This window comes from Achroia grisella, unplaced genomic scaffold (genome assembly GCF_030625045.1).
Source record: "Achroia grisella isolate CSIRO2021 unplaced genomic scaffold, CSIRO_AGI_Agris_v1 utg903, whole genome shotgun sequence".
NCBI classification, from domain to species: domain Eukaryota; kingdom Metazoa; phylum Arthropoda; class Insecta; order Lepidoptera; family Pyralidae; genus Achroia; species Achroia grisella.
The window spans coordinates 2,906,781-3,027,092 of record NW_026713061.1 but is presented as its reverse complement, the minus strand read 5'-3'; the positions used below and the strand labels follow the sequence as shown (position 1 = coordinate 3,027,092).

Below are 120,312 nucleotides of genomic sequence, written 5' to 3'. Positions count from 1 at the left end.
GTCGCGAGAACACAACATATTTTATTCCACGAAACTGCCAAAAGACAATGAGGATGAAGGATTACTATCATCAAAGGTTCGTTTTATTGTTAATGTTTGAGGTCGGTTCACAGGACGAAAAAATGAAGACGGTGAAAAAACAAGAGACGCTCGGATGAAATAAGGCATGACAGAGGGAAAGAGTGTGTTATTAGTGGTAGGGTGCGGGCAGGGCGAGGCGCCCCGCGGTCTGTGTGTGTTTAGGGGGCCACGCAGCAAGACGCCCCGCGGAGCTCCCACCCGGACCTGACGTACACGACGTGCCCACTTATTGAAAGCAGCCAATTTAACATGTTGTTGTTTAAACAAATACCCGCGTGTCGTGAGCGGTTTAGGGGTTTATTGAAAATCTAGTGGAGTATCACTGCTAAATAATACAGTTTATAATATAATTATTCATGATGTAAATATTTGATTCGTATGATTTAAGGTTCCGTAGAATGTATTAATTATAATGTCAATATCTCTATTACTGAGTTGCTAATCATTAAAGAACAATTAGAGTTAGAGAGAATTGATACATGCAAATCTTTAGGCTCCTGTAAGTAACCAAACTACACACTTAAAGTAGATGGCTGTTTGTCTTGTGCCAATAGTATAGGTTTTTATTAATGACCATATTTTTGCTTCCACGTATGCGCTTTTGGTCTACGCTTGTTTCACCTGAGATATTTTTATGTTCTTTGAAGTGTTTTGGTTTATTTTGAATCAGAATATAATAGTTTAATACTTAAACTATTCGTTGTACAATAGTGTACTGATAATAGTCATGTAAATTACCAAATTACAGAAAAATACATCTGCGTATAAAAATAACATAGCGAAAATATAGGTAATGATAGATAAGATATAATTTAGTGTACACTAGTATGACATGACCTTCATAATAGTATGAACTCGGATACAATGTTACGATTATAGTATTTTGAAAATAATACCTAATTATTGGTTTGATACTGTAATTGTCTTCGAATAATAAGTTTACAAAGTTGCATTTAATAGAGCAGTAATTTTGCTCCTCCAATTAACAATTTGTCTGCAGGTGCTGAGTTTTCGCTCGGATGCTCCGTATCGTAACTTGCAAAGCTGTTGTCACGCAAGTGTCGGTCCACGTCAAAATAGCAGTCATCACTTCGAATTCTCATATTACCTACAAGTAAAAACATATAGGTACCTATGTATATTTTTTGGTCAGTAGGGTGTTAAATATGTATAATAAGGTCTAGGTAGTTATTTGTTAGATTCCGTTACATAGAAAATGTTTCGTACTATATTCTTGGATTCCGTAGAATTCTCTAATTAGATAAATGTTAGCCCATGTTTATCCTCGTAATAAAGCCTCGTAAAAGTAAAATAAATTTATAATTAAAGATAATTATTTTTATCATCATGTAAAATTTCATTATGATTCGTTTAACTGTTCAATTATGAAATGGTAATATTTGAATACGCTCTTGACTTGGTTGGCGATATTTTGTGCAACATGCAGTTGGCGCAAAATATATTGTATGCTACCTGCTAGGCGTACTATGCAAATGTATTTGATATGACATTAAAATTAAGGTTTACGGACGCATAATTTCTTAATCTTAGGAATAGCAACGAATTAGGATTAATAACGAAGGACATTACGTGACGACGTGATGTCCTTGGAATTGTTGTACATGTGCCTATAAACGACTAAGTGCAATATTACATATAGGCTACGCTTGTCGTTTACCATGACGTGAAGCGTGAATTTGTTAGCTATTCAAGATGATTATATTTTGCTTCCTGTTACAATTCTGAAATATTCCTGCTGTCGCTAATAATGTAAAACGATTGTATAAGTAAGTATTAGAAGCTTGATCCAGTTTCAGAGCTCTTGTACTGAATCAGCGCGTCCACAACGGTGTCGGGCAGCAGAGCGTACGCGGCAATCTCGCAGCGGCATCTTAACTCGTATATCGCGCGCAATCAACGATTCGTTCCGGTGGTGCGGCGCGGGTTGGAGAGCGGGGAAGTGGGGGGATGGCATCGGCCCATTCTCACGTAAATAATTACCGGCGACTCTCAAATTACAAGGCGCCGCTACGGCCTGCCGATACATATTCATCACATGTTCGCGCCGCGCGTGACAGCTTCCTCAGGGCAGTGCAATGGGCCCCGCTCGGCCGCACCGGAGCGTTCGACCATCTCGTCCATCCGAGCTACGTGTTTTCTTCGATAAGTGAAATATCTTGGTTTCACTTTAAATGTTAATAGGCTAGTAAAGGTTCGAATTTACATGTGCACATTTATTTAGTTGTAACTGGGTGTAGTTATTCGTACTTCTGTAGTATCAAATTTTAATTTTATTAATATTAGTATTATAGTAATTAGTATTGCTACAACTCTACTCATATGATTATGCAAATCTTAAACATACAAAAAGTAACATAAATTTACTCAGGGAACTACACTAAACTATAAAGGGAGTCTACACAAACGTAACCGCACATTTTTTGTGAAGTGTTCCACACTATTTTCATATTTTCAATAGGTACACTAAGTGACTATTTTACAGAGAAGTTGTAAATTATATTTGTGCCACAAATTATAAATTGTACGAACTAACTTTGTAGTTGTACTATTCGCACTAACTTAACCATTTCTACATATACTTATTTAAAACTTCACTAAACATTCTATTATTAGTGTCATTGGAAACAGCTAAATTACGATACAACACAACAATACTACCTGTAAGAAAGTGACGAATTTAATAATGTGGAACTTATACTGGCCAGTACGGTTACTATTTAACAAGGGACTTTAAGGTAAAGTTGTAGTATGAAGTGTACGAAGGAGTATTGGCTAATGCTAGGTACTAGATACTTTATTCCATGTTATGTACTGATATACTACGATTGGATTCTGTATAGTTTATATCACTATACTTGCATATTCTGATCGTTAATAACTATAAATTTTCTCCATTATTTAAATATCTATAAATCTTGACACCATCAAGTGAGATGAATGTTTGTGGGCAACTTTACAAGGAGGATCATCAACGTCAATGAATTTCTAATTGGACATATCGCAATTCGCGCCGGATGTGGCTTAAGCGATAAATTATGCACTCTGAGAGAAGTACTAATTTTGATGCCGACAAATTTTCCACAACCGCGATTTTAATGCGTTTCAAATAATGTCTGTAGGCAACGTTAAATGATAAATCGTCGGAGAAACGCCCCGATTTGTGTTTAGTATAAATGATCGGAGGTCCTGCTCCTCTGGGATGGGAAGGAATAAGACGACGTCCTAAAAAAGGAATAGGTTAGGTGTGAGCGCGATGGTGTTGAGATAATAACAGTGCAGAGCGCGGTAATCTGCGTTTGCCTTTGAGCCGCCGCTTGCTGCTGAATAGCAACATTAGCCGAAATTTAAATATCCCGAACCGAAACGATTTCCAATTTAGCGATTCATTTCTCGTATGGGATACTAACTTATAAATACCTCGTGTAGTGAACGATGGTTGACTGCTCTAAATTGGTAATTAAAATATAAATAAACAAAAATACGTGTGGTATAATATGATTCATCAATAATAGCAAATATTTAGGAAGTATGAAAATATCACAGCGCCTTCCTAAAGTAACCAGAAATTGGTTTAGGCTCTAGAAATCCAAAAACACTTTTTTTTTATAAATACGTATAATATTTACTTATAATTAAATATATACATGTATATACGGTAGATTTGACATATCATAAGAGTCTGTAATAGAGTAAAGATATTTTGAATTTGAATTTGAATATGGTATATATTTAAATTACTATTCAAATGAATACTTATAAAAACATTTGGAGAAAAAAGTAACATTTAGAATTTTTGTTCCCTTTTAATCAGATAATTTAATTGGTAAGTTACAGTATGTAATTATATCTTATCTCTGCTTATAGTAAGACGTTTAGTTGTGGCTATGTTGTAAATGTCGTTTTGTTGACCCCGCTAAACTGATGAGACTATCCGTTAGGTACTATGTTGAATCCAAGAGTTTGGCAATATCTACATATGATACAGCGCTTTTGTACTTATAAGCTCACTTAGTGGATGGTCGCGTTGTGACAGTCAGGAATGTGTCGTGCGCCGGAAGACAGGGTTGGCGGGGCGTGACGGGCCGAGTAAAACAAACAAGTTAATTGTATTTATTCAAATGCGGGACGGGGGCCCGAGTGCAGCCGTCGCTCCTCATGAATAGGCATGCCGAGTTCGCCCGGCCTTCCTTGCTATGTGCACCGTCACCGTTCTACGCCCTTCTACATCCCAGTTTTGTATGATATATGCAAATTCTTTATGCAACCCTCTTATAAGTAAGGTACTGTAACGTATTGACGATTTAATATAGAACCGAAATTATTAATTTATATTATACCCTTCACATATAGGTACTAAACCGCAGGTTATAATCTAAAAATCGGCCTAATACGAACTCCATGCGAGTATCGATATTTATGTACTTTTTTTTGTAAAGTGTTTTTTTTAATGGATGATAATCGTGTGATGAACCATACGTTCCCCATACGACCAATTCCTTACATTACCTTTTAACTAGTAGTGTCCGGCCACGCTTTCTTTTCTCCTGTAAGTATTTTCATTAATTAACATTTGAGTGACAATTTTTTCCATAAATATCAGAGTCACGTCACGTCACCCGAGTCCAATAGTGAGGACGAGACATCTAAGCAACTGTAAATTTAACTAAAAAACTGTCAACGTTGGTGGGGCACCAGTCTAGTATAATAGAATGGATACGTAGTCAGGTCAGTAAGGTTAGCCCATTCAGCTGAATTTACAGAAAAGAACGGCGATGGCATCCAGGGAAGTATGCGTAGAGGTCAATCTGGCTTATTGCTAATAATTATGCTACTAGTTTCCATTGCTAACAGTCCCTTTCCCCTTTGACAGTTGATTAGTTGGAGGGTTTTATTTCGACTATTTCGAGGTTACTTATTTTGTTCCACTGTATTTGTTTTGTACCCTGAGGACAGGAGTTGTATTATTACTGTATTATAATATGGAGACACACAATTATTAATTACCTGCCATAATGTGATAATAATATGATATATATGTAAAAACATTCCTTTCAGATTAAATGAAAAATGCTTAAAGTAGGTTATAACTTGTTGACCTCCTTTGTACTGTGAGCATATTGCTTTACATTCTAAATATGAAATCATAATACCCTTGCATACTATAAAAAAATCACTTAGTTTAATAAAAGTCCAGTAAGTATTTGACTAGTTATTTATTATTTCATACCTGGTAACATAATTAAGAAGTTCGACATAGATTTAAGAACGAGATTTGTAGCACTTATATGTATTAAAATCTTGTACTTCTATATATTCAAGACTATAAACCGGCCCCGGCTTAATGCGGGGGTTTACATTTTTGAGCTTTTAAAAATCGTTCACTATTTGAAAATAGCATTTTTTGAGAGTGGCGTAGTATATTTATGTATAATATTATTTTTTACTAAAATAATACACCATCCACATACAGAAAGAATTGTTATAATCGATCAATCGATTTTTTTTGTTTTTGATTTCAAACATACAAACAATAATATTTTTTTGCTTCCATATAGATAGACAGAAACATGTTATAAACATACACATTCGTTTGGCGACTACGGTCCATGTTTCATCCATCGAAGCATTTCCATCCATCGAAGTGAATATGATTATTTATGAATTGTCGTGTATGAACTAACAATGTTCCCATCCCATTTACATATTGGCTTGAGATATGCTCGTGGCTGGAACTGGGCGTGGACCTGTCGATCCTCATGACCGAACAATGATATTGCTTAGCATTGTTTAGTATAACGTGTTAGCGAACAATCCCACTCAGTGTTTGTTTTCGGTAGTGGTTATTACATAGTAACAGCTACCTTGCTTTAACTGGAGTTGGAGGAACTGCTACATTAGTCTTCATTTTACTGATGATGGAGACATTCTTCCATATTTTGGATAACTATGGCTACGATTCTTCTTTTATATCATTTACAACCCAAACATTAGAGTACCTATCTATAGCCAAGAGTTTTAAATATTTTAATATAATGTTTCGTGTAAGACAATAGAAAGAAATGTCAGTTTTATTATTAATGATACCAGGAAGAGGATATGATATGAGACGTATCTCGAGTCTACCATACAAAGATTAAATCTATTTAAAGTTCCCAATATAGTTATGTTTTACGTAGGCAGGTTACACGTACATGATACTTATTTTAATCGAAATAAAAAAGTTATATTTAAACAGACATGATTCTATGCAAAAATAGGCACTACAGTGTCCCTAACTAAGGTATTTTGCTTTATTTAATTGGTAACCAGAACTGTGGAAAAAATACGTCATAAATAATGAAGCTACGATAAAATAAAATAAGCCATTCCGTTCCAAGCAACAAATCACGGTTGCGAACTAATTACGCACATGATAGCGTTACCTTCCGCTGCGTAATCCGATTCGCAACAGCTACGCTTCATGCTTCATCCCCAGACAATGGAACAAGGCAACAAGCCAAATGTTTATTTGCACAAGATATTTAGCCACTTCCCCGGCGGATTAGTGGCGCACAAAGACGAGGGGTGCACTCAGATATAAACTAAGGCTAATAGGAGGGGCGGGACACCCCTGTCGGACGTGCAATAATTGTGTGACTTAGTAGAGATTACAAGAGGCTCTAGGGCCGAACTTTGAAACTGGAGTTGTTATTGATCTTCTGGAAGTGCTTTTCGAGTAACTAATGTGGCAGTATAGTTTAAAGATTAACTAAATTTACTATCTTTAAACTCAAGTTTTATGACTCATACTAAATATAATTGTTCATGCAATATCATTGAAATACATTTAAAGATGTGATATGGCATCATGTCTACATCACTTCTATAAACTTAATTCCATTACTAAAAATAAAAATAATTACTAAACATATACATATATATTGCTAATGGGTAGTATCTAAGCTGCCTATTGTCTATGGTACAGTCCAGAATGTAACTATAATTGTCAGGTATTTAATCGTCATTTCGTTTCATTATGACAAACAGATATTTGACCAATCAGAATTGTATCAGTAATAACTCATTCTTTAATATGATTTTTTATTTGGTTTCTTCATTTACTATTTATTTAATTTTTTGCGTACTCTAATTATGAACAATATAAATGTTCTTATAATTTTTAGTGTTCCTTATGCACTTCAGTATAATATTCAACCAATTATTCTTATTCTTATGTGAAAGCACGTGTCTATCTGTCCGTACCTACCTGGCTAAGTATAGTTAAGCAGACATTTATTGTCACCATAAATTTCACGAGGACGTCGTCAGTGACATTGTTTCTTTAATATAGGTATATACGAGCTATACGTATGATAAATCTCTTAGTGTCATAAGTAGGTATTTAGTATATCTACTGGAAACAGTAATTTTTCGTAGTAGTCTCTGCAAGCGGACGCCACATAAGGAATAAAATATCTAGCTGTGTAATACAAATTTTTAGGATGCGATAGAATAGAATAGAATAGAAAATCCATCTTCATTTGTGTTTTATAATTAGTCACTAAATTTAAATATTACGTTCGTTCAGTTTTTGGATTAAATAGCTGATCAGACATACAATATTTTACGAAGTTTTTTATAGAAATAAGATAATATATTATCTTCATTTATTTATAACATCGCTATTTTTATTCATTAAATTGATTAATATATAGATATTACAGTGCTGTACGTATATGTTTATTTAGTTTGACAGTTAATATAACACAAATGTTCTTAATTCCGCGACCTGATAACGTCGTAGGTATACACCTAATGTTATTTATTTGTGTAGACTACACATAAAAGTATTTTGCATATTAGGTATACTTATACAGAACCACAAACCGATGCTCTTTGCTTTACTCGTATTTAAGTCCGGAAATGAAACAGCTTAAAAAGAATTTAGGACGAGTCCATTGTAGGCGCTAAATAGGACTATAAATAAAATGAATTGTTCACCTATTGAATATTCCCTAAACAACATCAGAGTAGAATGGTCAAATTGTCACTTTGTCACCATGGAGGTAACCTGCTGGTGTTGGGTGGACGGTGTAAGACCAAGGACGGCGGGGGGCTGTATCAGGCCCCAGGGGTCATGTACACTCATTTGCCCACTTTACCTAAACCTTATGTTTTAGTTCAATTGATTTTTTGCTTGTTTTGTTTGATTCATATTAAAATACGCTAACAGATATCATAGAACTATTATTATTTTAATAACTATGTAGATACTCGTATAGTTAGTATATTATTAAATTGGGAGTTTGTAATTAGATACAATTTAGACATTTAAAACGCCGATAGAAAAATCTCATACAACTGTGTGTTTTTGGTGTATATTTATTTTATTTCATAAAATTTCTTTATTTTTATTTAATTCCATATGCATGCTTGTTCCTTTAGTTTTTATAATGCTTTTCTTTCTATTTCCTTTTTCAAATAGCGATAATAATAATATTTATGGTAAAGTACCAGTTTATAAATAATCGAAAATATATCTTTAAAGATACTCTTAGAGATGCTTTTTTAATACATGTAGATAAGTATTTATAGTTATGATATAGAAATCTGGTTGACATCTGTTAATAAACTTGTTTATTAACAGATCTCAACCAGATTGATATAATTCTATTACCGGCATATTTTCGTGCTCAGAAAAAAGTTAAAATCATCGCATTTTAATTAAACAAGAACGACATACGGTAGTGGCAGCTGGGGTCGTGTACAAAAATTCACTTATTCTATTATTTAATTTGTCGTTACATTGTGCCCGTCGTTCGGTGGCGCGCGTATAATGTTTCCGTATTTACGATTTACATGCGGAATCCGGACAGAAGTCAAGTTTTGACAGTGTCAACATGTCACAGTGACAATGGCCGTCACATGTCACGCGCTGTCAATCGAGGAGCATGAGAAGCGGGCGCTGACGCCCCTGGGACAACGCTCGTGGGACTTATACTGACACACTAAACAAACGTTCGAACTCACAAACAAATACCATTCGTTGTTACCAATGAATGATCGCTCCCTCGGCACACCATATTTTAAACTTACCAGAAATATGTTTTAAAGACTTTTTGATTAATTGTAGCTGCTGCTACCGGTTAAATTATTTCAAAGCTGTCTACAAAAAAATTGGTCGACGACTTTATGCGCATCTACCGTGATTATGCGTTGTGTTTTATTTTATAGTTACAAAACTTATTTAATTTCCTTAATTTATGACTTGTGTACACAGTTACGAGGTATAGACAGTTATTCTCGCCCTATTCGTAACATTATTGTGTGTGATCACACCCAGTCGGTTAAGGACAATGGTGGAACTGTAAACGAGCGACGTCACTGGAAATCGGGACGAGTTGGCAAACAAAACGGAACGTTTCACCGGTGCGTCACACAATGGGAGATTAATGGCTCTCTTTTTGTTATCGTTAGATGGTCTTTACCAGTTTTGTGGCCTCGTTTCACGGTTTATTTAGCTGTTTAAATATCAATGAGCGTTAAATTATGGTGTTACGTACAATATAGACAAAACAAAAACATTATAAAAAATCTTAATTGGTATTACGGATAAGGAAAAACTGTTAATGTTCTGTGCAAGTTATAGGTTGGTACATAAAAATCTAAGTTCTTACAAACATAGTTATTAGCTGGATACTAAAAATTATTAACGATGTCCCATAATATTAGATCTTATAGAGACTCGTAAAAGTGAAGTGTATTGCGGTGTCGGAATCCACATAAAAGTGTATGTTTGGTGAGCGATAGCTGGTCGAAGGGACAATTCCGCCGCTGTGTGAGAGTCGCTTTTTTGGCCATTAAACGCGAGTTTTTTGTGTCGCACGTTAACTGTCGCCTTATCATCGTGTTGACTTGTCGACGCCTCCACCCGGCCGCAATCAAAACACCATTCGGAATAGTCATTAAAAATGATATAAAGTTTAATTTACGACTCTGCTCCGTCTTCGGATTAACGGTTATCGAAATGTTATGTTCACATTTGGACCCAGTGTGAAAATTGTTCTCTTTGTTGAATTCTAATTAACTTTTTTATTGTTTGATGTTCTAATGCCATATATATCAGTAGACACTTTTGCAGAGAAATTACGTGTGGATATTTTACTTATTGAAACACTGTAAGTTATGCACGTAATACCAAATGCTTCCGTATGCCAGTTAAATTTCACTTAGGTACATAGTTAGATATTGAAATTGATTTATACCTTTACAAGTGAGTAATTATATTATATTACTATTATGTGTCTACGGATGACATGTTTTACATAATCAGTAGAGTCGAAAAGAAATTTGATGTCATTAGAATTTAAACTTAACATTATTATATTCAAATTGCCTTTTAAAAATATTTTTCTTTTTTTTTAACATTTTATGACAATTTGTAATTATATATTGAATATTTCAAGACTCTACATTACAGTTTTAATATCGACGTATCAATTGGATATAAGTATAAGGAAGTCAACTACCTACAGTTATTCAACTTTCTTTTTTGTTTCGGTAGTAACTTTACTTGATTCGTACTAATATGATAATCGCATAGATGTGTGTATGTCTATTAGACTAAACGTTTAATGGTTTTTAAAGAAATTTGATCAATTATGTTATATTGTCCTGTTTACTGTATAGTATTTGCGTAGAAAAAAATATATAATACGAAACCGCGAGTAGCAATATTATTTATTAATTATCAATGCGAATTATATAACTTTACCTCGGCCCTATACACTTTGGTATCCTAGTGCTAGTAGGTACCTAGTCTTAAGGTATCCGTAGACGGCGACGAGACGTTGCAATGTGGCCGCCCGCGTTCGCCCTGCGGGACGTGTATTGTTTACGAGTACGCCACTTCCACTACAATGATTTACGAACCGCCTGCACCCATAAAAGCGGGGACACAACGCACTAAAAGATACAAAAGGTGCTAAAGAAAAAGTAATATATTTTAAGTTGGAGCGAACGGATATAAAAGTTTCGTGAAATATATCAGTTTTAGTGTTGTGCGCGAGTGTTTGTTTATAGAGACGATTACGCACGCCTCTTCACGGACCCTTGGCGGGCACAGTGGTGGATTCGTCACGACAGTTCTCACGTCTCCGGCCACGGTCTATCGTGACTGTAGTTCGTCTCGGAATATTAACGCTGATATTTTAGAAGTAGTTTTGCTACTAACATAAAGTCGCTATATGGGTACGAAATACCTATGGAATTAATTATATTAATCTAAATCATAAATCTAAATCAAATTATAAATAAATAAATAGCATAAAGATAAACATTTCATGAACACAAAATAATTATCAAATTTTAAAAATGGTATGAAACCATTTGAAATTAGTGATTACTTTGGGCTACAGTTGCTAAGTAAATTGGTTTCTGGTATGTAACTATAGAAAGAAATGCTCCTTGTTGGACTAATTACTAAAAATAAGTTAGAGTATGGCTAAGATTTTATACCCCTTTTTACGAAATGACACCTTGGTGTATGAAGCGAGTATGAAATTTCGAATATATTATTTTATATAGGTACATATGTATATATGTCTTTGGCTACAGAAACATAATAACACTCGAAGTTAAATTTAAAATGAATTATGGTCAAATTTCCACCACTACTTATTAATCTATGACAAAGATTAGATTAACTCATCGTGTGTAATATTTTATTCCTATTTAATTCGCTTTTAAGTTTAATCTTAAATTTTTTAATCTTAAATATCGTTTGCCTACATCCAGTTATCAAGATAGACAGACAGAATTATCATGCATTTTTAATTTTCTTATGGATTGTCTAAGGTCAGGGGTAAATTATCGAGCAATCCCTGCCGCAATCTGACACCTCGCCGTCCGTAATCGGCCGCGACTGCGTCAGTTTGTTTTTTCAGGAGACCTTTCACCGGCTGCGGGCCCTCGGCTGTCGACGGCCGCCTACCGCCTTACACAAAAAATCCGTTCAACGCATTCGTATGCAATAATCTGTAAGGGGTTATTTCGACCGCGTCGCCCACCCACGTGGTGCCCGTAATTCTTCCTGAACGAGCGAACTTCATTATTGTGGCGTGAGATACAATAGTTAAGAGCACGATTTATAAGTCCAACACGTTGACTTCTGTTTATAGCTAGCGGCGGGGCGCGGGAGCAGTGGGGGCGGGGATTACGTGCGCCTGCGCACCGATTTATGGCTGCACCTCGATAAAAGCTTAAATACTCTCAAGTGGGAATTATTCAATAGGCATAGGCTATGCCTTCATAGGACTTATTGTATAGCTGCAATAGAAACGTGGTAGTCGCTCAGTGCATTCATAAACGCGCCATATATATTTTCGTTTTAACATCACAATGGTGGCAAACAACTATCCCATTCAGATCTGAAGAATACTGGCAAAAGTCACAACTTTAAAACATTCGAAAATAGTATGCAATCCGTTTTTATTGACATAACATGATAGTGAGTTCCTAAAACATCCAAAACGTTGTTTCAACGATTACTTAATTGGTAATGTATGTCGTTGAGATGGCTTCAGTAAAAATGAAAATATAATTAATTTAAAAGAACAAAAAGAGATCTGCACATTTGATAATATGCGTAGGTAGACTATGTACTATATATCTACATTTGTTCTATTCCTAGATAACCTTATTACTTACGCCTCTTAACAAATCATCTAAATTTCTGAACAATTAGTGTTCGAATAAACTTCACAACTTTTTACTTAGTAGGACTTAGTAGTTTGAATGGATATTTATTATTGAATGGATATTTTTTTATGATATAACAAAAAACGTATAAAGTTGTAAGTTTTGTAAGCTTCAACTTACCATACCACAACTATAGCATGCGTGCGAAGCCGCGGGCAAACGTTAGTTAACTAATACATTACCAGAAAGTGCAAACATTCACCATTGTATTATAATATTCCAATAGAAAGCCAGTAACGATTAGCCCGATAAGAAATGTGCTCAACATAACTTTTTCAGTTGTGGTTTTGTTCTGATAAATACATATAATATATGCATGTTTAGCGAGGGTTTAGAATAAAATAAACAATGTTTAACTGTCAATTCTAAACTTAATTAGGAATAGTAAACTGATATTTTTTTTGTAAGTAGGTACTCCGATAGCAGTATTGATGGCAGTGAGGCAGGCGTCAAGGGCATAGGGCGAGCTATTTTGGTGCAGCGTGGTAGCGGCAGTCAGATGTAAAGAGTAGGGAGGGAGCAGGCAAGGGAAGTAAGCTGAAACTAATCCGGCGCGCGGGTGGGCGCAACCCGACACCGCGTGCGCGCAGCTTACATTTGTCATTTATAATGCGCGCGATTTGTTGCTCCTCACCTCGCCTCACGCTTCGCGCCACCACAACCTTTTTATGTTCACTTATTCTTTATTCAAATATTCAAACACTGTGATGTTCGCTATATTTTTTAAGGCATTTTATGGCCTCAGTTTTGTCGTATATGAACAGTGATATTTTTTGTAAAATGCTTTTGTGAATATTTTATCGGTGCTTACAAAAGTTTTAGGTAGGTAACACTCTAGATAACGGCAATTTACTACTATATTACCCACCTACTTGAAAATTGATATGAATTTACCTTTAGTTACATATTATATATTCTATATTAATTTGAAAGCATAGCTTTATTACTCCTAATATTTTGATGACATAGACCGTGGGAACCAAGCCAAAGGTAATATTGACTATTAAGGTAATTACGTGTTTAATAACATAATTATTATTGCTTACACTGTAAGTGACATAGTGTGAAGATATATATTAGATCTTTGTTACATTTTCATAAGATAAAGTGGATTATTATTACTTTTACGTTTACAGTATAAAATGTCTAAGACATACGAGTACAAGAAATAAACATGGGTAGGTATAGACGTAAATATATAAAATTTACGTAAAATGATGAGTTAATATTAGATCCTATAGGTTATATGAATTCAATAAAGAAAAAGTCTCTAAATTGGTTTAAACCAAAATAACATTATTAATTTTCCAATTATTTATGTGCTACGCTTAGCTTCAGCATCTGCAAAATTGATTTTTACAGCAACATCGTTCATTTAAACCTCATTTCACGGTACGTGTGACTGATATGTTGCCGATTTGATTGCGTTAATTTTTTTAGGTGAGAAGTTAATAATTTTCCTTCTAATGTTGCACAATCTGGCCAATAACGTCCTGTGTGGCCTTGTCGCCATGTGTGTTCCAAACAAATATTTGCTTGGTGTTTCAAAGACTCATTGATGTTTTGACGTTCGAATTTTGAATTAAAAAAAATGGCGCCCACAGCGGCCGCATGTTGCGTTGACACTAGCATTTTTGCACAATGGCTGCTTTGAATGCTTTTATGTTGCGTTCCGAATTGCATTCTTTTGCCGTTTCCTATATTTTAAATGCTCGTCAATGGTGTTGACTTTGAGAATGAATTATGAGTTCCGTCGTTTTTAATGTTTTGACTGCTTTTATAAATTTAAATACTATGATCTTTTGTGCAGTCATGTTAGTCGTGTTTATTATAGTTTGGATAGTAGATATCACAGTTACTGTGGACTTCTATATTATGATTAAGAAAATAAACCATTTTCATAATCATTTCTTAAATAGATATAGGTTTTTTGATTTTATAGAGAGGAAGTAGGTTGGTTTATTTTATGTAGCTGTAAACGTGAACAGCACCTTATTTTTTCCCACCCTCATGTAATTACATGTCGGATAAAATTTTCCTTGGCGGACAAACGTAGAACAATCGTCTACCGAAGCCGTAAGAGTCGCACAGATAGAGCCCCGTATTGGTAAATACGATAAAGGGACTCCGCGCCTGCCACGAGATATATTTAAGGTACCTATTGCCGTAAAGAGAGAGCGCCGCAGACGCCATTCCACCAAATTGAAAAACATCGGAGTGCCCCATAATGCCTCTTAATGCCTCACCCAGAGAGTTATAGCCCCTTAAGTGCGCAGTATTTTTCATATTTTCGCAAATAATGCGAGTATTCGACGAGAGCGGTGTGCGACTGAGTTTTTTATAGTTATGTGGTGCCGGTATTATGCTATCTCCAGTCACTCTTTCGCTTTGTTTCCTCCTTTCCTTAGTTCGATCGTACTCGGCGCCCTAAGTACCTACCGTCACCCGGCCGGGGTTTCTGTAAGTGTTTTTTTTTTATTCCTTAGGAAAAAGAATTTCTTTAATAATAGAAATAGGAAATGTTTATAGATATAAAAAAGTGACAAGATTTAATAGGTTATATTTAGGTAAACAGAGAATTATAACTATCTAAATAGATATTAAGTAGGTAACAAAGACAGGTAGTAAGTAGGTAGTACTACTATTTTGTGCTTAAAATATAGTCAGTATACCTATAATATTTTATATGAGGTATTTTATTTAAGTAACTATCTATAGAGTTTTTAGTTGAGTCATAAACGTCTTGATGACGGCTACCGCTACAAACTAAACAAAAATCAGATTATTAAACATTATTTCTAAGTCACCATTAATCTTAGAAATATCATTGATTAAGTACTTAAGTGGTGGTGGGTTAAAAATTGTTACCTGAGAATAATATAAAAAATAGTTCAGAATTGACAATGATATCATGTAGGCACGTAGATATATGACATAGAGACGAATCAAAATACAAAGAAATGGAGTAATTCTTTTTCAAAGTCAGTTGGATGTTAGAAATTGGCGCCACGGTGCAATGTGTGCCGTTGAGGAAGGCAATATTTCACGGTTTATACCTAATACATGAAGACTCGCGACGTCTGAATAGGCGCTTCGTGTTGTTCTCTCATTTCGTTTAAAAGGGGATGAATTATTAAAAACCTTTTATAGATGTCGGTCCAATGGATCTTAAAGTATGAAACATTACAAACAAATAGATGTGGGGTGCTACACCAGAAGAGGACAACTATAAACAGCCGCCAGGTTGCTAAGATGCGTTATAGTTTGAAGGGTGTAAGATATCACAGTAAAATTAGTACTACAGTGTAACATAGTAGTTTTGAGGAAATACAATTGGAAATAGGGTATAAGTGTACAATATATCAAGGTATTTTAATAGGTCAAGGTAGGTTTAATAGGTTATTTTAATAGGTAAGGTATTTTTTGTCCTGTCTGTTGTGTTATTCAGGTTAATTTATCTGTGTATAGATAAATTAACCGACAGTTATAATAATTCCATAATGTGTGCCGAATTATTTAATTAATTGCCATTTCAATCAAATAAAAGAAATGTTGCTTATAGATATTAAAAAATACTTCATGTTCAATTGGTAAATACTGTCTATTAGATAATTTGTAAAAAAAATGCAGGTACTTCCAAGAAATCAATGTATTTATGCCATATCACGAAATTCACACCTGACTCTACTTCTGGACAACTGCAGGTAACTTATGGATGATAAAAGGCGAACAATTTTTAAATTTCATAATATTCACAACCATCTCATTTACAAACCTTGATTGTTGAAAAATAAGGAACAAACATTCGAGTATATTTTTGGCTGTTATAATAAATTGTAGAAGTGCAATATGTAGGTAGTATTATGTAATATTATAGTATCTGTGGTAGTACCCAAAGACGTGAGCTAACACGTTCCAGAATATTTTTACAACTTGCACAATACCTGAAATTTGGAATGTCACTATGACAAAGATTGTATATTCATACCTAAATTGTTACATACTAAAATATAGCTAAATATTATAATGTTCTTCCAAAAGTAGGTGTAACCTGGGCATAGACAGCCTCGTTGGTCTAGCAGGTAGGACACAGCTGTAGGTACTTCTTGCTGTTTCGGGACCGCGGTCGATAGGTACAAACATTTATATTCATAATATGAATGTTTGTATTGGTCTCGATGTTTTCAGTGTACATTTTTTTGTAGATACATAGATATGTAGGTATGTGTGTGTAAAAATGTATTTAAGTGTTTAGATATATCAGTTGTGTAGTAGGTACATTAGATATATCTACAAGCTCTGCTTAGCTTGGGACTAGATGACGTTGTGTGAATTGTCTAGGGATATTATACAGTTATTATTATTATTTATTATTAACTATACCTACCATGGCGGGGCATCACGTGTAGTCTAGGTATATACCTAATGAGAATAATGTAAAGACAATTAGCCCATCATCGTCAGGTCATCTGGGGTACGCCGTTGAGATCCTAATTGTTAGTAATAGGACAAGGCCCCATTACAAGCAACCCCCCCTCTAACCGCCTCTATGGGTTTGAAGTCTAAAATTTAAATAAGGTGCTTATTTTAATAGCAAGGCGTGTACTATATTTTATTTTCATATTGCATTTCATTTAAATAACTACCTATAGGTATGCCTTAATATAGAGTTTCGTAATGGAAATTATAAATGTTGACAAACATGTTTCTTGCATGCAATGTTTTTCTATCACAGCCATACCTATCTCTTTCACGCGCGTACTTAAATGGAACATTCTTCATGTCCTCCCTCTCGCTCTAATCCGCTGAACTGTTTTATGGGCGGGCGCATTCTCTACGTCTCGTTGCGCGTGCGTTTTCATTTGACACCATTTTGAATTAAACTTATTATTGTCTTTTGTAATTTATTAATACTTAATATTAAGTATATTACAACCAAATTTTGTCTGAAGTCATCTGGTGGGATCAATATTTTAGTCCTAGTTAGTTATATAATATCTAAATAGTTATAATTGTGGACATTACATACCTATACCTACATTAATGACTCCGATATGTTAATAGTGAGTAGTCGAATAATAGGTAATGATATTTTTATTGATATGAAAAGCTTAGCAAATGAGGGGTGGCAGCTAGGGGGGATGTCGGTGACAGCGGGTAGCGCGGCCAGTGGTTGTGCCGGGGGGCGGTGCCGCCTGCCGCCGCCCCGCCCCGCGCGTGCTTCTCCCGCGCGCTCAGTCCGCGCTCGGCCGCCGTACTATTCCATCTTGTGTGTATTGTCCGAACTTACAAGCACTGACACGCGCGCAACGATCACAAGTGCATGCAAATGTTTTTTGTCAGTGAACTCAAATAGAAATAGTTATGATTTTAACACAGTTTTTATCATAAAAAATACGGTCTTTTTATTCGGTGACTAGAATGTTTTTAGCGAAATGTTACGGACGGTACCGGTGAGATGGTCGATCGTATGAAAGTTGGACTGATGTACTGATAGTTGTTTGATGGATGTGGAAAACGCGGAGTGTTGGAGGTCGGACGGCGACAGGATGGTGGCGGAGGAAGGGAAGACGAGGGCTACGGACTTCTCGATCGCGGCCATCATGGCCCGGAGCGCCGCGGAGCCGCGCAGCCCCGTCGCGCGCTCTCCGCCCCACACTGGTAAGTTAGGCCTAATTCTTTAATACCTATTGCAAATAAACTACGTAAATTAATATGACAATGTTATTATCAGCAAAGAAAGTGATGACTATAGTTGAAAAATCTGAATGGATTCATGGTACTTGCAATACCTTGATATGCAATAGTAAATACTGTCTATATATAGATATCTACTTAAATGTTAAATTTATATACAAATTGCTACCAAATTAGCTGTATTACCTACAATAGTATTCGATATCGAAATGTTAGTTTTATTCTAATATATAGAAAATTACAATAAAACTAATATTTCGTGACGCTAATGTCATTAATTTTTAGCAATAAAATATCCTTAATAAGTGCAACTATTTCGTTTTGTGTAAATTGGCCAAATTTCATAAAATAACTGCTATTAGTACCTATGTTGGTCACAGTATGCTTAGCTACCACAAGGGATCAGTGAACTTTAGTATCGAAAAAGTAAAAAAAAATAGTATTAACTATTATTTTAGTAATAGGGAGTTAGTATGCAATATTATGTTCTCTGTGGTAATAGCTAGTTTAATGCAACCAAAACATGACATGCATGTATATGGTATGGTGGGTCATATACATATATAAGTGTAAATGGACAGGATTCCATAAATGAATAGGTATATTTTAAATAATAAATGAACGGTCTAGAAAGGGAATACCGGTGTCATATATCGTTTCAAAAAGGTTATAAAATATGCACTTACGTAAGGTTATAAAGATCCTCAAATTGCTATATTTAGTTATTGCTCTCAATGCAGATATATCTTACTGCAGTATTAGTTATCTTCTTTTTCCGGCCATATTCCATTTTCATTTGGGGTCGGCTCTCCTAATCTGCCTTCTCCAGTGGTGTCTATTCTGGAGATATTCTGTAGGTATATTCTTAAGAACAACGGCAACATAGAGTCGGCGACAGGGCTCTATGTTGCCGTTGTCCTTAAGGTTCTTACTAACTACTGACACCCATGTTAATCAAGGTCGTCCAGTATTAGTTATCTATGTTACAATATTTTTTTACTGAGGTACACTTTTTAATAAGTCTCGCCTATGTCAGCTATCTAGCAGCTTGCTTTGTAAGCTGTTTTTGGTGTAGCATATGCAGTATCCTATAATTGCACTGCCTTATGTCACCCTTCATCAGAAGACATCTTAATAATTAGGAATAGTACTCATAATATCATGGATATCACAGGAATCCGTGATAGATATTTGTAGTGCTTTTGATGTATATTAATAAGCGACAGTTACCATTTCACAACATCAGATGGGTCGAAATTGTTTGCCGTTCAAATTGTGTAAAAAAGGCATACCTATATTAATCTGTTTTCTATTGTAATGTAAGTATTAAAAACTTTCTAGAATTGAATACTTTCGTAGTATCTATCAATATAGGTATTGTAACTATCTGTAATTATAATTACTGAGAAAACTAAGTAGATATAGATACCGTATTGTTCTTACCGCTGTAGGTAGTACTTATACTGTGGGAATGCAATTTACATACCATAGAATAAGAAAAAAGTCCATAGAAAATATTACGCAGTACTTAGTACAACAAAATGTGAAACCTGTGAAGAGTTTCTCTAAACAGTTACAATTAATAGACTTGGTAATATTGCAAAATAAAAAAAAAAATTGTATTAAGAACACGGAGTTAATGAATTATTTTGGTTCACCAAGAGTCAATTTTGCAATTTGTTTAGTCCTATTTACGACGCTTACTTTTCTAAAAGTATCTACTGTGTTATTTTAAGAACAACATGCAATATTGCCGCTTAAACGATACATTTATAGGTAGGTAGGATATAGGTATTATATTAAAAGTTAAGCATGTTTAATAACAATATTAGGCAGGTATATTTATATCTATATTTATATTTACATTGGCACAATATTTTAGATTGGAGATGTAGAGAAAAGTAAATTAGTTATCTAAATAACAAAAAATAAAATGCAATATGCTGTATAAGTAACTGCCTAACAATATTATTTATGTCAGTTACATGAAACAAAAATTGACGATCCACCTATTGACAGCAATATTTTACTCACCAACCGTTGTATGTTGCTTGACTTGCTTGGTCTAGTAATTATTTAATTTTAATATAAACATGTGAAATCAAAAACTAATTGTTAATATGTAAGAGATATTACTGAATTAGTTTTTTTTAATATTTATAATTAATTATAGGAAAAGGCTTTAGACAGCCGTAACTTGAAAATGTAGACATCATATGAAATTCGTACCTATAACCACAATTTCCGGCATAATATCTATATCTATATAGGAATATATAGTTATTCATGTGTTGCATACACATTAATTTATTCCTATATATTAGGATGCAAAAACAAATCGAAAAAGGAATATAAATATATTATAATAATAAATTTTAGCATTATTTGGAATGAACCTAAAGTTAGACAAAGCTATAGAGAAAATATAAGTCTTTTGTTATTTTTGATCAGGTGGAATGGTTTTATAAGGTATGTATTTCACCTACATTATATTTACAAAGAAATCTAGGCTATTAAATGTACATTTTCATGTTTTCAAATATAAGAATAATAAAAGTCCAGGCGAAACTAAAGGGTTCGATACTAATTGGTGTGGTATGCGCGGGCGCAGGCGTCGTGTTGCGGGTCAGTTCGTTATTTTGGATTAATTGCGTGGAACCGAGTTCATTCGATACCGGGTCTCCGGTTTGGTTGTAAGAAATTACCTGTTATTACATTAAATTATGTACTTTATGTCACAATAAGCAACTTTCTGTCCCCGTTGTGATGTCTTTTGTGGATTGTAGTTCATAATCAAATAAATAGGGCATAGATGAAAGGTACCAACATGTTTGCGCTTTATTAGAATGCAAATTGTATTACACTTATTTGAACCCATTTACATATAGTTGCTTGTCATTATAATAATTTCTTTATTTACAAATTGTTTCATATGTTTACATTGACAATGATTCCTAATGAAATGACCTAAATGATCTTCTTAACACAACAACCGATAACAACAATATGTATATAGACGACTATTACGACTTACCATTGTGTTGTTGTTAATTATGAATTCTAGACACCGCTTTGTCAGTGCAGTGGTGTTGTAAATCAATTGCCTTAACTTCTCGCGGTCATGAGTTCAGTCCGTGCAGTAAACAAAAAAATACTTTCTTGAGCACGTTTATTTGTATTGATCTTAATATTTTCAATGTATGTTTTATTGTTTTTTAGTAGCTGTAGTACGCATACCTACTGACACGGTATAATGTGGAATAAAATATGGTTTTGTCCTATTTTAATCTCAGTAAATATACCTACTTAATACTATTAAGTTCAAAAGTAATATAATTGATAGTGAATTACGTCATCTCTTCATGACAACTTAAGAATAAGTAACTGTAATATGCCAAATTTTTACAATTTGACTTATCGATTTTACTGATTCATTCGTTTTATTTATAACTTATTGTAGAAGCATTGTATGGATATATAATCATTAGGTATTTAAATTTAGGTGCTGCAACGTTATCTAATAATATTATAATATGTTAGTAGTTAGGTATTGATGGAGATATTCAGTGGATTATATAGAGTAGCAAATATAATTTATTCTTGACTGATTCAGTTGCACGTTACATATCAACTATTACTTAGCAACATGATTACCTACTTATTTTAAATGTGATGGATTATAATTTTTCTTCTTAAATCAATGTGCCTAATAGATATAATTAATAATGAAAATAATAATTGCAATACTACAATGTGGAGAAAAGAATTAAATATTTACCAACATACAGGTGTACTTTTATGATAATCACGCAATGACAATGCGCAATATATACTAATAATTTGTATACAAACGGCCAAAATATAGTAAACGAAGAAAACATGTTATAAATTTCATTCGCTATAATTTATTGTAATTTTGTTTTGACAGTCTTGTTCACCAACAATAGGGCTGAGTAATTACATATGATAACCAATTCGTCAGAAATATTCTTCAATACCCATCAAACGATGATTTGATAAGAAATATATCCGATATGAAGGTGAAACTAGTAATGGAGGGCAGTCAGTTAAGTGACTTAGCTATTTGGGCGAATCACATAAAACTCTATTAACGGTGATATAGTTATGTGTTTATTAATGTTTCTTGAGAGCTACCTACTTCGTACCAAGTAGAGGTACCGTAGGTACGGTAGGTAGGTAATGGTATGTAAAATTTAAATTAGGTATTATTAGCGATTATATGTATTATTGCATACATTTTTATTCCTTATTTCAACGCCATCTAGATTATTATTTTTTGGGATAAATGATAATTATCACTAATCTATCTGTTCTCGTAATACTACTCTAAACTAATATAGTCTATTTTTATGTTAAATATGGGTAGGCATTATTAAGAGCAGTTTAGTTGAGAAAATGTAACAAAGAGATAGACGGACAGACATACTTTTGAATTTATAATATTACTACGGAAATATGTATTACCCAAAGTTATTCTATACATATTTTGTCAGTTATTGCAGTTTTGGATATTAAGCGCGTGATTTATATTATTTGAGCCGTGAAGAACTGACTAGCAAGATTTGACGGCCTTGGTGGTTTTTTATCTGTTGTTTAGTACACATAACACAAGTTCTGCTTAGGTGGAACTAGATGGCGCTGTGTGAATTGTCCAGGATTATAAAAAAGAGGTTTCAGTTTTGAAAATTAAAGAAATACAAAGTTACATTACTAAATGAAATTAATTTGTGTCCTATTGCATCAGGTTCGGTATCGAGACAGAGTTCGCCGGCGTCCCTCAGCTCGCCGGCGTCCAGCTGTCGGTCGCCAGTGCCTGATGAAGACGTGGAGGTGGACGTGGAACAGTGCTCGGACGGTGAACGAGATGCGTCCGACCACGCCATACCATCACCCGCCCCGTCTTCTGGTTTGTATCACCTAATTGATGGATATTCATCCAAAGCGGACGATGATGAGATAATGACGACTAAAGTTACAATAAATTACCGATGCATATTAGTCGCTGATCGCCGAGAGTTGCATGTAGACAAGGGAAGCTATTAGACCCCTTTTCTTTTTTTTCTAGGCTTTTTTTGTGTTACTGAAAAAGCATACCTAGAGGCTAACGACCCATTTGTATCTATTTTTTTAAAATAAAGATTACATAATTTCGTCCTCGTCATACAACCTGTGTTCAGGTCAAATTTAATTAGTATCTGTACAGGTATTTAATCGTGAAAAGGTAACATGTGGATAGATTTTTGAGTATGTTGATAATAATAATAATCTTTATTTATCTCAAACAGAAACTTTTTACACAATACAACTATTGCCCATAGAATAATATAATTTAAAAACTAATTAATGAGACAAAACGGTCTATAACTCAGTGAGGGCAGTGAGTCCACCCTCTCTCACCTATTCTGTTATAGCCTTTATCAGTAAAATAAAATGTGAGATCGACGACGACGATAGCATATTAAGTTTTGAACTACAACTAACAAAGTAAAAATAAAAATTGACAATAACATAAAAATATGGTGCACAGGAATTTTATATGTGGTACCTATCTCTCTATGAGTAGATAGGTACATCAGCTTATGGATAGGTAATATTTAGTTATTACATGATGTTTAATATAATTAGTACAATAATAGTAGGACAGGCACGCCTACTAGTCCTAAACTAAGTCAAGCTTATGTTACTGGTTGTAGACAATTGATAGAAATACTAGAATGCATTTTTTAAAATACATGCGTAATATATATAAAGAAAACACTTAGACAGATAATATAGTCATGATTATAAATGTATTGCGTCGTGCGAGGACTTGAATCTGCAATCATTGGAAGTAAGGTTAAACACACCGGTGTTTAACAGCAAGACCACAGAGGCCGTCAAATCGACGTTACTCGTATTGATGTAGATTACAATAATATTCTTGAGAACACAGTCGATCTTGATACAACTTTGTCGGGCTCATGTGCCAAGATAGAAAAACTAAATTAAACTTGTTAGATAGACAATTATCGGTGCAATAAACAGACTTTCTCATACATACAATTCTGTTCTCACAGACAACACTTATTCATATTGAATGACTAGAAAACGTTGGTATCACTATAATCAGCGAGTGCGTATAAATTAGGTAATGTGGGTACATTGTTTATGGCAATAGGGTCATTAAATGACTCTGGGCTGTAATTGGAAAAATATTAAGTATAAAGTATGTAATTGAGAATAAATATTTCAGTAACATGCTTAAAGATTTCGCATATAAATTCACTACAATCATGATAATTGATAACAGTACTACGGATAACGTACCACTTGACCACGTAGTAAATGTTATCCGCTACCGATTGCAAATATATATATAATGGTTCATATATAAAATACCTACTGCGGAACTCTTTTAAAGTCTTATGTATGCCGTTTAATATCATTAATGTTAAATTCTTTTTTGTGTTTAGGTTAAGAACAACGCATAATCACATTCTCTAATATCTAAACTCTTTAGAGCACTTTCTCATATTGCCATTATAACAAATTTGTAGAGCAAGCACAACTATTTTTACATTACCTTCGAATAATGTTACTGAAACTTCACAGAATTAGGTGAACGAGACACGCCGTCACCAGCGCGACCGTTACCACCGGCCACCTCGTGTAACTGCGAGGAACTGTTGTCAGTAGACTGTCAACTGGAGACTAAGGAACTGTGGGATAAGTTCCATGATCTCGGCACTGAAATGATCATCACCAAGACTGGGAGGTAAGTTTTAGTAGTTTTTAATTGCAGTATTAAAATATAAGTTTTATTATAATCACAATGAGAAATGTAAATCTCTCTGAAAAGCAACAAAGTAATAGACAGTTTCAAGGCTTTTCAACAAAGACCGTTGCCGAAATAATCTCACAAATAATTCTTTAATTAATTGCTCAGCTCATCAACATAATGCAATCTTTCACTCCGCTAAAATCGGAGTCAAAAACAAATTAATTCACTGTACAATCGGCCCCCAACAAAGGGTTCAACGGAATGGATTCATCAGCCAAAGTGGCCAATTCCGGAATAATTACTTCGCGAACCCAGTCGTCCTTCAACCCTTTAACGAGATAAATTAAAAGTACATTTTTTCCTAACCGTCGGCGTAATGCCGGGCTATAAATTCACAAAGCCCCAAAGACAACATACAAAGCTATGGGGGAGGGGAAGATGTTTTTATAGTCACGCCGAGAGGTTTATCTAAATAATTGCGTAGTCGGTGGCGGCGAGCGGAAAATTGGCATCGACAGAGGAACGCAACGCGCGACACTCGCGCCCTGATCTCTATGTTTGGAACTGGTCCGGTGGGAGATGAACTTTTATAATAGTATTATTAGAGGAAAATAAATTTAACAGTTATAACTGAATTCTTAGGTGTTATAATGTAAAAATATAACTAAAAAAAAAATATAACTAGCTGTACCTGTGGTTTTACGCGCGTGAAATTTATAGGTAGCTAATATATAGCTACTCTGATCATAATCTGATGTATATTACTGTAGAGTTTCATTCAGTAGTTTTTGCGTGAAACAGTAACAAACATCCATCCATACACACAAACTTTCGCGTTTATAATATGAATAAGATTTAAACAGATAATTCTACTAATATTATAATTATAAAAGTAATATTATAAATGTTTGTTACGATTGTTCAATCACGCTCATACATGTAGATATAAGATATCTTAGATTAATTGCATGCAGTAAGTAGAATAAAAATATGTAAAATTTTTAAAAGGACCCTTATTAAAATTCTTTATATTCTTATTATACTGATGATTCTGCTTTAAAAAGTTCCTCACAGAGTGCCTCTGTCATGTATCATACATATTGAATTAAAAAGTTCAAATTTGTTAACTTGTAATTAATTTTGACGTATTCCTTTTCTGGAATTAAGTGCTGGCATTGTGTTGGTTAGCGTTATGGTTTAAAAAAAAGGTTTAATTTAAATAAACATCAGTACTAATGGTCACTAACCAAAAATATAAATCTCTATGATTTTTATATAACTATCGTCATTGACATGCAAATTGTTTTATGATAGTTTATCAATTAGAGTTGTAATAGCAAATTAGTTCAGCGGTACAAGTGTATAGAATGTTTATAAGCTCCGTATTAGCTTCGTGTCATATGTTATCTCCGGTGGGGAGTGTCCCGTCCCGTGGCAACAAGTGCAGTTAGTCTAAATCACTGTTGCCTCTCCCTGAGAGGATTTCAATCTCGAGGGGGAGAGTAAGCTATTGTTCCATTGTACAACGCGACAAAATAATCTTGATACTTTTAGTAGTATCGTAATATGTGATATTTTTAATCGAATATTAATAATAATGATTGAACCAGGCAGTTAATATTTTAATATCAATTTATTATCATCAATTACTTAGGTTAAACACACCGTAAACATTATTTCATTTGACTGAATCTAACAACCAAGTAGTATCAAAGGAATTCCAATTTACATAATTTACCATTTTATTTGTGTAGCTACAGCAATAAAATGTTTTATTCAGAATATAAAAAGTATCAACAGCGTGTAATCTTCACATACAGTCTAAACAAGAGATAAATCAACCCGTCCAATCAAAATGGGATATCAGGGACAAATTTTTACAAGGGAGGGTAGCGAAGCGCGTTTTTAAATTGCTTTACAATGCATTGCCTGCCTATTAATACAATTTGGTTAGATGTTTCATTTTTAGATATACAAACAAAATCGTCAGAGATAAAATAAAATTTTATAATGAAACGCGAGTGCAAAACTAACAAAAGGAGCCAATAGCAGTAAAGTGCGTTACAGCGCTCATTTTTATGACAAACTTAATATGAAAGCATAAAGTGGGCCCTTATCTCCGGACATCCCGTAATACGCTTTATCTTTTTTTATTGCGATGCACAAATCCGTTCCTTTCCACATCGACTCGATCTCGACTTGCTTGTGGTCGAGTTATTGTATTTTGTATCGTATTTTCCAATTTCACATTTTATATTATTAAATTCATTGAGCTTAATGGCGCATAATATGAGAGAGTTCAGTTATAATATATCAGTATCGGATATTTTATAACAACGTCAATTAATTATGATATATAATAATAACATTTTATTTATAAAACTACATATATATTAATAATACACATACCTTAGTTATTTTGTGATATTATTACGTTATGGTTTATGTATCGATACAATTACCTTATAAGCACATCACTATCGTTCCGTGCTCGCGAGAAATGTCGGCTTGTCTCGATTTATTTATTTTTTTCGATTCGTCGTTTTGATTTACAGACGGCCACTTTACTGCCGAGTGGACTTTGTTAGAGGGAACTAACTGTGGACGATTTATGTGTGCGGTCATTCGGGACACCCGTTTGCTCAATATATTTGTTGAGACCTAATATTCTTCTGTTTATGTTGAATAATATCTTTGCAGTATCTCAAAGTGCGAAAATCAGTTATCTCTTAGATACCACAGTAGTATTGAAGCTTAAAAGTGGTACATCTTCGACCATCTTTATGTCTGTGTGTGTATGTTGATACTTTTATTAATTTCTGTAGGGTTTATACCTACTTATATTAGCGTCGTACTTATATTGTCCCTATTTTTTTTGTCTATAGGTCATGAATAATTATATATTATCAGTTACCGTAGTGTAACATTGCATATACCTAATATTATGCACAGGGGATTATTAGTAATGTGGACTGATGATGCCATTGCTAGCAATGCACCAAGTCATATTTAACCTCTACGCGGTTCGTCATGGAAACCATCGTGATATTTTGTTGTGAACTTGTCACGATGGTCTAACTGACCTGACCTCATGTTCATCTTATTATCCTCCACTGGTGCCTCGCCAGCGTAAACAGCTAGCGCAGACGGGTGCACTATACTCATTATCATCCATAAAAAAGAAATTACTCCTTTAGGTATATAACGAAATGATGAAGTGGATTGTTGTGAAAATAATTAAAATAAATAGATTTTATTATTTATTGGAATAGAATAAGAATTATGAATGGGTGTAAATTTTATTACCTACTTGTACACCATTGTTAGTGCAGTCTCGACTGTAATACATACCTATTAAAATTTATTGAATATTATATGAATATATACCTTATTGCTATTTACTATTATGTAAATATATGTTATTACTGGTTCCGCGCATGACATTCCATAACAAATTATTAGAATACATTAATCTTCTAGGCTTATTGTTTATCAATTATGTCATAATGGTGTTAACCTTGTTAGCGACATAAGAAATATATCTATACATCTACATATATAATCTTAGGTGGCACGAATACATATTATTATTTCTAGTTGTACTTTTGATGATGATGATGGTCACTAGGTAGAATCGAATTAAATATCTTGATGAAGTTTGCTTATCGTGGTGAATATATAGGAATTAGCCATAATTACTTCCAGGAGCGAACGTTTGAAGGGCCTAAACCAGACCTGCTACATTGCTATCAATGGTAATATAGTAGAGGTATATGCTAGATCCATGCTTGGACATTTTTTTTAAATTTAATGGTGCACCGAAATGCGTTAATGTTTAATGCAGTATGAAGTCCGGTCAATTAGCCCGTAGTGACAAATACAATAGAAATTAATCCCGTTGGTTTCTGGAGGTGACTTCGTCTTCGTCAATTCTAAGAAATGCCTCCCTGATGCTTCAATTGGATGTGACGCTAATTATGACTCATCTATAATCTAATGGATGTCTATCGAAAGCCTGTACTGTTTTCTAAACTTTTATATTGAAAAAATTGTTGTGCCTTGTTATCAATTTGTATTTAGGTAGGTCATTTATCTTTGCTTTTATACTTACATAGGTACTACAGATAATTAAGTTATGTTATTGTCCCATAGACATTCCTCAACTTTTTGCCCCGTCAGGAGGCGTCCATTTGAATTGCCTATATCTGCAATTTGATCGCTCATTGTGTTACTAAACAATTTTTATAGGCTTTTAATGTCTTGACAATTATCCACACTATGGCGGACGACGTGACGGCCATATTGATTGTGACAACCTTGATATAAATACATTTATTTATAAGTATATATAGGATATATGAATACAACTTTGAAAACTTGATTGAGCATGATATGTAGTTTTCAAAGTTGCTTAAAAATATTGTAATATTTATACTAATAATCGCCCAGCAGTCGAAATTCGGCCATATACTTGTATAATAAAAAATAGAAAAAGATCGTTGAATTCATATATTATATCTGCATATATCTATGATATATGTTCTTGTCAAATACTTAGTATGGTGTATAATGCATTTTTATGCAGAATAAAAAAATATTAGCATTCTGCGTTTCTTCGCTATTAGTGAGTTTTAGCTCTAAACTTGTACTTATAATAGAATCCGAATTAATTGAGAGACAAACAATATTAGCCGATGCCAGCCAATATTGTTGTTTTAAATAATTGTTCTTTCACGTAATTATCGTGACTTTTCACTTTATTTAGTTTCAATGCTAGGCATCAATAGTGTATAAAATAAAAATACGTACAATAATAACAAACCATTAGCATGTAATGGAATGCTAACCTTTAACACCCGCCAACCCTTTGATCAGCTCCTCGCTCCTCGCTCCTCGCTCCTCGCACCTCGCACCTCGCTCCTTTATGCCCTCTTTAAGGTGTTGACCGTTACAAAAAGTACAAAAGTGATGGCATTTAACAAACAATATTTAGTGCCGTTTCGACAGTTATTGTAGTCAATGATTACTGTCGATTATGGTGCACATAATGCAGTTTTTGCTGAGAGGGAGGCACCCAACAGGTGCGACGAAATTGGTGCAGTCATAAAACTCTGATGTATGCATTTTATAATAGAACTTTTTATTGTTATGTTTAATTTTTATCGATTTTAAGCTTATAAATTGGGAGATTTATAAATCCAATAATATTGAAATGTAACGTACTTTAACTTAATTTCCCCAACAATTTTTATACTTGTTTCGCAAGGAAGTCATAAATTCATTGAATAATTTGTAGATTTATAGTATGTCTAGGTTAAAGTATATGTAGGTACCATGTAGATAACAAATTTTCTGTTGATAAAAAGCCGTTAAAGAGCTATAAGGTAACAATCTCATTTTGACATTTATAATATAAATAAATGAGCTTTGTTCATTGAGTAAATATTTAAGGGAAGAATTGCAAAGGTACCGATAAAACAAGCGCAAAGTCCGGCGAACAACGTCGGCTTAGTGTCATAATCGGTTTTAATAAATCGAGCGAGTCTGTTGCAGAGTGGAGGGCGAGAGGGGGCGGGATTCGACATGTGCATTAAATTTAATTGAAATTTTCGTGGCTACGTGTTACTTCGCACTAATGCACCTTTCATGTTTAGGTATAACCCTTATTATTATGCGACTGCGCCTCGCAACTGGACGCTTATAATAAAGACTTCAACGAGTTCATGTGACGCTTTATATTAACTATCTAGTTGTTTTCCTCTGATTTATTCGTTTTTATGACATTTTTGTCTTAACCTATCTAGCCTATGCAATGTTTTTAGATAATTTGAGTTGTGTGAATACATCGTAGCTACACAATTTTCTTTTACTTTTGAAGTGGTTATTTCAATAACCACTTAGTTCATATTATCAAATATTTCAAAATAATTTTACATCATTGGTTTTAAAGTAAAATGTAACAAAGTTTCTTTTTATTTTTTAAATAAATTGATAGATACGTGATATTTTTATCATTAACAGTAACAGATACTATATCTTTACGGCCAAAATAATATTTTAAACAATTAAATAGTGATAAGTTACTTATAAATGTATTATAAGCGCTTCGACGGTGCGTTAACCTATAGGTTGTATAATTTTGTAAGTGATAAACATAGTTATGTGGTTTATATCCGCAATGTGCGCGAGTTGCCTCAGAGTCGACCGCGATTGTTCGATAACTTCAATAAAACGCAATTATGTTCCCCACACTACATAATTAATGCTTACATTCTAATTGGCTCACCAAGTCTCATTACACACGACTCTCCAAGTACCCATATGAAATGTTCACAATTTATTGCACAATTAAATAGTACTGTATTTTATTTGGATATCCAATAATAATTACTACATTTATTTTAGTTTTACCTTTAATGACGATGTGTTCGAATTTTCCAATAACAACCACAAAAATGGAAACATTGTGAATTTGTAGCTTTTGATTCATATGTATTGTAGACATGTTAGGTTTTACAACTATTATAATAATATATGAAGATTAAGAAGCCATAGTGTGAATCTAAAAAAAAGAATTATAAAACAATATACTCTAATAATAATATACAATAAAATTAAAAGATGTATTATAAAAAGGAGAGATTTGGATTATTATTATAAATAATATAACAAAATCAATTAAATCAAAATAAGTTTTGCGAAAAGTAAATCCCGGAACAACTGTATCGATTTGAGAAATTCTTTCACTATTTAAAAAGTAGATTATTACAGAATAACACCTGGGGGAAGCTGGGGAGTCCACAAGTTTTAGATAAACTTAAAAGATACGTAACCGATTTTAAATATAAATATATTGTCTATTTCAACACTCTCTATCGTTTGAATTAACATAACGATTAATAATGACAGTCACAGCTACTGTTTGTGATAAGAGAACATAAAGCGTACCCACTACCCATACACAATGAAGGCTCGCCCACGTCGCTACGCGATGCGACGTGCGATTCGATTCACAACTACCGTTCATTCGTTTATGCAACCTTTCACTCAAAAGTTCTCCGTACTTTAGTATTATCAATTTATCATTGCGAATATGTTGACGCAGTCTCAACTCGTATCAATTATGAGATAAATGCAGGACGAATTTATTAAAGTATTTCGATGAAAAACTGTAATATTTTTCAGTATAAACTCATTTTGAAGACAAATTATATATTAAAAGAGTCGAGTACATTAACCGAAATGAGTTTGTATGACGGAGAGGCGTCATCAAGCGAGGAAAGCCATTTAACAGCCATTAACGCCTAAAACGTAATAAGCAATGTTAAATAATTACGAAAAAAGGTGTAAAAGGCTATTGAATACAGAGAAGAGTGATGCGCCCGCGCCGCTCGATGAAAGGCCGACGGCGAACTCCGACGGAGATTGATTACGTAATCATGGACATCGGGTGATTTCGGGAATCACATAGAGAGTAATCATCATTCATCTCACGGCTCGTTGGCTCTACATTGAAGAGATTTTGGAGTGACCGCGCCTAACTGCACCTTCGCTTCACTAATCGACTTTCGATGTCAATTTTACATGTCGCTAGTCATGGAAAGTTATTTTTAATTACCGTTTTGTTTGCGCAGAAGCAGTAGAAAGCAATATAGTAACGACATCGGTGTATAGTTCTTATGTTTGGTTGTAATGAGGTATCTGGTCGGTTGTCGAGTGTGGAAGCACAATTAGCTTACTATTGTAGAGAGACCATTGTGCAGCGGCGCGGGCGTGCGCGGGCGCTGTCTGCAGTGTTGGTTTTACTCCTACGTCCATTGTGATCGGCACAATCGCGCGCTTTGCCATTCCACTCACTCTCCTCAATGAGATATTATCTCGGCTATTATAAACTGAATACTTGATGTTTAAATAGATAATGATTTAATACACCCAGTAATGTTTATTCGTAGTCGATTCATTGTGATTGATTGCCTTAATTCGTCTCTCATCGTAATGCCGGCAGCCGTTTTTTATTCTGATCAATAATTGTACTTGAATATAACGTAGTAGTGCTCGTGTAGACATTTGTTTTTAATTCGAAATCTTCGAATAACAAAAGCTATTTACATCTGGTGTTGGCGATCTGTTCAGAATTTCTGGGGAACGGTGGACGTGCTGTTTGTTCATTATACAAAACAAAGGTTGCTAATGTGGAATGCTTTAGGCCACCGGCGGTGGTGGGTCACAGAAGTCACAGGTCTCGGCGGCGAGCGCGCGTGCCCGCCGACGGCACAATACGCGCGTAATGAAGTGGGCCGCGAGGGGGCGGCATTGTGCACCCAAATGAGCCATTGTGTCTGCCAGCGACCCACGACCCCCGACCCCCACTCGTTACTGCTGCCCGCAGTGCCCGCCTCGATCTACACAGCACCCGGAAACCATAGACGTCTTGTTAGCAATCATTTGCTAATTTTCACCCCGTTATCGATAGGTATTGAACACTATATGGTAGATTTGATTTCAATTATTGCACATTGCAACTATCATCTGAAACGAAATCAATCGAGATAGAATTTAAAAAAAACATAATTTTATTCAATCATTTTTGCAAGCATTGCTGTAGGTATAGACTGCTGTATAGTCTTAATCTAAATCGACACATTTTTTTTTAAATAATTGGAATGAGAAGCAAGTAAACGTCTCACCAGACGGTAAGTGGTGATCGTTGCTTATATATATTAACAGCACTAGAAATACGTTATCATTTGATATCCATGTTACCGCTTCTTGTTTTGCATTTTTAAGCCGGTCAAGTTAGTAGTCTTTTTCAGGAACATTGTCACTAGCCCTTGCTGATTCTTCAGTTTATAATACTGAAGTATAAGAAATGGTAATATTTTAATCACAAACTAATGTTATATATTGATGACCTCTGTGATCTAGCACTTTAGTATTCAGAACTAATATTTCTGTTTATGAGTATTATTGTTTGTATTAGTCTGGCTGTTTCCTATGTAAACAGAAAAAATTGAAAAAATATATTTAAGTATTTATGTCAGATGTCAGCTAAGTAGGGCTTGTGTTACATTTACTAGTAACACAAGCTCTACTTAGCTTTTGACTAAATGCTGTGGGAATTGTCCAGGATTATTAATACTCGAGATACAGTTGGTACGAGTGGTTTATACTTGTTTGCGCGTGTTGTGTGTCATATGTTGTGTCGTTAATTAGAGTAGTTGGGTCGTTAGTCGCACCGTATCGTTCTGTGTTAATACGACTCGGATGCAGTAGCGACAGTTGCACCACGACCTTTTTTAATCCTAACTACTGCTTCAGGCGTAACGGTGCCATAAAAAACGTCTCTCTCTCACATTTTCACTCGCTATCAGCGTGCAAAGGATAAAAACTGCATTCGGCTTCGTCATATGGTGTCACTTTTTTCAAGTAGAGCGTTAAATTTTCACAGCAACCCCTCGGCGGGAATAAATTATTTTTATGTCGATTCCGGGTGGCCGGGGAGTCATTTTGTAACCAAAATGTAATCGTAACTCTCGTATTACGGAAGTAAGGGTTGGTTAAGACATGCTTAGTTATACGCCGGTGCAGCAGATGGGAGATTTTTAAAGTCTCTGCGATGATCAGATAGTGTAATTAATATCTTAATTATACAGTGACGGTTAAGTATGGCAAGTTTGTTTTTGATGGGCTTCAAATGTTTTTAATATGCAATACAATCTGGTCTTACAGAATTATTTGCAATAAGTTCCTTTTGTATTCTCTTGATACATTTTAACAGACTAATAATTAAAGTATGTAGTTTTATGAAAAAAGTTTTCTTTTTTTTAAATATATGTCAATTATTTCCAAGTTTTGTTAATTATTCAGTTTACAAAATAAAACATTAAAGCAAGAACTTCGAAATATAGTTTCTTACCCTGAAACTGATGATGAATCTAATTTTATTTACTTACACCATTTGGTCATAAACAGTTGTAGGTACCTAATAATGATGTCCACAGGCAATCGTCTAACTTTTCATACAAATGACGACTAATGCGTCCAAATTATATTCGTCGGCGCCGCCCAGCGATGAAGTCATTATTTTCCATTTCCGCGGTGGTGTTAAGTCGATAACTCGAAAATGACTGCCATTCGTATCAACGAGCCCACAATCCGCCGGCACGTGCTCATTACTGAATCGTGCCACTTGAAGTTTGTTTCTTTCACTATTGTTTGAGTTGTAATTTAGACCACATTCACAATCACCCATTAATTCAGATTGGTTCATTGGAATCACACGTGAACCTTCTTTACGTAATTTTATATTTTATTGATAGGAGTCGTAATGGATAATTTAGATTGACTTTTTATATTACGTATTAATGTTATATTAGGTACTATCATCATTATTGTCTGTTCGTCCCTATGTATGCTTAAATCTTTAAAACTACGCAACGGAATTTGAAGCGGTTTTCTTAATAGATAGAGTGATTCTAGACGAAGGTTTATAAATATAATACATGTACACCAGTTTATGTATCTATATATTACTATTTATGTTTAAACTGTATGGATACGCCTTAGTGTATATTTTTATTCAATGTAATTTGAATAGGAAACGATTAGACATCCCACCTGATGGTAAGTGGTAACTGTTGCCTATATATAAGCACCACAGACATCATGGTAACATCTGACGTCCGTAATACCACTTATTTTTTGCCATTCTGGAGGATTGAAATGTTGTACCTCTTATCCTGATATTTTCACTGTTTACTCTGTTATCTCACCGCTGAAATCTAAAACCGCTGTTAATGCTTGGCGGCTGAATAAAGTCTACCGCACTGTGTAGAAAGTTGTAAGTCCTAATAATGTACAATTAAATAACACCTAATAAAACAGCAGTGAATAACGAATTCATTTAAATCGTGGAATAATAAATACAACACAAAAATTATTCTATTAAAAATTATATTCTACAGTACCTAGATACTATGTAATTGTAACTTTTCGACAATGCAATTAGTGAATTCATTAAAGCATTTCAAACTCATCATGTCATAATGTCTTAAAATAATATTCTTTATTAATTCTAACTAAATTATTTTACTTCACTTACCTTTTAAACCTAACTAACTAAAATTGAGATATTCTTTCCGTCTTGCCCCCCATAGTGCATAGCTAAGGTATGCCTTGAAGGCATATTTCATGATGTAAGGCTCAGTAAAAAACAAACAAAATTTAGTACTGATAAAGACGTAGGTTTCACTTTTATCGTTGAAAAGAGATTAGAAACCTTTTGTCGACAGAAATGGGGTGAATCGATGGACGGTTGCATCATGGCGGATCGGTGACGTCACGCGAGCCGCTCGTCAACGTTGTTTCGCTGATGTTCATAGTTGTTTTTTTATTATGGCTCACTCCCACTGGCGGCAATTGTAGATAGGGTTGCCAGATGAAAATAAACAGAGAAATAGAATATTAAAATTTTGATTTGTTGTACACAAAAACATACGGGCTGTTACACATTACAGTGTTTTTTACACAAACAATGTAAATTATTCAGGTGAATGACTTGACTTTATTGTCAATCATCAAAAAAAGTTAATGTATATAGTTATATACATTATCTATAGGTTCGAAATTATTATTATTTTCAAAAAGGTAGATTAATTACCTTACAAAAATATTACTAGAATGTAATAAATTACGTAGTACCTAAATTATAAATTATTCGTATCTTCGTTAAAATCCGTTGTTTTATTTAAAAATTAAGTCCATTCATATCATATATACATATATATATATTCATAAAGTCTATACATCTTTTCTTTGTCAAACAATCTGAGTTGCTACGTGGCCACCGAGAGTTCTGAAATATCCTGTAAATAATAATGTTGTGTCTGGCAACCCTATTAGTAGGCCTGGTACACACGGGGAGCTCGTGACAGCTCGCGGGGACAATCTACGCGTGCGTACAAATTGCACGCGTTAATGCCGGATTAACATGTTATTTGGCTATTTATGTCGCGCTATTCCGTTTCCGGCGCCTATTCTAATCTAATCGGGGCTTTGATTATAAAATTAGATTTTATTAGTCAACTACCTAATTATATGAGTATATTATTGTCATCAGCACTATGATTTCTCATAAAATGTTTGAGCGAAAGAGAATTAGTCATTGTAAATTGTTGGTTCCGTAATAAAATAGATTTTTTATTATTTTGTTTATTGATTTTATTCACTATTCTCAAAGAAGTTTACTGGTGAAGCGTGTGCAAATTTTGGAAAATATCTTATTTTGGTATTATGCTTCTTGGATTCGAATAAGTAAAATTTTATTCAAATACTATATTTGAATTATATAGTTAGTTATATACTTATAAAAATAATTCTTTATGAATTTTTATAATTACTTATTTGTTTATTTTCATTATCCGAATGTATGAAAAATAAATACACACACATATTTATTGTACTATTACAATGATGGCCTACAAGCTTGGTGTAGAAATATTAGGGACTTTCTTCATTTTTTATAAACGTACACGTTATAATATTTAATATTTATACTAGATTGTTCTCTGACTCCTATATCTATCTGGAATATGCCAATAGCACTGAGTGTAAGACTCCTCTCGCTACACAATTCTAGTTGCATAGGCTTTCATAATTTATAAAATAGTCCGATATGTAATATCTCTTTTACATAGGTCATTCTAACAAAGAGCCCCAATTTGTATTCAGGATGTCGGAATGTACGTTTCGTGGTAGCCACCGTATGATAGGTACAAACATATGACGTGAAAGTTCACGTCGACCCCTGTTTTCCCGAGCGCGGCGCAACGCTATATACGGTGGGTGGTAGGAGCGAGCGGGAGGCAGCACGTACGGTCGCGGCGGTTTCGTACATCGCCACCCGTCCGCGCCCGTAAGCTCGTAATTTGCCTTTCTATTAGAGCGAGGGCGTGAAAAAAGGAAAGCGTTTACGGCGTGTTTAATGGGAGTGAGAGGGAAGAAATATGACCGCCCGTTGGGAGAAGGGAAAATTTTGGTTTTCACTGAGTTTTTGCGAAGATGTGCATCGGCTCGCAGAGTGCGAGGGGGACGGCGATGTTTGCGGCGCCGCTCCCCCGAATAATTAGCGGAAGTCGTGGCTTAGTTTTCCCCCGAGCGGGAGACTCGCGGGAGGGAGTTCCTCTATTTGTCGTTTAAGAGTTAATCGGACGAGCGATTCGTCACCCTCGGGAGAACATGCCGCCGGCGATATTATATCTTTATTATGAGTCCGTTGTACTGAACCCGCGTCGTCGTCCGCCCCGGGCGATTAAACCAAATCGTGATTATTAATAACTGTATTTGATATGAAGATATGACCTACCACGTGCTACGAGGTTGCCATATTGCGTATAGAGAATATTCACACCTTTTTTAGAGTTAATGATGGAATAGTGCTACCTCTGCGCTAATGGGGGAGATCAGTATTAGTACTGGATAATCCCTATCTATATTGCACAATGTACCTATGCTATAACAGGGCAATCTCTACAATTCTCTCTTAGAAACCGCTGCCATGAATAACTGTTAAATTTGCCATCACGAGCCAACTGGTTTCATCATAAACTATCATCAGCCATTGGTACACCAACGTATAGTGAAGAGTGAATTAGACTCCGTCGTCAACAATTAACATATTGCAGGTAGCTGGATTCTGTGTAGAATCATTTCTTTTGTAATAGCTATCTGCGATAGCTCTACAAGTATACCTACTATTGAAAATGGGTAGTACTTTAACGTTTTACACAGTACTGTAAAATAAGAGAATTCAATATTGAAGCTGTTGTAGTGAGTAGCCTGGATCATTCCTAGATCGCCTCCTGTGTACCGAGCGAAATGTGGACCGGTTTCTTATAGAAAGCCCCCTTAGATCTCGATTATATCCCTATCAAAACTGATGTAATATTGCCCTAACGTTAATGTCGTGTGTAGACCACTTTAGTATTAACCAATACCAACTATGATGAATGAGCGATGACGGTAATTAAAACGGATCGCCTTACCAAATCAATAAAGCCTTACGATAAGCCAATTAATTGCATATGATTTTCATTCCCTGAGGCCAGCTACGGCTGATTGAATCAATGCCTTTTATTTGCCTAGGAGAAACAATTTGCTAGTTTTATTTACTTTGCGTAATAAATAGCTTAACTGAATGCTTTGCAATCAAATGGTTATTGTAAGTAATTAATTTAATATTAACAGTTACTTGTGACAATGTCTGTTTTCTTTTAGATAAAATATAGCCTAAGGTTCCTACAGTTCACAAAATTTATTTTCATGTCAAATATGAATAAGACTCGTGCAGCCGTTTAGTCGTTGTAATTGATTGCCTAACAGTTTTTTTATGAATTTTTTTGCCTTTTATATAATATAATTTAAATGTATTATTATTATGTACAATTCCTTTTCAATCACTCTATCTATCGATGAAAAATCAGATGCGTAATTAAAAAAAAAATTACGATGAAAATATCATTATTATTATTACTAACTGATGTCTGTAATTAAAAAAATTTCAAATGAATTTTATCCTATATGTTAATTTGATGTATAAGCTATATTTCTGTGAAGTTTCGTTAAAATAGGTTGAGTAGTTTTTGCGTGAAAGAGTAACAAACATGTATGTATGGAATACTCCCAAACTTCCGCATTTGTAATATTAGTACGGTGTAATAATATATAGTTTTATAGCGATACCTTTCCTTATATATCTTCTATACGAACAATACTAGTTGCAAGAAATTAAATTAGATACACACATCAAATTCATAGATAGCTTATCTATAGCTTTGTACAAGATATTTATACTTCGAAATAATGATACTACTCTGTCATTTATTATATTTTGTCATATTGCCCACGTGTAACAATAGTTATTATTAACGATTATGACATTAATCACCTGGCTCTAACAATGAATGATGAAATTATTATCATTGTATCAACTATATATAATAATTTATAAGTTTTCACTTATTAATATGTTGGTATTCAGTTTGTTATATGGGAATTATATAATAAATATATTAGAAATATATAACTTACGGATATAATATTTTATTTTCTATGAAAACATGATTACGATCATTTATTTTTCATTATTTATTTTCGTAGAGTATTTTTAACTGTATTTACCTACTTAACATTGTAGTTGATAATATCTATCTTGTACCTATCTTTATTATAGAGTTAGACTATAGACTTTAATTTCACTTGGTCTAGTCTATGTGTTAGAATCCACAGGTTAGATTAATATGAATAAAATATATTATCAAAATATATTTTATTACAATTAGTCTAGTACTCTATTAGATCTATCTAATCTGGATATTTTTTATAAGCCACCTCTAGCTTCAGATTGGAATGTAGTTTGAGCAGAGAAAAATACAAAAAACTAAGTTCTGATTCTTCTAAAGTAGGTTGTACACATAGTTATAATAATAAAAGCTAAAATAAATGTAGGGTGATTACAGTAACAGCCATTATCATATAATGTATTAAATAAAAAAATATACCAATAGTCAACAGTCGTATCTAAAACATTTCAGTTTCTATAATCAAATTGCACAGAATAAAAAACATAACCTATGTAAATCTTCGATAATGCCCAAGACAGTAAAGCCGTCCCAAATAAAATAAAAAAACAAAATCTGTGGAACAAGTGTCTATTACGTTTAGGTATCTATAAAATGTATAGAACTGAAGTTTCTATTATATAAAAAAGCCTAATAAAACAGAGTTTAACGTATAATTTACACTGTGTGTGGTAATCATCAAGAATGGAGAAATCGACAGTTTACAAGTTTTGGTTTTCAGTTGTCTCGTCACCACGGGAGAGCTTCCTGGAAGGCACCTCGTAGTGTAAAGTGCAGAGCCATTAATTACTTGACAATGCAATGGTGTTGTCGTGCTCGATGAAAAGATCGTGTCAATGTGCAATCACAATACTGTTTTTTTAAATAATTTTAGGGATACACATATGTTTATTACACTAATTTCACTGTTATTAGGTAAATTATACTTATATAAAGATTTATTAACAAGTATTTTTCATAATTAACAATAATAGGTAAGAAAAAAATATTGAATTGAATTTAAAACTGTTAAAATGTTTAAGAATTTATTATACAATACTTTTATTAAATTGAATATAATAAAAGTATTGTATTAAATAAAAAGTAAAAAAGTTATCTGAAAAACAACAAGTTATTTCCTTTTTTGGCATTAATTTGTGTCTTTATATATTTCATAGAAAGCTGTTGTAATAATCGCTCTTTTTCTAAAGAAGCGTGATATAACTTAATGAATATTTCCTATATTTAATACGGAACCTTGCTTGTTTATTTCGCGTCGTGTCTGTGTTTCGCGAGCCTGTGTGGGTGGTATCGGTCACAATGGTGTTTGGGTTGGCATTCGTCACGGGGCGCCGCGGGCGCGGGGCGGGACGAGGGGCGAATGATTGATGACTCTTGCATGACCGTTCTCAGACAACAGGCTTTGCACTTGTTTCATATTTCTAGACAAACTAAGGTTCAGATCTAGGTATAGCAAGTATACTGTACTCGTATATTATATCTATTCTTATGATCTTACATCTAAATGTGAAAGTGAGTTTATTGACTTTTGGTGGTATAAGGGATTGTTTGATACAAATGTTTGTACCGTGTGAGGAATCGAACCCGGTATTTACGTATTTACGTTTATTATCCAAGATAGGGCAGATAGTCGTATTGTAGTTAGCATGAAAAGTGAGAAATGTATATAAATTGACACACATTTATTTTGGAAATTTGGTCTCACAAACTTTGGAATAGAATTCTGATAGTAAACGTGACGCTTTCAATGGTAAAAAATGTTAAATTTTATATCTGCTGGTACACTGCATGGTCCAATCTCAGGCATAGTTAGTACATAGTTGTTTTCATAAATCTTGTATTTACATTATATACCTCCTAGGCTCTTATATAGTCACATGGCTCTCCTCGTACTGCCAACTAAAAACCAATTTCCTATATCTTGAATCCTACTAGTGGAGCATGCTTTGCGCGGACGCAGATTTCATATGCCGTATCCGCGTCCATTCATCTCTTAATCTTTATTCATAGTGCGTGTACCGTTAGCGCAGGCCAGTGCATCATTTTATATTCATTTATTTAAAAAAACTACACTCCGCGCAATATAGCATTGTGCGGGTGAGTAGTATAGTAATAGTAGTATGTATTTTTATATAGTAATAACAATGATAAAAATGACATTATACCTGTCACTCCAGAACTATTAGGTATTATTTAATGTAGGTACACTTAGAAAAGTAAAATCACGATTTCTTCTTTTAAAAATATAATAGGTATATGATAATTTTACACGTGACAAAATTATTACCGTCATCAGTGCCGTGATCATAGAGACAATTATTATTATTTCTTATGTATGTTAGTCTATAAGGTATTTATAATATGGGCCATGTAGCCTGAATTAATTAAATAAATAAAAAATTAAATAAATACAGCTGATAATTATACTAGATCTTTAACTTCGATTATATCACATTATTTTTTAGGTATGAGAATAGGTCATAGGCAATTTTATGTGTCCCTAGGTGATAAGGGTAGCCCTATCCAGAAATAATAAATATAGCAAACAATGTGTGCCGCTGTTATTTGTAATATTTAAGTAGATTATATTATAAAGATCTTCTCGTACGAGACCTGTTAAAATTTCAATTAAGTTATTAAATTCTTTGTATGTTATGTTAATTTGCAAGTCGTTAATTAAAAAACCAGTCAACAAAATTTCGTCAAGTCAAAATAAAAATTAATATTTATCTTTCTATATATTTGGAAGTACCTACCTTTATTTAAACTGTTAACGAACTATTCTGATTGAGTACTGCTTAGGAATTTTAATGTCTTCGTAACACAAAACCCCAATATATTTGTCGAAAGACTACCAGAGAAGGTGTCAAGTGAAAATAATATTTACCGTGGCACACGCTGCGTTAGTGTTCGCCCGCGACGTAAATAATGGATCGTCATAGGTTACAACGCGCCGTAGGTAACATAATATGGCATCCGATGTTCGACGCGATACCACTACGAAATATTCATAATCTTTCGAGGGCACCGTAAATAAAAATTATTTCATATCGGGACAGGTGGAGAGCCTCGCGCCGTGTTGCGGGCAGGCATCATTAACATACGGACGAATTAGATCGTCCGACGTATTCACAGGTGCCAGTTGTCTCATCAAACGGCATTCTATGAATGTCATGACGTTATCTCAACGATAATCCCTCTGTTTAGTAGCTAATAGCCTCTCAGGAACACGTGTAATTCCGTTTCCTGCATGCATTAATGTTAAAAACATTAATGCATGCATGAAACAGAAAACAATGTTTTAAGGTGAGGTCAAGGTTCGGATATTAATATGAAGACGTACACATTGTAGATGTAAAACAATGAGAATTATCTGTTAAATACATAGAATATACGTAACTAGGAAGTCAGTTATTTATTTACGTTAGGTACCAGATTTATATATGTAAAATGCAATGATTTCCGTGTTTGCGCGAACCCAGTATCAGTGCTTGTAGTACTTACCTACTAACGGTTAATAAACAACAATTAGTGAAACCCTAATTAACCGTATAACGGCTTGATAAGTTTTTATGTCTCAATATTGCGTGCTCGGTGACAGTTTGGTGTAAATACTGTGGTCGTATTATAAAGTGTATAGCTTGTAGTATATACGTCAGGTATAAGGTTGCTTCTTATTTTTTAAATTCTAATAGTGTTTACGAGTTCTGGTAATTATATTCAAATATGTTGTAGCTATACAACACAACTTTCTGCTGTCACACACACATACTTACACTCCCTCTTTCCAAACTGCCCTTGCTGCTAAACCAACCGGAACCTTACATAGAGAGTGTAATTTATATAGACACCATGTAGACATTCATATTTGGCCCTTCGGTCGTTGTATGCGCTTGCATTAGTAGCGTTATACAAGTCGTGGTAACCGAGACTGATGCCTCATTAAGCGTGTTTAAATTTTGTAGTTATTATTTTATGATTGTAAATTACGGTAGAGCTGTCCGGAGATAAAAGAATTTATTGATATAATATTCATAATTCGCCCCCGTCAGCGCTATTACAGCGAAATTAACGGTGTGTTAGCGGGCATATAAAGCAATTAGCTTTGCGGTAAGCGGGCTTTAAAAACTTGAGAAGGTTTAATCACAGGCGGCGCACTCAGTCGGAGAGAGCAATTAATAGAGATATCTCTAATCTTCCGGATTACAAGTGGACAACTCACTTGTCACCAAACGATGCTAAAGTGTATTTATCGGCGACGGATCAGTGTCCTCTGAAATCACCTGGAATTTAAATCGTTTGACGCTTACTTAAACTATAAACCTATAAGTGACGCTATCAGAGGAATATGCGCTTTAATGCTGTACGTTTTAGGACGTGTTTGTGTATCATGTGCTTCGTTGACGCTTACATATACCAACGAACGAGTGCGACGTGTTGCTCGTTTTGTGCTCGTCGCCTAATCCCGCGCTTAGCTAACCGTTTTGACAAGATTTCAGATGTAGCGATAACGTTGCCTGTTTTAACCTCCCTTTTTTTGTAAGTAGTCAAGGGTTTAGATACTTTTACAATCTTTGTTATATTTACGAGTATATTGCGTTATTGCTAAATTATCGATTATGCTTTTTTCTCATCAATGTTTAATACTTTTTGTAGCTGATTCATATTATGTATACATGCGTTTTCTTAATAATACTTTTTAAATATCCCGGAAGAGTAGGTACCTATTTGAAAACGTGTATAGAAATTACATGGAAACTTATAATAAAATATAATATTTCGGTATAATTAAAGCGACTATTAATACATCAACCAATCGATCGACGTCAGATTAACTGATGTTTTTTTAATCGTATATACTTATTTTGGAGCGAGTGGCTTCCTATTCTTTGGGTGAGATAATATCGACATAGGGAGGGCAAAGGCACCGATCTCCACAGTGACAGCGCACCACACACAATTCCTTTAACACGCTCATTTCATTTGGTCCATTTCTTGACAGCTCGACTCAGCCAGTTTCTTTTGGGCATACTATTATGTAAGCTCAGTTACGTATCAGACAGGATACTCATAACGTCTGGGAGATGAGAAAATGCCTATACAGCACAAGTTTTGGGTGCACATGACAGTATGTCCTGTGCTAAATACCTAGAGGTGGATGGAGGAGCGACGGTTGAATCAACAATGAGTGTAGGTTTGCGGGCTGTGGTGGCGTGCGCAAGGCGTGTCCGCGCTTCATCGATCGCAGCCTCCAACGCTTCTCGACGACGTCTGCTCCCCAGCATCCTCGCCCTGCACAGCTCCCGCACCGCCCCGCGCACGTTAGCGCCCCGACCGACTGCATTTACCACCCGCCTCCCCATCATACATATACCTACATACTAACATGTTTTGCAACGTACCTGTCTACTGATACCGTCTACTACTTCTAAACTTAAATCAATCGTTTTGTTTTTATAATTTGAAGATGCGTTCAGTAGCTTTCAGTAGCACTCTTTTGTTTTATACTCAATAACATGTAAATACCTGTTCGCAACGGAGGTGTTGATTCTACCCCGGCAGCGGCTCGTGAAGCTCAATTCAGAAAGGTGTAATTAAAGCAGTTTACATCTCTTCGCGAGCGACCTGTAAATGTTATTTGAGCTCATTAAAACTGAATTACGTTATAAATTTTATGTGCGTACGCCGTTGTACCTATGTTAATTCGCTCGAGAAAATATAGAAACATTGTATTATTTTGCTGATATATTGTGTTGCTTCACTTTCGATTAATTTGTAAAAGTGCACGCAACGATTTATTTAGAACGCAGGTAACGTACTCGTCTATGCGATTGATTAGCGTCTCGGTTTCCTGTTTGTGTAGTATAATATCGAGTATTTAATCATCGTGTATAGAGGTAACGAGTACCAACACAACATTAGCAGTCTAAATTAAATTTGTCGGGTGTCAGTGGGTATCGGCAGCGGCGGGCCGACGGCGGTCATCCATCATCAGTAATGGTGCCGCTGCACTAACGACCTGCCCTCTGTCCGTCATCCCGTCACTCGGCCGTCACCTCATGGTGTATGTTATCGTTTTATTTGCAATCAACGACCTATCAACTGACCTTTTTGAAAAACTATATTAGGTAGTTGATCCAATGATAGGTATATATTATCTGGTGATTTTTAGTTGTTCAAATCAGATCCATTACAATTTCACCAAAATTCTAAGAGCTGCCTTATCTTCTAAGTCATTACAAGTTAACCAGTATTGAAAGTAGATTTATTTAAGAACTAAAATATTTTTACATGTTTTTTATATATTTACATGTTTACATTATTATTCATTTACATTGTTTACATGTTTTCATTAAATGATATTTTCTTTAAAAATATGTAAATCTATGCGGTTACTTGTATTTTTATTATAAGCATATAAACAGAGCACTTTTATTCAGTTGTTCGCAGTTAATAAATAAAGACATGCACATGTTGAGCATTAAGTAAATTATCTATATTTGTGGCCGTATAACATTGCGTCCAGTTAGCAACGAATGTTAAAAAGGTTCTACTTAATCGCTACTCCAGTTATACATTAAATTATAACGAATTATAGTTACATTGGACGATTAAAAAGTAAACATTGCGTTCAAATGGCTAGGCGTAAGCCCGAGGCAATAGTATTAAAGGCTCAGTATGTGGTCGCAATTTTTCACCAGTTTCAATTAACTGAGCTCTACCAGAGATATATGTAACTAGTGCAAGAAATACTGCAGTGCGGTCGCGAGTGGCCATCGCTAATTGCATCAGCAGCTGACTTCGACTAAGTGCCGATATCAATCTTAACTTCATGCGTTTGCACATCATGTGGGAACGCTGTTTTACTAGCTTCTTGAGATACCATAGTAATTTGTGTAATTAGTTAAAATTGTGCAGGAAAAGACGGTTTTGCTATGAATTTTTAATAACGATCCAATATTAGTTAAGTAGGTATATTTTTCATATTTTGCGAAGTAATACAATTTGTGTAAATAATATTATGTATGTTTATAGCTAATAAAAAATACTATAGTGATCTGCTGAGATACTACTATATATAATTACTTTCCTGATTATCTTGTTTAAAATTGATTAAAAGTCGAATAACTTGTTTAAATGTCGAATAAGTTTTGATTTTATATTGTATAAACCTATATAATTTCAAATTATAACTTAGTGGATATTTAAAAGAAATATCAAAATGACATTTTCAATATTTTTTTTGTGTGACAATGGAACAAACATCCATCCATTTCATCTACACAAACTTTTGCGTTTATGATATAATATTAGTATGATTAAATTTTTACGTATTTCTCTACACAATGTACGTATTATACTTTGGTATCGTGTTAGTTGGATGTCATTAGATACCAAAGCCGCCTGTATCGGCTGATGGCGATAGCACCTGCGACACGCTTTATTGGCATTTATAGATGTTACTGGGTTCATTAAACTTGACTAGTCGAGCTGTGTCTACTCAATAACATCCAATGCATAACTTACTACATACTCTAATAAACACATAATTAATTATGTACGGCTTCATTATGTTATTCACGATATATATTGGTAATCGTAATGTACTATTATAGGCACCTCATTTAATAAAGTGCTTACAAAGTTTGTCTTTTAATTTATATTTGTATTGAAAATGTTAAATATAGCTATTATATTTTTTAATTTAAGAGTTGATTGATATATGTAGTAAAATATAGTGCTTGCAATAAGCATTAAAATTATAAATATGTTAGAAATAGCTTGCTTTGTAGGCTGTATTTCGGTTGAAAAGTAGAGTGAAATTACAGACTATCAGTGATATGACGATCGTCACGTGATAACGTGATCTCCGTGATGTTGTTCATGTAATATCTAAGCCACGCTTACCAACCGTATATAAGCGCATAATCAAGCTTATTGTACCTTAAAAAAAACAGTATATGGTTATTCTATGACTGAAGGCAATAATAAAACTAAATTAAATATGAATAAGTATAAGTACCTACCTTAAAATTATATGACATGCGATTTGACCCTGTAAAGAAACTTTTTGATTCTATTTTAATGATATCTACTATTTGGTTATAGTTTTGAAATGTGATCAAAGTTCAAATTTTCAGCAGAACCTCTAGTATCATATCCGTATACCAATGTACATATTTAATATGTATATTACAAGATTTGCTCGATTCAGATAGATAAACAGTCTCATACGCACCTACTGTGTAATGCAGAACTGGAAAAGCAATAAAATCTCCGAAGCGCGAACTCATTACAAAACATCTAATCATAAAAGTATGCGATGCGACTCACATAATGTCGAACGGTGATTCCATGGTATAAGTCGTTCATATTTAAATGCATGTTGGTTTTTTATGTCATAAAATATAAAAACTCGATAGTTTATGACGTAGAAAACCAACAGATTATCAGATTATACACATAAATACGGGCTCTGATCGGTTCGTTGACGCAACGGTGGGCGAGTTTGCTTGCGAGCGGAGTTCTATGGTCAATTCATGCGTACTATACAATTGTTGAATAGTGTTTAAAATTCTCAATGCTTTAAACTTTCGGTCATTAGGTGCAATTTAATGGAGGATGAACAGAGATTATTTTAGTTGAATAAACATACGTGTACGAAGGTATCAGGATCAAATCATATGATAAATAATGAGAGATTTTATGCGACCACACAAGATCTTTTCGTGAGGTGACGCAGTAAGAATACAATGTTTCACGAGCTCACCAGTGTTGATCCACAGGACACAGATGTCATAAGAGCCATACTTCAATGTCTATCTCTATATCTGATCTGACTGGTGTGATATATCTGGAAGTCTATTCTTTAAATTAACCAACTCTCTTCTAAACACCTTAGTCCTGCAGTATGTTGATACTTCATTAGGTTAGTACCACAGCCATTTTACAACGATGTGAGAGTATTCTGAAGTATTGTTGGTGTAGGTATACAGCCGTCTGTTGATATTTTCATCTAGTTAGTCATCAGCATTACAGTTACAATGAGTCAAGTTTTGTACATATCTACATTTAAGCACAATTAATAATAAATAAACAATATATGTGGACTAACGTCCCTATTGCTAGAAAAATAACATGTAAGGTTGACCTCAAAGCAGTGCCTACTGAAAAACAACGTGATAAATTCCTAGCGAATTGATCACAATGTGTTAACAGATCTGACCTCATGTTAGTATTATCATCCTTCATTGGTGCCCCGCCAGCGTAAACCATTAGCGTAGACGGGTGCACCATACCAGAATCATTCATAAAAATATATAAAAGCTATGTTTTTATGTTTTAATCTATTTCGCATACATACAGATATAGAAAGAAATGAATAGACATAGAAGACCACGTTAATTTCCCCACGTTTATAAAGTTTATTAGAAATTGTGACCGCAAGTGAGCCTGGCTTGATATAAAACGATGGTGTTCGACCTCGGCACGCCACGAGTTGATTAACGGGAGGCGATCACTCGTCGTGGTAGCAATTTGTCGATGGCCGCGTGTCTATAGCACTGAAGGTCTCCACTTGTTAGGATTCACGCTTGCGACGCTGCTATAATGATTAGAAATCTGGTTGCGTGTTTACGAACCGGAGCGCGTTTGTAAACTAAATAAAAATGGGACGAGTGTGAACGGAACACGCGTCGTGAGGGTTCCGCCCTTTTGCATCTTAAAATAAAATAGTATGTACTAATAAATTTAATTGAAAGTTATTTCTAAATCAAAAAGTATTTATTTATATATGACATTTTAGTATTTTTTTAATTCGTAATATATATAAATAAAAATACTATACTAAAAATGTCTACGTTGTTAATAACTTGATCACTTCTGATATATAACAAGTCATCTTAAATGTGCTACTAAATAATATAAAGGAGAAAAATAAAATATATTTTTTTATTTTCTTGTGTGGAATTGAAAAATAAACATACAAAACTATAGATACATAATACACTATTTATTTATTAGATGTACGATAGTCTAATAAAAATAACTATGCTAAGTTTCTTGTTTTTTTTTAAACTTATTCAGAATTTTCTGAGAAAAATAAGGCTATATTTTTATTTTTTTGTTTTCATTATCGGTGATAGGAATAATACAAATAGGTGTTTACTATTCAACATTCACTTCATTTCTTGATAGCAAATCGTCTACAACGGCGATATACTTATTAATATTTACACACCTTGTTGTGGAAATATGTTTCCATCCAGTTAATGAACTGTATCCTGCTTATAACTAAATGCTGTAGCTGTTTCTTTTGTGTTAATCGTAAATTCAATAGGTACGATTTAATATATATAATAGATTATTCAACTGCAATAAAAATTAATCGACAAATAATTGGACTGACTACTAGTAGGTGTCTGCTTGTGAAATAAATTATGATAGCTTGTTGTATTGAAAAATTGCTTAATATATTACATGTGTTACATGACAGCCATGACAATTCACACAGCGCCATCTAGACCCAAGCAGTGCCAGTTTCATTGGTACTAGACAACTAATAGATATACTAAAGATATAAGAATATATAAGGTAAGGTATATAGGAAAGATATAAGGTATCTATATACCACCCAGACCAATACAAACAATTATACTCATGAATAAAAATGTTTGTGCCGTGAGAGAAATTGAACCCGTGACTATGTGTACTAAACCGCTAGAACACCGGGGCCGTCTTAATAGCTCGAAACTTATTATTTTGTTTAACTTCTTTCTTGTTTGCATTTCTTTTTACCCGATTAGAATAGCAGATAAGGCGACAGCTGACCTATAAGTTGTAGTACTACGTGTAACTAAGTGGTAACTGTCACCTATATATATGAAATGCACGTTGGATATCTCGTCTTTGTTTGACATCAATGGTATCTTGTATGATTTGCCATTTGGAAGGATTAAGGTATAACGTCTTCGTAACTTTTAGCTTCACTGCCATATCTCATCTTTAAAGCGAAACGCATTATCTTATCTTATAAAAGCTATTGCACCGCCGCTGAAATAGATAAGATGGTACGTAGACAATATTATATAATCTACACTATTGTTGTAAAGTTTCTCCATGATAAACAAAGTATTATAATTTAATTATTAATAGAAATATTGTATTTTAATTATTATTATAATTAAAATACAATATTTCATCTATATCTATAATCATTATGTATAAATAACATTAGCTTATTATTTCATCTTATTAAAAAAATACAGTTCCCTACAATAATTACATACGTGTGCAGCTAGAGCGGTGGCTATTGACATATAATATCAATCAGACCGCTCTATACACGGGCTCATAATCGAAGTTATTTTTAAAAGGCTAAGGAACATACTTATACTGCCACTGAATCTTTAAATGAACGAGTCGACTGTCAACAAGGTTGCAGTTATCGCATCAGGCAAACTTAATGAACTCTGATAGGTGGAATAAATTAAAAGTTTAACAACCACGCGACTGATCACCGCAGTGTGTAACGGACGTGGACTTGGCAATGAACGGTTCTTATCTAAATGAAACTGAATGTATTTTGAAATTCGAATATGGTTTTTTTTTGTAATTTATACGATTTACTCTCGTGTTGATGAGTCTGCGTTCCGTATGAGTGGTAGAATAAAAAAAATATGACTATTTAGAAAAGCTTATACTAAGTTTATTTGAATGAAGATATATTTGTTGTATTTTTATATTTTATATTTGTTCTATATCCGTATATCTCGTCTTGTATCTTACTTCTTACTAATATTATAAACGCAAAAGTTTGTGAGTTTGGATGTATAGATGGATGAATGTTTGTTATTCTTTCACGCAAAAACTACTGAATGGATTTTAATGGAACTTTACAAAATATAGCTTATGCATCAGAATAACTCAGGCTATAAAGGGTATTGTGACGAGCAGTAGATGGCTTTTTTGTAGAACAATACATACTTATCTAGATATTGCACTATCTAGGGAGAAGACTTGTGTATTCTCAAATTTATGTATACAAATTACATCAAACGGACATAAATTTGATAAATTTTTAATCCAATTGATACAAATTACATCAAACAGATATAAAATTGATAAATTTTTACTACCTTTTTTAAAGAAGACTTTTTATGAATGAGTTTAAGGAATAACGTTGCAACTTTATTAAAATAATTTTAACAACGGCTAGTAATTAAAATGTAGTCAAATTTAAGTTAAAGTCATTTAAAGTACAAAACAAAAGTAATCAATTCTGTAATGGTCGACGTGGTAAATTATATAGATAAACGTTAAGGTTGAGTAATCAAAAATTAACTTTGACATTAGGTTTTTAAGTTTAAAATGGCTTATAAAAGCAGCGCTAATGCAGATAGGAGCGGAAGGGCGAGATGAGACGGTCATTAGCGAAATGAAGCCATTAGGAGCGTGTAAAACAGTTAATTACATCAACGTAATCTCGACCGAGGTGGTGCTCTCGAGATACCGCCATTATAATGAACAAGTATAATTCTAGAATATTATTGACATCAACCTCAATTCACCCTTAACCCTGCCAGTGTATTAGATCAGAGTTATTAGCGGTATCTACTAATAAATAGATATTTAATAGTTCTAGTAATAATAAATCATAAAAATTAGATATTCTATAACGTCTCTAAGCTTATTTCTTTTTTATTAGCAGAGTGCAGTGACAGAAGTGCATAAAGATAATAATAATAATTGTGACCTGGGTGTAGGTTTAAAGAGCCCAATGCCGACTTCGACCGATTCATCGCTCATGTTTCACTTCCTGCCCAGTAACATCAGCATCAGTAGGCTTCTACTAAATATGTAATATAATAGTAGGAGCATACTACATATTGTACATATTATATTAGATACACGATTTAGTACATATTATCTTATATCTCAAAAAAATCAGACAATTTTGTGGACAACATTGTTGAGGCCCTCCCCGATATCTCTCCATACAAAATGTCTTACTATAAAAAAAAATTACAATAACTAATTAAATTGGATCCCCTTAAATTTCATCAAGGTTAATATTATACAGATAATGCTAATTCACTAACTAATCTATTAAGCATAGAATAAAGTAATGCCTAGAATCCTTTACAAAAATGTACTTGGGAGATATTTCTGGGAATCCAGACTAAACGGGTGCTAACTGGTTCCGTGCGGACAAGGCCGCAGTCAACAGCTAGTTATGTATATTTTATCAATTACTTTAGCGTTACTTGTAATATTAAAAAGATAATGGCTATTTAATTTGCATTTTAAGTTGTTTTTCATGAAAATATGACTGCATAATTCAGGTAATGATCAATAATTATAGTTTGCATCTTGAGGTTAATCGCGTAATTCTATAAAACGACTATAGACCTATCACGTAGGTATAAAATTGTATAGTAGTTCAATAATAATAACAGTAATATATCCACTGACTTTATTACTATTATTTACATTATGATTTATTATTATGATTATCTTGATTTATATTTTTAATAGGTATAAGTAGAATAACAAACACGGTGATGGCCAACTAGATAGAAACTGCTAATTGTTAGCTGGAGCATGAACAACATTTTGAACATCACAAAATATAGAAACTGTGATAGTTGTAAACCTTACAAGTTTCGTCTTCTAAGAAGTAAGGTGTTGTTACACAGTACCTGTGAAAGAAGATACTTGATAGATGCTGGATAGAAGATTAATTATTTATGTACTATATTATCAACTAAAAAATTATAGATTTTGAATATATATCATAATCCAAAAAAGAAAAGGCGTCTCTCTCTACTTGTGTCTTGCTGTGTACTTCTTGATTACTAGGGTCTCTGCAATATTTCATCCTTATATCAGAACATGAGTTAAGAAAGCATGCTTAGCGCTTAAAGAGATCATTCAGTAGTGGTTTGTTATGATGTACCACCACATCATAACCCATTACTAGATATAATTAGCGTATTATGTGCACCGTTTACCATAATTTCTATCAGACATTAATTAATTGCTGTTATTTACGTCACGTTATTTCTATGACGCTATATTATTTTCTGCATTTATAACTTTACAATATCTTATATATCAGAGTAATTCATTCACTATAAAATTCACGAAGGTGAAACCACGGGCACAGCTACTGTACTGATATCTGATGCGTACACAGACAATAAACATACCACATTAATTGATTTAGAATATGAAGGTTAATATTACTTTCTGTTAGATGGGCTATCAATTTGTTTGTTATTGGTATAGGAAATTTGTCACATTATGTTATCTAATTTCACCATAAACCTCGATAGTCGATACAAAATTCATGATGAAGTTTCGATATAAAATCATGTTGGGAGATTACTATCGGTATCGATTTGCAGTGTGGGTCGCTATGACAATTGGGAGGGCGGTAGTAATTCACGCGATCCGCCCATACATCCGTTACAGCCGTAATATCTTATATAAGACATAAATCTTAATTAAATATTCCACTTTATTGTTATTTAAGTATAAGAAATAGAGAGGGATACACTTTAGTGTCGATATCTTTCTATTAATTGTCGTAGTGGTGTCCTAACAGCATGCAACCTATAATATGTTGCTTATACGAGAACATGAGTCTATTAATAAATAAGGAGACAATTAATTAGTGTTGTATATAACGGCAATGAAAATCGTTGATGAACTAGAAGAATCTCATAGGAAGACTGTAGTAAAAAATGTAAGTCTAACAAATTTGTGCTTATTTTCTTTGTAAGTAAGAAAAATTAAGTTATAATAATATTTTTAAATTGAATTTTTAATAGATAGAAATTACAGAATTGTAGCGGTACAGGCATGCTTTGTGTTGTTGCATGGAAGTCAACTGCTACTAGCATTAGGCTAACTAGCCCTATTGCTAAAAATCCCCTCCCCTCCATTTCGAGGTTAGATGTAATAGAATATACTGTAATTTCTGATGGAATTATGGAGGTCATGTTGCTTACATTTTTTTACTAAACCAAGTCGCGGAACTCTATGACTTAATCGCTTTGATCATAGCTCATTACAATTCTAATAAACATATCGACAAAATCAAATTGCCTAACTACCAAGTGTTACAAGTCGTTGCATTAAAAATTTAGGGCAACCATATTATAATTTTTACTGCACCATAAAATTATAATTGGGCTATATAGTATTTTGATATTTTGTCCAACAGCACACCATCGAATTTGGACATGACCTTAATAATTTACGGGAACTGGTGCATAGTATTTTGTGCACAGTTAAAGTTTATGGTGGGTCAGAGGGCTCCGCCGGAAGTGTCATAAAACCGACATCACAGACAGATTCCAACGATAATAATTAAAGGGCACCTTGTTAATGTTAACTGTTTTATAATTGCTGCCCTGATATTAATTAGTTTGTAGGAGTTACACATAACTTATGTAGTTGAATTAATCGAAATGTTTATCTCTAATTGCATTAAAATGTTATGAAATATCATTTTAATAATAAACTCGTTCATTATAGAACATATTGTCAAGGTGCATTCGGAATCTAAAGTGGAGACGTGTATTTACACTTTTTATATAATTACATCAGTAGGTAATTAATTTCTAAACAAATAAGGATCGTAATAAGAAATTATAAAGTATTGACATGTACCTATTGAAGGTAGTGTTCAGGTAGGACACAAACGTATCTATCGATAACGAATCTGTAGCATCATTATACATGAAATTGAACGAGACATAATAGTTCAACGTCAGTTTTTCTGATGAGTGCGGTAGGGATTAATTTATTATCACTAAGTCATTTCGTATTTCAAACAAATGCTGTTGCGTTTGTTTAAAATATCATATTACTTTACTTATAATACGTTTCTGCAATAATACAACAGTATTGTTGCATTTATATTTACTAACTATCTGACGATAAGTATCATATATTTTTATTGCCGTCAAACACTTATTTCCATCAAAATAATTCAAAAAGCTCTAATCAGTTGTGTAAAAAATATGTAAGAAAAGATATTTGAAATCGTTAGTTCATTAAAATTTAGTTTTTTAATAATTAATAGTTGAGTGAAAACAATAATTCTGTACAATAATATGTATGCGGTACAAGAATACCAACATAATAATATTCAACTTTATCTTTTCATTGAGTTACAGAATCATAAATGAAAATATAATTTATTTGAATTGTTTTATTGTTTAACATATTAGCATTAATTTATTAAAAGAATGTTAATAACCGTGGAAATTTAATAATGAAATTAGCTAAAATTTATACGTCTTTCCACAAATGATTGCGTGTTGAAACTATAAAACATAGCTCGCATAACTACAATCTCAACGCAAAAACAAAGAGGAATTTTTAATTATCAGAGCGTTTTCCTGCACTGTGGCATAGCGGCAGGGTTACCAATTTTAAAACATTTGGGCTCATACGAAGAAATTAAAAAATCTCTTATTTTGGCTTTCTAACCTACTGTTTTGGCAAATTTTCGTAGGTATAAATTTTGTACCCATTTATTCTAGGATGAATATGTTCTGGTATCCAAGATCAAAAATTTCATATATGAATGAAGATATTCCTACGTTTGGCATCCTTGTATGGCGGTGTGGTGCGGCTCGCGGGCTAGTGAGGGCGCGGGGCGCGGGCGCCGGGCGTGCGGGCGCGGACACAGGCGCCCCGCGGTGTGGCTACTTTACACACATCGCTTTGAGGTCGTTAACAAAACGTCACTTTTCACCATATTTATGTCTACATTATATTTCATGTGTAACGACATCGTAAAATTGAAATTTTGCTGATGAAGTGGTCTCTGTCGTTGCATAATATAAGTACTCATATTGAATTCTGTTTCACAATAGGTAGGTACTAATAGTGATATCCTTAGGAGCTCGACATTTAACGCCAATGCACTTTATAAAGTACATATTCAGTGTAATTAAAGTAGAATATGTATTAATACATAATGTTAAATTAGAATACGTTTATACCTGGTTTTAGTTCATCCAAGACTTCCATCAGGGGATGAATTTTGATGACATAATATTCGTGGCGTCGTTTAAATCTGGTAAAAAGTACCTAACTTCATTTATATTTTTGTTTTTAAGTAACTGCCTATCTTGAGGGCCTATCTTGACACTGCAAAAAATATAGGGTTAGATATACCGATAAAAAGAAATCATAAAACGAGATCGAATGACGCGATAGCGTCGCAAGCCCTCCGCTACTTTACAAAAGTAATAAAACGAGAGTTCTTTTCGCACGATTACTCGGGAGACGACAAAACATGTCAAGTGTCAATTTGTATAATTTGCAGAGGAATTAAAATGGCCGTCTGACAGATGACGTTACGCGTGGCGCCCTCCTGTTCAAATATTTCACGGAATTTTATAATATTCTGCGAAACTTGTTGACTTTTTGTATTTTATTACTTTCTGGGCTGTTAGTCAGACAAGTGGGGTTTCGGGTAACAGGATATCTTGTTTTGAATTGAGAGATTAACCAGCGGACGGTGCGCTGCGTATTAACTGACGTAACGAGACGGCTGACTGACACACAGTTGACACTTCGCACGCGGCGACGCGTGACGCTAATCGCAATTTGCTGTTCGAACTGCAGTTAATGATATTGATAACTGCTGAATTATTTGTTTTTTTTAATACCGCTCTTATACTAATTATACACAGTTCCGTCTATACATGTTCTGTCCTACAGTTAAATACTACGTTATATATTCGCTTTAAACATTGTCCCATTAGGTATAATTTAATGCCAAACTAAATACAAGTAGTATTACTAGTCTCTGGATTGCTATAAATATGAAAATAATAAATTGCACTATGCTTTTTTATTCTATATTTTGATGAAAGTTGTTATAATTAACTGTTTCCTAAGTCGTTTATATACGTCAATAACTGAGGTTGTTAATTACAATTATTAACCTTGTAAGGTTAAATTGTTGCAATTATACAACTAGGTGCAAATTGAGAGGTAATACACATTAAAATGTGGCGTCATTGGCCCGACTGGCGTGTAAGCCGGCTGTGCCTGCGAATGCATGACATTTCATGAAAACTAGTTGTTTCTAATGTCATGGATAGGTAGGTATATGATCGACTACGCCCTAAGTACTAATATATAATCTGTACCTTTTAGGTAAACACATCGTCTCAATACACCAGGATTTTAGATTTTTGACCGGCTTAATTGATTCGCAATCGGAGAGTTACTTAAGTTTTTATAACATTCTAGCTTTCCAATCTTTTTGGCTTTCAATTCCAAGAAAAGAAAAGTAAAATGTGGCAGATCCGAATAACATATTTATATCAATAAGGCGTAAAATCAATATAAAAAAAACACAAATTAGTTTTACGTAGTTTAAAATATTTCTGTATTTTCGTACCAATCACAGATATATAATATATATGCGATTGGTACAATTCGTTCGTAGTAACAGTTAAGTAATTAATAATTAAAATGAGCTTTGTTGCCTAAAAAAAATATAAAATGCTTTGAGAAGCTGAGTATTTTATCTTTTTTCTTTAAATGAGAGAATTGTCAAGTTTTAATTTCATAGTTCTCGTAACTTCCTAAGTAATTTCAATTGAAATATTCTTGTTAATTATAATGTAATATTTGTACTGTATTTTGTAATATGTTTGGCTGAAATAAATTAGAAACTTTAATCGCCCACTGTTGTAAAATATGAATGTTTAAAATTTCTTTTAATATTTATTATGGTTCTACAAGACAGATGACAAATAACTCCTTTGTGCTTGTTACGCGTGCAAAATAAGTAATAAAACATTGCCGTTTACTTTTTGGGTTTGTGGTGGGCTCATTGTGTATTGAGGTGGCAAACTCTGACTAACATATGTCCTGTCGAAATTCGACAGTCTTCATTTTATTTTGCAAAAGTCTTGTCATGTCGAATTGCTTTGTTGTAGAAAATTTGAAACATCGTTCATTCGCTCGAGTGCGGTATTTCACAAACATTTCGATTATCTTCTTTTAGAAGAAACACAAAAATAACTTATTTATTTATTTATTTCAATTCGTTAACGTTTCCCGTATTCTCATATTGAGTTGTGTTGATTTGGTGCGAGGTGTAGGTGTAGATAGACTATTAATATATTCTTCTTCTTTTTATACGTTCTTGACAGAACAGTCGTAGTAGTTATTTCGTGGGGTAACAGGTTGAAGTGCACCGTTGTACAGCCTCGCCATTTGTCTATATTGGCTACCATTCTGATTTATACGTAGATTTTAACTGCCTACTCTCCTGATTTGCCTTGGTCATTGAGATATATTTGTATATGTCAATCTATCTATTCATATATCAGCGATATAGATATAGCGATATAGATCGTGTGACACCATCATATAACTCATGCGTTGCCATTTCAGAGGATTAAGATGTCATATCTGCTATTCAGTAATTTCTTTCTATGTTCATATTATCGGAGATTTAATTTGTCAATTTATTTTATTTGACCATATTATTTGGTCTTAGAATCTGATTTACATACTGGGTGATATATGTAAGGATATACTGGATATATCACTAAGGAGCCTGACATGAGTGGCAGGTAAAAAATCTTCTTTTACTTAAAAAGAGACTCGTACTCTGTAGTGGAATGTTTTAGGGATGGTTATAATGTTTAAATAAAAAATAATTTTGATCCATGCTAATATCATTGAAAAGCATATCCATCTGTCAGTCTGTTATCTTTTCGTAGGTAGTCTGAGTACCTGTACCATAAAGTGTTTTTTTCGAACAATTGTAATTGTTTTGGGCACTTGTCTTTATAGCTTGATAAAATGAAATTTAATATGAAGATAGATAAATAAATAAAATATATATATCAGAAGTGCGGTACGAATATAGGGTATGTTTTATTTAAAAAGGTGGACTAAATCGCGCCTTGTTTGCCGCGGGTAAGCAATAGTTTGAGTAGTGATAGTCTTAGGACTAATTTACGTCACTATTAATGAGTCCACTCCATCGGGAACTTTCGATTATATAAGTAGATATGCGACTTGTCTAAAAACCGGTCGCAAATTCCAAACAGCACCCGCTTGATTGATTGATATTATATTGATTGATTGATGCCATTATGTTCATTACACATACGATATATATTTTCTTTAGTTATTTAGGTATTATTACATTTTAATTACAATAATTATATCGTAGATGGCTTTTTAACTCGTTTTATATGAATAGGTTCCCACTTATAGGTAATTATCTCTACATGTTTAGAGAAGGGTGTATAATGTAACGATATATCAATAGTATTAATGCGAATTACAGTGTAACGTAATGCATAACGTAGATGGTACCTGTTGTCTATGAGCAAATTATATATAGTAATTTTATATTTCCGTTATAATATAGTTTTTGTTTGTATTCTTATTTTCAATGATACATATTTGTTTACAAGTTTACAACTTCATCGACTTGACCAAGTACAAAATTTGATAATTATGATTGATTATACCGATAGGCGTCAAGGAATTATTAAAATAACAATGATACTTAGTTTCGTGATTATATTATTAAGTCCAATTACTTTGATAGATTTACGGTAAATAGCTAATAAATTTGAATTAAACAAAACCATAAAATTACTGTTCACTTTCATGAGCAAAAAGTATCCAATATTTGAATCGATAAAGAGGCTATAATGTAGCGATTTTTATGTTTAATTACAAGAAAAAGTTGATTACAAACGTACCTAACAATAAGAAGCTTCCTTTACACGCAACACAAGAAACTCATCAGTGGCGTGACTGTGACGGTTGGGAATAATAACACTATTTATTATGTGCTGTTAGTTTTCCAGTGCCAGGATTTTTAATAATTGCTATAGTATATCAAACCTGTCATACTAGATCTAATCTGTGCATGAAACAGACTTAAAATTATGCTGGCTCCTATCTAGTATTATAAGAACAGAATAGGGTTTCTAACGGTAAGGGTGTGTGTTTAATAGAATTTAATAGAAACTGCTGTAAATTTTTTTGAAAATGTAATTTGAATTAAGTGCTTCTACATTACAATTTAGAATAAATATAACTATTGTTGTTACTAATAATTTAGAAATTACTCCATTAAAAATTACAAGCACTCCTTACATTATAGAATTTTAAGTACCTATATAATATATAGGTATATCTTGTATAATTTTATGTATAGATGATATGCTATGCTAGCCGATGATATGCTAGCCGTGCTCGCGGTTTCACCCGCATGAAATTTATAGCCTATATTTATTCTAATGTATCTTTACGAATCTTTACAACAATATAGCTTATATTGTTGTAACGATTCGTTAAAATGCATTCAGTACATTTTAAGTGAAAGAGTAACAAACATCCATCCGTTTATCTAACCATACCTACTCACAAACTTTCGCGTTTATAATATTAATAGGATTTAAATATCCACGTTGTATTACAACTATAATATTGATATTAGTCTCATTACGCCATATATATGTATATCATATATATTATTTATTTTCTTTCATATAAATAAATACCGTTATTATTTCAGCCATTCATTGCTCGCCCACTGCTCGCCTCCCCATAGAATGCTGTCCTTTAAATGATATTCAGCCATCTGTATTTACTAATTTTTTTAAGGTTAATTGTCTCTATGTTTACTTTATAATAATGGCAGAATATAATTAATTGACACAGTTACTGACGCTAAATTACTCGCATGTCTTTTATTTCAATAGACTCCCATCATATGCGATGAATGACGAGTGAATATAAATATTTCTTATAGACCACACTTTGAAGGCAAACATCGCGCCTTGGGCCGGAAGCGGTGACGCGTAATTGGCGTTCCTCGTTCAGCTCAAATTAGGCTTCTTTCATGCGTACCATGTCACAGGCTGCGGTTTCTTACCACAACTGTATACAAGTGAAAGAATTATGTAAGACTATTATTAGGGTCCTTATTCTTCTGGTTTAGTAAAATACACAATAATTTATTAATTCATAATTAACTAGGTTATGTTAATAATTACATTTCCCCAATGATTATATTATCAGGGTAAAATTTATTTTATACTACCACAGACAACATAATTCTAAAATACTACTAAATTATTTTGTGCCAATACACTAACTAAAACAAAATTTATCCCCAAGAAAAATAATGTAACTGAAATTTTAATATTTGACAGATTTCTTACTTTTATTGATGAATATTCTTTATACATCATAAATGAACTTTAAAAGATATTCTGTTGAAATATAGGTATTATAAAGAAATTCTTCTTAAATATGTAACTTATATTATTAGAGCAGATTGCTGAGTAATTTTAGAATAACATTTACACTAGACGACTTCACTCGTGCGTTATTAAGTTTATTTGGAAAGTTCGCGCACCTTGCACAGATACGTTTCCAATTGGTGTTTGTTAAAGCTTATCTGAGGGCATCTCGGGCGGACGGTTATTAATGAATTATGTAAATGGGCTCGACCAACCGCCGGCGTACGTCAATATCATTACTTACGAAAAGCCGTATTAATATGAAATAGTTTGCCTTTGTTTCTATAATATTTGGGCAGCTTGATCGTGGTCCCGCTGCGAACACCATTCATTTACAACATTTTATTTTAAAATGTGAGAATAATTTCATATGTTAGAGTTACGTTCACCACAGATATATTAGCTGCCAAAACATCAATGCTATTTTATTTTGTTCAGATAAATATAGCTTATTTGGTAGGTACCTGTCTGTTTTTATAACTAGCTTTTACACGCGACTACGTCCGTCATCAGTAATACAAGAAGTATTGATTGATCAGTATAAACAGTAGCATATAGACTTCTCTATATCACATGTTATGAAGGTATATATTCAATTTGATAGCCATCAAGAGCCCCTTGGAATGAGTTCAAAGTCAGTAAAACTTAAATACTTATATATTAATAAAGCAAATTTTACCGTTATTAATATGTAGTAAGCGAATAGAAACAGTTACTGAAGTTAAAAAGAACGCATGATTGTCTTTACAACTATGTTACGTGCAACATATTGTTTGCAAACATTTCAATTAGTATGATGTCACGTGGCACACCGGAGGAATTTGTATTGGTATCGATTGTTATCCGTGATGGATGCGGCTCATTAGGCGGCCGCGCTGGGTGGCACAGCATCGCTGCGATGTCGCGCAACTCTCGCCCTAATGACACGCTCATAAACGCGGGTGACAGCGACTTATTGTCGTACGCGACGAGAGATCCCGCTCCGCCGATACGGAACCACCATTCAAGACATACCTTAATACGATTTATTTATGACTAGTGCTTAACTCTCAACGGAGGCTTCAATACACCGTGCTTTATCATCGTCGCGGTCCCCACGTGCGTTCAGAATTTTATAGGTCTCTTCTATTTATTATTATCATACTTTTCTTATAGATAGTTTGACACCGCGTCCGTAGTTTATGGGTGCTAATAATTCTTTCTTTCACTCCTGGATTTTATTGCTCGCACTTAAGGAATTCAATAATAAATTCCGAGTATCGTTATGTCAACTCGATATTTAAAATATTTATAAAGGTACAGAAACAAACGTGGCGCGGTGCACAGAACGTCCGATCGCGTTAAGACAACCGGACAAATTGTTAGTCAACGATTATCTAATCTGACAAGCCTCCGACTACTTGTTTGGGTTTCGAAATTACTAAAGTGACGTTTAAATATTATAAAAAATAATATTATGGAAGATTGCGTCATAAATAATCGGTGGCGAGATATTATCGCCCCCGGCCGGCAGGAAGCGCTTCGGCCCATTTAAGGGTGCATTAAAATCGAATACATCATATTTGTTTGATTTCCTAGTTCGCGTTTTACCCTATAATTATACAAGTCACCGTCCGCGGCCGGATCTCTGGCAGTTTTTGTTAAGATGCATTAATCATCTTTTTTTATTGCGAGCATGTGTTTTGGTCTCGTAAAACACTTTCGGGCTTTATAAGCTTTTGATTCTTAATGTCTAATTTAGTTTTCTGTCGGTTCTTATGAGGTCATTAGCGCAGCGTGTCCGCGGCGCAGACGTTCTAAATTTATGGTTGAAAGCTACGAGTTTCGTGCTGTCATAATTTGTCGCAATAATCGTAAAAAAATATTTTTGTAATAACTTCATGTTTTACATAATAAAATAAACTTTTTACAACATTGAATATTTCATTGTGTATAATAAAATTTATTTGTCACACAGACGCATGTTTCCGACGGTGCGTGTATCGTTTGCGGGGTGTCGCTCGGAGGCGCGGTACGCGGTGCTGCTGGATGTGGTACCGGTGGACGGGAAGCGGTACCGGTACGCGTACCACCGCTCCTCGTGGCTGGTCGCCGGCAAGGCAGACCCACCAGCCCCTGCGCGCCTCTACCCACACCCTGACTCGCCCTTCTCCGGTGATCAGCTGAGAAAGCAAGTCGTCTCTTTTGAGAAGGTCAAACTCACCAACAATGAAATGGATAAGAATGGACAGGTCAGTATAAAAATTTGGAAGTTTTATACCTATATTTGTTTCTATATAATTGCAGGTTGGCCTATAATGTAGAAATATTCAAATGGCACGATTAGGTTTTTTAAAAAATTGGGAAAGAGATAAAAATGGCCAAATATACTAATATAAACTAGATTAAAACACAACCATTTCAAAATGAATACTTTCTCCTAAAATAATAATAATCTTAAAAGAATTTCTGTATTTCTGTCACAAGTCTGGTTGAATATTTTTTAGTAACAATAAGTATTGCAAATACAAGCCAAAGAATAAAATATGACAGAGATATTCTATTAGATTATACAAAAATTGCCATCAGGCAAGGTTTTTGAGTCGAAGGTGGGAAGGTGGGAATGTCAAACTGTCGTGTATTTAAGAAAAAGGTTAAAAATCAAACGAGATAGATGAGTTCATAGTCGTAATGCTTAATACTGAATATAGGTGGCGTAATACGGATTATATGCACAATTAATGGTAACAATAAATTTCATATGTATTACATATGAAGTTAATAATAATTGACCAAAGCGAGTCAATAAGTTGTATTGTCATAAAGTTGGACTTGACACAGTACCAATTGGTACATGAGTAAACGTTGCGTTAAGGTTGTATTGCCAGGAACAAGGTGATAAAGCGGCCGAGGAGTCTGAATGAGCTATAAAGTGTTGACGTAAAACAGTTGATTTACGGGTCGCTCCAGGGATCATTGGCACTAACGAGCTCCGGCTGTGGCTTTACTCTACATCTACTAAAACGTTCTCGTCTCGTTTCTTTGTCATAACACTGCGCTTTTCAATCCATAACAATAAAGCATTTATTTTGTGATTTGTAAGGAAATTATATTAGAAAATATATCTACAATTGGATATGAATATTGCTATCACATGCGTGATCAATAGAAAGTCGGGTAGAAACTTTACCGAGAGAGATTTTGCACAAATCTACGTGGGTTTTACAAGTCTGGGCTTAGCAGCCCAGACTTGTAAAACACAGGTATGGTCATGGTCATCATGGTCATACACTTAATGAAACCGAGGCATGATATGATTACTTATTACATGATACTTAGTAATTTTGAAAGTTAAAATTCACTATACTGATAATAGCGCGGTAAAACAGGACGGCGCGGCGGCGCGGCGTGTGAAAATTTAGTATCCTAATTATACACACTATCATATATCGTGTCGTTCGTAGTTCCTAAAAAAATTGCACATATATAGGTTTTTGCTGAGTTTATAATATAACCTCAAGAATTACGTACAAACCCAACGTTTAGACCAGTGAACAATTACATAAAGATTTCATATTAACGAGTCCATAAAATAATAAACACACGTCAATCCCATTTTCGCGTCAATTATCCATCAGAGTCGTTCGGGATGATTGTGTCACCCACACCATTTCCTTTTGCGTGCGGCAATTTATAGAATTACTTGTAAAATTGCCGGTCTGCGCGACACCTCGGGCGTCGGTGGTGACGGTAATGTGGCGTTGGCAACAAATTAGTCGCACATGGTGTGTCAGCCGGCATCCCGGCTACTTACCTCCGCGCTGCAGGTGCTGCCCAATGCAAATGTCATACTAACAACCACTGTAACCTGAACCGTAGTAGTATTTACTTTTTACAGTAATGCAGTTCTAGTATAGTAGTAAGATTGGTAGGTAAATCGAGTATAACAGTTATGTTATGAAGGTTTTAAAATTTGACGTTATCGGTGATGTAGTAATTGATTTCATTCGATAGTACAACGTTGTGTAGATGCAAGTTTTGTAGTATTTTGTTTACTAGTAGTCATGTAAATATTATTGTATTGTATATTGTTTATACCTACTAAATGATACATAGCCGTATAGCACATTACCGTATTTCCGATGGTCGCGGGTTCGATACCTCGAATGGAACAAACATTTGTATTAATGATTATGAATGTTTTTACATATCATATCTATATATCAGGGTGATTAGGAGCGGTCAATTAAAGTGATTATGAAGAGTATTTTTCTTACATGTTTTCACTTTATATAGATGTAGGCTGTCTACTATGAGTATACATTTTATAAATAAATATTTTAGTTCTATATGACTAGTTTAGTTATATAGAAAATATAGTATGTTCGATTGGAGGGATGGCAATTGTCACATTAGAATTATGGACCTCTTGATCGTAAGGCCTATGTTTTGTGCAAGAGTAATAAATGTTATAGAAGGTAGTTGCAGTCATAATTATTTTTATATAATAAGTACTTCTAATAATTAGGTTAAATTAAAAAGACGAGGGTATATTAGTGGCATTAAGCGGAGTGGTGGAGTCAGAACGGCAACAGAACGGAACGAAGCGGGCGTGGCTCGGTGATGAATGGACCCGATTCTGACGAAAAATACACCTAATTGGCTTTCCCATAGCCCAGGGACTGATGGCTATCGTACCCACGTACCAGGGAACAGTTTGTTATATTAAAGCTAATTATGTAGGTCAAAGCGTGAAATGTGGTTTACGCATTCCAAACAATAAAACGTCCAACCGGTTTTTGCTATCCGTGTTCCATAATCTCAGCTCTTATATCATAGAAGGCTAAATTGAACGTAAATACGTCGAAATTTATAAATAAAGTTCCTAATTAACTATAAATTATCAAGAACGGAACTAGTGCGAGCGACTCGTTAATATTAGTATATAACAACGGAGTGGCCGGCCACGCAATATGGCGACGTGCGAGTTGGACGGAGGCACGCGTGCCTCGCGCCTAATTGTGGAACAAAAACTCCATGAAACGGACGAATTAATCATCAACTCGCGACTTAACTACCTGTATTCGAATAATACTGAAATAACTACTGCATTCACAAGCCTTGTAATTTCTTAACCCTGCGAATGTAGCCGCGGGTCTGATCGTATACATGTCGTTTAAGTTTATTTCATTAAAATTACTATAAGTATATAAGTACTCATCATATTTTCTTTTTCAATTTTTGTGATTAATGTTTGACTTTCTGATATGCTATGCTATGATATATATTAAAATCATTTTAATGAAATTACTTATATTTTAGTATAACATCAATTTTTTGTGATAATGGTTTCTCAAATTGAAGCTTGTATCGAACAATTGGTTTTTTTTTTCAAAATATATGAAATATTTTATGATCTAATTTACTTTCATTAATTGTACAAATTTAAAAAGCAATTTTTCATTAATAAATATATTAATTAAGCTTATGGATTATGAATGTGGACGAAACAAGCAAGGAACGATGATTTAAGTTGTTACTGTCTTACCTGTGAAAATGTAATATTATTATGAAACCTTATTTCAACAAGCTATGGTGGGGTTAACTAAAAATTGTTTCGTACACGAATCGGGGTCACTGAGTTACAATTCATGAGAACGGTCACACGAAAGCGCAGCGTTGACGGGCCACAATTGTGTTCCTCGAGTTCGAACTCTCACCCATTGGCACACGGTCCCGTCAACCTACAATCTGTACACCCGTGGCCAAAAGTGCTACACCACGTCTGCAACGGGTTAAATAATTGTTTCTGCTTTTAGATTTCTAACGTAAGATGAACACAGCGATACATTCAATTTAAGACTAATTGCTGCAAGAAACGTATGTTTAATTAATGAAAATATGGAAATTGCTGGTTTTGAGTATTCACAGGCTAACATTAATGATGAATGGTATCGTGATGATTAATGATCGGCCTTTTGGCCGTTTACTTAAATAATGAGAATTAATAAAAACTCGCACACTGTCAGGGACCTACTAATCCGGTTTGTAGGAGTGTTGATGGATTTTTACCTTTTATTTAGGTTTAGTAATACTCTTTAGAATGTAATATCGTCAGAATTGGGCCAGTTTTTAATATTGTTTATTTATATATAGTATATATTTAATATATAGTATTAACTATCTACATACTTAGTGCTATATTTGCTAATAGTCAGGTGATAATGGTCTGTCTGGCCAGACTTACTTGATTGATCATTCTACTATCCTCTACTGGTGTCTGACCAGTAAATACCTTCTGCGCAGGCGTGTGCGTTGTTTCATTTATCATCCAACAAAAAAATTGCCTGGTGACAAAATAATAAAATAAAATTAGCCGAATTGACTAGAATAGAGTTATACATACGTAGGCATAACTATTTATCATTATACATATGTAGATCTATGCATAGATATAACATTTTAGTATAAAATCTTATATAAATAATTGAATTATACGAGTATGTAGTATAGATATATAAGATTAGAATTAATAAGTTTCAGAAGTAGTGTAGTGTAGTATCATACATTAATACAATACAAAAATAAAATTTATTACACTATGAGAATGATCGTAATGCAACATGCATTTACCTTGACAATAACTTTAATTGTATGTACACATACTTATTGAACTTTTATAACAGATATTTTTTTATATGTGTAATATATTATATGGGCCATAAAGTAGCCCAAAGTAAATAAATAAATAAAAAAAATCCAGTTGCTATATTTCTTTATATTACATGTCGTGTAATGAACTCATTTAGAAAAAAAAATAACGTTAACGCGTCATAGTAGAGAAATAGCATTACCAGCAATAAATATACAAGACGTGGGCCCTAACACACAATATCCCGTAATCACACTCATTTATACCATATATTACACTAGAAATTATGTCGTTAGACTTACTATCGTATTATTTATTTTATGCAACATCCGACTGAAGTAGAACGACCAATTATAATACGCTCAAGATGCAAGTGTGCAATATTCACACTGGCTGTTTGTTTATATTTTTCTCAGAACAAGGATCAAGATGATTATGTATTGCGCATCGACAGTAGTTAACGTAACAATTTACGGATAATCTTAAAGATTGTATGAAGTTATGCTTGTGATTTTAAAAGAAAAAATATATCCTGGATTAAGGTGTCGTATAAGAGGAAATTAGTTATAGAATAGGTTTAAAACTTATAAAGAAAAAGGTGATATAATGACAGAAGGAAGAACAGGGAGGCATTACATAGGCATGTATTTACTTATAATTACTAGATATGTTCGTTTTTAAAGTGAAAACTTTGAAGTAATTTTTTTCTTATATTATAATAATAATCTGAAGATTCGCACACAATACTAAACATGGCATAAACTCACAACTTACCAACTTCCTGTATTAAGATTTATATCTTAAATATTTAATATTACTAATACCATTGAGATTAATACCTTCCTAATGGAATTAAAGAATTAGAAATACCTAGTCTTCTTTCAAATACTGTCAATAGTACAATATATATAAAAATATTACCTATTTAGCATTTATGGTAATGTTGTGAAAACAGATTTAAAATCTGTAAAATATACATTGGATGAACAGTGAATATGCAATCCGAGTCGTGAATTGATCAGAGTACCCGTATCACGCTGTTATCTGCGAAATTCTGTCGTTAATATTTCGTATTTAATTTACGATGGCATTCGCGCCACAGTGCAGATATTTGGGCAATAAAATTTAATAAAACTCTCGGTCCTCCATGTTGTCTTAATGAACAACGACAAACATCAATTCCGAGTGATCATTTGCGTTTTTAATTACTGTTAATATTTTTCACGTCGTTAGCGTATTCGAGGGTATGGCAATTACGAAAACAAACACTGTAGACAGGTGATTTGAGTAGGTAGTGGATGTGAGCATAAAAGTGTAATATAAATTAATAAGTTATTCGGCGTCAGTAGAACTCCTGCGGCGCGCTGCCCTGCGCACAGGTTGTACTAACTTATACGAGTTATACACCCGCTGAACGCTTCTGCATTGGCTTCTACCGTTCATTCCTAAAATTAGTATAATTAGAGGTTGTTTCACACGAATAGATTGTTAGCAAGAAAAAAATACCTAAATATATTTTTCTAAGAAAGTTTTGAATTTTAATTTACCCACTTTATTATGTAAATACCCACGGCCTCAATGCGTACAGTGTGGGGTACAAAAACTAGCACTTCAGACATTTGTTTAATGAACACGCCATGCATATACATTAGTCAAACTTCAACATCAATGTTTTCATCTTTATTAAAAATAAGATATTCTAGAGGCATCGTCATATAACTGTTTAGAGTATCGGTCATGCTTATCGGCTGTTCGTATCTACGACAAATCTATTGGTAGTGATATCTACAGTGGACGATATAATCACCCTAACCGTATACGTTATGTGCGTCTCCCATTACCTATTCACGATGTTGTTATATGTGAATAGTAAATTGTTTTTCCTGTTGACAGACACGCCACGGAAAATTATGTTGCTTTAAAAGAAAATGTCTTAATATGTGTTATTATCTATTCTATAGTAAAATGTAATGTAGATTATATATACAGACCAAAGATCATATATCTACTTAGTCAATAATATAAAATGATCGCAGGATATATAATATGTTATATATAATTTTTGAAAAACTTTAGTCAAATAATCGAGAATATAGTTTGAGGTGATATTAATATTTTCATAGTCGAAAATATTGATATCACCTTAAACTATGTTGTTGTTACAAACATAATTATTCTGAGCCTCTAATTTTTATACCAAAAAGGATATAAGTATTCCTAAATACATATGAAGAATATAGAGTTTCTCAGTAGAAACTTAAAATGTTTTTTGAGTGTTAATTATCACCCTGCGAAATATTGAGTACTTAGGCCGCATGAGATCTTGTATGATTAATATAGCATTACCTACCTACCTAGCTGCGAAAAAGGTTCAGTCCATCTACAGAGTCTAGATAGAAACTATTCCTGATATACGTGGTGTTTCAGGAGTTCTTGTTCACTAATTCACATATTTCGAATATTTGCCTTCAAATAGTTTAAGTTAGTAATGTAATGATTATCGTTATATTGTAAGGTAATGTTAATTTATTCCAACATAACATTAAGTGGTGATTCGGAGATATTTAAATTTACTCTGATAATAATTCATCGGCCCAAATACTAAAAAGGTGCGAGTTAATAAAAATATGGGACCAAGAAATATGACAAGTTCTTAATAGAATAAACTGGTATTATACATTGACACAATGTTTGTGGAGGATCTCATGAATTATTTTTATATCATAATAAGGGTAGGCGTAATGAAGAGGGAGTGAGCGCGTAGCGGTGAGCCGAGCGGAAACGACCGCGGCCGGTGTTCGTTTGCGTCGTTTTATATTCATTGGTTTTATTGCTTATAATTCGATCGTTTACTTACATCGATAAAAATGTTTTGCTGACTTATCCTTTGACTTTTGCAAACTTTGCTCGCTTGTGGCGATTAAAAAACAACAGTTTTATATTAGCCATTTTCACCATCCCAACAGCGGGTATCACATTAATATTGCCCATAATCATAAATACTCTTATTGCCAGACATTTTTTTAGCAGTATCGTAATCAAAAGTATTCAATAAAGTTTCTTTTACTTTTACAAAAAATATAGAAACGTTTGAATGTAGTATAGGCTGGGTGGTCTTGTCTATTGTTACTTTAAGCATTCCGATTATTTTATGTTTCCCCTGAATTATTTCATCGTTTTGTAGAGTTTAGCGAGTGTCAGGTTTCATAAAAATCATTGATTTTGATTCAAACTAACTATCACTAGAAGATACAAATGTTCTATATATTGATTTCTCCTTTGTCTCTACATAATGGGTTCCAATTCTGATTTTCATATCAAGGACGTGTTTCACAAGAAATGTCTTGTTAAAGTGATTAATATAATTGAATATAACAAATACAGTTATATTTATTAAATAGTTATTAGTGATACGATCGTTATTTGCCATTTGGTAGTCAATATGGTAGAATTTTAATATACCAATGCTGTAATATTTCCTTATTGTTTGATTTCTATTGTATTTTCGTTTAATTCTTACGCTATATATATTATATAGTATAATGATTTTGCTATTTCGTTGTGTGGTATTCGCATATTTTCTATCTGATTCTAAAATTACTTATATTAGATAATAATGTAGGTAACGTTATAAGAAACACACTTTTTTACTAAATACTTTGACTCACAAAGAAATATGGGTATTTATGATTTCACACGTGCATGTTTCTTGGTGTTTCCATTACTCTATGACACCTAATATGCAGGTACAGTCGGCGAAATGGTTTGTAATAAGTGGGCGGCCGTGTTGTAGTACCATAGAGAACGTTGTTATTTCAAACTGTATTTAGTAAACCGTTTCCGTTTACCGCTGTTACCAAATACTTAGATTTATGTCGCTAATAAAAATTTTACTTATGTCGTTTTTAGTAGGTATTATATTTTATAGACGTAGTGATGGAGAGTTGTAAGTGTTGTGGACAAGTATTTTACTACTCTAACTCTTACCTAAAGGATGTCAGTTTGAATCTGGTTGATATTAAAGCACTGGGTGTCCAATGATATTTCTGTCTAATTGACTTTTCGGTGATGGGAACATCGGTAAGAAAAAAAATAATCCGAGAAATGGCAATAGGCTCTCTTCCTGCATTCATTTTCAAGTTACAAAAATCACATCCCAAATTTATTTTTATTTTAAAATTTAGATAAAACACTGTATTTTAGTAAAACTCTATTTTAATAAAAATGTTTAAAACTTGCCAGAGCGTCAATATAAACGCCCAAAATTCCAAGCATAGTTACTAGCATTCGCCTCCGTTTTGCAGAGCCCTCTGACTTAGATAACTTTACACTTATCTACAGAAGCAGTGTTATTATGTAAAATTAATAATTTCCACACGACTAAATTATAACGTCTACTAATTTATAATTCCCGGACACATATTACCTAACTAGCTACCCACCCCGGCTTCGCACGGGTGTACCTACATGTATTATACATATGAAGCTTCCTCTTTGCATCACTCTATCTATTAAAAAACCGCTTCAAAATCCGTTGCGTAGTTTTAAAGATTTCAGCATATGGGATGAAGCATAGGGACAGACAGCGATAGCGACTTTGTTTTATATTATGATAATAGTAAATCGTCTATAGCGATCGACTAAACTTGTAACTACAACTTTGAATTACATTATGTTTGCTTATTTCGATGTTTATTGGATTTGAATGTGCGTCCGGAGTTACGAGTTAGTCTGTTGTCATCTCAGTTACCGCTTACCTACTAAATACCGAACTTTATGGACTTCCAAGCAAACATACTGTCTTCCCAAGTAACGAAACGTATAATAAATAAATCACTCCACAATGACAATTATTGCCGATAAAATTACTTATAAGCAAACATACACGTACATTGCAAGTTATTTTATTAATTAACGATTAACTACAATCGCCCCTTGCATAAAAACTCTGAGCATTAAAATTTTATATTAAACACGCGTATAATAAAATCATAAAAGAGACGTGTCTATGTACATTATATGAAAAAAAAATGGAATTGTTATATTTGAATTTTATATTCTTTGGAATTTTATCTGTTATGTGTTATATCAGACATACGTTATCTATGTTTGGACATAACCGTTTGTTTTTATTCCATTTCAATTATTTTATAAAGAAGAAAATATCATATAAACTAAAAATTATACCAATTGTGGGCACAACTAGCATAACGTAATTATGTACCTAGTTGAGGGGCGATTAATACCTAATGATAAATAACATCCTGACCATTAAAGTAATTGTATAACTATAATAGATGAACATTAAAATAAATGGTGTAAAAGAAACTTCTTTGTATAGGTATACAGTGTTAACTTTTGTTCAAATGATGAAATGCTATAAGTGCTTATCAATTTTGTATTTTCGGCATATAATTTAATTACTTGTAAATACTGTTTGGTTATTTAGTGTATCTAATTCTACTATATTATTTGCGTAACAGTTTTCTTTATTAACTTTCCAATAGTTTTATAATTCCATTATTGTATAATTTTAAACGGATTGAACATATTACTTGAACATAAATTTATCTGATGGAATGCTGTCTAGCGAGTTCGCTGTATTGTATGCAAATGATTGCTATTGATGTTGTGAGGTATTGAGCTCATTTAGCAAAGTTATGATCCTTAGGTACGGCAGTGACGTGATTCCAATGATACGATGCTGGCATTAATCAAACACTGTAATGATGGCTTCTTAAGCTTCGAGAGGACGTCGCGGGGGGCACCCGGCGTCCGCTGCGACATAACATTTCTCACTTGGTCCCTCAGTTTGTGTTTGTTTTTCACTCTGTCGTCTCACTTCATTTCAATCGCAGCTCGTTTTATAATAATCCTAAACTTTTTTCATTCCGAGGTGACATTTATAGTGACTCCCCGACGATGCGCGACGCGACGTGAGCCTATCTAGTTAAATGACGATTTACCTGTTTTCCATTCGACTCCTGATGTCACTCTCTTTACGAGCGTGTATTTTATTTGAAGATATTTTACTGCCACCGATGTTATGATGAACGTTTACGTACATGTAAGTTATTTTAATGTTCCACGAGTTTGTGAACTTGAGATCTTTGGGCTAATAAAAGATTAAATTGATAAACGGTTCATGTAACGGTTGATTTTAAGTGTTTTATTGTACTTTACAACTATAGGTACAGATACAATTTATATTATTAATGTATTTTACGGTTACAAATTCCTGTAGGTATTCTCTCTACTGATTTTTATCATGTGTATATGGTATAAATAATATAAGTATCTATATAGAAATATAAAAATAAGTTTTACTATTTTAAGGGAACACTTCTATCCACTGAAGGAAATTATCCTCCTTAAATGACAGACAGACTTATATCCCAGAAATGACAGCATGACCAACGCTAAACCATTACAGTAGGTATAATATGCTGATCATAGCATATTATTCTGCTATGCTTAACTGATAAATTGGATATCAATCTGTTGGTCTTTTTGTCTTAAGACTATAGTCGCCAATTTCCATTAGTTTTCTTTAATGTTTTAATACTGAACAATATTCTACATTTTACATGGTACATTTTATAAATGTATTTTAAATATGTTTTTACATTCCAGTGGTAAATTGTATCAAATTAACATTTTGGTATTCAAACGTCGACTACCTGCTTGACAGTAGAATACAAATAATATTAGACGTTACTAACGAGCGTATTATACAAATTAAATAAAAATGTTTTCGCCAAAATACGGTGTGTAAATAATAATTTGGTGTATTTATGAGTGCGATTGGAGCATAAAAACGGGCTCGTTGTCCGCAACTAACTAATGTAAATGCGCAGAAATCCGCTACTTTAGAACATCGTTTCTCATCGCTTTACCGCTCTCGCGTGCTGCTACAGTCGTGTGGAAAATTATAAGTGGAAGGATATATAATAAAAGCATAATTTTTATTTAATATTTAATGGTATATTTCTTTCTTCATCAACTTCAAAAATTCAATTTTAATATTAAAATATTAAAATTGAATTTTTTTTAATAGAATCAATATCGAAATCATAAATAAATTATTCATATAGTACAGTTTAATTGCTAATGAAAGTCAAGTTTTTTCTATCAAATATTTTTTTTATAGAACAAACTAGACTTTCATTTTCCTATCGTCTAGTTCATTCTATAGATTCATTTCTGAAAAACTGGCAAGAAATTCAACAGAATATCTTTTCCTATTAAATGCCAATATGTTAAAATGGTTTACTCATTTAGATGTCTATTTCTAATACTGTACAGGAACAATGATTGCTATGCATATTTGACATTTATATAATCATTTAGTGAGTAATATTTTAGCTTTGCTTTAATATGACTTAACAGATGTTTTTTTTTATTTAAAGGATATATATATGTTAATATTTAATGGTAATCACACTATTACACAAAATTTAACAATTCCTTAAAACATCTCAGTATAGTTTCAGTTATCAGCCTCGCTAGATACTTTTATCATCAGTTTATTTCAATATAACATAGTTTATTTCTTTTTATACATATAACAATCTATCGTCAAATATTACATAAATCAACAAAATTCGTTGTTATTGTTTATTTTGTAATGAAGACTGCTCTAATGCAGAAATGATATTCGTAAAAAATTCGAAAGTGCAACCGCGGTAAAAATGTCATTTATGAATAAATAACATTTACTTTGACGTAACATAATCATGACATTCAATTTTAGCATTAACTACTTGTAGTAGTGCTAAAATATGAATAAATAAAATATGTCAATGACACTTGTCTCAAAACATATTTTATTGATTCTGTAACGCGGGAATTTTCTCTATCATTCCCATGTAAAACGATCGTCGTAGCTAGTTTAAATGTTTATATCGTTTTTAATGATTTCGTTAGCATATGAGAACCTGATTGATATATAAGATAAGTAACTTATCGTAATAATTTAAATGACTTCGTAATAACACATTATTAATAATCTTTATTAATTGAAATGCCTATACTTCATACACACCTATTTGAGACTTAATTTTAAAATTAATTATTAAATAAGCAAATGTATTGAAATACGCATCTGATAGATTTCTATTTAACCTTTCGTTTTTACTTGACATTAAGAGGCTCACAGAGAGTTTTTTTTAATATTAGAGATTTTTGATGAATGACTATATTAACTAACATTTAGGTGTATTCGTGGGTAAATTATTAATGTGTATGAGTATTTAACATAATTATTCGTATATCTTGTAGGTAGATTTAGGTAAAGTCAATTAACGTTCAAAAGGTAAACTTGTAAATTTTAATAATCCAGACCAAATTTCGCAGAGTCATTCACTATATATATACTCGTAACCTGCCTATACTGAAACAGTGAACTTAGGCTTCGTCTAATTACATATTCCTTAAAAACTTGACTATTCAATTAAGACTTTGATTATTATTATATTATATTATTATATTTTAGTCTCATAATTATAAAATTTGTACGCGACTGTACCCGCCTACGTTGCCCTCACAGTTCAGCCTGTTGACATCTTATATTTAGCAAAGACTTGATGTATAAATGAATTCATTAGTTATAAGTACTTTAAACTGACACACAGAAGCAATATAGTTAACATAAACCTTTCTACATTTATTGTAAAATTCTTACATTTATTAAGAATTATTGCAATTGATGTAGGAATATTTATTCTTTCCTTTATATCATTTATATATTTATTTCTGAATATAGTTTTTTTACAATAAACTAAAGTGTGTATGGTAGGTACTTACATAGTCTGGTCAATAATTGTTATTCTGAACTGATTTTGGTGCTCTTTTGTTTGTGATAATTTTTGTTATTATTATTTCGTCGACCTTATTCTCAAAGTTAGCATAGCCAGTGAAGGTAAACATAAAAAAATCAGGTCATAAAACTGAATACCTTGACCAAAAACAAAATGGAAACTTGAAAATAATTTTGAAAAGCTTCATACAAATTATGCAGTCACTTGTTCAAAGATATCAAATTTATTCTTATTTTACCATACTTCTGCTTTATGCTATATTCTCTTTAAGAGAATGACTCTGTACAAATACAATAACGATATGGCAACATCCTAGTTTAGTTACGTGCGCAATTAATTTTCAGCAAAATGAACCAATACAAACAGATATCTACCTAAGCAGGCAATTCCTATCATACTACATTATCATTAATGCGAGCTGGAAGGTACAAATAGGGCAATTTGTCGGTGCGGCGACGCGGAGGCGAAAATCCGACGTAATCCGCGAATTCCGCGCTAATCGAAATATCGACGGGCGGGTTATTGACGGCCGGTCACGGGCCATCGGCCGCTCGCGTTCGCTGCATCACTCGCGCACTGTCAATTGGCATTTTTTTAAACCATGGGCATGGTTTTTTTAACCCCATACGTAAAAAGAGAGGTGATATATGTAATACATTGGTGTCTGTATGTCGCATCGTTGTGGTTCGATACGTTTTTTTTTAAATACTAACCTGATCGAAATGCTCTTTAGTTATTTTTATTATATATTATATTTTTGTTTTAATATTTTATTATTTGTTAGTGGATAATAATGATACTGGTCACTCGTTTCCGCTTTCTTTATGAGTTGGTAGATCAGCAGACATAACTTATAAAACGTATATTTTGAAAAACATATTATTTATTACCTATCTGATAACAATTATACGACTTGGATGATAATAATTCCTATGTATGATATAAATAGAGATAATGACTATAAATATATTGATATAGTTTTCTATACAGCGCCGAGCCAATTTTAATTATTAAGAATTTAATAAAAAAAATCTCTGTTAATACCAAAAGCGCAATTGCAAATGTGGCATGTAATTTATATATTTTAGTTCGCTATGTCAAGAGTTACAGATTACTATATAGTATTGTAATAAATTGTCTACATATATATAAAAAGCATTAAAATCATGAACTTTCTCTATTGAAAGTCAATTGCTAACATAACTGAGATTTCATAATATTAATACATATATTAATTACTATGTCAGTTACTCAGAAATCTATTTACAACTACTTTTATTTTTAAACACAATCTTGAAATACGAAAGTAGTGTTTGTCTGGCGACGGCACGCAGCCATCTGACCCCCACCGTCCGCCATGTTCCGCTCCTCCCCAGACCCTCCCAACGCCCCCCACCGCAATTACACCTATCTTTCCCTTTCGCCACCAAGCCATTCATTATCTTACTCTTCAGATAATAAAGATTAATATCGCTTGAGGCCAGAAGATCGGGGCGCCTGGGTGGGTCGTGTTGCACACATCCCTTCAGAGCCATTCGTGTCGTCACTTACGTTACATGATAACATCCAAGTATAATTGTTGTATTGATTTCGAATGGTTTATCATAACGATGTAATAATAAAAATGTCTAAATAAATATATCAGAGTTATGGGCAGAGTTGTCAATTGATTACACGGAGTAAAAAAACATTAATACTTTGTAACGGTAAAATAAAATGAAAGTAATGTTTTTTAAATAACTATGTGTGACGTAATTGTAAAAAAAATTTGGCTTAAATATATAGGTACACAATTTATATATTTATTATAACATAAGGTTAGGTAGGAGGTCAAATTACTGATTGAATGTTCGTATCAGTAGTACCTACCTACTACTGACACGATTTTAAAAATTCTTTTAAAGTTCTTTTGCCGTTTTACCAAGGAAGGCTATATATAGGCTATAGCCTATATATCATCACGCTACAACCAATAGAAGCAGAACTGCAAAGAAAATGTAATGCCTATAACATACCTAATAAATAAATTATAGGTATAGATAAATTACCTACCGCAAAATTTAATTCTACATTATGCATGTGGGTATGTTAAATATCTATGTAAGTTATCTAGTATAGGTACTGAACGTACAAACTGAACAGTAAAAGCTAGGGGCTGAAAGTTTCAACGTAGATTAGCTTCCTGTCGACACGGTGCAGTATCTATTAAATATGCTGGACCTAGGTTGGTATACCTATTGTTTCACAAATCTCCTGAAAGAGTGGTTCAAAGCTAACACAATATTAAATTGATTAATATTTGAACATATTAGTTAGACTTTCTAATAGTACTACACTGAAAAAATGTCGACTATATCACTTGAGTTACTCCAGAACGGACCAATATTTAGAAATACCTAAATATGTTTTTGGTTATATTCACTTATAAATTGTTTGTCTATTTATTTGTTAGTGCAATTAGTTTGTCACTATTTTTCAGTAGACTTATTTATATACTAATTAATTAATATTTTAATGTTTATTACTAAATTTTGATACTCATATTTTCATACTTTGTTTTAGTGTAGTTCCGTGTGAATACTTATCAGAAAGAATAGTAATGTAAATGAAATGCAATTGTTTGCCATTCCAGATATAAATATTTGGGAATTGAAATCGGATAAATTAAAAAAAAACAATTTATAAAAAAAAGTAATTAGGTTATAAAGTCTATTGCAGACTATTTAACCTGAACATATAGGGTTAACGACCATTCATTAATACTCAACCAAATCAGCCAAAAAAAACATAATCATACGAACATGCATATTATTAATAGCCTCAATTTTTCATGCACTAACTGTAATTTATTACATATATTAATTAATTCTCATAAAAGCATAGATATCTCATAAAAGCATATAATCCATAGACACCTATTAATTTAATGTATCAATGTAGGTGTCGGTCGGTGATCGATACCGGTAATTATCGATAGATATCAAAAACGACAAGTTTGATTCCGGGCGGAGGCGGCAATTCGTTAGGCGCTGCTGAGTAAATTAGAGGCAACGTAATGACATCGGCCACGCCCCGGATTAGGCCATGGTACTCTGTGGAGGCATGTTTACGAAACCTGTGAACAGCCCGACCCCAACTGTAGTAGTGCTGATATTATTTATCTACTATTAATCTTGTTCTAACACAACTAGATAGGTACTTGTAAGTTGGAATAGATAGAGATGTAGATTTTATATCTAATTGGTAGACTACAAAATTGCAAAAGGGAAACTTGAAATATAACTCTATGCCATGGTCTTAAACTTTATAAAATCAATAGAAATAAATGACCCTTATTCCAATTGCTTTACAAAGTTTTAGACAGTAACAGTAGACTAAATTCACCTCTAAAGAGAAGAGAATTGCGCTGCAGTGGTATGATAATTGGTTCATACGATGGTAATGTATGAACCGATCTATTTCTTTATTTAATTGGAATAGGAATCAAACTGATGGCTGTTCTTATAGAAAATGATAACCATTCCCTGATCCACATTGTACCTTCCATATATTACCATTTCGAAGGCCTATGCTTCTGTATCTTCTAATTTTACACTTTTATTGAAATATTGTTTACAAAACAACCTGTTTAGTGGCTAAAATAGATTAAACTTTTTACTAAGTGTATCTCAATAAATAACTCTTAAATAATGACGTACTTATATGAGTCCTGTCACAACCGCCCCTAACCACTCTATTAGATATGGTGGGCTGGTCAGTTATGTACACAAGCTCCACGAGGCGTTCACCTCGACGTGAATCAGCACTTCTGCCCGCACCATTAACACAATTACGTTGAAAAATAACTAGGCAGCCAAATTAATTAATTTACAGAGTTTAATTATCTCATCAGAGCCATAAAGTCGTGAACAATTTGCCGGCGAGCGGCTTATCGGCCATCATATCTCTCCCGGACAGCCGAGCACCAATTAATAATCCACATTGTAGCGTGATGAGAAATCACCGACACTGTTATTACAAAATAGATAACGCAGCCAGTAATTAACGTAACAACAAAAGCTTGTAAGAACCTCTTTGGGACTTACCTAATTGAATATACCTATCTACATAATAACATTTTTATGAAAGAGCAGAGTGGAAAATTGAATAGAATTTTTAAATTCTTCATAAAAACTGCGCTTAATGTGAAGTTAAATGTAGACTACCTTCAGATTTCCACTTTGTTTCTTGGTAAGCTAGTTTAGTTATATAAATACTCTACCTGGTATTCAAGAATGCTCTATTAATGACCGTTGTCAAACTATTAGTCACATCATTGTTAAAGACTAATCTTATTATATGTGTAAAACTAAAATCACCTAAAATGTATTATTTAAAATGAATATTATTCTGTCGATTATTTCAACGGAAGAAACTAGCTTCAGAAAAAGGTCTATGTTGACCTTTTTTCTGAAGCTAGTTTCTTCCGTACAATAGCTAAAATACATTTACTGGACGTTTGATTGTTTATGAATAAAAAACATAGATAATATATAAGTATAATTTCTATTTATTCCTAAACCTGCAGTACCTACATTGTAACTGCCAATCTCTCTGTTCCAATGAACAATTGGCGAAATTCACTGCACGTGTTTTTTATAGTTTATTTTTCTTTTTCAATCATAACTATGCACGTGCTTATTATTTAGTATATTATTCCATATAAACATGAAAGTAATCCTTTTATAATCATAACTAAAGATAAACATTAGGTTAGAAATAAAGAGGAGTCAATCTGATTTCGAAATTCGAGATACTGGTCAAGATCGTAATCAAATTACACTACACTTATTAACAAATTTAACCTCCCTATTTTTTTTATACGTACCAACTTTACAATTATTTGTTGTTTTTCCCAGATCGTTCTAAACTCCATGCATCGGTACCAACCTCGGATTCATCTGGTGAAAGTACGAGAAGGTGCCGGGCCCATCAGCGACTTATCTAGAGAACAGCATCGCACCTTTGTATTTCCGGAAACAGTATTCACGGCCGTGACGGCATATCAGAACCAGCTCATCACCAAACTAAAGATAGACTCGAACCCTTTCGCCAAAGGATTCAGAGACTCATCAAGACTTACAGACTTTGATCGGTGAGTTTACTGAAACTTATAAATTTTAAAATAACTGTATTTACTTTACTTAATTTCTTTATTTCACCTCTTTTTATATTTGATTCCATAATGACGACTACTTGTTATTCACAATCAAATCAGCGAACCCCTGAATAAGAGAAGGTATATAGGTATACCTAGTAGTAATGTAGACCACTATAAATAAACAATATAGGTAGGTACCTACTTAACTTATGACATAATATATTCAAAGTATTTTCTCACTATGATATCAAAACATTGAAAATACCGAACTTAAAGAAAAAAGAAGAATATTATTACATTAAGTAAATTCAGAAATATTTAGGAACTTGTTACAATAAAAGATGACTTATTTTACTAGCTATTATTGAAACATAGGATAAAGTTAATTGAACTCTCAAACACCAATATAAACTAAAGCCAGTGTTGTACCTATATAAAAATCTCGATTAGTGATGGACACACGTCGCACACATGTTATCTAAACCGTTGCGATGTTTCGGCGCCCGAGGCGATTTTGATAAATTGGCAGATTATTAGCAACAGTTGAAAGACATTAGGGCCGGCCGCCCTGCAATTTGTGCGCCGAGAGATTCCACCATGAATAAAAGATTAAAAACGAACCAACCTCGTCTGATTGAGGCTGATATGAGGTTGAATGCCGATCGAAACGTCGATTTTGGTACGCTGTTATCTCACCAATCTGCTTAATCGTTGCTAAATCATATTTCGGACCTATAATTAAGCCCTCGAAAGGTTCAATATTATTTTTTGTTGGTTAAATATAAGATTGAAATTTAAAGTCTTTTTAGTTACTTGTAGTATTTAAAGTCACTTCTAAAAGTATGCTCACAAATTTACTTAGGGTACTCAGTGGCATTACATCGAAATATAAACTTTACGGTTAATATAACAGGATTAACCATGCCACTATTTTTTCTTCGTATTTAATTACTGGGAATCTTTAATGTTAGGTAAATTGTCCTGATTGAACAACAATCCCTTTTTCTATCTGTAGTTTAAATGATGAGTAGTTTTTATTATGAAATACATTTATTCTCAAATAATTTCAATTTATTTTTATTTCTTCCGACTATTTATAGAGTAGTCCTGATATGATCATACTTAAAACGTTTGATGATACTCGTATATATACTAGTCCATTAGGTAGCATGTACAATATAAGCTATAAAGAGCTTTAATGAATGTGTTGAAATAAGTGATGTCATGGTGCTAATTACTATATCATCATTTAGGTAGGTCGGCATATCAACATGTGTTTCAAACATATAAAATTTATGATCGCGTTATTTATTTAAATATTTCTGTCAGAACCGTAAAATATTATATTGCAACGGCGACAACATTAAATATATTGGTGTTCTTTTATGTGTTTATATTAAAAAGATCCTTTAGTTTTTTGTAATAAAATATAGTTTCTAAAAATGTTCGGTCGTAGTTGCATTTTATTCTATGTAATATTTCTAATCTGTAAGAATATTTGTTACGAAAACATGGTATTTAGCTTATAGAGATATTGTTCCATTTAAATTGACCAAACAAAAATGTTGATTGTAACAGATATGGCGATATGTTATTCATAAATGCGCATATTTTCCCTCGGCTCCAAGAAACGTGTTCGCACATTGAACACATGCATCGTGTGATGGGAGGCGGTGGAAACAGTTCGCGTCATCGACGGCCGGCGGCGGCGGCGCGGTGTAATCACAGAGCCCACTCTCATTATACCCTAAACGACAAATTAAAACGCGCTTCTATTATCTCACCATCGACCATCGCTGTTTCGGCCGAGACCGGTTCTCCGAGCGTCTTTCTCATTCATGCACAGACTTAAGCAAAACAGCGCTTATTATTCTAAATTTTTATACGTAAACCTGTATATTATAATTTTTAATGTACGAAATGGATACACTTTAGCAAGCTTCTGTTTATAGTTATATATGTATATACATGAAAATAAACTAAAAAATATACTTCCTATTAGGTACTATTTTATTACATTCTCGTTGATAGGATTAATTGTATCAGCTTTTAAGTAGGTGTATAGAAACTTCAATAAATATGTAAAAAATTATGTAGCTTTTAAATACATCTAAAATTTCCATACTTAATTAGCATATTATGTATACTAATTCACACAATTATTTTAAACTAGCGACTCGCCATTATTTCGAATGGAGACCTTTTTCTACGCTAACATGAGATTTATACTTTACATTAGACCTTCAACAATACATACAGCTTTCAGTTCTATGCACTTATTATTATGAGTAATTTGTATACAAATATACAGATTAACAAAAACTCTAGAAACTGTTATTTTGCTTCTGTGCTTCTAATAAAAACGTCTAAGATAGTTTTTTTTAAAATATAAGTAATGTACAGATCTCTTAACTTTTATGATCAGCAAATTTATCGAACCTATTATTAATCTAATCTGAGAAGGCGTCAGTGCACGGCTACCGATTTGGATTAATTGATACTGAGTATAGGCGGCGCGTTGATAGTTCACCGCTAGTGATTGACGGTTAATTCGAGATGTTATCGATGCAATTACCGCGCTTCCTTCGCACGTCGGCCATCTCTCGCCTGTCGCTGGACCGCTACCGTTGCAACCGACAACAGGGTTAGCAACCTTATACGACTTGGTCTCATACGTAAAAATTAAGTAATCATTTAACATCATCGTAATTTGACCGATTTTTGTAGGTTAACAACCTCGTCCAATATTTGTACGAGCATGAAATGCCCTTGTATCGAAAGACAAAAATCTGGTATTTGTATGATGTTCCTGTATGGTTGGCACCCCTGACCGACACTTGCTTACGATGTAAAACGTCATGCGATTGAACTTTAAGTGCTTACCGATGCAGATTGATATCTTGAAATGTTCGAACTCATCTCTACTTTAAAGATTTTAAGAGCAACAATGTTAACGTATCCGTTTGTATTGTTTGGACTAAATCGCTGCGATAGAAGCATTTATTGCTTGAAATTCGATTAATATGTGCTAAACTAAGGAAAGGCGTATTCAAAATTATGAAGTAAATAATAAAAGTGGCACCTAGTTAATCATAACATATTATCTAGTGATCATCACCATATCAACCATGACATTATGTACCATGTGCTTACCGAAACCTATAATATTATACAAATATCTATCGCTATTATAATAAAACTGAGCTTTTAAATAATAACAACTTATTCCAATATTCAGGCGGGGCGCCTACTAAACTGTATCCAAATAATACTACAACAAACACAAACAGACACACTTTTACATATATATTGTAAATATAGAAATAAAAACAATTTTGTCAGGCATACAACTCATTAATGTCACCTGTCATTAAAATGTATGCTCACGTATAACGGCACCTGTACGAGTGAATGAACAATTAGTAGCTTCTCACTGTCTGTTATGTTGAGTGATCTCGGCCAACGCTAGCGCTACTGTGCGCCAACGTTCATTATCGATCACTGAATCTAGTACAGGGTTCCAACTTTTAAAATATTTAGAGTAGTACGAAGAGGTAAAAATTATCGCGTATTGGCTCAATTAGGCTCTCTAACCTCCTACTTGGGCCGATTTCTGTAGGTCAAAATCTCGTACAGGCTTGTACGAGATTGAAAATGTCCTACCGAAGGTCAAAAATCTCGTATCTCTATGAGGAATCGTGTAAGGTTGACATCCCTGATCCAATATTCAACTAAATAATGCAACAGTGCACGATAATATCTTGCAGAGAATGCCATTTCGCCATGTCATTTACACTATTGACTTTTTTTATGTAACTGGGATGGAAAACAAGTTACCGGACCATCGATGGAAAGTGGCAATCGTCGGTATCTCTACACGAACACTGCTGTGCGTTCTTATTTCTGACAATCAAAGTGACATGACTCTGTACTCTGTATTTTCACTGCCATATCTCACCCTACAGACGGAAAAAGCTTACAAATTAAACTGACACTCTACGGCTACATCGTTAAGAATTAATAATAATATCATAGAATATGATAATTATTGGCTGAATTTAACAACTCAATCAAACAACAAACAACATCCGCTTCTATTGTTTATGGTGTTTGTTGCGACAGGTCACTAAGCTTTCTACTTTGATTGCCGAATTCACACCGACATAAATATAAATGCTTAAAGAACGATCTAACCGCGCTCTTAATGACTTCCTTCGATGACGTCCAAAATCGTCAGACAATAAGTATGATGAATTGCCATTGTGTGAGAAACAGGCGATGTAGTTATTTGGCATGGTGGCCGAGGCGGCTTTTCATCCATTAATTAATAAGACACGCCTCTCGCTCAATCAGGACCCGATATTTAGCGAGAGAGTTATTTATACTCGGACGCACCTCTCCGTTAATTGCATGCGATTCACTTATGATCTAGAAATAACTTCAATGAGAATAGCACGTCAGTCTGTTGGTGAGCGTTTTACTTTGCGCCCGTGAAACTGTTGGATTCCATTTTGTAAAGTTCATTTCAATAACTGTGTAATAAATTTCAAAATGAAATGTGCCTGTCAAAATAATTTTCCTTCTCCCTGATACGTTGAGTGTAGGTTTCAACAATTTGAACGATAATGTCCTATACATGCTTTAGTGTTGGGATGGTCGATAATCTATATATATGATATCGATGTTAATTGATTGCTTTAATTTATGTATGAATGAATTAACAAAATCAATATAATGTTATTTACAATTAATAATGAACTATCGCTACGATAACAATATACTACACAATATAATATATATTACAACATAATAAAGCATAAAAGAGTTCGAGATTTGCAAATAGCTGAAATCTGATTCCATAATTTGTACAATGTAATACATACAAGTAATGCTTATCACTCAGGTACACAATAAAGGTGGAAAGGAAACAATATTTCATTTTTATCAGATTGGCTCATTATGCATTGGCAACCACAATATCGATAAACACGAGCCGGAGCGAGATATCGATAAGGGCATTCGCGAGCTTGGCTCGTTCCTAGCGGCGAACCTCTAAGAACCGCCGCCCTGTAATTTGCTGGCGGAGAGTGTTGGCTATTACTGCTGATACCGAGATCATAATAAATACGCCATTAACGCCCCAAAGCCCCCGAAACGACATTACCATTCGGACTAACAGCCGATCTGTACACGAACGTGGACGCACTTACGACCTTTTCACTTTGGTTTCCGTCTACGTGTAAATTTAAAGACATTAGTGGTGGTGAGGAATGTGTTAGTAAAATTACAATTTACGTATTGTTTTGTTGTTTTATTAGTAATTTGTGAGAATTACATTTACACTGAATAATTTTGTGTAATTAATTCCATATGTTGTGGGATTTTTTTTATTTGATTTTGATCTACATAATTTGTTACTCGAGCTTTAACTGCTTTGTGTTAAGGACAAATATGTGCTGTAGGTATTTAATGTCTTCATGACTTTAGTTCATATGATATATAGCTATTGATAGAATTATGTTCAAACTATTATCTTTTGTAGCTTTACTATCTATCTACTTAAAAATCATATGTATCTAGATAATGATATAAAAATGTTGTTCTTGTCCTTTTTTATAAATACAATTCTTCAATACGTTCATACTAATCGTTATAGTTAATTAAAAAAAAAAACTTTCATCTGTGACTACATTCGACCCATTTACATATCGAAAGATAAAATATATTTTAATGTATTAGTATAATTAAAGATGACCTACACCTACCCCAGAATCCAAAATAGGTATCTCTATATTTAATTACAAATGTGCTTAAGTTTAAAATCAAAGATAAAGCATGAATTGTAGTGTGGATTTATATAAAATCTATTAAATATAAATTCACACTTCCCTATTTATATTCGTAATATATATAATGCAAAAGAATATTCATATTATCCATGTCAGTACTTACCAATGACCCTATCAAAATCGTGAGAATATACAAAGTCGGAATAGAAAGTTATAGGTGTTAGATAATATACGGTTACAATAACATTAACACCGCTATTATTAGTTTTTATAGAAATTAGAGTGTTTAAAGAAATCTATGTTCCGACTGGCGTGTGTGGGCAAACCACTACCTGTTTTAATTCCCGGGCCGAGCGCGCCGGCGCCTGGGGCACCTGCCGCGGTGATAGATTAAATTCGACACGGCATCTCATGATGTCATGCCAATTTTGTGGCTCACCTCAAGCCAGCCGTGTCGTCACGCTCATTTGCCGCTCAAGTCATCCTTCGTCTCTCGAGATGCAAACCATTATTAATAAACGACTCGCCAGCACTTTAGCATACCATTTTCAGTTCCTCACGCCTCGGACCGGGAAGAAATTGTAGTCTCGTTCGAGTTCTATTGACCGGGCGTGAATGATGCATTATTGCACGCTTTTGAGTGCCGTCGATAGTTTCGTAGAGAGGCGAAAATAGCGAATTAGCGGGAAGCATGCTCGGTGGCGGTCGCGACAACCTCCGGGAACCGATAAAGGGCATATAGCGCATTGCGTTGAGCAATAAAGGGCGAGCCGCGACGCGACGCCTCGTTAACTGCGAGTACGTACACTCGTAAAGACGTTTCGACGAAACAATCGCCACAGATATTGTGCTGATAGATTACTCTTTGCATCTTCATATACCTAAAACTGTTATACTCGTACTGATATGCAGCATCATTGGATTCCGTGTTTTGTGACGCTTAAGCGAAACAGATGATACCTACCTGTTAGATGTTTACCAAGAATTTTGAAGACTTAAACAGCGTGAGCACATTATGTTTTATGATATTTGTGACTGCACGTGGTCCTTCGGTGGTCTCTCGCCTTTCCCCGAACTCAGTTTTATAGACTACGGACCGCTGAAAACTAACGAACGGGTGAACTTGCAAGACTCGCTTTCGGAGAATCCAATACCATTCCAACATGAATCCACGTTCACCGAAATAGATTCCCTTTTCATAATAGTCGCATAATTCTAATAATGGGTGTGTGAACTGCAATCAGCGCCAAGCTTAATGTAATTGTGAAACACTTTCTTGAAGAATGTTAAACCATAATATACAAATCAATCTTATTTTTCTTCCCCAGCGACCCCATGGAGCTTATGCTGATGGAGCAGCAGTTATTACGGTCACCGTTGAGGTTGTACGCTGGTGGCGCGAGTACGACCGGTGGCGATGAAGAAGCTGAGAAGCGAGCGGCGTGGGCTCGGACACCACCAGCGCTGCAACTGCTGGCGCTGGGAGGTCGGACCTGGCCCTCCGCCTGGCCACAGCCACTGGCGATACCGCCGGATCTCTGGCTGCAGAAGCCCCCCGCGCCTCTTCGATACTGTCCCTATCCACCCCCAACGCATCCCGCCGCGCAACCGTCGCGCGCCGACCACACATCGCCGCGACATCCTCTGTGAGCTGTCAGCATTCCAAAGTGTAAATTTGATTTATTAACTTTTGCGAATCAGACAAAAATGTGCTGTGACGTAGATCATGTTCATATAATCCAAATGGACAAAAAATATTACATATAAACAAGTAGATAACTACATTTGTTACATGTTTTACTCCACGACATGCGAGATCAGTAAAATGAAAAAGACTTACAATATAGTATTCAAAGTGAATTTTTAAATAGTACCTTATAGAAAATGTATGTATTGTCTAGTTAGATGTAAGCAGTTACTATTAGATTTACTGTATAACATAATTTCAAGGTTCCTACCCGAAATAATAATTTGGAAGTAATGTAAATGTAGATTCAAAGGAATGTTAATAATAGTTACCTGCACAGATGATACACTCGTTTAATTTCAAATGCATAGTTTAAAATAGTAAATTTTGTGTCGACCCGTATTAGGGTCATAACATTTAGTCTTCATATAAATACTTACTTATTAACCAAAGAGCAATATTTTACTTAAAACTTGTCAATTTTATTGTCAATATTATAATATAGGTACTATTAGTATGTATATCAATAATATTTCTAACCATAATAAAACAGTTTTAAAAGAAACATTCCATCATTTAATTTATTTTACAATAAATTTATAAAAATAAATTACATGTGTAATATTATAAAAAATAATGAAAATTAATATCAATTGATCTTTATATATCCAAAATATGAGGGGTCAAATTCATTGGTTGATAATTTGAACAGCATGGTAATGATTAGTGAAAATATTTTATCGATAAAATAAATGATATATATAAAAGTATACCCAGCCTCCCTAAAAGCTGGGTTAGAACCTCCTCGAGTCGTAAGTTTCTTGCACATAGTAAACAGTGCACAGTAATTTCTAAAATCTGAATATGTATTCCATACAAAACTAAACTACTTCGCCTACTGATTCGCTGACATGCGATTTTGTAATTTCTTGCACACAAAATCTTTTCTCTATCGACCAATGAAAGTGCGCCTGTAATTGCATAATAATATACCTTATAAAGAAATATAAAGAGAATAAAAGAAATTAAATAAATAATGTTCTCAAATAATTGTAGAATAAGTTTAATATATCCATTGGGACACGATTTAGTATAGATGGTGCAATACCATTATTCCTGTGAATTCCAAATCAGTGATAAAAAGTAAATAATTAGATTATAATTTGTATTTTGTGTGTATATTTTTAATGCTTAAGACTATTTATATTCCATATATAAGTTACTTATATAAATTGTACGTATTGTATAGTATTTGGTTAAATTATTTTTGTAGGGTAAGCACTGTATATAGAGAGGTCACTTAGATGTTTGTATCAAATAAGAGATTTGAAGAAGTATTGTCTTAGTAGAAAAATATGAAAGTGCTGCTCACTATAAACTTATTTAATGTATATTATTTTGATGAAACAATTGGTTTCTGGTTTGAAAAATATAATTTATGTAATATAAATCAGTTTTATGATTTGACCTATGTAAAGTTTCGAAGTTATGAAAGTATGAACTTATGAAAGTTTTACGCAGATTTTCAAATCATTTTAAATATAAATGTCTAAAAATCTAAATAAAAATGGTAAGCTAAAATCTTAATATAATATATAACCTACACGGCGAAACATGATACAGTACTAGTATGCGAAGCTTCTAAAATTGTTAATATCCTAATTTATTCTTCTTTAAATATTTTCAAAGGTATTTCAATAATACCTGCCTAACAAATTACTACTAAATATTCATATCAAATTGGAATTTAATAAAAGTGTTCTTCGTACAAAAATATTACTACTTTTTATAAAAACAATAATATTTAACTTGATATGATAACATATTATAAAAATTGATATTTCTGGTTATAATTATTTTCTGATAAGTATTTCATTTAAGTGAATTAATTGTGTCGAACTACCATATGAAAACTTTATTTATTTAACTGTTAATTCAGTATAACTAAACTCTCTTTTATTTTTAATGTTAACTAAGTGGAATTAATTATGTTATTGATGTATATATGCTGTGGTATGCATGTCTGTTGTCATTATGTGACAGTGATGTTAATGTATTTTATTTAAAAAACACCTTTTTTATGATATGTATACATAAATATATACATATATAATATATACACTTACACTAATTCGCCGAATAATAACAAAATCCCGCTTCAATGTCCGTCAAATTCAAATGTCAAAAAGTTAGTAATAAAAAAATGCATATACTGTAACAGAATACGTACGATTTATCACAAAATATCACTTTTGTATAAATCGTACGTATTGTGTTACATTAAATGCATTTTTAACTAGTTCCTAAAATTTCAATAAACTAATTTTTAATACCTACTTAGTAAAATATCTGCGATGTACTTTCATATTACTATTTAGGAATGCTAAAAGTATTAACGATTGTTTTATTGCATAGTCTAATATTTTGAAATACAGTTACTGTAACTTAATGAATAAATAAATGTTATTGAAATATATGGAAAATAGTGAGCAGTACGCAGCGGTAGCAACACATATCAGGGTCAAGCCCTAAGTGTTAATAAACTGAAATCAACCCAATTGTAGTTTCATTCTGTAATAATCTATATTGAAAGGCAGAGAACCTGAAAATTCTTCTGAAGTGTGTTTGTGATAACAGCGTCGCCTCCATATACGAACAGTAAGCCGGACTCACTAAAACGACATTGACATTACTCTAGTAGAGTCTCATACGCAGCATTCCTGAAGGCTAAATTATTATAAAATAATAATAACTGGAACAATAACAAGTGGACCGACGATCTGGTCAAGATCGCTGGAAAGCGTTGGATACGAGTTGCGCAGGATCGTCGTGAAGATTTGATTGGCGGACGCCTTTGTTTAGCAATGGACGTCTTCCGGGCTGAAATTATGATGACGATGAATAATAACCCAGTACAATTCACACAGCGCCATCTCTGCTCGGTCCTATAGGTACTAAATAACTGATGGAAATATCTAAATACATTTCTATTGTAAATACATAATACACTTACATAGAAAACATCGTGACTAATATAATCACTAATTTACATTTGTCTGTATTCTGCGAGGATTTGGATTCCATACCATTGGAAGTATGGCGGTGAGCTAAACCATAGAGGGCGTACCTAATTGATTATTTTGTAATTTCACTATCTTATCTCACCAGAAGAACACAAATTACAAAGCGAGCTGCTTGTGACAGAATAAGAATATATAAAGGTACCCACTTAGATTACTTTGTAGTAAAGTCTCATTGAGGTGATTTCATATTAATTATTAATAATATGAGTAGGTGCTGTTTTTAATAGTGCACATAGTTTTTCTTTAGCTACAGAAAATTGATATAATTTAAAAGCATTATGATATGTAACCACTGCATAACAATGTATATATTATGATACATAACTCTATATTAACAAAATCTTTGTACTTAGGTGACTTTACATTACCTATACTGTTGTTTTTAATTAGGGACAACAATGTTGTTGTTTACAATACAATTATTATCTACAATATGCATTACAATACAAGGTCACAGAAGTGTAACAAATTAGACTCCAGTTATGGCTACGCGTCTGACCCTGTTCCTGAAGCCATGGATATTATATCTTAGTCACATAAAGTACCATCTTCATATCTGCTTAATAATATTCGACATATTCTTAAATGTTGTTAACTATCTTCTTGACTCAACCTTGGGTTTAAATTGCAAATAATTCACTAATAGATATAGCAATTTGACTAAACGAACGCAAATATCGTTTAGTTAACATCGTTTAAAATTAATTTGCTAAAATTTCAACACTGTACAAAATTTTATAGATTTTCAAATTGAAATACCTATAACGTACTAGCATGTTAATAGATATGGATTTTCATTAGTAATCAACTTCAAAACGGATACTATAACTGGAAGTATTATGCAGCACTAAAAAAACGATGTAGACAATAACTAGTACAACATAGACATTTGTCCTCTAATCGCCAACTAAATAAAAATAATCATTTTTTCATTCACAACAAATATACAACAGAACAGCTAAAGATAATTGGGATTGACTTCATTCTATAGACAATTAACTCATCATGTATATCCAAGTTGACACACCCGATATACGGGATAGGTAATAAATAATCGTCACACTTTTATTCTCCGTCTTTATTATGTGTCATTAGGCATTATTAAGCGTGTATCGATGATCGGCCTTCCGTCCGGGCGGTAATTGCCGTGGATGTAAGCGGACTACAAATTGAAAGCGGCCGGGGCCTCAGGCGAGTATTGATGGATCTGCCGCCATCCTGAAATTATAGCTGGCCCTTGCGACAGCTTCGCAAATTGTGCGTATAATGCTAGTAAATAATACAGGGTTCGCTATAAATTCATGCAAGCTAGCACGTAAGTACATGTCTGTTGCTGAGAGACGTGTTTGATGATCAGGTGTGCACGAAAATGTGTCTGTAGACAGCACGGCGACTCGCAAATATTTTATATGGCAAGTCATCATTTCTATCATTCAAAGACAAGCAATCATTTTTTCTTTTGTCTTGTTACAAATATTTCTATAAACATTTATTTATTTATTATAGAATAAAGGAAAGAATTACCATATTAACAACCGTACATAAATTGAAATGAATTCAAATTTAACTTTAAAATATGAAGGTCAATGGCCTAATTATATAACGTCATCCCTAACAATTCTCATTTTAACCGGATTAAAATCTACTGTATACGACTGTATATCAAAAATTGAAACAAAATATCTTACAAAAATTCATAACTCTGCATAAAATTCATATTTTACTCTGTTATAAAATGTCAATACGTGACACAGTAAAGTATAATTTGTCGAGAATTATTACTTTACTTTCCTACGGCTGCGGGAATTTGCTAGTAGGTACTTCCGTTATTACATTAAAGTGCTCCAGTAGTTGGTAGGTAGATAATTAGAATGTATGTATGTTATAATGTAAGTAATTAGTCCAAGCAGACAAAATCGTAGAAACAACCAGTATATATTATAAATTGAAGGTCTACTATGTATTAAGTGCAGTGCTCTCACGTCGTTAAAACTCACACACTGAGTCTGCGAGTGCAGCGTGCAGCGAGCGAGGAAAGACTGGCGCATAAATTAATGCAGCGTATTCCGCAGACACCGACTGATTGACTCCTTTCATTACAGTCTCGTATTGTTCGCTGCGAGAGAAAAATTGCATATCCTTTTGGAATCACAACACATTTCATAATTATGGTCTATTGTGCCGTTGTCGGGACTAATTCACCGGGGACGGGCGCACTCTCCTTGCCCGAGGAGCCTTCGAGATATATTGGCATACGTAAAGTCCGACCCTGATCCCATAATGGTTGGCGTTGATTAGTTTTCAACGGAAACACTAGTTCGAAGAAAGATCCCAAGAATTTAATGTTCTGTCAGTTCGAAGGTGCATTGTTAACTGAAACCTATTATTGTCTATTCACGTACAAAATTACATTGGCTTGTTTAACTATCAAATGTCAAGTAAATTATTAAATATGTGCGCAGCAAAAATAAATATATACCTATATATAGAATTGCGAAGTAAACTTAATTCCATATACCTATATGGAATTAAGTTTACTTCGCAATTCGCTTTTTGAATTATTATTAATTGTGTCTATTTGTTAGGCGTTATGGAGTATTGTTTCTCGGCCGTGGTAGATTATCAGTGATTAACACAGATAGACGTCTGTGGCCCACGTGCGAGCCCTGGGCCCGTGCCCGGTCGTGCCCCGTGCCAGATCGCGATCTACTCATATCGCACGGCACCGTGCCTGTGGGAACACTATTGGTCTAAATCGTAATGTTTCAAAGCCGTAATATAAGAGTTAAATCTTACAAATAACTTTTGTACGGCCTAGATGGTTTTAAGATTTAAGATTTAGCACAGCGCCTTACCTCCGATGACATTTATCATTATATTTCGCCCAATTTACTTACTTTATTTTTATAACTTATATGTAATCCTATATAAAATTAGTTCAGTAGGTAGCTTTAGCGAGAAAGAGTAACAAACATCCATCCATCCATACTCACAAACGTTTACGTTTATAATACCTATTAGTATGAGTAGAATCAATATCAAAAGGTGAAACTATATCAGTTTCACCTCCTGATATTGATTCTTTTATGACCTCTAGCAGATATGATGAGAAGACTAAAGATTGTTATGAGTAGCTCAAGTAAAATAGTTTTTTGGATACATCTATGTTTTTGTTAAGCAATAATTCTCTGTTGGATCAAAGGAAACAATTTAGTAGGTACCTAAACAACAGTTTAGACCAATTGAGGAACAGTTTAAATGTCATTCACCGGAGTTACCAGACAGGCGTGTTTTGTGTGCCAAACGTTTTTCTAAGTCAGTACAGTAACGGCGTCCGTCTGTCGGATGCGTCCGGCGTCCACGTCAGTTGCCAGCTCTAGACAAACGGACAGACAAGTAAATAGTGCTAGGTTAATCGTCGCGTCCAGGCCAGGGAAACGACGAATTACTACGTCACGATGTTCCCAACAATTGTTTTGTGATTGTCGATGTCTATCGACATTTAAACGCTTTGTTTCTTTCAAAACACAGTTGTGAATTAGATTTAAAAAAAAAATAAGATTGGTTTTGTTTCTACTGGTTCATGATTACTAAATTGGCAGTCAGGCATACGGGCCGGAAACTTGGAGTGGCAAAGGGGAGGAATGCAAAGTACTAGGTATCTTTTATGTTATGTAAGATCAAGGAACTCGTACCAAATTGTTAGCTTTTTGTGTTCATGATATCTGGTCGATAACGCCTACAATCGATTCGCAAATTATGCAATTAACGTAGTGTAGTATAAATAAAGTTATTAAGCTGAAGACTTCTTTAAAAAATATATTAAGTAGATAACAATTTTAACCGATTAAGATCATTATAATTTACATCGTTTTGTTGTCACATTATGCCTACTTAACATCGTTAAATTCATTACTGGGTTCTAATTTCGAAATCGGGGCTCCTAGTCTAACTTACTCCACTTTTTACATCAATGTAAAAATGGAGTAAGTTTAATTGTCTCGCGATATTGTCGTCGCAGAAGAGTGGAGCATCCTGGCATCTTTATGCTTAAAAAGAGTCCTTATAAATTGTATAGAATGTAGTAAAAATTGTGTTACCTAAATAAATAATTTAGAATTGAAATTTTCTGAATATTGAAATGTTCGTCATGAGTTCTGTGTTTAGTGTGACTATAATACGGATGATGCGCTCTCGCAGACTCCGTGGCCGGATCGCGAGATGATCCCTCAGGTGCGCCCGAACCCCGCCCCCTTGTTTATTGCTTATTAGCGGGCATCGCGGCGGCACGTTTGAACTGCCAGCTCTTTGTTCTCGCCGCTCTATTCCCCTCCCCTCCGACCCTCCACCCGTGTAAGATCACGACGTGCGACGCCTGCGCAGCACCAAGTATGCTATGCGAATCATAAATTCCTGCTATTTGACGTCGGCCCGTGTGGTGTGATATCGATCTTAGTTCAATGATATCGCGACGGAGGAAGGAAGTGCAATGGCATCATAAATTACAACAATTTCCATATGGTTCGTCATTTCCTTTTATACGGTTAACTAGCTGTTACCACCGAATTTGTCTGCATTTTTTGAGACAATCGATAGTTTATATCAGTCCTCATGACACAATCTCTGTTCACGTCAATTTTTGTTAAGATCCGAAAAACTTAGTTTAGTCGTGAAAATTTAAGAATATAGGTACAGGGAGACAGACACATTTCGCATTTATAGTATTAATATGATCTATATATTATTTTTATTTAATAATAACTTAAATTGATTTTCTACAAAATTTATCGTAGGTATTATGTATTTTTCTATCAGAAATATCATATACTCGTATTACAGAAAATTATAAATATCTACATTGGGGGACTACTTATTATTATTATTACTGTTAAATTAACTTCTTAACTATGTTAGATACAGTTAAATTTGCGTGAGGCACAAAATGTTATTTATGGATTAACTTTCATATCTCTATTTTCTATAAAAAAGTATTCGTATTAATTGTTAATATAATAACTATAATAAAGAAATATACATATATTTGAATTGATTTTGCATTGAATTAATGTTAATCTCAATGAAAACCGTTATTGAATAGCAAGCTTGCAATCAATGGCGCGAAAATACGCGATCACTGGATCTCAGCACTGTATAGATATACATATGTTTGGTATCGAACAATGATCATCAATTAGCACGCATGCTGGCGCACCTGTACTCAAGTCATTACCGTGGCGCCCGTGTAGCTACACTTATACCCACAGTACTTACAACCACCAGAATAATTAAATATATGGGTTCTGTATTCTATTATTACCTTTCTACGAGTAGCTGTTTATTAGGACTTCACATTTGCGGATTCTCTTATTCCTCCATACTTTTGAGAATTACACGAAATTTGTTTCTAGCGATTATAAAAATTTTATCAAATCATTGTTTTTTTCATGTGATGAAGGAGAGGTGAACCAATTTGTTAATCGATCTGACAGTTAATCATTGTAAGCCTCTTTATAATTTATAGATTTTAAATTATATCATATTTTAACAATAATTAATATTTTTTAATTCCATTGTTTTATAAGTGTGCTCCTTGCTTCACACTGTATGATACAATACGATTCGATTAGTCGCACTCACGGAACTTTAAAAACTTTCCTACAATTTTTTTATTTTCATAAATGGTAATACCATATTCAAAATTGATGGAGGTGGACAAACTAACCTTCAGGGTCCTAATTCGACAATCACATAAAAACATACATAACATTACATGAACCATACTTTTTTACGTCATTTATCTGTCATGTTAACATAGCATAACTGATAGGCACAATATATCTCAAATATAAAAGTTTAATCGTTATTTATGATAATAATTTTTCTTACAGCAACACCGTCCAAATTCTGGGAACAAGATCGATATCAGACAGTATTCAATAGTAAACGCATTAGCCACCTTGAGCCACCAACTTCGCCGTCTGGGCGTGGGTGAAACATTCCCCGAATAGCTGATAGCTCTCTAACAAGAGAGTGACAGAACATTTGATGGACACCGGCCTGGTGTATGTAGGGTTACCATAACAACATCAGTGGTCCAGGATACCTCGAATATTTTGAGTTTCAAGTCTTACATATTCGCGAAATAACGAAGTATTTTATTTGTCCTATTTAGTTATTTTGTGATTCCCAAAGAAAAGGAGTCCTTTTGGAGGATATTACCTATCAAGATAATGTTGGTAGTATTGTAGACGATGAAGAACATACATCTGAATTACAATCACAGTGTGTTGCTACTCAAATATTAGCTTTGACGTTACAGAAGCTGTGAAATGATATTTTTTTAAACTGTGTTAATAGGCAGTTGAATTGTTAATCATTTTTAAATTAAATTACTTAATTGAACTTATTCTTAGTAGATTGATGGAATATGAAAAGTAATTCTTTAATAATAACTATTATAGTTATGGCATTAATTTTGATTTGATTGATTTAGAACAGTGTATAGAGTTAAAAGTGGACATATACCTACTTATGTCTTTTTATTGTCTTGGTAAGCGTTGGTTTTTTGAATATCAAATAAACATAACAGTTTAATCACAATACTCGATCCATGGTCCCCATAGTGTGGGCGCACAAAGCAGCTATCATCATCGAGAACAGCTACATCACGCAAATTACGTATAAGATACGCATCACGATAGAACCTACACGAAAATCTACTAACGCGGAAAAAACTCTCTGAACAATATTACTGAGTTATGATTTCGAACGGAGAAAGATGAGCTTCATTTCTTTGCTCTCGTGGCTTTTATCGCAAGAGACTTAAGCGATTTCTAAAATCAAACAACTTTAAGTGTATCGCCTTTGGGTTTAAATTTGTGTGTGTTGACTGAGAATTATAATATTTGTGTACACGATGAAGGGAGCGATGCGGCAGATAGTGGCTGGGCGCGGCGCTCGCTAATGGGTGTGATAAGATCGCGCGACCACGCCTCGATCGCGACTTGGTCTTCGCCGCAGGACAACCAAACTTCGCAGTAGAACTCTACACAGGCTGCACTGGAATGCTTCCTTTTATAAATCCTTTAAGTAGAATATCTATAATTCAAAACTACTGAATGTGTCACAAAACGAAACTCAGCCACAGTATAAATATAATTGAATAATAATAAATTAAATTAAATTTAGTTTTCCATATAAACAAAATAGATATTGTTCACTCACCATTATTGCTTTTTTTATAGAATACCATATATTATTCTTAATATAAAAACTACGGAAATAGAATTTTCACGAAAACAAGCAATAATCGGTGCACGCCACATGTGACTGTGGCGCGTAAATTGCAGTTGCCAGTGCGAAAAAATATTATTTTTTAATAAGAAATATGAAGGCGGTACAATTCATCCTACTGTATGTAGGTCTGTCCTGTTTTTAATTGTAAAGCCTTAACTTTCCATTAAATTATTGTATAATATCATATTCTTCTTGAATGCTACACCCAATTTAAAATTATATTTCAGTTAGATTTATAAAATGTATTCAAATATCATCATGTAATCCTAGTAGGTACATCTGTATGTGTGTACTGCAACAACGTTAAAAGGTCATAAGGTCAGTGGTGCATATTACTCAGACTGTAAAGTACCCGTTTTATAATTTAGGTAAGTAACATATGACATTCTAATTAAATTTATTAGTTTATACTATTTGACACTAAATGGCACAAAAAAATTTTGTAAAGTAGTAATATATATATTTTTATCACATATAAGGACAATACGTATTATAATAATCTAATCTGATACACACAAGAGTACCTACACCTAATATTGACTGTCATTTATCGAATCAATCTTAGTAGAACCTTGATCTTGTATGTAATAGGTTACTGGTATTCATCTAAAACTTTTTACTTTGTTTAAGTAGGAAATTTATGTTATTTCAGTCTTTTCAAAATTAAATTTTCTGTTTGTTATTGGATAAATCTACGCAGTACAAAATTGGCGAATCACATTTAAAGATACGAAAATCATCTATACACTATTGGACTCAACGTCTATGTTCTCAAATTAATTGGAATTATTTCAGAAACAGGTAGACGGCTAAAAGTACAATTTAACGACACAATTAACAAGTGAATAGCTCCGTACCCATTGCGAATCGTATACGCGGTGCGTGATAACTGTCAGGTAATAAAAACGTTACTTATTAACGCTTTACTGCCGATCATATCGGCGCTTTCTCATATGCCGAGCGGAAACTTTTTTGCCGCAGTAAAAATAGGCATATTAATTTACGACTTTATTGTGTTTAAGTGGATGAGTTCACAGTTCCAGTCGATATCGTAACAGATCAGGAGTTCAATTTAAGCATGCGATTTCGCTATACTCTTAGAAAACATGTTGACATAATAACCTTTAGCTCTGGGATACCCTTATAAGTACTACGTAAGTAAAATTAGGTTAGAATAAATAGTTATTTAAGTTACTGGCAACTATTTGAAAGCTACAACAACAAATTTATAACATTTTTTGTCATGAAATTATTTATTTAAAATGAGTACACTAAACTTGCATTTTATTCTTAAAAATGTAAAGGATTTTAGATCTTATATGTGATGAGATTAAGGTTCAAAAACCATTGATTGTACTCACTCTAAGAGTAAGGATCTATTTGTAACATGTGACTTTAAATCATGTAACTGATTGATTTAGAATTTGAGAAGGTGTACTTAGTTTGATTTAATTTGTATATTTATTTAATAAATATTCTACATTGCGTGGATACATTTACTAGAGGAGTACCTAAGTAGGTGACTGTAATGATCTTCCACTAAAGATCCCAAACACGGTATCAAAATTAATAATTAGTTACCAAATAAAATTGAAACTCCAAAATTTTTAAGAAATCTAATAAAACTTCCAATACAAGACTGATCGTAAAATAATAAACCAAAGTACCTATCTACAATATGAATAATTGTGTACCACATCAATGTCTTTTTCAATTCAATTAACTTTTCTTTTTAGTAATTCCATTTCAAGTACTTATTATTCATTTAATTACGTATCGTGGTTTCGTTCAATTAAATACATTGTTGTGATTTTAATACTTTTTAAGTAATTGTGGATCAGTAACGGGAATTTGAGCAATTTGCAACATCGTCAGCGGAGCACAAATTGTTACTTCATCGACAAATAGATACACAACATTGTTGCTAATTTAACTTACTCGGTTTACGAACTGTAAAATGGGAATTCAAACTTAAATTTACGTGTCTTGAAGAGCACGACTTTTAAGATATGTCTTGCATGAACATAACTATATATCTATACAACGTAATATATCCGAATTAAGACAATAATAGACAATAGACAATAACCTAGGATAATACTTAATACGGAAACCTTTTACACAGTGCAATATAGTCCAAGTCGTTCAATTCGAACTAAACGCGAGTTTGTTTGGTGAAATCCGACCTAAGTAGAGGTTATACTTACTAATTTATTTTTTTATAAATAAACTAAATAGTACTATTATACGAAACTACTACTAAACATACATAGAAAACATCCATATCAATACAAATAATATTACCAATGAATACAAATGTTTGTATCTTGCTAGGATAAAACGGAAAATGGAAATAGGTCAATGTGCACAAACCGTAAACTACTGAGGCCGTTAAAAGCCACTGGGCCACTCCATTTATCGCGTTTTATTTGAATTATCTATCTCAATGAGAAGAATATCCTTAACGCAATAATATTAACAATTATTCGTTCAACCGTAGTATTTCACTTTATTCAATTTTAATTCCTGACAATACAGATTCAGAAGTTTAAGATCTCAATTAATTTGGTGTACTCAAGCAGCTTTATATATATATCTCACCATATTTCAACCTCAATAGTTTCTTTGTATTATCAACTTAGTGCAAAACAAGAAATAAAATGCATTGGCATCAATCTTATAACCTTGTTTGTACATTTTATAAAAGTTGTTGAACTTATGCATTTTCAAAGTTGTTTAAATGTTAATTGAATTGTCAAATAAATAGGCAAATGGAAGTACTTAGCTATAAATTTGTTATTAGATGCAATGCAGTTTATTTATAATAATTTATCTTACAATTTATTGTTTAACAATGTACTATACAATGTAAACAGTGGGTTAGTATTAATTAAATTTTGCAATAATGAGCATCAATAAAATTAACGCAATTGGTTCCTCAACAATGTATTTTAATGGTTTCTTAATTCTTCTAACACGCCAACAAACCAGTTGTATTCAGCGAAGTGGTAAAAATTACGAGGGAAAATATCAAAGTCAGTAGTTGACCTCAGTATTAGTAATTTATTGATTATTAACTCTAATACTCACTAGTTATTACAAAATAACTGATTATATGTAAGTTATTGGTATATATTTTAGATGTACATACAATAATATAATAATTCTATATATCATTATTTTATCAATCACATCTATCGTCTATATATAAATACTTTTACTACTTAATGTTTTCCAGAGGTCTCAACGATTTGTTTTCATTGATGAGGTGCTGACTCGCGCCTTCTAAGCGTCTACAGCAGTTCAACTCCTATTTGTCGTACCGCGATGTTAATATAGCCTATAACTATATACAAATAACATTTCTATTCATAAAAGAATTTTCAAAATCGGTTCAGTAGATTGCCCCCCACAAACTCACAAATTTTACCTCTTTATACGTTATATGTATTCGCATCGATACTGGTTTGATGCATCGTCTTGCGCTTACGTATACGCAGGCTGGGTAAAGAATGATAGGATGAATATGATGTCAGGTCAGTTAGCTCATCGTGTTGAAATCATCAGAAATTAACCAGGAGGGACTGGAGGTAGACCAGATTTGATACCTATTGATAGCAATGTCAAAGGTAACTATTCCCTATTGCTATTATAGTTAACTGGTACTATTGTGAAGATCCTTCCTAATTTTAATTACGTTTGAAATGTACATGGACCGACTTGAAATGTACCGCCACTTGAAATATAATTAAAATTAAACTATATTATCCATTAAGATATGATTTATTTTGCTATAGATGACAGCTGTTTTATATAACACAAACCTGCTCGATAATTCTGCTTATGACCCCTTGATATGATGATCAATGAAATGAAACCGATACGGCATAATGGCTAATAAAATGATAGGTAATGTGTTGATCTAATTGATGTTTCCCGGTTATATCGATAAAAATGCCGTTTTATTTTAGGGTACCGTACCTATATTAAATTCTTTACTTTGTAAACTGGGAGATAATGAAGAAATTGGAAAAGAAAAAATAAAAAAAATCTGTAGTGCTCATCATGAAAACAATGGTTTATTTCTTGCTGTGGAAATAAACATCTGCATCATTATACGTCATGTTATTGACAACCCTGTTAAACAATCCTTAAAGCCCTCCTCCTTAACTTACCTTGCTATATGAAATTTAATAATAAAATGTTAATAACGTCATCCATTAATAATATCAACCCACTGCTTAACAGCGTCTAGAATTATTAAATTTATATGTCTAAAATTTCTAAAGTTTACTTTCATTATTTATTAATAAGATGATTGTTTTTATTATTCATATAAAAATATGTAGTTTTAGTTTATATAATGGTTAAAGGATTATGTTTAAATTTTAATAAGATTTTCTAATGGTATTTAGAGATACTCGTAATCATAAAATATCACAGAACTACGAAACCTTCGTCGCCTAATTGTCAGTCGCACTTGTTCATCTTTTTTTAAAATGTCAGTCGGCAATCGCTCCCAATGACAGGGGGACTTGAATTGTTACAAAACTGACTATTTTTTACATTTTAATGTATTTAACGTGCCTTTGTACGTGACCAAGTGGCGAGACTAATGACAAATTGCTAATTAATTGACCGGCGAATATAACACTAACCGAGTGATATATGTAGATGGTAGGTTTCGGTGTTTCTTACATCAAAGAAGTTAATTATGGTTAAAATTATATATCTGGCTCGTTGGTATTTCGCAAGTAATAAGTATGTAAGTAAGCAAGATCCAAGCAGGTCTGTTATCACATTTGAGACTTTGTACGAGTATATTCATGTAAAAATAAAGAAGCGAATAGACGAAATGAATAAATCCCAAAAAAGAGAACCTTTAGTTTATAGACAATAAGGGCGTAACTTAAAAAAAATATATATATATATATGCATGTCTTTGAACGGGGTTCATGATGGAAATAATATTAAACACCAAGTCTTTGGAATTAATTCTTTATTGTATTTCTGAAAAAAGGTAGAATACAATTAGTTGTGTAAAGTAAATGTGCAGAAAAAACAAAATAAATGCCGATCGACGTAGAACAGGTAATTTGAAATTTATGTAAATAAAATGTGAAAAAGTATTTATTCAGTAGAAGTATTTCTAAACCACGACCATCGAGGACGATTTAGACGTCGTCGATGGTCATATTGCGGTATTTGTATAGATACGTCTGGGTGTTTCCTATGTATTTTATAGATATTTAGAAAAAAATATTTATATTATATAAATATTTATTTTGGATACTAGATATTTGATAACACATAAATAAACATGGCAAGTAATGAATCCGCGACCAGCGGAAGGCATAAGGCATAGTGCTAAACTATTATACTACAAAGTTTGTTAATTATGTATATTGACGAAAAACTTGACGTTCATAAACGGCTAAAGTGTGAATAAATGATTTTTTAATTTGAATTTGAATTTGAATTGTATATATAAAATTATCTGTACTTTTACAAAATATAAATAGTGTTGTGTGACGTAGTGGAGTAACTTGAAACAGTCATGCTCGCTATAAAGTTTAAACTTGTGGCGGCGTGGTGGGCCGGGTCGATGTGCTCCCTCTAATATGGTTGAGTGCAATGATGGCTGGCTCATCCGTCATACTCGTGAACGGGTGCTGCTTGTGGGGACTGGTCTGTTCAGGTTGCGAACACTGATTAGATTTTTTGATTTTTTTTTATATAGCATATGCTGGTGGTCACTCTATTCTCCCAAATTTGAATTGAAAAAAAAATGAAATAGTGTTGTTGTAAATATGTACAACATTAAAAAAAAATACGAACTGAGTTTCTTGTCAGTTCTTCTCATCTCGAAATCATTCCGAACTGACGGTAGATTTGACATATCATAACAGTCTGTAATAAACCTACATGACTACAGATATTTAGAATTTGAATTGAATTGAATTTGAATTTGTTATATATGTAGGATATATATATAGTCTATATGAAATATAAATATAGAAATCATATTTTGCAGATATTAATCGAATTGCATATTGCCTAGAAGGGCAGGATGTACTTACAAATGGACCAGGAATATCTCAGTGTGCAACACTGTTACTTCAGGACGAGCAGCGATAACGTAGGTATTGTGGTATCTACTGATCGGGATGTTTTGATAACAATAATCTCCGCCTAGTTTAGACTTGAGACCATTGAAGATATATTTGATAAAGTGTGAATGAATGCAAAAATATTATAATTATAATAATTGAAGCGGTAAATGTATATTACATTTAGCTCTCACAGTAATGACTATTATCAACAAATCTAATATGGATATTGTATTATAATATTATAAATTACCTATTAAATAAATACTAAAAATTACCAAACAGCTTTTTATTTATCTATCTAATTGTTTATATAAATATATAAACCTTGTCTTGAATCATTATCTATTAATATTAAACAAAACTTTCATCCGTTGGAAAAGATTTAAGTATAGACGACATTGTGTGAATGATGATCCAGTAGATAATGTTTATTATTATCATTTATTCATTATCCTTTTAATGCAAACATACATATAACTATATATATTAATCACCAATGTAGGTATGTATTTGTACGATTCACCAAACATGATTATTTTAGATAAAGAATTTTGTCAACGATACTATTAATATTATCCGATCAAGCGATTCTTAAAACATTTGTATTCTAATATGATTTTTTGTATCTTATATATTAGGTTTTAACAAATTATGTGTATTTACAATTTCTTTATCTATCAATAATTGTTTATAACAGTTGTTTTGTACTAACAATGCATCTCGGATATGACATTGTGTGAATTGTCCAGAGATATTATTGTTATCATTTATTCATTATCCTTTCAATGCAAGATACATATAACTAAATATTAATCACCAATGAAATTGCCGCACCAAACATGAAATAGATAAAGAACAAGATACTATTAATATTATCCGATCAAGCGACTTATGTCTTCTAATATGATTGATATATTTTTTAACAAAGTAAAATCAATAAGTTGATAAACAATGCAATATGCTTAGACATTCCTTGTCCATATACGACTTTTTTATCAATTTAATTATATTTTTTTTTTATATGTCCAATTCATTTTTATCAAAATATCATCGTATTATAGAAATATAGCTACTTATTTATACATGATAGACGTATTTATATATGAGTACGTACAGTGATTGTCATAGGTACCTATTATAATATTTTTCCATTAAACATATTGGACAAATAATATGATTTACCTAATGGTAGTTGTTATGCAGCTATGCAAAGATGTTTCACAATTACCCTCGATATTGTAGTAGGTATAAAAAAATATCTGTTATAATAACTTAATAATTTTATTTGTGATCTAGTATTTAGTCATTTCATTGTATACCTACCTGCTTGGTAACAGTAATAGATCCCGTACATGCCTAACAGTAGTCTCCTTCTAGTATGCCTAGTATACCTATAGATAGAGGTCAATTACATTTTTAAAATATTTTTTTGTACTCTTATGTACATTAATTACGCCATTAGTATGCAAAATATGCCATAAAGTTCATATTCTTTTCAAGTTCAAATTCTTTGTTCGTAGACAGCCCTATGTTTATAGTGACAGTCATAGTATAGTGGCGTATGTGATTGAAATCAGCGGCCTGGCGGTGACGTCGCACCTTCGCCGAAAGTTATCTGATCCGCATCTTGGTATGCCGACTCCCAAGAGGCATTGTCGAAAACTGATCCTGATGTCTCATCGATCACATAATGTTAAGTCCTCAAGAGAGACCGCCAAAAATAAGTCGCTGTATGCTTGTTTTCGATATTACGACCACGGTATCCAATTTCATGCGGTGTGCTAACAAGAATTAAAAATAAATGTATTTAATATAATATTATTAAACTAGTATTTTTGAGGAATAAAATATTAGTCCTCTAGAATGGCAATGCATGAGTGGTACCACGGATGACACATGCTGATAATGTTGATGATGATCTGATGGCCATTATAATGCCACTTAAGGTGAGCCGTCAACTTGTTTGTAATTCGAGTTACATACATCAATATTAAATTTAAATAATAATAACCAACGACCATTAATACAGCGTTATCTAGTCCCGTGCTAAGCAGAGTTTTTATTATGGATACTAGACAACTGATATAAATACTTAAAATTCATGTTATTTATAAATACAGTATTGGTCTACTTGTTTCCTGTGTATAATATAGTAATATACATATGAAGCACCCAGACCAATGCTAACAATCATACTTATGAATAAAAATGTCTATACTGTATGAGAAATCGCACTCGTGACCGTCCGAAGTAGGTACTGTGTAATACCACTATACCACCGAGGCCGAACTCCAAGTAATAATAAATTTATCATCATTATTTAACTTATTAATTTTATAAATGTGAAAATATAAGTCAATCACGAAACAGCTATTGAATTGATTTATATGACATTTGGCACAAATAATTTATTACCCGTGTGTATGCATAATACCGGTTATTTGTATAATTTTTAGTAAACGCGGATAAAGTCGTCGTCTAAACCTATTTTAAATCTTAAACATTCCTGCACATATTTTTAGCACGAAATCTAAGACAATATTTTTTCGACTACGTTAATAATAAAAGAAGAGGCAATTAAAAGTTTCGCAGTTGTATTTGTATTTAATACATCATCGACAGAACGTTAACTCTTTCATCGCGAGTTTCCAATTAACAGAGTGACAAATGTTTAATTAAGAAACTAATTAGTTTCCTGTGCAAAGTTCATGAACAAACAACGTTATTTATATTGGACCACACCTACTTTGGTATTGAAAAAAGTTATCTTCATATTATTAATGAAGACATGTTTATCAAACTTATTACCTACTTTGTTAGACAATACATATGTATATTTAATAAGTTTACAAATACTTTGCTCAATTACAGTTTATAGCTTTCAACTAATATCTTGTCATTATTATCGTTGTAGAGTGTTAAGAAAATGTTGAGTAGAAATATAATTTTATTTACTTTTACTATCAAATCATTTATTAATGTAGGATATTTTAATTTCTTATGAACATCTAGTCCTTTGTATATTTATATCTTTTTATATCTATCTATTATCTTTGTATATCTATATCTTTCAGTATTATACATAATATTACCATAATTAGTTTTAGTATGAAAAACAATTTTTTTTACCATATGTGTATCATAGTACCTACTATAGTAGTAACCACTACTATTATAGCAGGTACTATGGTACACATATGGTAAAAAAAAATTGTTTTCCATACTAAAACGAATATTTCTAACACTACACATATATACAAAAAAGAAATTTTATTTCCCTTGTTTCACGTCATAACTAGAAAACGCCTAAAACTATTTGATTCACCTTATTTTGTAAAAAGTTATTATGGAATGAAAAATGGAAAAAATAAAATAATAAGTAAGTTTTCAGATAACTTCACGACAGTTTTCATTTTGCACGGTAGGTACATATATCACCTGTGGGCACCCGGGTTAAGTCCTTATAATGGTAGTAAAATAGTAAAGTCGAATAGGCAGTCGTCATTGTCATTTTTTTTCATAAATACAAAATATAATATACGAAATTTTGTTCTCTATGACCTTATTGTATTGCTGCAGATTAAACATAATGACACAAATATCTGAAGTTAATCCTAAGTGAAATTATGTACAGTTGATAAAATTTAGAAAAGTGTAATAAACAAATAAACCATTTTTCTATCTGTCAATCCAGTATTTTCAATTATGCGGTATGAAGTTTCGAGTATTACATAAATTATTTTATCTATTCTCTATCTATACTATCTATAAATTTCTTACACGCTTTATTTAAATCTAATAAAGCGTGTAAGAAATTTTTAACATTGTATTATCTATACTTAGTTGTTATCGTTTTTGCCGGAAGGTATATGTTATATAAGTTTTTAAAGTACTTATATCAAGTTGACATTCCGATGCAAGCTCAGGTTTTACGAGCAGACATGCGATCACGAAATCATTTACTGCACATGACTACAGAGTAGGGTTCAGATTGACATAACACATATACTGTATTAAAATCTGCGACAAAATTGTTATAATTTTTATTGATTTTTTTTTGTATGTCATTACAAATTATGTTTTTAATTTCATAATTTGATCTACATACATACATATATAATAGCATATTACACTTTACACTTTATACTAGCATGTTACACTTCATTTAATGATATTCTTATATTAATATCGTAAGAATTTAGCTGATCTCTTCATCTTCTATGTTTTATTGGGTGCCTTTGCAATAGTAATTTCCCTAAACTTTTACCGCGAGCGTTTCATTTTATGCCATTGAACATTGGTTTGAGTACACTATTTTGTTTTAAATATTTAGTCATTTCTATCAGAAATTCTCATTTGAAAAAATAGTGACATATCTAACAATGCCTATGTCAGAAAAGTCAACCTTACTTTTCTATAACTGTAGTGAAGACTTGGTGACCACTTTACTGTAGGGAAGTCTTCTTCACTCACTCCGTTTTTAACGTGTGTAAAGTCTTCGGCATTAGTTGTCTACTACATAGGTACCCATAACAAGCTCTTCTTAGGTTGGGACTAATTGGCGCTATGTGAATTGTTACTATAGGGCTGTTTACTTTATGGCTTACAAAAAATAAATAATAATGTTATTGCAAAGTAGGTATACACGTAAATGTTATGAAATGAAAGTGCCGTAACTATGTTGCATTTTTTTTTAATCTATCCAGTTATAGTTGGTGCTATGTGAATTCTTCAGGGTAAATATTATATTATTATGTGGTCATGTTAAGCTATGATACCATATAATTTCTTAATAATATGTACATACTTCATAGTTATTGTATAGACGTAACATATCGTGCCGTGATTAGAGAGAAATTAGAATTTCTTTTGCTTGCAAGTAACTTCTATGAACACTTAGCACCCTGAGTCTGATGAAATGCAGAGCTAAGGTAACGTGATACGTATTGATAGCAAGAGGAATGTGACGGCAACAAAGTGATCCCACACGCGGCACTACGTCTTCACTTTTATTACAGCGCGCGGCGCCCGTTCCTAGAATATGTACATTACGTTACAGATCTGATAATATTATGCAAACATTCTTAATTTCTATAGCATTTCATTTTGTAGATCGAAGCTTATTGATGGTAAGATTAAAATTGACAATATTAAAATTTAATCTATAGTCACACACATGCCCACACTCTTGTAACTAATTCTGATCTAATGACATTGGATTTCGTCCTTTCGCACCTTTTTATACTATGCAATTATAAGCTAGAAATATTAATATTCCATATATCAAATCAATGAAAGAACTAACTTATTGGCGGTACTGATATTGAAATTGGATTCTAGAGTATACCTGCTCTAAGTCATAAGAAAAGAATATTTGCAAAGTTTCACACATATAATCCAACATTGTAATGGAAGCCGATGCGTATATGTGAACAAAACAATCAATGTAAACCTATGGAAACATTTGTATAAACCGTGCTAAAATTTTGACTGCGCTGTTTCAAGCAAACATTATTTTATTCAAAGGCATGCCAACTTATCATTTTATCTCAACAGACTAACATTAATTTATTGGAATAGACTAAAAACAGTTTGATATTTAAGTCAGTAAACATGAATAATTTGTAACTAGATTTAAGTTAATATAATTATAGATAGAATTAATGTAATACCACAGATAAAATAATATTACAATAATGCTTAGTTAAAATCATGAATCACCTAAACTTAGTACTCACAGTATAAAATAAACTGTGTAATAATAAATTATGATTTCTTCTATGAGTATTTTGTGACGGTAGATACAAATCTACCAGCATTAACAATATTTTAGTGCATTCGTTTTCGTCGTATCGAATATATCTACTTACTATATTTCAAAATTAGTATTGTATTATAGGTTACAATCAAGTTCGCGACCATGAAGTTCTAATTTCAATTAACAACATCAAACCACTAAATAGACAAGTAAATTATTTTCGTCTAATGCTAATTTTCCACTTCTTTGGTCTACATTAATTCCATCATCGTAATAAAATAGCTACACATCAAAATCCCTTACTTCATTCAAACTATCTTGTTTCAACTTATAGTTAATATCAAGTCCTATCGTTATAGCCGTAAAGTATAATTTCGAGGCAGCTAATATTAAAGCGAGTTGAAGGGTCCCGTAATTAGGGTATCATAACCCAGCTAGTGTATCTCCTAACTGCGACATTGATACACTTGTTACCGGAATGCGTATTAGGGGTTAGAATATGGCAAGAAGGATGTGTGCATACAAAGATTACTCTTATGTTGAGTGGAGAGAGCTTAAAACGGTATGTTTATAATATACTGTAGTGATTGTCCGTGTGTCTGTGTGGGTGCGTTGGCGGATTACCCCAATATAAGTTTACAAGTATAATTGTAGTAGCGGGTGTCAGTAATTGATTTATTCCGAGCTTGCACTTCGTATTTCGGACTGTATTATTGCTTCCGTGTGATTCTGCCGGATGGGGGATTGCGTCACATTGCTTAGCTCATTGGAAATGTTATTTTATTGTTGTTCTTCTGTGGGTATTGTGAGATGTTTTATTGTTATCTATCTTCATACAAACTGAGGTGTGCAGAATTTGACTCATATTACACTTGTGTAGGTACAGGTAAATGAATGAATATGCACGATAGAAATACAAAAATTAAAACTATATGTCGACTCCATAACCATTTACTTTTCTACGGCTAAAAATAATATCTTGGTAAAAAATTAATTATTTGAATAACTTTTAGGGGAGTGTACTTGCGAATATCTTTTGACTAGAAGCTTTCCATCTATATCGATAAAGCGATATAAGGACCACTTAACCCTTATATTTAGATACTCGTGTTCAGTAGATATCGGCCATAAAAACACTCCTACAGCACATTAAAGCACACATAACATTTCGCGGCGCACGCAATATTCAGAGTTCGATATAAAGATCATAAATATTTAATAGATATTTTCCCACAATGGGGTGGCCATTCACACCCGTTAACCCTCAAGAGCGCCGTAAAAACGGGACTGATCGGAATGACATAAATTCCATTCGGTCCCAACCCTCCAAGAGCTGACTAAGCGAAATTATTTGCTTGTTTCACTTATTGTTCGCATTTCAATCCAATATATTTAATGTTATAACGATTATTAACTATATCGGAATGACACGCATTTATTGTTATCGTTTTCAAAAAAGAGCCGGGTTTATAGTGTTAACTACTTCAAGAATTCCAATGTTTTGAATTGTTTTGAGTATAAACAGTAGTAAAGCAGTAAACGATGTCTTGGTCAATTCTAAACGTATTTTGAAGAAAGCAAGATTTACTTCTGTGTAATCAATCCAACTCATCTTGATAAAAGAAGAAGCCGCTTATTTTATTGATTCAGTTTCTTTTAGTATACATACAATTTGGTACAGTAGGTACTCACAAACAATTTACTACTTACACAAAAATCGTAATTATTCGTATCAAGTGCTATAGAAAAACACTTCAGAATATAAATTAATGGTAGTGGCCTGTCATATCGATATATCGATATTCAAATCTACAATCAGGTGTCACCCAGACAAGCTCAAAGCGTCATGTTCCGCCTTTCGCTTGTTAATTGCCGCCTACACTCTGTGAACTGTAATGAATAATTCGGGGACATTGGTGTCTCGTCACGTAATATTTGCATGTCTGTGTATTTATCTTGATAGCTACTGCTTTAGTAAATATTGTCAATAATGGCGCTACTACCCACGCGGGAACGCCTCCGCTATTATGAAAGATATTAAATAATAAATTAAGACCTTGTTAGAATGTAACATTAAATTTGAACTTGTGTATGTTCTGAAATAGAAAAATAATATATGATGTCGACTGGCAAAAGTGACTAAAATGTAAAGAATAAATGATTTTGAAATTCAGTTTTACTTATAATTATAAATTAAATATTGGTTTTGGATAGAAATATCCATATCTTTTCTGCTTAATGTTTGAACTTAGCTAGACAGTTTTCTTTGTGTATTTGTCTCAGGGCATGCGAGCTTGTATTGACCTGTAATAGATTACTTTTACTTTGTGTCGGATTTTAAACATTTTCATCTACAAATATATATAGTTTATGTCACGATTTTGATTAGTACAATGTTATTATATATGTAACAATATTTTGATGATGTATAATTTGAATGTGAATAAAATAATTATAAAAGAGTATAATATCTGTAAATAAATAAAATAATTTGTAAATTTATATTAAAGATAAATTATAAACAGTATTATTATTTTATTCTAAATAAAGATCTAAGAACCTGTTATGATAGAGTTCTATTGTCGATATTAGAGTTCTCTGACAACGCGATGAAAACAAGCATGTATTATATAGTATCTATCATAAATATTTACGAAAAGAAAATAATACCAATCCTAATAAAATTATATAGGACTGCTTCAAACTCGTCACATAATTGTATATATTTGGTTTTCTATTAAATTTTAAAATTTTTACCCACAATTACCCACAAGTACCACAGCTGGAAGTAAACTTTATCTATCGCAAAAACAATTTAAATCTGATTATATTTGATAAAAACATTTTGTGACGTAGGTCCATACACAAAATATCGGTTCGTCTAATTTGAAATCGTTCATCTTTACATTTGGTTGAAAATAATAAGTTATTGTTAATTCAAAAGTTATACAAAGTCAATGTTACAATCAGTTAGAGCTGTAACTAATACAATATGTGTACCGATTCGTCAGGTAAGTACATGTGTGCCCGTATCTATTAGACAACACTATTCACGCCTCCAAATACTATCGAAACACCTAGACTGATATCAAAAGGCATTACGTAATATAAGAACGACTACATTTTATATTGTATTCCATGTGAATTAAATACAAAATCGTGTGCACAGCGATTTCTTTTCAATTTTCCTCCAATCGAATTTTGTTGTAACATCAATCGAGTTCCCACATTTTCCGGACGCACTTACACAATATCAATCAGGTTTTATTGATGTTGTCAGAATGGAGGCAGGGGTAAGAGAGCTGGGTCGCGGGGGGTGGCAGTGGACTATTTGTATCAATAACCTGTCAATGGGCTCGCGCCCCGCTGGGACCTTTGCGGCTATACCCTGGAGCCCCGCTCACGTCTCCGAATCTAACTTCGCAGATTTGATTACAAACGTATTATGATCGCTGTGTGAATAATTCGCAAATGTATCGATAACTTGCCAAAAACTATTTGATTTATACATATAAGCATCATAGTTATTGGCATGTATATCGTAACAATATCGACTAAATTGAATGTAACACTAATCTGTCTGTACATAAATATATATATGCACATTTAAACGTTATTTTCAATTTAATCGTTATAGTAACTAGTAAGTATGCGAGATTTATATAGCTATAATAATAATGTCCACAATTTAATTTGTACCTCCAGTAGGTACAAATTAGATTGTATATAAAACGGTAAAACTATGTTATATAAAACGGTTGATTCATTCGTTGTTTCTGAACAACTTAGTTTCAGATATTGCATTCAATTTGACAGCGATGAATGATAATTATAAAAATTAAAAGAACAGTAATCTAGGAACAAACATATATAAATCCCTATTGTTCTAAATAGGCGATCAGCAGAACACAGGCACAACTAATGGTTAGGAAAATACACGAAAAATAGTATACATATATTAGTCATATAATTCCTGTCATAAAACAAATGAAAAACGCGCCATTTACAAAGTTCCCTCGTAACACTACATTATCTCCTATCAGTGGCGGTCGACAAAGTAAAATTGGGGACACCTTATTTCCTCGGCAGGTTTGCAAAACACGTTCACGCTTCCCACCTATCCCCACATCTCAACGCTTATAGATACTATCTGTTACACCTATTAAGGGTTATGCGAAGGTGCTCTCCGTATCACAATTCATATTACATTGCTGGTTTTAATCCTAGTGGATAGTTTGCAATGCGCAAGAAGAAGCAATGTGTTACGTGGAAGGCGATACGGTCGTAATTTAACGGAGTCGTTTATAGCACCGTGATGCGAGATCAGGTGGGCGCCGTCTTCACGCCGCCGCCGCCGATAACACGCTAATGCCCTCAACTTTGCACCGCAACGGGTGGTGGGGGGTGGAGGGTGTGGGCAGGGTGGGGGTGTGGCTATCCGTAGGAAAAACGGGAAAAGTCAGATCATTCGCATTATTGAACGCAAATAACTTTATCGAGTTGCAATATGCGCTGAAGCTGTTCAGGGAATTCTGCAAGTTGGTTGATTCTTTTATGTATTTTTACTACGATTATATAAAAGTTCGTAACAGACACTTTGACTGCCTGTTGTTTGTCTATAGAAACCTATTTACATAGCATAAATATTTCATAAACATTTCTCCCTACAACACTCACGGTTGATTGCTAGAAAACTTCGCATGGAGTTAATTCTGCTAAAGGTATTAGATACATATACATTTTGTAGAAATACATATGTCAATATCTTAATACATATCAATAAATAAAAACATTAGATTCCATTAGCGCACCATTTTGATGATATATCCACCTTATCGACAAGGGTTCTGTACCCATATAAATAATTGCCTAATATCTATAATGATACTGCGTAATTACGTGGTATTACAACGTAACGCGCATGTAAACGTTAATATTTCATATTGCACGTTCGGCGAGTTCGCCGTAAACGGTACACCACCGATTTGCTCCGGAACCGACAGCGAAGGTAACAGGTATATATATTTGTGATAATAAACGTGAATTTATTACCCTGTTACATTTGCAGTTTTACTGAAATGCGGAGATGTGTGTGCTCGGAACGGCGACATTACCGTCGGCTGCTTCCCCTTGCGTATGTAACTCGCCCCTTTGTATACTTGAATAATTTTATAGTATACCTGCGTATGTACTTACACCTAAGTATATCTAGCCATCGTCTATATCTATACTACTATTGTTATATAAATTTTAGTGCCATAATTCGACTTTTTGAATAATTTTGCAGTAACCATACTTGTTTATTTCTACATAGCTGACATTTATCCCTGAGGCTGCAGCATCCTCGGTGGTCTAGTTGTTGATCATTTTTACAATAATGCAAAAATCATAAATGCAATTTGAATTCGAAAGAAGAATTTATAAACCTAGTGGACCTACACGTAATCTTTTCTGGTAACTATCGTAGTAAATTCCTGTGTAATTTGCCAAAATGAGCTATGTGATCTGAAATGCTAAAAAATTACGTCCTTATGTTTTGAAAGATTATTTTACTCGAGTCCTATTGGCTTTAATCGTCACATACATAAAAATATTTATAGCCACATGCACTGCTCCTTTGTAATATATGTGTATTAAATTTTCTTTTAAAATACTTCAACAATAATTATTCGAAAACAGTCTGAACTTTAAGCGTACTGTTTATAAAAAAAATATCATTTTTTTATCGACTGATGGCTATTTATCTTATTAAATTGTTTATAAAATACACCCTTAAATTCGTTAGCGTTAACAATAATCAAAAGTGAGTACAAAATGTTTTGCTAAGTATTACTTCTTGTATATTAGTGGCAATAAGTGTGTATCTCATGTCGCCGACATCAGAACTAAGGAGTGCGAATGTTCACGAACAGAAGAAAAGAGGCATAAACATTCGGGGCACGTCCGCGGCTCGGGGCTGCAGTTAAAAGGGGATTATGAGCAGAGTGGCCAATAACACGGCATTACGTGCGATACGCCCGGGCGACCAACTAAGAGCTAAGAGGCATGTCGATAACACACACACAGACTAACGCTTTGTTTTTGACTGTGCAACGCTACGGGTGTTGTAGGTACCTACAGGTATGGATTATTATATTTTGCACAGGTTTGTTAAACATATGATACCTATATAATTTTCAATATTTAGATTTCAAAATAAATCAAAAATTTAAATTAAATTTGTCTAATTCCATTGTTTTGGGGCCAAAGTAATAATATGTTTCATATTTTTATTATCTACATTACAGCCAAACCACAATCCACTAAGTATTCTATTATTAAAAATAGCAGTTACGCTGATATGGAAAAGTGGTAACTGAAATATTAAAATAATACAACATTACGGAAAAGGGCCTCCATGTCTTTTAGCTCTGGAAATTAGGTACATATATAGGGGCCCAGATTAAAACCTGCTTAACAGTAGATTTCTACTGTTAAGCAGGTTTTGATCTGGGCCCATTTATACCAATTTAGGTAAGACGTTGGTAAGTGATATTATTTTTGACAAGTTACGGTCACACTTTTTACAGTAAACTTAACAATGATTGATATTAGATGAATCCATTAATAAATTGCATATCAAATCGTAACGAAGTAATCACTAGCGCGTTAAATTCAATCAAAGCTTATCGAAAGTGACGCGTCACCCACAATTTCTGTTATTGGAAACAGTTTTACAAGCAATAAATTTGTGCACCCGCGTCACTGGTACAACATTTATTAGCTACAATCCAGATTAGATTAGCATTGCATCCCTAGGCGGGGACCCTCGGGACGTGAAATTTGTCCCAGTAATGTGGCCACGCGCCGAACTAATTCGATGTAGTCGGAGTGTCGGACCCTTCTATGTGACTTGAATGTCGGCCGCCATTGTTTCATTTTAATTGAATAGTTCGCGCGGGGTGGCGTTGTTTTCCTAGAGATAACTTTATAGCCGCTTTGCATAATTGCGGAGCGAGTCGCTCTAATTTGCTACAATTTCGCAATCTGTCACGCTCTGTAATAGTGTTTTGAATCATTAAAACTATTGATAATTGAATGGGAAATATTTTGAATGCTTGGTCTTTTTCATCCGTGGCTTTCGTTTTTTAAAGAAAGGATAATAATTAATGAAGATTATGGACATAACTGAGCATCATTTTTATTTATAAAAGTAACAATTATATCTATTTATATATTTGCA

General features: G+C 33.3%; 1 protein-coding gene across 1 annotated transcript; it reads left to right on the top strand.

Annotated features, from left to right (window-relative positions):
• The first annotated feature begins 18,093 nt into the window (after window positions 1-18,093).
• LOC131853663 (T-box transcription factor TBX20-like) lies at window positions 18,094-92,237 on the top strand. The gene is made up of 6 exons (XM_059204643.1): window positions 18,094-18,501; window positions 23,303-23,464; window positions 25,150-25,312; window positions 64,732-65,005; window positions 83,123-83,358; window positions 90,482-92,237. The coding sequence occupies exons 1-6, from the start codon at window positions 18,345-18,347 to the stop codon at window positions 90,801-90,803; spliced, it is 1,314 nt and encodes a 437-aa protein (XP_059060626.1). The 5' UTR covers window positions 18,094-18,344; the 3' UTR covers window positions 90,804-92,237.
• The last annotated feature ends 28,075 nt before the right edge of the window (window positions 92,238-120,312 follow it).

Coding starts and splice junctions, on each gene's coding strand:
- LOC131853663 (XM_059204643.1), top strand. CDS start 18,345: ATGGATGTGGAAAACGCGGAGTGTTGGAGGTCGGACGGCGACAGGATG. Junction 18,502..23,302: donor GCGCTCTCCGCCCCACACTG/GTAAGTTAGGCC, acceptor CTATTGCATCAG/GTTCGGTATCGAGACAGAGT. Junction 23,465..25,149: donor ATCACCCGCCCCGTCTTCTG/GTTTGTATCACC, acceptor GAAACTTCACAG/AATTAGGTGAACGAGACACG.